General features: G+C 42.5%; 1 protein-coding gene across 3 annotated transcripts; it reads left to right on the forward strand.

Moving 5' to 3' along the window:
• The first annotated feature begins 22,525 nt into the window (after positions 1-22,525).
• gfra4a (GDNF family receptor alpha 4a) lies at positions 22,526-119,795 on the forward strand. Of its 3 annotated transcripts, XM_058076958.1 has the most exons (9): positions 22,526-22,884; positions 103,492-103,773; positions 106,905-106,985; positions 113,156-113,297; positions 113,384-113,495; positions 115,441-115,550; positions 117,670-117,804; positions 117,958-118,121; positions 118,804-118,953. In XM_058076958.1, exons 1-9 carry the CDS (start codon positions 22,827-22,829, stop codon positions 118,809-118,811), a joined length of 1,092 nt encoding a protein of 363 aa, XP_057932941.1. In that variant the 5' UTR covers positions 22,526-22,826; the 3' UTR covers positions 118,812-118,953. The 3 variants fall into 3 exon arrangements, with proteins under 3 accessions (XP_057932941.1, XP_057932939.1, XP_057932940.1); XM_058076956.1 differs by having other exon boundaries at positions 113,156-113,495; positions 118,804-119,795; XM_058076957.1 differs by lacking the exon at positions 22,526-22,884 and adding an exon at positions 87,854-87,960 and having other exon boundaries at positions 113,156-113,495; positions 118,804-119,795.
• Positions 119,796-121,896: the final 2,101 nt, after the last annotated feature.

Here is a 121,896-nt window from a genome sequence, read left to right on the forward strand (position 1 = left end):
TTTCACATTGAGCTGGTTCAGATGTTCAGTCATATCTACGAGATAGTAAAACTTGAGGAGCCACTCAGTTTCGGCTAGCTCGGGATGCTCGATGCCTTTCATTTCAAGGAAAGTCTGGACTTCGTTCAGGCAAGCCGCAAAACGGCTAAGCACCTTCCCTCTTGACAAACAAACGCACATTGCTGTGCAAAAGCAGACCAGGATGGTTATTTCCAACTTCATCCAGCAGTGTTTTAAACTGGCGATCATTTAAGGCTCGGGCAGCAATAAAGTTGATCACACGACCAGCGACATCACTTCGCCAAACTGCCCGTCACACATCTGAGCACAAAGTGCCTCCTGGTGTAGAATGCAATGGAAACTTAGGATGGGTCTATTTTCATGTTCACGAAGAAGCGCCACAAATCCTTTGTTTTTCACCATCAGTAGACACTGAGAGAAGTTTATCCATAGGTAGATTTTTTTCTTGAGCAAACTCCATGAAAGACTTGAATAAATCCTCACCTCTTGTGGACCCTTTTATGGGCAGAACAGCAAGACTTTCTTCGCGCAGTGTGTCATCAACAGCATATCTTGCAATCACGCTGAATTGCGACAAATGGCTCACGTCTGTTGACTCATCCAAAGCCAGGGAAAAGAACGGCGCTGCATTTATGTCCTTCACTTGCGTTTCCTCCACTTTGTTTGCCATCATGATGGTACGCTCATGAACAGTTCTTGCCGACAGAGGCATGTCTTGTATCTGTTTGATTATCTTGTCTTTGTTCGGAAGATCATCAAAAAGTTCATTGGCTACATCCAGCATGAACGTTTTAGCATACTCGCCATCTGTGAATGGTTTTCCGTTCCTCACTATTGCTAAAGATCCAGCAAAGCTAGCGGAATTATAGTCACCTTGCCGGGTCCATGTGCGGAGTTGCTGCTGGCTAGCTTGCACCCTGCTCAGTAGCTCTTGGCACGCTTTCTTTCTGCTGTCTCCCGCAGGGTATTTTGATGCAGAGGTAGCATGGCGCATGTCGAAGTGCCGCTTTACATTCGACCGTTTCATCGATGCAATTTTGTCATTGCAAATTAGACACACCGCAGAACCTGCTCTCTCCACAAAGGCGAATTCTTCGGTCCATTCATTCCGAAATGTACGATACTCGTCATCTTTTTTTCTTTTCGCCATCTTCTTTGTCGAAGGGTTAGCTTTGAGCTAATGACCGAGCACACTGATTCAAAAGGGGGCGTTTACCTGTTTACCCAGCAACGGCCAAGTGAGAATATTTTGTTTTATCTGCGAGCCAGATGCAATCATCAAAAGAGCCACAGCTGGCTCGCGAGCCATTGGTTCCCGACCCCTGCCATACAGCATCCATATCAAACATTAAACTTTCATATCAAGGCGGCGGCCTCAAACTAGTGTCCTGCGGGCCACATTTGGCCCGCGGGCCGCGTGTTTGAGACCCCTGCTTTAAAGGTTATTTTCTCTTCTTATGTTTGGTCACAGTGCTGGCAGGATGTGTATAACACATTGTGTCCATGAAAGAAGCGATTTTTTTAAAATGCCTTCCATTTTTCTCCTAGCGGCGAGTCCATCAAGGGCTCAGCCGTCCTCCACAGGCTGTCACGCTCCACACGGTGAGACCAGTTGAAGGACGGCGGCAACGTCCCACACCTGGACAACAGCCATTTGTCACCAAATCAGCCGAGAGCGTCAAAGTAGGAATACTGTAAGATGACTTCATGGTCATTTGTTGCTTTTTGAAGGCTACCGTGTATCCTGGTCCAACACAACACGGGTAATTACTGTGTATGACCATAACATACCGTATATCTGATTATTATATCTGGTAAAATGTGATAAATAAAATATTCAGGGGGAAAAAGTCTAAAATATTGTAATATACTATATATTTACTATATATAATATACTATACTATATTGTGTGATAATACAGTCGTCCCTTATCACTTCACGCTTCTAATTTCAAGGCTTCACTCGATCATAGTTTTCAAAAATCCATCCATTTTCTATCCTCACTAGGCCTGTAAGATATGCTGGAGCCTATCCCAGCTGTCTTTCAGTGAGAGGCGGGGTACACCCCAGACTGGTGCCCAGCCAATCACAGGGCACATATAGACAAACACCCATTCCCACTTTTGGAATGTGGGAGGAAACCTGGAGAACATGCAAACCCCACACAGGGATGCCTAAGCCGAGAATCGAACCCAGGTCTTCCCCATCTCCTGAGTTTGTGGACAACATGCTAACCACTCAGCTACCATGCGTATGTATGTTATGTATTTACAGATGATTTTTAGTCAGAGAAATATAAATATAAATATATAAATAAATATTTAAAAAAATTAAATATATGTAAAATATAATATATAAATATATATAAAATATATGAATAATATAAATATAGAACAAATTTTCTTCCTAAATTGATATTTTTTATACTTAAAAATAGCTAAATAAACTTCAATATAAATATGAGGCATTCAAAAGATGCATTCAAAGACATTATGATGATATGTAGTATTCTCCACTGTTAACTAACTAAACTGGGCTAGCATGTGAGTCTAGACCAGTGGTTCTCAATTATTTTCTGTCCTGCCCCCCCCCAAGTGACAGAAAAGGATAATAAGGATAATATATATATATATATATATATATATATATATATATATATATATATATATATATATATATATATATATATAGTTAATTTATCTGTACTTTACAGACTGAACGTGGAAGAGAAACTAGGAAAATGCACCAAAATGGAGATCATCCAAGCGTATTAAAGTCTAATTGCATGTTGGCATTGAAAGCCTCTTGCGCTTCCCCCGACAGTTCACTGTGGGCCCCCCCGGGGCCCCACCCCATTATATGAGAAGCACTGGCATAGACCGAGTCTATAGAGGTTTCCTATGCTTTAACTAAAATATTAGATTTAATATGGAATCCACTTCTGGAAACTAAATGCGGAAAATTAGGGATTAGTGGAACAGAAAAAAATATGAGCACCTAAGCATCATCCTACAAGAAAAAGTTCTAGTTAAAAAATACATTTTAAAGAATATCCATTAATAATCCATCTAGCGGTCACCATCGCGTCTTTCTGGCGTCAGCGACGACTCGACCCTGAACGTCACGAGGCGTAGGGCTCGCCCTCTCCATCCAAGCGCCTATTTGTTATTCCATCCTGAAAACCGTGGCCATAAATCAGCCGCCAGCTTCCAGTCATGCGGCGGCATCGCTATTTGTCCTGCCAATCATGGAGGCGTCGGCGTCGGCACAACCACCAATCATGTGTCTGCAGGTGGACAGCGGGTGAGTGATTGGTGGTTACAAGCCCAGAAAGGGGGGGGAAAACATGGTTGACTTTCATGTCATCACCCGCAGATCAAAAATAGAGTTTTAACTTGTTGAAATAAAGCAGTGGGGAGGCGGGGCCAGCTTTCATGCGTCATTGAGTCATGCTGGAGGCTTCTTGTGCTTCCAAACGTCCTTCTGTCTTTACAAGGTGACGAGAATGGCTCCGTCTGTTTTGTCAACTAACACAGGAAAATAATAATTTTGAAAAAAAAAAAAACGTTAACGTTGATGCAAGTGCAGCTTTTCCTTGCGCTGATACCTAACATTTGACCATGCTTGGCAGGAAATTACAAAATGTGGCGCCTGAAAGGTAAATACGGGAAGTTCTCGTCACCTTTTTAGCTGCAAAATCTTCCCAAAAGTAACATTAGTAAGAAGTGATCACCATGATGGATTCCCAGCCTTCATTTTCCTTCTGCAGTCCAAGAAAAAAACCCCAAGTCATCTTTCATTTGCATATCTTCGCCACATATCATAGCACAGCCTGCTCCAGATTCCACCAACGTCTCAATCTGTAATATGCATCACACCACAAAAATATAATTACACTTGGAAGTGTGACCACAGTGTCGACCCCGCCTTCCCTGACGGACACCTCACAGCACTTCCTGCCTCCGCAGACATTAAATGTGAATTTCATTTCTTCAAGTCGACTTTGTTGGTTAGGAAGGACTTTAGCCTGCCTTCCAATTAAGCCTTTGGAGTCCGGGGTCGTTTTCAGCCTCTTGACGTACTTTTCTGTTACATCTCGTCTCGTCCCCCCCCCCCACCCACCCAAACCTAAAGGAGGACACACTTCCAACCTTGCAATCCTACCTCCATTAGCTCGTTAGCTCAGATGATAAGACTTAAGATGCTACTTTCTGAGCTGGAGTCCGTAATTCTGCACTTGATCAAACATACTTAAGATTTGTCCGATCAAAACGTGACATTGGCGTCCATTTCACTTGGTTGAGTGAAATTCACGACTTCCCGAAGTTGCTCTCTAAGCATCATGGGAACGCAACCTCTTTTAGCCTTAAATTAGCCACATCATTGTATAAGCTTGAGAAAAAAGTAGCAGCTACACTAGAAATTATGCTACATGCTACAGATGCTACATGCTACAAATGCTACATGCAACGGACGCTACATGCTACAAACGCTACATGCTACAGACGCTACATGCTACAAACGCTACAAACCCTACATGGTACAAATGCTACATGCTGCAAACGCTACATGCTACAAACGCTAGAAACGCTAGAAACGCTACAAATGCAACAAACGCTACATGCTACAAACGCTACATGGTACAAACGCTAAATACTGCAAACGCTACATGGTACAATTGCTACATGCTACAAATGCTACATGCTAAAAACGCTACAGGTTACAAATTCTATATGCTACAAACGCTACATGCTAAAAATGCTACATGCTACAAATGCTACATGCTACAAATGCTACATACTACAAACGCTACATGGTACAGATGCTACATGCTACAAAGGCTACATGCTACAAACTCTACATGCTACAAATGCTACATGCTACAAACTCTACATGCTACAAAGGCTACATGCTACAAACTCTACATGCTACAAATGCTACATGCTACAAATGCTACATGCTACAAATGCTACATGCTGCAAATGCTACAAACGCTACATGCTACAAATGCTACATGCTACAAATGGTACAAGAACCTTAGGGGTTCAAATGGACGTTGAAACAACTTTGGGTTTGTTTTTAAGTTGACTTGATGGATTGTCAGGGCGACCCCCCCCCCCCCCCCCCCCCCCATCATCATCTTGACGGGCGGCGTTGCCGTGATTGCGAAGCTCTGGAGCGACTCCTCGGCATCTCTGCAACCTCCCTGACCTCCGCCTACGGTCTCGTTCAATGCTGCTGCACTGGCCGGACTGGCTGCCATGTTTTATTATGCTTTGAAGATATTGGCTCCAGCAGCCAAGTATAGAAGGCGGTCATGATGGATTGTAAAGTATTTATTTATCGGACGTAATGGAGCTGGCTTTATTGTGGAAGCATGTTGAAATGCCACTATCAGCACAGCGCTAATAGCTGCCATAAAGCCGTCACCTTACAGGATGCTAATGTCAAAGGATTGAAGGGAAAATAACCACAGAGACGCAGGGAAGCGATGAGGTTGCGGCGAGTGAAGTTTGTCTTTGTTTAGCATAAGATGAAGAGACAGCAGGAGGATGTTGGTGAAATAGTTAAATCATCATCATGTGACGTTTGGGACACCTTTCTTCGGGAATGACAGTAAAAGGAGCGTTGATCTAGGATGGAGTGTTAAGGATTCGTCCCGTAGGAAATCATGGAAATGTAATCTGTTCCATGGCCAGACGGTGGCCATCATAAAACCCGGTCCCTCCGTCTCCTTTTCCCCTCCTGGAGGATGTTCTGAGCTGTGACGTACACCTTCCTCTACAATTTACTTTTTAAGAAAGTGTTTGAAACGAAGTAGGGAAGAACGATGATGTAAAAAATTTACCACTTCTGCACTGAATGGGAGAACCTGAGCAAAAAATTGCTAATTCTTTTCTTGACAACCAAGTACTTGGGTGATATTTACTTAAAAATGGCTGACAAATATTTATTTTGCGTGTGTGCACGGCCGCGTTCCCTTCCGAGCAGCTGTGGCAGCGCTCAGGTTTATTCAATTAAGTGTCACGCCACAGCTTTTGTAATTAGTGAGGAGAAATAATTATGCTGGCATGTACATCCGCCGGGTGCTCCTTTCCACTTGATTGCTGACGGGCAAATTAAAAACGATAGCCCCGGAATACGTCAGTCACCAAACACTCCAACACTTCCTGTTTTGTGTGGCGTGAAGACTTGAGAGTAGAAACCAACCAGCAATGATGAACGCCGGCAGAACGCCAAGGTGTCACTTGGTGTGTGCTTCTCAGACAAAGAACTTCTTAGCAAAACATGTAATCAACTTCCTGTGGCGATACCTCACGATGAAAGCATCCAGGAGGTCACATGCTAGCATTTCAACAATTTATTGACACGTACAATTATTTGTCGGGCGGCACGGCGGTCGAGTGGTTAGCGCGCAGACCTCACAGCTAGGAGACGAGGGTCAAATTCCACCCTCGGCCATCTCTGTGTGGAGTTTGCATGTTCTCCCCGTGCATGCGTGGGTTTTCTCCGGGTACTCCGGTTTCCTCCCACATTCCAAAAACATGCTAGGTTAATTAGCCACTCCAAATTGTCCATAGGTATGAATGTGAGTGTGAATGGTTGTTTGTCTATATGTGCCCTGTGATTGGCTGGCGACCAGTCCAGGGTGTACTCCGCCTCTCGCCCGAAGACAGCTGGGATAGGCTCCAGCACCCCCCGTGACCCTCGTGAGGATAAGCGGTAGAAAATGAATGAATGAACAATTATTTGTGATTTTAGAAATAAGGAGTTAGTATGTTCTCTGTAGGCGGCATTATGAATTATCCTTACTGACCTTTTTTTGCAGTACATTTAGTGAGTGAAGATTGCTTTTATAGTTATTAGCCCATATTTCCACAATATTGTTCAATATTGAAATATTTCTGGCCACCTTATGTAATATGTAATATTATTGTAATATGAGGTTTCCGGCTCATATTTATTTATATTTTTCTATTGTGATCCCCAGAAATGTATTTTCCTTCACCCTTTCAATGCCTACACCATCTATTTGTATTTGCTGGCGGTGTCCTTTCTACTGTTACCAAACAGTTATGATGAACGCCAATGATCAATGACAGCCGAAGCAGATCAACACTTCAAAATCAGTGACACGTATAAACCTAAATGTTTTACCTGTATTATCTACCAGTTGTTATTATTATTAATGTACCGTATTTAGACATCGTTACTGATTTACAGTGAATGAGATGTGCAGAAATAATTGGCGATTCTGGGGGAAAAAATATTTATTGGACCAAAAATATTTACTTTACCCTTCGAATTTTGTGGTTTCACTCTATCAAGATATTTTAAATAATAAACCACGCTATTTTGTGGTTGAATCCCGACTTAAAAAATGCTTATTTTTGTCTTAAATGTACTGTTATGTCTATTATATTGGCTAATGAGTGGAGAAGTCACTATAGGGGTGTTATTTCATGTCTAGAGGGCTTTAATAATGTTCCAACTCATATTTAGAAGGTGGTAAACAGATTTTGTGTATGGTCTAGCTATGAAAATATTATATTTGAGGGATGACTGTACAGTATATCGCATTCAACAGTGTAACATTAAGGAGTGGGACAGGACTCGAACACTCCATTGTTGTGTGCTATTTGCTGCAGGGCGAAGTTTAGCGTCACATCTTAACAACAGATGACGATAGGTTTGTCTTATTTCATTCATTCATTCATTCATTTTCTACCGCTTTTCCTCACGAGGGTCGCGGGGGTGCTGGAGCCTATCCCAGCTGTCTTCGGGCGAGAGGCGGGGTACACCCTGGACTGGTGGCCAGCCAATCACAGGGCACATATAGACAAACAACCATTCACACTCACATTCATACCTATGGACAATTTGGAGTGGCTAATTAACCTAGCATGTTTTTGGAATGTGGGAGGAAACCGGAGTACCCGGAGAAAACCCACGCATGCACGGGGAGAACATGCAAACTCCACACACAAACGGCCGAGGGTGGAATTGAACCCTGGCCTCCAAGCTGTGAGGTCTGCACGCCAACCACTCGACCGCCGTGCCGCCCGGTTTGCCTTATTTGATGAATAAAAACGAAGCGATCAAACTTTAGCGAGCTGACAGATAGTCGCTAGTGTTTACTCTTAGATGTGCAGCAAAGACTGCTGTTTTACAAAGTGTTGTGTGTGTGTGTGTGTGTGTGTGTGTGTGGACGCAGGGTGGGCTCATCTCGCTCGGGGAGGGTCGGAGGCAGTGGTAAGTCCGAGGAGGTTTTTCCTTCATGATGTCATGAAAAGCTGCAACTTCAGAAGCGAGCGTTTGAAGGAGATGATGGTTTATTCTCACGTTGCTGCTGATGCTGCGTTGCGTGCTTTTGGGACGCACGCTGCCGTTAGAAGGCGACTACAAAGCCACTTTTACATAACAGGGCACTATCACTACCACAATACCTCTAGAAGTGCGCATTTGGAAGACTTGCACTGGATCCTGATAAGAATGTGTACCTAATCAGGTGGCCTATTGTACTTCCTTGCACATGACGGTGTCATTTTCATTTTCTGTTGTCATTTCAGTCACATTGACTTTGCTCTCAAAAGCTAACCCCCCCCACTCCCGCCCTCGTCCGCCCCCACCTCCTTTATCGTTGTGGCTGCAGCTTTGTCAGGCAGTACGACTCGGCTAGAAACTCATATGGCGCTCCGTTGAAAGGCTTCCTTTTTGTTAGGACGTCTGCGTCAACGACCTTAAAAGTGAGGTCGAAGCAGGGCTTCAGTTGTTAAACAAAAACAAAAAAAAACAAGCATCCAATCTCAGCATGACAACCCTGTTAAAAAGACGACTTTTCTCTATTTTCCGTCGAGGCTTCTTTCATTGCATCCCTCTTCAAGGTCACCTTCTCCCAATTAAAAGAGCAGTAGCGTGCAGGAAAATAAAAGTTGACCTAGCGTGCGATAATGGAAGCAGTCGGAGGTGGAGTCATGCGGCCCCGAAAAGTCATCAACCCCCTGCGGGTTCTGTCTCTAGAACGACCTGGACAGAACACGTCCTATTGTTGTTTTGGGTTGTTGATTATTATATGACAGCTTGAATATTTATGATCTCACACAAAGCCTTCGTTTACGTGTCGCCACAGGTGTGTGTGTGCGTGTGTGTGTGTGTGTGTGTGTGCAAGCCCGAGCATTTAACTTTCACTGGAGGGAGTTTGCCGCCGCCAGCAGAATGCGCCTCAACAGTTCTGCTCTTTTTATTTTAAATGAATTAGCATGCAGTTAGCATTCAGCGGCAAGCTCCTCTCAGCCTGTCGTTGGAGAGATGCTCCAGTCGACCGGTGTACTTGCTATAGGATGCCAGTCTTAATATTAGGAAGGCACTCGTGCGGATAAACAATCAAAGTTATGTCATTCCCTAAATGGGAAACACTGGCGGTAGGATGTAAAACATGCCGACTTGCCTGGCTGAACAAAAGACAAAATAAATATTCCTTCTTCCTGATTTATGCACGTTTGTCACACTTCAATGTTTTAAATCATCAAACTAATTCAAATATCAATGACAACAAAACCAGATACTAAATACAGTTTTTTAAGTGGGAAACCCACATGGCCCCTTAAACCTAATACCAGGCCCGCCCACTCCGCTGTGGTTGGTCACCGTCCCAAGTGCTCAGGAGGACTTCCTGTTGTGCTGCCTGCTGCCGAACCCAACTTTATAATAGTTGATCATAAACGGTGATTTATCTTTTTAAAATTTCCGCTTAAGTCCATCCAGCCGTATGTGTTGGATCCCAAATCCGATCCGGAAGTAGAGACTGGACAGTCCCTTCAAAACGTCTCTCAATGGTACGTAGCTTTAGCATTTTAGCGTTTTCTACAGCATCGGTAAGATAATAGCAACCCCTCCCTGTATGCACACTCTATAATGCTACACAGAAAAGCGCTTCTGTTCCATGACTTCCACTGAATCAAGACAGTTAGGACACTGATAAATTGTTACTTCCTGTTGGCTCTTCTGGCTCTTCCGCCAAGTAACGTCGGGAAGGCGTCAGGCTTCAGGAGGTTTGTGGGCTAGACCAGCTGCATGGGGGCCCATGTTCACCAAATAAAACAGTCCGCGGGGAAATGGTGTTGACAGATTAAAAGGAAAGTACGGTAAGATTACTGACACCTGGTGGCCAGGGTAGAACATTATATGGATGGATGGATGGATGGATGGATGGATGGATGGATGGATAGATAGACTGACTTCCTTTATTGTCATTGCACAATAACACAGCAGTGAAATTGCCAATGAAATGTCGTTGCCTGCCTCCCGTATAATAATAATAATAAATAATAATAATAATGTGGAGAATAAATATGATATCAAGTATGAACAACAGTGTACAGTGTAATCAGTAAATTGCACAAATAATTTAAATAATTTTTTAATTAATTAATTTAAATTTTAATGACATTAAAATATTACATTTTACTTTATTTAGCCATTTTTATGCTCCAAAATGTATTCTTTTATGCAAAATAAAACAAATAATCTTTATTTCATCACAAAACAGCATTATTCATGAATTCATGAATAATAAGATAAATAAATAATAATAATAATAATAAAAAGATAAGATAAGATAAGATATGCCTTTATTCGTCCCTCAGTGGGGAAATTTTCATTGCACAGCAGCAAGAGTACAGAATCAGTTAAGCAGTACAAAATACACAATATAAAAAATAAACAATATAAACAAGCCAAGTATTAACAAATCAACAATTTTACCCAGAGTTATATACAGTTTGCAGATAATATGAAATATGAGATGAAATATATGACCAGTCTATACACTATGAGATCTTGCTAGTGAGTTAATATGAGGCATTATAGAAATACTTCACTTAGAACTTAAATACTGGAACATATTAGGAAGCGGATGTGCCCCTGGCAGCCTGGCTGTCCTCCATTTTGTTGTCTGTGTGTGGTTTTTTTTTGTGACATTTGCCGCACGTTCGGCATGCATCACTGCTCCATGCACCGAGATGTCTGTGCAAACTTTAGGAATGCTGTCATTCTTATTCCGGAAACCGCTTTTTTTTATGAGCGCTGCACCACATGAGGAGGTTGAGGTGATTGGACGAGGGAGGCGGCGGAGGCGGCGGAGGCGGCGGAGGCGGCGGAGGCGGCGGAGGCGGCGGAGGCGGCGGAGTCAGGAAGAGTATCTGACTGGTGCAAATGGAAAGTGTCACAGCTTGATAATGAAGCGAGAGGCGTCTGAGCGGAATAAACAGCGAGCGGCTTAATGAGCTTTCCAGAAAGAACGAGGCGGCGCCTTTGAACGTGACTCATGCAGCTGCCCCCCACCCCCCACCCCCCCACACCCAAACACCACCCACCCACTCTGTCCTTTCTGACCTCTGCCACTTGTCTTGCGGATATACAATTTGTCTCAATGGAGGAGACATTGTCGAAGGTGTCAGGGCCACGCCCCTCCTGATGATGTCACAAACAGTAATAAGGAAACAAGTGTAGTAAACGCAGTACACTTGTAGTACATTACCATCGTCGCAGCACCCTTTCTACTTCAAAGTGCCGTTCTTGAGAATCTTTTAGTGCCAGCACGTCTGAGTGCTTTTGTGTCAAGGACAATGTGGATGGCTTCGCCCTCCCGGGAATTGAACCCGTGATCTTCTAATTACAGGATGCCTTTTGCACCCGAGAGGTGCTAACTTTACTGCATTTTTCACATCCTTTTGGTATTGTTCACAGTTCAGGCGTGTGTCATCGCTTTCTCTGCCGTGAGGAGGCTTCGGTGTGATGGGGGGGTCGCAAGTGGTCTTTACGCTTGTTATATCATGTTCTGTGCAGACGCTGTAGCGGCAATATGATAAACATCCATCCATGTAAGTATCATGCTTGGGGCTTTTTGGTGCAGATCCAGATAAAGGTGTAAGAAGACTTTATTGTCATTTTTGCACGTTACAGTCTGCTTGCAGTGGGGCCTAAATTGGACCTAAGTCAACAGATGGCCATAGTAGAAAAAAAGCTTGCCTTCACAGTGTGCAGCTGGCCACAACAAAAGTTCCAAGTGTTTCTTATAAATGTGTTGGAGTTCCGCTCTCTCTTGACGCCATTTTGGATGTTTTTCACAGATTTTTCAAGGCACACAGAATAATAATAATAATAATAATGATAATAATAATAATAATAATAATACATTTTATTTGTATAGAGCTTTTCAAAATACTCAGAGACACTTTACAGAAAAATGGAGTTGAATAAAAGCAAGTAAACAGAGTAAAACATAGGTTAAAATACAACATAGATTGGTTAATACACAGTTAAAACATGAGTAAAAGCGGGGGGGGGGGGGGGGGGGGGCCACAGCAGTCAGCTATAAAAAGTTAGACGTTAAAAACAGATTTAAAGAGGTGGGTTTTCTAGTTGTTTTTTTAAACTGGGAAGGTCGGGGCAAGCACGGAGTGAATGGGGCAAAGAGTTCCAGAGGGTGGGGGCAGCGATGGAGAAGGCTCTGTCTCCCCAGGTTGGGAGCTTGGTCTTACAGGGTAGTGCCAGGAGGTTGGAGTCTGAGGAGCGAAGGGGCCGCGGGGGATTGTGTGGATGGAGCAGGTCTGTGAGATATGGGGGGGGGTCAGATCATCGAAGCCAGTGGAGGTTTTTAAGGACCGGGGTAATGTGTTGACGGGAGCTGGTGGAGGTGAGGAGGCGGGCAGCGGAGTTGTGAATATATTGTAGTTTATTGAGGGTTTTGGATGGTGTACCGTAGAGAATACTGTTGCAGTAGTCCATTCTGGTTGGGATGAATGCATGGATCAGGGATTCAGCGGCAGAGAATGGAAGTGATGGGCGGAGTCGGGCTATGTTCTTAAGATGGAAAAATGGAAGAATACTGTGTTCTTAGTCTGTATGAGCATGGTACTGGAGGCAACAAAAGAAATATTACACTTTCATCATTCATTCAAAAAGGTTCTTCCTACCTTTTTCTGTTCTTAAGGCATTATAGAAATACTTAATACATTGCACTTAGAGCCTTAATATTGCACGCGGAGGTTGATCAGGAGTCAGCAGTTTCAGCAAAATATTAGCTCTCAACAAAAATGAGGAAAAAAAGGGATTTTTGTGAAAAAGATCAATTTCCAGCATTGACACAAATGTAGCCATATATATACACCGTATTTTCTGGAAGTCATCCGGAGTATAAGTCGCACAAGGCCAAAAATGCATAATTATGTAGAAAAAAACATTTTTTTTTGCGGGTAATTTATTTTCCAAACTACTTGACCAAAACAGACACTACGTCCTCTTGGAATTTCCAACATTAATAAAAGAACAGGCTGAATAGATGTAAGATATGCTAACACAATGTTTATTCAGCTACACAAAAAATAAACATGAACACAAAAGGTGTCCAGTGTTTATGGAAAATAAACACTTTATTTATAAGTCGCTCTGGAGTATAAGTCGCAGGAACAGCCAACCTATGAAAAAAGTGCCACTTAGAGTCCGGAAATACGGTATTTAGCCAAAATGTCAAGACAATGATGCCACAACATAAACAATGCAAAAAATAATAACCATTTTTTACAAGTATAGCACCATGGACTATTAACATTTTTCACATTAGCAAATGAAACATGCGCACGCATGCATGCATTTGTGCTTGCATTAAAATTTCCATTCACTACGTCCTTGGCGCAAGATGCCTTTTCACTTCCTGGTTGCTGCTGAAAGATCAATGGGAAAGATGCATTCAGGGCTCTTAAAAAATCCACTTGTGCAATCTTGTGGCCATTTTTGTGGCCACACAGCTAGGAGACCAGAGTTCGATTCCACCCTCGGCCATCTCTGTGTGGAGTTTGCATGTTCTCCCCGTGCATGCGTGGGTTTTCTCCGGGTACTCCGGTTTCCTCCCACATTCCAAAAACATGCTAGGTTAATTAGCCACTCCAAATTGTCCATAGGTATGAATGTGAGTGTGAATGGTTGTTTGTCTATATGTGCCCTGTGATTGGCTGGTGACCAGTCCAGGGTGGACCCTGCTGGGATAGGCTCCAGCACCCCCTTGTGAGGATAAGCGGTAGAAAATGAGAGGAGTGGGACAGGAGGACCGTCTCAGCCATCTTATTTATAGTCCATTTCATCGCCAGTTCCTATTGGGTCCTGCGGGATCCATGAGGATGGTCTGGTCTCATGTGGTTCAGTCACTCATCATGTCTGAGGTCCAAAGTCCATCATCTGGGAAATAAATCGGCTCATCATCTTGCCGACCCTGCTAGCAAGGTTCTTTCCCTCATCCGACTAATAAATTGAGTCATCAGCCGGCTGACTGGTGTGGAGTGAGCCACCGAGAACCATTTCACATGTGGGGGGACTCCTCGGCCCCCCCAGCGGTCTTATTAGCGGTCTGCTGAAAGCTGCAGTGGGCAGGCGGATGACACATTCATTATTGAGCATCTTTGTGGCCTATTTACCGCCTTTGAGTGGAGTTCTGCTGCACGCTTTCGCCAAACTCTCAATTAGCGCAGCCTCGCTCTCATCTGTATGTGTTAGCTTAGCAAACACTTCAAGGAGAATTTTAGATACGTGTTGCTTTGACTCTGATTAAAGCTTCTCTTGGCGGGGGGTCATGACCGATTAGACTTCACACTCGCTTGTTTATTTGCACTAATTCAGTCAAGGAATCAAACTCTGTAAAATTAGTAAATGACACTCGCTATTCCTTTTTGAATGAACAGAAAGTCGAAGGTTTCCGGTCCTGATTTTAATTCAACTAATTAGCATTCCAAAAATGGGACTGGTGTAAATGTTTATAAGCTTGTGTCGTAAATAATTGAACATGTTGCTGTTCGGTCTAAGCATGCATAGACGGCCATTAGAAAGTTAATTGAACTAGTGCTCAAGTGAGGTCCGATTCCCTACTAGGTTGAAATAAGTGGACCTGGGAACGCCAGGATCGCTAATGCATCCTCTCTGGGCGATTGTATAATAAGTGCAATCACTCCTCCCGACAATGTTAACGATACCTGCCACGTGGTTTCATGGAAATAAGCAGAAGGTTTCTAAATAATTGTCAAAACACGATCATACCGATGCTCTGGTACGAGCATCCGAAGCTAATCAGTGCAATCGCTCCTCCTGTCACTCAGTCAAGCTAATTAATCATAGAAAAGACTGAAAGGACTCTAAATAAGCCACCGTGCCAAGCCAAATGTTCGCTCTCTTCCAATGCAATCTCTCCTCCCTCCAGTTATTAATGATAACTGCCTTGTCTAATATCAATAACCAGATGAACTCCAAATAATTGTCAAAGCCCAAAATACAGTACATTATGCATTTTGTACCGCTTAACCTCATGTGGGTTGCAGGGGGTGCTGGAGCCTATCCCAGCTGTCTTCGGGCTTTGGTCGCCAGCCAATCACAGACAAGCACATATAGACAAACAACCATTCATTCATTCATTCATTCATTTTCTACCGCATATCCTCACAAGGGTCGCAGGGGGTGCTGGAGCCTATCCCAGCTATCTTCGGGCTTCGGTCGCCAGCCAATCACAGACAAACACATATAGACAAACAACCATTCATTCATTCATTTTGTACCGCTTATCCTCACGAGGGTGACAGGGGGTGCTGGAGCCTATCCCAGCTGTCTTCGGGCTTTGGTCGCCAGCCAATCACAGACAAGCACATATAGACAAACAACCATTCATTCATTCATTCATTTTCTACCGCATATCCTCACGAGGGTCGCAGGGGGTGCTGGAGCCTATCCCAGTTGTCTTCAGGCTTTGGTCGCCAGACAATCACAAGGCACATATAGACAAACAACCATTCACACTCACATTCATACCTATGGACAATTTGGAGTGGCTAATTAACCTAGCATGTTTTTGGAATGTGGGAGGAAACCAGAGTACCCGGAGAAAACCCACGCATGCACGAAGAGAACATGCAAACTCCAACCAGAGATGGCCGAGGGTGGGATTGACCTCGGGTGTCCAAGCTGTGAGGCCTGCGCGCTAACCACTCGTCCGCCGTGCAGCCCAGTACAGTACATTATTGCAACGAGAATTGTTCAACCACGAGATCCCAACCTGGACTTGAGCACGGCATGGAGAGTCGTTTCAGTTTGACACCGGATTCGCCAATATCCAGTTCTCCAAATCATATGTATCGGTATCGGGGGGGGGGGGGGGGGGGGGTTGAAAAATGATGACAGAGTGCGTGGTTGAGAAGTCAACGACCAAATCCAAGCGTTTTTGGCCAACAGGAGAAGAATTTAACTTCCAATGAATGAAATGTTAATTCAAGAGGAAAATATGATGACGACTATTGAGGTCACAAGTTTCTTGGTAACGCGACTAACACATACTCTTATGATCATTATGATGTACTAGTGTGTGTGTGTGTGTGTGTGTGTGAGACTGTGTGTTTTGTTGCGCGTGTATGTGTGTGGGGGGGCTAAATAATGCGAAAGCAGATTAGCACGGCGCTGCTGCTGTTTGTCTTGCATACATTTGAATGTGAAATTTGCCTGCTAAGCGACTGATTTGAAAAGCGCTAAATTTGTTCAACAAATGAATTCCAAAATGTCATTGGGGGAGGCGGAGGAGGGGGGGTTAAAAGACGCTGCGGGTACACTGATCTGGTGGGATAAAAAGTCTGCCGAGCGCGTGGGAGCCGTGGGGATGATTCCTGCATGAAAAGTTGACTGTTGAGGTGCAGCAACTTCTAACAATGCTCAGTAAATGACTCCCGAAGCCAAGGCGCCGTACTAATGAGGCCGTATCATCAGTGATTAACTCTCTTCGTGTTTGCGGAGGTAAAACTTTAAAAACTCCTCAAACTTACACTTCTTGTTCATTTCCACAAATGTGCAGAGGTTGAATATTCCACCTCCTCCTGCCACTGCTGCGTGTATGTATTTTTTGTTATTAATAATTCAATTCGAGATAGGCCACTTTCACGCGAGATGACTCGCTCTGTAGCAACTCTTCGCATAACTTTGGGACCCAAGGTGTTGTTTTGTATGAGCTTGACCTCACGTTTGAGCCGAGAAATGACGCCGTGGTACCCACGGGAGACATTGTGTATGCTGCAAGTCAATAAAATACAAGAAGGATGCTGCGTTCAGGGAACCTTGGAAGTAGGAAATATTCAAACTAAACAAAAATAAATTTGGCCAACATCTGCCATAAAGTGTTTCATGTTAGATCAGGCGTCAACAACCTTTAGCATCAAAACAGCCCGTTTGCCTCCTCTTCCAGTAAAATAATAATAATAATAATTGTCTGGAATTGCAAAACTTTACAGTTTATAAACTTGTCAAAGTTGTAATATTTTTTAAAATGTTACCCGTTACAACAACAAAATTCAACAAATACAATTCTAATTGTTAAATTTAAATTTGTTTTGGTTAGAGTCCATTTTGGTTTGAGTCAGACCTTCTGGAATGGATTAATGTCAACATCTGCCATAAAGTGTTTTAGGTTAGATCAGGCGTCTAAACAAAACAGCCAAGTACTAACGCAGCTACTTTCATTTGTATTTACTTTTGCATCATTGTCTATAAAATGTGTTTGGTGCTAACATTTTTGGGTGTCGGTAATGGTTTAATTGGATTCACATTATTTTCTATTGGAAAATTTGTTTTGGTTAGAGTCCGTTTTGGTTTGAGCTGGACCTTCTGGAATGGATTAATGTCAACATCTGCCATAAAGTGTTTCAGGTTAGATCAAGTGTCAACAACCTTTAGCATCAAACAACCTGTTTGTTCCAGTAAAAAAAATAAAATAATAATAATTGTCTGGAATCGCAAAACATTACACAGTTTAAAAATGTTACCTGTTACAACAACAAAATTCAACAAATAAAATTGAAGCCAAATCATTTAGTCTCTTTAGGAAATTTGTTTTAGTTAGAGTCCGTTTCGGTTTGAGTCGGACCTTCTGGAATGGATTAATGTCATTAACCAAGGCACCATGTTATTTAGAAAGCATACAGGAAATGGAAGGATGAGGATGCTAAAACCAATCCAATGTAGATCTCCATACTGGACTATAAGAGTTTGAACAGGATGATGATGATTGTATTTTTTGTCAAGTAAGTTCCGTTCCGTCTTCTTGCCAGTCAAACGTTGAAATGTAGCTGAATGCCGTCAAACGACAACGAGAAGATGGAGATCACAATGGTGCAATTGTTTTCTGTGTAGTGCTTTCCCAAATCCATTGCTATGGTTGCACGCTCAGAAATGACCATTGCAATATTGACATGCCTTTTTTTGTCTTCTTATTGATTTTTTATGTAAATTTGGCAAGATTTGGTAGCCACTCCCCTTCCACTCAGTACACACTAGGATCCCGGACTGCAAACTCATTATCTTCAACATTCAGAGTGCAAAATCTGGGCGTTTTTCGTACTTCTGGCCACCATTTTGTTATGTGCATTACTGCCACCTACAGGCCTGGAGTGGAATTTGATGCCTTGTTCTTCTATTGGAATATTTCTGACTGTTGAGCATCTCCCCATCAACATTCACGGTCGCCATTCAGCTTACAAAAATGTGTGCTCTCAGGACGTCTCCTGTGAAGCATCTTTAACGTGGGATGGATCCACGGCACGGGGAAATGTCAGCGCATCCGGCTGAGGAAAACAACAAAAACAAGTTTCGTCTTGAAATGATGAGGCTTGACGTTGTCGAATGACATTTCCTCGCTGACAAGACACATCATCTCTCCACGAGCACAATGTGGACACCGAAAAACGGCCAGACCGTGGCTCAGACTTCCCATCACCAGCACGACCCCAACAACAGTCATTAGAAAGCATTTGGGGTGAGAATTAATCTGTTGGCGTGTGCGCCTGCTTGAGAGACGCCTGTCATCCCACTGCAGTTTTTTTTTACACCAGCGGCTTACGGAAACAATAGCTTGTCTTCAAGGACGTGGAGCTGCTGCTCTTATTACCTCCTTTAGGGTTTCAGTGCTCGCTCGTGCAGTACTTCCTGCGGCCTGCAGGGGGCAATAGCAATGCATATGCATTGCAATGAAGTAGCAGTAGAAGAAGGAAAATATGTATTTACCATAAATGAAGTGGGTGTATGTGTTTACTTTGTAACTAAGTAAATGCTGTTTGGAAAAAATATAACCTGCGGAGGCGAAACATCACAACCTGGATTCAGCACATCCACAAAACCCCCTGATTATTATTAATACTACATACTAAATGTACGCCTTTTTTTTTTTTTACTATACCATTGCAGTCCACACTTGCTGGATGACTGGAATCGAATACAACATGGATATCTTCCACTACAGCAACAGGAAACTGTGGTTATTCCAGTTTGTAAATTGATATCATTATGGGCTATCAACCTATGCTCAATCCAAACCAAGCCCAAGAGGATTAAGGCACTGCTAGGTAACACGAAATACTCACAGCGAGGACAATTTGGGTACCAACTAGGGGTGTACATTTCTGTGATAAACGATCGATTAGAATCTAAATCAGAGGTGGGCAAACTATGGCCCGGGGGCCACATGCGGCCCACCAAGCGTTACAATCCGGCCCGCTAGTTGCTTTCTGAGTATTTCAACTTGTAACATACAAACTGGCAACATGACTTGCAAGTCGGATGTCATTCATTCATTCATTTTCTACCACTTATGCTGGAGCCTATCCCAGCTGTCTTTGGGCAAGAGGCGGGGTACACCCTGGACTGGTGGCCAGCCAATCACAGGGCACATATAGACAAACAACCATTCACACTCACATTCATACCTATGGACAATTTGGAGTGGTTAATTAACCTAGCATGTTTTTGGAATGTGGGAGGAAACCGGAGTACCCGGAGAAAACCCACGCATGCACGGGGAGAACATGCAAACTCCACACAGAGATGGCCGAGGGTGGAATTGAACTCAGGTCTCCTAGCTGTGAGGTCTGCATGCAAACCACTCAACCGCCGATTTGCTGTGTTAAAATGCATTCATGCATTCAAGTGTCCATCTTGACAGTTAGCATGTATTTACTGATGCATGTGTATCTGCGTGTATTATACAATTATTATACAACAGAGATACTTAAAGGATACTTAAGTCAGTGAATCACAGCTGCCTCTCTCGCTGCCGGCCACGTTTGATGACTTTGATGTTTCAAGGCATACAGGATATTGTGTTCTTGGGCTGTATAGACATGGTATAGCCCAAGAGAAAGATTAGACTTTCATCAGAAAAAAAGTTGGTTTCTAGCTTTTTTTATTTCCTAGTCATCGTTAATTACCTTGAAACAGCGATATTTTGTCACACTCCTATTGGTCCTATTGGAGACTACTACGCCCCCCTTGTTTCATGAAGAAACAGGAGCTGCTCTCTGCAGGACTTGCTGAGCAGGCATTCGCCGTGCAGCAACCAAGTGCAGTGTTTGGGGGCGCTGGTCTGATTGACCCGCGTAGATTTTAGTGACTTAGTGTCACGTTAGTTCCGCTTTTGGCGCTCGCCTCTAAAATCACAATAAATGACTAATTCAGCGTGGTCAGCACGGGGGTGGCCAGGGCCCCCCAGGCCTTGGTGTAGAACCAAGGCCTGTAGAACCGGTGATCTAGACATTAATGACTGAGTGTGGAGTTCTATGGAGAGGATTATACAAGCTGTACACGGACTACTTTACTTTGTATCGAGTCTTTTTTCTTCAGCATTGTCCAACCAAAACATGAAGAAGGCAGGCGTGGGCAAAATCTTTGACGCGGGGTTGTGCTGGCGCCTATCCCAGCTGACTTTGAGAAAGAGGCAGGATCGATGAAACATGTTCATTATTAATATAACTGTGGATTATCGCTACAATGCTGTGAAGCATTTTTTTTTAATCCCACCAGCTGGAGGTCCGATTGGGTCTCGACCCAAATTTCCATCGTTGGCGGCAGCGTCATAGACGTTTTAGAGAACCAACCAGAAGCGGTAGCGTCGTCTGAAGCCCACAATAGCGCCTTTGTTCATCAATGTAAAGCCAAGGTAGGCGTTTGTTTACACTTATAAAACGTTTCAGTGTCATTCCAGTGTGTTTAAAAGCCCCCATGTAAGCCATTTCACACTTGCTTATCTAATGTGGACATGATTCTTACGTCAACTGTTAGCTATAAGCCAAACGTGCTGTCTTTGTCATTCACATGCATAACCAGAACTTTTGCATCAGTTTTTGCATCGGTTTTGAAGTCCAGTAACCAGTCCAGTGAAGTCCAGTGGCATCACTAGGCCTATTTCAGGGGGGCTTCAGCCCCCTAAAAAATTTTTCTTAGATAATTCCTAAATAATTTTATATTTTTTATGTATTTTTTTTAATAAAAAACAATTCTGGCAAATTTAGTATAATAGGGCAAGAATAGGAGTTAAAATAAATATTCACATACTACTAGTAGTAGTAGTAGTAGTAGTAGTATTGGGGCTCCAGCTCCCCTAAAATGTTCTTAAGCCCTCCTAAATAATTTGTTATTTTTTATAGATTTTTTTTGTTACAAAAAAAAAATTTGGTTACAAAAAAAAATCTCTGACAAATGTTATATAATAGGGCAAGAATAGGAGTTAAAATAAATATTCACATTACCTGTCATTAAATTATAATTTGTAATGTACTAGTACTACTAGTAATAGTAGTAGTAGGGGGCTCCATTCCCCTTAAAATGTTCTTAAGTCCCCCTAAATAATTTGTTATTTTTTATAGATTTTTTTTGTTTTGCCAAATTTGGTATAATAGGGCAAGAATAGGAGTTAAAATACATATTCACGTTACCTGTCATTAATTTACAATCTAATAATCAGGAATAATCAAAAAAAGAATAACGATGATAGTGATAATAATAGGCTAATGAATAATATAATAATGATTATTATATAATATAACAATATAGATATTATTGGTGGTTCTTGTTTGTTATTTGTTTTTGGATTTCCTACATTCATTCATATTCACCAGGGGGCTAAGCCCCCTCGTCCTCACAACCTGACGTAGCCTAACATGTTTTCCTTTTAGTCAACTGTGCAACCACCAAAACGGAAAAAAAATTCGGAATTTTGCACCACTTTTGTGTCCGACGTCAAGTGAGACCTCATGAGAGCTCAGATCAGCGAGCCTACAGGATGAACACGGCGTGCTAGCTTTTAGCATGGAACAGATTATTTCACCTCGGGAACATCCAGATATAGAGATTAGATGAGATTGCACCCCATCCAAAGATGGACCAAGATGAGATGTTCACCTCCAGCAAGAAGCCCCACTTTGCTGTGGCCGGCTGGCCCGCATCCTCTGCCATTTTATTGTGTCCATTTTATGACGCCATGAAATAGACTATCGATTCCACTCGGCCGAGATTGGATTCTTAAACGACCCGGGCTGGGCCTCCCCGGCCCGTCCACCGCCAGCCCCGCAAGAACCAGGAACGCGCGCGGCTGTGTTACACGCAAGCCACGTGAGCGCGCGCAGACACGCGCCTCTGTGATTCATCCGCAGTTTACGAGCCGAGCGCAGGTGGCGGGAAGAGTAGGAGAACCGCGGGACCCACCCGGGATGCTGAAGGACCGACAAGAACTGGACTCGTTTTATTAAGGGAGCGTCTCATTCCCTTTTTGCGCACCTTTCCTTTCCCGCTTTGCACAAAAAGTTTGTTTAAAAAAAAGATGCTCCCCGCCGCTGCTCCCGTCCTGCTGCTGCTGCACTTCTGTGGATTTATCTCCTGAGAGACCGCTGCCGCTCTGACGCGTCTCGTCTCGTCCCGTCCCGGTACCGTTTCACAGAGGGGCTCCTTTTGGTGGATGAATGCCGCACTCCGTCATGGACTTCCTCGGACTCTACTTCCTGCAGATCGCCCTTCTCGGTAAGTTCTCCCGCGTCCTATCCGGGAAGTTGCCCCGAATCGGAACCACGGGGTGGTTTTTTTTTTTTGCTTACCGCCAAGTTGGGTCCGGATCGGCTCCGGATTGGCTCCGGATGAATGGCTCTGCTCTCGTGCACATGGACACGCGCGCGCACATCTGGCTGAACAGATGACGGATGACACAGATTGAGACGTGAGGCGACATTTTTAATTCAGCAAATCAGTCAAGACAAGTGTGTGCCCCCCCCCCCCCATCCCCACCCCCCCGTGCGTAAAAGTGTGTGTGTGTTTGATGCGCACGTAGGCACGCACCTTTGCAGCTTGCGTGGGTGTGTGTTGTGTGGCTAAGTGCAAGTGTGTGTTCTGCTGCATTTGTGCGCATCTTTTACAGATAAAGCTGTCTCACTAAAAGACACACACACACACACACACACACACACACACGTGTTATCATAATGTGGAATCTTGCGTCTTTTAAGGTGGACCAGCTAAAATGTCCTAAAATGTCCCCACTTGGACAAATCAAATATCTGTCACTTCAACAATCAAACCAGCTTGTGTGCGGCTCTTCTTCTTGTGTGTGTGGTATATGTGTGTGTGTGTGGGGGGGGGGGGGGGTGTTGGGTTCCTTATCTCATGTTGGAGCTGTCATGTTACATAGCACAGTAAATGCAGCATATGAATCATCTGTATGCCGTATAAAGCCACAACATATTTTCCGTGCAGGTAAAGTATATTCCTTCACCTGCCATCGGAATCGAGATGTTGAATGCGTGATGATAGTACGAGATGTGAAAGAACCGAGTAAAAAGCAAAGGACATAAGTGATAATATTGGACTCAAAAGGGGATAAAATACAGCAAAAGGTACAAAGCATGAACGCTAGGTAAGATTATGGGCTTGAGAAGGGACAGGCTGGGGGGGGGGGGGGGGGCAGTCCAATAGTCCAACATATAAGACCGGGTCAGTCTTGGTTTAAGAAGGTAAAATGTTTTGAGAGCAGACATACAGAAGAAGAACACTTTAAGAGGGGACAGACAAACAAACCTTTAGAGTATAAAAAACAATAATAGTAGACGTTTGGTTGGAGGGGGGGGGGGGGGGGTGCGGAGAGCAGGGCGGATATTCAAGACTTTGCTGCCTGATTGCTGCTTCTGCTGCTCTCTGTTGGTGCTGATGTTTGCCCCACAGGGGGGCAGCAGAGAGGGCAGTGCCCCCCCCCCCACCCCACCAAGCGTGACAGCTTTACTTACGTAATCCCACCATCAATATCGTCACAGAGTGGAGTCATGTTGAACCCAAAACTCGCCAAATGTACAATGAAAGTTTGTACTTTAGAGTAGTCCGTGTTCAGCTTGTAGAGCAGTTTCGATGGTCGTTGATAAAGCGATGCTTCCAGATATCAGCTTCTTGGCGAATGGATGTCGTTCATGCTGGATCTTCCAATAAGGTAACAAAACTTCACCAGCCAGACCACCAGAACTTCTTTACTTTGAAATTGTTAGCGCCATAGTTAGCGCCATTGTTAGCGAGCTGGGTGCTCAGTCTATTGTTCTATTTACTTACCGTGCTTGGACACTTTGAATAGATGTGTCATTATGTAAGGGGCTTTACACTATTTATGTTGTATTATTCATTAGAATGAAGGGTTTTTTATTGTTATGTTTTATATAGATAGCTTGTTTATTGTCATTACACAGTAAACAATGAAACAAACATTAACCTTAGAATTGAATCGTATTGAACAGTTTTAAATAAATATTGTTTTTTTTCAACACAAACTGGTGTATCGAGATCAGGGGTGGACAATTTTGAGTTAACAAAATTGTCCAGGGGGCCAGAACATATATTTAACACACACACACTATTTTATGCTTATCATTTTCCTTGAATTATTTGTCTAGTTTGTACTTTTTACTACTTTTTACCTTTTCTACTTTTTATGTTACTCAACTCTATTTTTCCTCACTGTAAAGCGTCTTTAAGTTTTTTGAAAAGCGCTATACAAATAAAATGTATTATTATTATTATTCATTTTATCTGGAAAAGTGTTATACTAGCAGCTATATGTTCTCTTTTTTCAGTTTGTTTGTTTTTTTTTTACTAAATACGACATCTGACTTGGCTTCATGGCGGTTCAGTGGTTAGCGCACAGACCTCACAGCTAGTAGACCCGGGTTCAGTCCCACACTCGACCATCTCTGTGTGGAGTTTGCATGTTCTCCCCGTGCATGCGTGGGTTTTCTCCGGGTACTCCGGTTTCCTCCCACATTCCAAAAACATGCTAGGTTAATTAGCCACTCCAAATTGTCCATAGGTATGAATGTGAGTGTGAATGGTTGTTTGTCTATATGTGCCCTGTGATTGGCTGGCCACCAGTCCAGGGTGTACCCCGCCTCAGAATGACATCCGACTTGCAAATCATGTCGCCAGTTGGTATGTTAAAAGTTGAAATACTCAGAAAGCAACTAGCGGGCCGGATTCTAACGCTTGGTGGGCCACATGTGGCCCCCAGGCTGTAGTTTGCCCACCCCGATCTAGATTCTAATCGATTGTTTACTACAGAAATGTACACCCCTAGTAGGTACCCAAATTGTCCTCGCTGTGAGTATTTCGTGTTACCTAGCAGTGCCTTAATCCTCTTGGGCTTGGGTTGGATTGAGCATAGGTTGATAGCCCATAATGATATCAGCGTTGGTGCTCGAGGATGCCCCCCAGGTGCCCAATCGGGTTCAGTCGTGGGGGAGACATACTTGGCCAGTCCATCACCTTCATCTTCCCCAGCAAGACACTTGTCAGGTCGGAGGTGTGTGCGGACTCCTTATCGTGTTGGAAAACCGCCATGTGACCCAGTTTCTGTCAGACTTCATCTTAGGGTTTATCTTACCCCTCAATGAACAGCAGATCGCCGGTGCTGGCGGCCGTCGTGTAGCCCCGTCCCGTGATGCGACCACCATTATGCTGGACTACAGGCAAGACGCAAGGTTGCTAGTTTGACAATTGACTTAGTAAGAAATCTGAACCACGACTACATCGGTGACCCCATCAGGACCCGACAATGCATGATATGCTGCATGCCTCATTAAACCCGAGAAGAAAAAGGGAGGAGGAGGATTCTGTGCTTCATCTTTTGCCTCAACTCGAATCAGTTTTATTTCTATAACAACAATTCCCAAGACATGGAGCAGGTCTGGAGTCACGCTCCTCATACACAACAGAAACCAACCTGGCGACGGAGGCAAGGAAAAACTCCAACTTTGAAAGGAACCCAGGATCTGTCTTGACCAACGGGGACGATAGCGAGACAGATTAGAGAGACCCAAAATAGGACTGAGGGGCTTAGCAACCGGGAGAGAGGCGGCAACAATGGCCACGACAACAGTCGTCTCAACAGCGCTAACAGTCACATGCTGACAGCAATGGCCAGCAATATGGAGCAGATGAACGTGAAAGTGACACGTGCTGGCGGTACTCGTGCTTCCACGGTCGGCATGGTACGACCCCCCTTTTGCCCCTCACTCCGTCACGTCTTTGTCTTCATTTTAGTTTTACACTGCAACTCAGGTTCGAAAAAAAATCCTTGACATTTAAAAGTGTGTTTTTTTTGTGTGGTTGGTTTCTCCATTGTGCTAAGCAAGTCCGTACGTACGGTAAAATGGAAGCAATTACATGCAAAGTGGAGGCCCACCATCCAGATAAACATCCCTGGCACTGCGAGCGAATCAAAGTGCGCAAGTGATGCTGGCAGCCAGGATTTTTTTGCTCCTTATTATGTTAAAACCCTGTCATCTCCAGCCGCTTTTATCCGGGGACAATAATGCCACAGAGAGAATTAGCCTGCCCTTGCTAAAGGATATGGCATTTACTGCCAGCGCACCGCAAAGCCCCACATTTAACTTTGTCATGAAAAGGCTGCAGAATGGTGGCGGCTGATTGCATGACGGCTAAAAGGCTGCAATTAAGCCACAAAGAGGAAGTTTGGCGTGCGAGTGGGCGAAGGCTGGTATTGAGCCAATTGACAGAAGCTAATGAAACCAGCCAACAGGACTACGGGGTGCTGCTTTTGAGTGTTCTTGGGTATGTTCTTCCAAGATCGACGGTTGAGGTGGTCCTCGTGTTCCAACCTTTTCATGTTCACTTTGAGAGTTTTTAAACGAGAGGGAAATGTGACGACATGCGAATGTCTGTCAGAGAAAAGTGTGTCGTTTATAGTGAGGGGTTTTACAGCCTTAAAACATAAAAAAAATATGCTATTAGGCTATTTTGGGAACCTATCCCCATGATAAACGAGGGAACGCTGTATAGACTCAAACATGTTAGCATTAGAGGAGTTTCTTATTGTTTCTTCTTTTTCACAATTCTTGTGATGGCTGCTGTAATATTACTGACACCTAGTGACCAGTGTAGCAGACTACATATGGTAATGGTAATGGTAATGGTAATTGAGTGCATCCCATAATCAGTTCCCAGTTCCACATGTCCAAAAGGAGTAGGAAGAAGCAAAGCTTATTAAATCCTACCCTTCCATCTGGTACTTTTACAATCACTAACTGTTACATTTGTTCACTTCCTGCTTTCCTAATATAATTTTAAAAAGAGTTCAAAAAGATGTTCCCGCACGTTGTGTCGTTCTCATTCATTAGTTTATTTAGGTAACGTTTCGGTCCGTTTGACCTTCATCAGACATATTAGATCCCATCTTCGCCCCACACACATTTTTCTATGTCCCCGATGGGTGCAGGCAACCAATCCGGGGACTTAGGGGGCGACCTGTTTTGATGAGTATCACCCGTCGAAGGGCAATAACATTCATTTAACAGGTGTACAGATTTTAACATAATATGAAAAACATTTTTCTATACATAATTTAATTCAAACACAACACATGAACACATGTACAAATAGGGGCAAGCATGCCAATGATTTAAAAACAGTTTTAAGAATTTTTTAAATAAAAAATCAGTAAATCCCCAACATCTTTTATAGAAAGAGGAGGGGGAGAGGAATTTCATAACTGTTTTTAAATCATTGGCATGGTTACCCCTATTTGTACATGTGTTGTGTTGGAATTATACATTAATTATGTATAGAAAAAAATCATATTATGTTAAAATCTGTATACCTGTTAAATGAATGTTATTGCCCTTTGACAGGTGATACTCATCAAAACAGGTCGCCCCCGAAGTCCCCGGATTGGTTGCCTGCACCCATCGGGGACATACTACATATATGTGTGTAGGGCAAAGATGTGATCTAATATGTCTGATGAAGGTCAAACGGACTGAAACGTTATCTCAATAAACTAATGAATGAGAGCGACACAACGTACGGGAACCTCTTTTTGAACTCTTTTTGAACACTTTGTTTGCTACGCCTGCTTCCTATGCACCTGTGTATCTTCAGGTGTGCTGAGACTCTGCATTCACTCTTTAATATAATTTTAAAAATATATAATTTTTTAAAAATGTATTAATATATATTTTTTTTATTAATTTTTAATAATTAAAAAAAGAATATTTAGTTATTTTTGTCATGTACCGAAGTAGGAGGTGATATGAGCATCCAATGCCATAATGTGTACCATAGTGCGTGTCAATATAGTGATATATATAGCACATCATGACTGGTTCAAGACTCTTCATCCTTGTATTTAGCAAACATCAACTGCTTGTATTGTTTCTTGAATTGGCTCATCGTTGTGCATTGTTTGATTTCCTTACTCAATCCCTTCCATAGTTTGATTCCACATACTGAAATGCTATGGCTAGCATAACGTAGTCCTAGCATAGAAGTGTTTCAAATTTAGTTCTTCCCTGAGATCATATTTCTCCTCCTGATTTTACGTACATTCGTCGCGATTCCACATTCACTTTGAGGATTTTTGCCAAGAAATGACGTAAACCGTTCGGGAACCCAAAATGTCAACAATGGTTTAATTTCAGTTGAACATGCATCAGATTCCAATTGAGTGCATCCCATAATCAGTTCCCAGTTCCACATGTCCAAAAGGAGTAGGAAGAAGCAAAGCTTATTAAATCCTACCCCTCCATCTGGTACTTTTACAATCAGTAACTGTTATATTTGTTCACTTCCTGCTTTCCTAATATGATTTAAGTATTTTTTAAATACAAATTTAATTTAATTTAATTTAATTTAATTTAATTTAATTTAATTTAATTTAATTTAATTTAATTTAATTTAATTTAATTTAATTTAATTTAATTTAATTTAATTTAATTTTTTGTCACGTACCAAAGTAGGAGGTGATATGAGCATCCAATGCCATAATGGGTACCATAGTGCGTGTCAATATAGTGATATATATAGCACATCATGACTGGTTCAAGACTCTTCATCCTTGTATTTAGCAAACATCAACTGCTTGTATTGTTTCTTGAATTGGCTCATCGTTGTGCATATTCAAGAACATATGAAACGGTTAAATATGAGCCAATCTCTGTGTTATGAAAGTTGGTAGGTTGCTAACGCTAAACTACTGCGTCCTGCCAACTGTTTAAAAGATGCTTTTCTTTGAACATGAAAGTGGGTGGAAGCTATTTCTGGCATATTTAGGCCAGGCCAGCTTAAATGGGTCCTTCCTTACTTTTCCCTGAAAACGGAAAAGAGTGAGCGTGTGAGGTGTTGCCGCGTACCTTGAAGGTGTCCAGTGCGGAATGCACCCTAATCGGCCCTTGGCGTATTTTTATAAAATCAATGAAATCATTATTAATGAGATATGAGATATGACACTGATTGACTTTTTGAGTTATAACTGCAAGCTAAGACGTGGATGTTTTGTTCGGATAGTTCAGCATATATTGATCTACACTGGGTTGTGTTTGGCATCTCTAATGCGCATCCTTCAAACGATGGATGCGGCCTTCACTGGACAAAGTTTGGTCAGCCCCGGTGTACCAACAGCAATCAAGTCTTGCGTTAGCAGAGGCACGTGTCAATCATAATTAATAAGTTAACGTGGAGTGAATACAAAACAAAACATGTCAACTTGGAGTCGTCACTGACTGAAACCGCCCTCCGGTTTCACTTATTTACTTTGTGGAAGTGGCGCCGCAGCTTCTTCATTGATGCTGGCGGGTTGCTTATGATTGGCGGAGGAGGCGATATCAGCCGAAATCACCTCCTTTGGCCCCTAAAAGTGAAATCAACAAACATGAGCAGAAAATGACTCCATGGAAGAGGAAATTAACCAAAATAATTGCTGGTGTCCCCCAGCCTTGCAAGAGTTGACGCAGGCTGAATTAATGATGGGATATGTTATTGTGGCAATCGCCTCCATCCACAGGAAATGTATGGGGGGGGGGGGGTATCATCCTCATGTCAAATTGAGGGAAATATCTGGAGGCAGAATGGCGTTCATCCCTCAGAGGGATGCCGAGCAGAGAAGCAGGAATAGATGAAAAGACGGAATGCTGAATAGGATTTACTGTGGAGAGGGAACATAACATGACAGGAATGGGAAAAGTGTGTCTGCAGCCCATCAGACAGGGGTTAAATCCTGCTAAGGGGGGGTGGGGGTGGGGGTGGAGGGGTCACTGGATGATCCATGAGGAGCCGGTATTGGATGCAATGGGAACCTGGTATCCTTATACTTTTGACAATCTTATCGTAAAAGGTGACCGGCATCGCACCATGTGATGTGTGTTTTTTTTTTTGGGGGGGGGGGGGGGGGGGGGGGGGGGGCGGTCAGGCGAGGTCCTAAAATGGGAGATGATCACAGTCATGGGAAAAGAAGACTGAGAAGGAAAATGTGTTAATTAAAAGCCAAGATGAGGCAGGCAGCCAGCTAGAGGACGATGGCTTCTGAAGAATACCCCCCCGAACCCCTACCCCCGCCCCCCCCACCATCATCACCCCCGCCACCTTGCACTTTCTTTGCTCTTCCTCTCCTTCTCATATCTCAAAGTCGGGGGCTGTCTTGTGAAAAGTTTGGAAAGACCATCCGTCAGATTTCACTATTATTGGTGATGAACTTCTTTTTACACTTGCATGGCACTCTTTACGAGGGATGACCAATAATATCGGGAGGGGGGCGGGGCATATTATCAGACATCTTTACTAGAAAGTGCCAAATATTGGCATAAAAATGGAATACTGGTTTTCATGTTTCTTCTCTGTAATGATTAAGCCCGTAAAGCCTCAACGTCACAAAATAGCAACATTGCTGATTTTCCTGCCTCATGCAGCTAATGCTAATGCTAATGCACTCAGTAATGGCAAGGTAGCGCACAACGAATGAACGGGATCAGGGGGAGGTCACCACTCCTCATACCAGTCTTACTCGCGGTGTCACAGCAGTGCAATAGGTGGATGACAAAACATCTAACAACAGTACAGCAAAGCATGCTGGGAAGGCTGTTGTCAAAGCACAGCTAATGTTGAGGAGGGTTGTAAAAAATGTGGAAATGGCGGAAATAGGCAGACACCTGTAAACACCTGCAAGGAAACCTGTAGCGCTGGGGTGTCAAACATGCCATGGAGGGCCGAGGCAGTACAGGTTTTCTTAGCAGCCGGTCTCTAAAGCAGGTGATTTTAATGATGAAGCCTCCTTTGGTTTGAGGGGAGGAGCTCGTCAATGAAATCACCTGCTAGAGGAACTGGTTGGAAAGAAATCCTGCAGTGCTTCGGCCCTCCATGGCATGTTTGACACCCCTGCTATGTGTTTGGATAGTTAGATACTGTAGATAAATGTATAAACGTATCGAAACGAGGTGTGAACATTCTGTTTGAACCTGGGCCCACAGCGGTGTGACCGTCGGCACTTGATGTGGAGCCGGAAGCGGGAAGAAATATCGCGCAGAAATGAGCATCTTCAATGGTAAGTTCATTCCTCAAAGCCCTGGCAAATGCCTTGCTCAACCAGACCAAAGTTATTTGTGTCGCTGTACGTCGCCTCTCCGTTGCCAGGGAGATGCGACGAGTTAGAAGATAGCTCACATGTCCGGAAAACCAATTTGCCTAACACCGGTCTCCTTAATAGTAACAGAACATTTCAGTCCCACTCAAGGGGTTGCATTCAAAGACATTAAGTACATTTCCGTAATGTCTGTTGTGTTGCTGTGACGTTAGGAGGAAGTGTTGTTCCCAGGTCGGGTCGATGGAGAGACGTGTTTGTGTATGTTGTTGGAAAAGCGCCTTGGGTGTCCGGGCATGTGAGGCTGCTCTTCACTGTCTCACTGTCTCGCCTTTGTTGTCGCCTACATGAACTAGCATTTAGCATTTTAGTCAGACATTTTTTCTGTAGCCTCCTGTTCAGGTCGTATTGATTTGTCTCTTTGTATCTATGTATGTATGTACATTACACGTTTGCATTTACAGCCTTAATTACAGTGGTAGCACTTCTTTTTACACTTGTGTGACAGTTCCTCATATTACAATGTGACATCAAACATTTCCTGTAAACTTCATAAAGCTTTTATGGACGCAGGAGGAGATTGTTTCCTATGACTGACCAGTTTCCCGGAATTGATTGTGCACCACTGTGGAGGCTGGACTTTTAATTGAGCTAAAGAGCAGCGTTAATTGTCCGTAGGTGTCGATATGCTGGCCTGGGCGCCACGAGGAGGTATCTTCCTCCTAAATGAGGCATTGAGGAAGCACATCGATACTTGTGTTAAGTGTCCATGCTTCCCAATAAGAGGCTGCTGTCAGTCGTAGCATTGACCGGCACGTCAACATGCACCCACTAAAGAAGACGAACCAGTCGGAGGATGTAATTGGCCACTTTGTACCCCCCCTGAATTCTATTTACATGTATTTGCTGACTCTCCCTGCAAGGTTGAGTGATCCTTGCTTGCTTTTTTTTAATGAAAGATCAAGCTTTCACCTCCTTAATCAGTTAAATGAGTTGTGGCAAAACAAACAGAAGGAAGTTCAAATTGTCCAACGTCTGCTTTGATCCCCGCATTGACAGGAAATGTCACACAGGAAACCTTGGCTAATTCCTTCTTACACGGCAAGCATCACGCCACTCATTGCTCCGCATCGCCTTTGAATTAAAGCTAAAATAAATGTAAAAAAAAAAAGCGTGCTGGAACAAAAAGAGCTCTGAGGGAGGATTTATCAGCTTAGCTAAAGGAAGATGATCCACTGAGCACAGATAGGAAGGGGTTGCCCCGTCTTAGTGTGGGCTTAAGTGAAGAGCCATGCATGATACTCTCACTCTCTGAAGACACCTCACAGGCCTTCTGCTCCTTTCTACATGCATGATCATGTTCTCCATAGCTTCACTGACACGCTACACTACTCACGCCCACAGGAAGACAAGGTGAAAGTCTTGGCAGCAAGAACTATCCCAAGACTTCTTGGAGTGTGTCTGGGAATTTCTGGTCATTTGCTTAGTGAACTGGGAACAGATACGGGTCTTCCCCAAGGATTCGATTAAATCTGAGTCCCTTTTGAGGGGAACTATTAGTCATGTTTGGATCAAGCAGTTCAGTTTGGTGTTGAGACTAGACTTTGCAGTGTGTTGATTGGTGGATTCATTCATTTATTTTCTACCGCTTATCCTCACGCGGGTCACGGGGGTGCTGGAGCCTATCCCAGCTGTCTTCAGGCGAGAGGAGGGGTCCACCCTGGACTGGTGGCCAGCCAATCGCAGGGCACATACAAACAACCATTCACACTCACATTCATACCTATGGACAATTTGGAGTGGCCAATTAACCTAGCATGTTTTTGGAATGTGGGAGGAAACCGGAGTACCCGGAGAAAACCCACACAGAGATGGCCGAGGGTGGGATTGAACACGGGTCTACTAGCTGCGAGGTCTGCGCGCTAACCACTCAATCACAGTGCAGCCAAGTCGTATTTAGTAAAAAAAAACAACAAAACTGAAAAAAGAGAACATATAGCTGAAAGTATAACACTTTTACAGATACAATTAATACAAATAATAATAATACATTTTATTTACAGTGAAGGAAAATAGAGTTGAGTCAAATAAAAAGTAGAAAAAGTAGTAAAAACTAAAAATTTGACAAATAATTCAAGGAAAATTATAAGCATAAAATAGTGTGTGTGTGTGTGTGTGTGTGTGTGTGTGTGTGTGTTAAATATATGTTCTGGCCCCGTCAATGCGGCCCACGAGTCAAAATACCTATGGACAATTTGGAGTGGCCAATTAACCTAGCATGTTTTTGGAATGTGGGAGGAAACCGGAGTACCCGGAGAAAACCCACGCATGCACGGGGAGAACATGCAAACTCCACACAGAGATGGCCGAGGGTGGAATTGAACTCTGGTCTCCTAGCTGTGAGGTCTGCGCACTAGCCACTCAACCGCCGGACAGAAAACTGGAAAGACAAAAAGACAGTAGTAGTCCAGCTCCTGATTGACTGATTATGAATTAGGAGTGCTGTCCCAATACATTCGCCGTTCACCTCGTTCTAGAGCAGGAACCTCCTCAGAACCTTGTAAGATGCACTTTGAAAGAGGCGCTATAATGTCTGAGTTCTGACTGACGACCTGAAGTAAACGACAGTCGGCCTGAAAGGAGAGGAAATGGGAATGGTCTGCAAAGCTCCAGAAGACTGGCGAGCATCGATCGCCTCCTTTAATGCCGTGACCTTTTTCTTTTTCTTTCATCAGCATCTTGAAGAAGCCCGGGTTCTGGTGTGCATGCGGCAGAACACGGCTCAGTGCGATCGTATAAGCATGAGATTGGATCAAAGCCTTTGAGACTCTGTGACATGGCTCGCTTTCCTGGAAGTTGGAGCCTGCCTGCATGGAATGTAGTTTCATAGTTTCTCTTCGGTGGCGATAGTCATCGGCAGGGATGTGGGAGGACATCGGAAACTATTGGCAGTTATGCAAACCTACAATATGCAGCAGTTTGGTTCTACAGTAGGTTCTAGCTTTTTGGGGGAGTTACATTCCAGGACCGCTAGCGAATGGCTAAAAACTGAGTGTCTTTGTGTTTCAGGTTAAAGGAGATATTCACATTGCAGATATACCGTTTTTGAAGTTGGTCGAAGTAATCCTAAAATATGTACGCTACCGTAAAGGCTTTGGGTCCTATGACCGGATGTTGGTTATGTTATGTTGTGCTAATTTAAAAACGTTCAGTCATATTTCTCAGTTAGAAATGGAGAAGAATACATTAGCGCCCTGTGATTGGCTGGCGACCAGTCCAGGGTGTACCCCGCCTCTCGCCCGAAGACAGCTGGGATAGGCTCCAGCACCCCCGCTACCCTCGTGAGGATACGCGGTAGAAAATGAATGAATGAAGAATACATTAGCCACGTTTACATGAGTTTTTCCTCGTTCCAAATGGAATCTTTCCGAATGACCTTTCCGAAAACAATGGTATCCATGGAAAGGAATATTCCAATCTCTTGTCTACATGCGCCACTATAATCCAACAAAATAGTCAATGGGGCATGCGCAGTAAAACGTAAACATCAACATCACGTGATACCGACTTCCTTGAGTTTTTCTTCCACTTGTTGGAATAACTCCGTATTGCCAGTTTTTCTTTCGTCCAGTCTTGAAATTTAGTTTGGATCAAAAATCAACTTTCCGCAGCAGTCCAGTGCCGATTGCTGGCCTCCATTTTTAAAACTGAAGAACGTCTGGATCTGCGTGTTGCGTCATATCTGAGCATGCGCTGAAAGAACGCACCCGGGATCAATTTAAACAGGAAAAGATCAAATTCAATCTTGCTAATATTTTATAATTAAACTGGGGATATGTTTTATGTAGATATATATTTTCTTTTTTAATAAAACTGGACTTGTGAATGGCGTATAGAAGGGTTTAGATTCTGTTCCACAGATGGCGCTAATGCACACGAAAGCTGCTTGCCAACCGCCAATAAACAACAGAAGAAAATAAAAGGCACCCTGACAACTTTCGGTTTGAGCGGCTACAAGATACCTCAATCGAATTGGGGAAAGGAATTTTCCACCCCTGTTAATTCCATTATATATTCATTCGGATTGGCACTTTTCTTTCGGAAGGAGGTGTGTTGCTCTGTTTGAGCAAATAAACCAAATGCAATTGGAATATTTGGGTCCACTTATACGTGGCTAATGAAAGGGTGATTCTATTATCAATCGAATCAACTGTGTTTTGGTAACAGACAGTCCCTTCCTGGCCGGGATTGTTCTGGTCCTTCATGTCAGCCAGCAGGATCACCTCGTTCAAGGTCGACCCCAGCGGTACATTCCGACATTCCCATGCTCTCCGGGTGGCATCCCTTTCGGGATTGCCTCCTAAATCCTGCGAGCGACGGCCCGTCACGCTCAACCCCCAAAGTGTTCATTAGGGCCACGGAGCCGTGCTGGCATGTTGGGCTTAGCTTGCCCCATACGTCATGCGGGATACGTTCGCATGCTGTCGGAATAAAAGCTGACTCCCACAAACAGACAGATGCTTGTGAGCAGACATCAGCGCATGTTCATGACGGCAAAGTAATGGTGCTTGTCCATATTGCTCCATAAAAGCTATGAACTGGCACCTCTTGTCAGCCATATAATGTGCCACTGTCCTCCAGTCGCACTTTATTGCAGCCGCTTTTAATATCCTGCTTTGTTAAGAGCGGGCGTTGCGCTGCTGGCCGTGTTGACTATAATTACCCCTCACAGAATCCCATTTGTTGCTGATGCTAACCAGACAAAAGGTTGGGAAACAATCTTTCTGGGGGACGCGTGCAACCTGCTGGGAAATTTCTACAAGATCAACAGCATTCATTATTAATGGCAAGAGTCCCATCTTTTTTTAGTACGCGTATGAGCGAGGCCGCTGCGTTTGTGCATGCTTTGCACATGTGCAGGATGTCTAAGCCAGCCTTCAAAAGGCCTGCTGGGAAGAGATGCTCTGTGCAATTACATGTGTAGTACCAGGAGTGGCCTGTTGGTGGAGTTTCCTAAAAATCAAGCCGTATGCTTACATACGTACACTAAAAGCCGAAAGAAAAAGACAATACTATACAGTATTGCAGTTTGATTATCGCTTCCTCGCTACCACAGTTTTTCAGAAATTAATAAATGATTGCTGTTTTGATGTACACTATGGTCTACTATTTGTGAATACAATTTGAACAGGGAACTGTCAGGGGGGGCGCGAGAGGCAGACCTACCAACATGTACACATTTATAGTACTCAACATGCAATTTGACTCTTGAATATGCTGGTATGCTCTCCATTTTTTGTATGTATTTTCTTAATTCTGTACAGATAAATGATTAATATTATCAGTTTCTCTAGTATTTCTGGGGGGGAAACTTTTTTTGGGGGGGGGGCGGGTATGACGGAAAATAATTGAGAAGCACGGCTTTACCTTGACACTGCATGAAGTCAACCATGGCATGTCCGACATGGCTGTGAAAATGTGCTCCTCCTATTCTGTGTGGAAGTGGTACGTTTTTGTCTTATGTTTAGAATAGGGTGGGTTGATAATTGTTATATGCCGATAAACTGGTATAAATTCTTGTAATGATAAGAAAATGACTTATATCGACATCAATGAAAAACATAAACAAGTCGAGTTGATGACTGCACCGCGGCATTGTCGCCTCACGTGTACCACACCCTGTAGGTTGTGGCACTACTGTTAAATGCGGAAATTGACATAATGTGAAAGAAATGCCATCAACGTGACGAGAAGGAACGTTCGTGCGGGGAAGTCTTTACTTGACGGACCGCAATTTAGTTCCGGATCCTCTTTGATATTGTCGCTGTGAAGAATTGTCTGAGTACCAAATGCTGTGATGGACTTTTGGCTGTGCCACTTTTCCATGAATTGTACTTTATAGTTACAATTAGTTAGTAACAATAAATTAATTAATTAGCATTCATTATTAATGGCAAGAGTCACATCTTTTTTTTAGTACAGTACATGATTAATTAATCATCTTTATTAATTAATAAATAAAAATAATTAATTGGTTCAACAATAAATTAAATTATAATAAATTTATATTTAATATTTTATTTATAATAAAATATGTATAATATATAATATTATAAGATTTTTTTTAATTATTTTTTCACATATTTTTTTGTCAATGTCGTGATATATGACTGGTTCATGATGTGCTATACATATCACTATATTGACAGTTACTATGGTACCCATTATGTCATTGGATGCTCATATCACCACGTACTTCGGTATGTGACAAAAAATGTAAATAAATATATAAAAAATTACTAAATATTAATAAAATTAAATTATATTAGGAAAGCAGGAAGTGAACAAATGTAACAGTTACTGATTGGAAAAGTAGCAGATGGAGGGGTAGGATTTAATAAGCTTTGCTTCTTCCTACTCCTTTTGGACATGTGGAACTGGGAACTGATTATGGGATGCACTCAATTGTAATCTGATGCATGTTCAAATGAAATAAAACCATTACCATTACCATATGGTGTAGGCTGTAGCATGCAGTGATGTACAGCCGCATAGAGTGATAGGGGGGGGGGGGGGGGTGATGTAGTTTTATGTAGACTTGCGGCCTGCTGCTAAGAGATGACAATGAAAGATTGATCAAGCAGCCGCCGTCTTTTCAAGGTGAGAAGGGGGACAACATGTTCCTCACATCTTCACCTCCTCCATGTTGGAGTGTGCGCCAGTCAGCAATAGGTGTGCATTTTAACTGCGGTCCTTGGTAAACGTCTCCCAGTTTGGCCTTCATGGAAATAATGGTGGCTGTGACATGGTGGAAACATCAGCTGGGACTATTGTTCCTGTCCGCCCTCCAAATCAAACACCATTAGTTCCATAACGCAGTTGAGTGCCAATCAACATAATTCTTACATTCTTTCTACATTCTAATACTTGTGTCTTGGTGTCTAAGTTGTTTAAGAAACATTTCAAACACTTTAGTATTTGTACAACTGTTCAATTGAGACATGATGCCCGTATTTCATGGCGGACGACCCCGACACAGCTTTAATAGTGATGGCAGTTGGAGAAACCTGTGCTATCATGAACATGGACACTGAATTCAGGTTTCAAATAGTACTCATTAGTTTCAAAACAAGAAAAACGCAGGTGAGTCGGTTGGCACTGCCAACAAGGTGTCCCTTAGTTATTTTGGCAGACGTTAATTTGATGATTTGATTAATATTATAATTATTTTTATTATTATTGTGTTGCTGTCAAACCCTTGCATCATGCTTCAGCCCAGTAGTTGACAGTAATGCTCAGATGAGCGAGTTTGAAGAAGAAGGCGCGCCAACGTGTGGAAAGAGGCTGGCATTGGCATTATAATTTACCACCAGTGAGGCCTTCCACAAGCTAGGGACACAAAAAGGATGGACAGTTGCCATTTATTGTGTTTATCGGGAATACAGGGAAAATGAGAGTCAATGGGAATACCGTATTTTCTGGACTATAAGTCGCACAAGGCCAAAAATGCTAAATTAGGTAGAAAAAAAAACATACACAAGTCGCAGTGGAGTATAAGTCACATTTTTTGCGGGTACCGTATTTTCCTTACTATAAGTCGTTCCGGAGTATAAGTCGCACAAGGCCAAAAATACATAATTGCGTAGAAAAAAATATATACATAAGTCGCACTGGAGTATACGTCGCACAAGGCCAGAAATGCATAATTAGGTAGAAAAAAACATACATAAGTCGCACAAGGCCAAAAATGCGTAATTCGGCAGAAAAAAACATACATGAGTCGCACTGGAGTATAAGTCACATTTTTTGTGGGTAACGTATTTTCTAGACTATAAGTCGCTCCGGAGTATAAGTCGCACAAGGCCAAAAATGCATAATTACGTAGAAAAAAACATACATAAGTCGCACTGGAGTATAAGTCGAATTTTTTCGGGTAATTTATTTTCCAAACTACTTGACCAAAACAGACATTACGTCCTCTTGGAAGGCAAGTTGTAACAATAAAAGAATAGAGAACAGGTTGAATAGGTGTAAGATATGCTAACACAATGCTTATTCAGCTACACAAAAAATAAACATGAACACAAAAGGTGTCCAGTGTTTATGGAACATAAACACTTTTTTCATTTATAAGTCGCTCTGGAGTATAAGTTGCAGGTACAGCCAACCTATGAAAAAAGTGTGACTTATAGTCCGGAAAATACGGTATTTACTCTCCAAGTCGATTAAAAACAAATTTCGATTGAGGAAAAAAAAGACCCTGAAGGGGTTCAAAGTCGGTATCTTCCACGATGGTAAACGCTGGTCGTCCAGCAGCATCCAATCACAGATGCTTTTAGTCTTCGGGTCGTCTCAGACTAACTTTTTTTCCAAATCAACCGCTGGCGTTACAAAGCCTCCACGTTGTCACTACTCTGTAGCGATTGAAAGTTGGTTCGGGCCCCCTTCCACCCGGGGGCCCAAGCATTTGCCTGCTGGCAAGAAACACCCCTAGACTGAAGTATTCCATCGGAGACACAGTATAAGTATTTAATATTGGGATTTTTTTGTGTGTGTGATGCTAAACTAAGCTTGCGCGCTTCAAAGATTCCTTTTCACTCTTTGACTCTTTGAACGTGAACTCTAGAGGGTTGCGAGCATCGTGTGCGCCTTTTCTTCAAAGCCTCTCCTCCACGGATAATGGACTTAAGGCAGAGATTTATCAAGCGGCACATTCCGGGACTCCAAAGTGAAAGCGGGAATATGTTGACACGGAGAGAGGAGAGCGTTTGGCGAGCATCCGTGTGTGATGGAGAGCTGGCGACGGAGGTTTCACGGGTGACATCCTCCCTTCTAAACCTGTGAGGTGGACATGCAAATGAGCGTCCGTTCCTGCCAACGCCTCCTCCGGACGGAACGGAGACGGGATTGTTTATGCAAACCTTTGCTGCTTGTCGCTGCCAACTTGAATACACACATGGAACGCTCTGCATCCAAATGTTGGCACAACAAACAACACGCTGCGTGTGGACAGTCAATATTTCAGATGACTGGAGGTTATTCAGCATCATCATGCAAAAACGCACATTTTATTCTCTTCTTTCCATTCTGAGAGAGCGTGATGGTGCGAAGCCGTAAAACGTAAAATGGGAGATCTCGACTGTCTCCCACAGGACTACAATCTACCTGTGGCACTTGAAGTGTCAATGACATTGTCTCACTTGCATAGTTGCCATGATGAAAAATCGATGATTTAGTGTTTGTTGTGTAAACGGGTAAAGCTGAGGATTTTGTTTTGTGTCAAATGAAATATGCAACATGATGTCCTTTTTTAACAAAACAACATGAAGTTGGTATCTGCATCGTTGGTAATGGTAATGGTAATGGTTTAATTTCATTAGAACATGCATCAGATTCCAATTGAGTGCATCCCATAATCAGTTCCCAGTTCCACATGTCCAAAAGGAGTAGGAAGAAGCAAAGCTTATTAAATCCTACCCCTCCATCTGGTACTTTTACAATCAGTAACTGTTACATTTGTTCACTTCCTGCCTTTTTAATAAGTTTTCTTAAATTATTTTATTAATTTAAATTTAAATTTTGTAATTTTTAACATTTTTTAAAACATTTTTAAAATTTTTAAAATTAAAATTTTTTTTAATTTTTACATTTTAAATTTTTTTTTAATTTTTTTGTATTTTTGTATTTTTTGTCACGTACCAAAAAATTAGCAGAATTACTGTTGCAACGACACATCATCAGTAGGGTAAAACTAACCTGTCTCACGACGGTCTAACCCCAGCTCACGTTCCCTATTAGTGCCCTATTAGTACGAGGTGATATATATGACCATACATATGACATTATGGGTACCATAGTAACAATAGTAACTTTTTAACGCTAAAGAATGACGTGCTACAATTCAAATTCACCTTTGTTGTTTGTCCGTTAAAGGTGAAAAATACTGTTTGTCACTTTTGGTTTGCACCTCAACATTCTGTTAAACATTTTAAAAATGACTTTTAATGATAAAAGTTCCTCATTACAACTGTGTCATTTTCCTGTCTAATGTTAAAAATAAGTGTTTTATCATTTTTAGTTATGGTAATGGTAATGGTTTTATTTCATTTGAACATGCATCAGATTACAATTGAGTGCATCCCATAATTACATAGTTCCCAGTTCCACATGTCCAAAAGGAGTAGGAAGAAGCAAAGCTTATTAAATCCTACCCCTCCATCTGGTACTTTTACAATCAGTAACTCTTACATTTGTTCACTTCCTGCTTTCCTAATATAATTCAAGTTTAATTCAAATTTTATTTTTGTCACATACCGAAGTACAAGGTGATATGACCATACAATGACATAATGGATACCATAGTAACTATCAATATAGTAAGTATAGTATAGTTTTTGACTTTGTCAGCCTTAGTTCCTGCTTTCATGCTCTTATTTTGTATTATTTCCTGTGTTGGTCTGTCCCGTTTTATGTTACTCTTACTTTCTCTCCTACACGCACCTCTTAGCAATTTGTTGATTCTCGTATTTAGTTCTGCCGGGTGCGTCTTCCTTTTGTTGGTGCATTGAGCATATTACCTGCTGCATGCCAGTGATTGGCTTTTTCTACGCTCCTTTTGCAAATAAGAGTTTTTACCTGCACTTGGTGGTCATCTCTGTATCCTGGGGTCGCACCGCAAAGCTAACGATAACGCCATACGATGCCACCTCGTGTACCAAGTTGTAACACGCTACACGGACAGTATTAGCATCTCTTACTCTTTTCTGTTTTGTGCTTCAACAAGGCCTATTATAATGGCCTATTAAAATGACCTATTAGAAGTCAAACTACATCCATATTTAAGATAATTAAGCTAAATTAAGCATCAGTGAACTAAAATACAAACATCAAATTGTGATATGTACTATACTGGTCACTAGGTGTCAGTAATGGGACTGTAATATTTGGGGAGACGCACAGACTTCGCCATAACAACAGGCTTTTATTGCCGTTATGAATGATCCTACAACGGGCTCAATAATAGGAGCATTAACTTTCACTCTGTAAGCAAGTAACCATGATAAACGTGGGATTACTTTAATGCGTAGAGCTGATCAAATCCAAACATGAGATTTCTCATTCAGAAAAAAATACCTTACGATAATTAATAACTGTTAAATAACTGTTCTGTACTGCTTGGGGACTACTTTGTAGTAATGCAGAATAGTAAAATAAGAGTTGTATAATAACAATGTAAGTACGTAACAATAACACAAGTAATAATAATAATACAGATAAAAGAAAATGAAGGCGACCATTTTGTTGGCCTCCATATATTGCCAAGTGCATTGCCAACAGAGTGAGACCTCTTGTCTGTCGTACAGTCGCATTGTCGCCCTTGGCGGAGGCGTGGCCTATTGCTTACACACAGCAAGAGCTGAGCCTCTTCAGGAGCAATGCAAGCTAACTGCAAGGTAATTAGGAGGGAAAAGATGCTTCCAAAGCCAAGAGTCACAGCCCTCGTGTGGGAATATTAATAATGAGCGAGGTGAGCCAGCATGCCGAATTCATCTGAAAGTGCTAGCAACATAAAAGGCAACAAAACAAACTTGCCGACTGAAAATGTATAACATATACACCCGACCCAGTTTTCCCATCCAGGAAAAAAAGGACCCATCGAGACGCAGAGCCTTTGTCGTGTCAGTCAAGACTCACTGAGACGTTTTGGCCAGCAAAGTAAATACAAATAAAGTTACACAGAATCTAGAAATCACAGAAAGTTATTGCAAAAGAAATGCTTTGATGCTGTTTGAAAGCCAGCATTTCAAGAAATGCTGCAGATGTTTCACAGACAGTTCAAATTGCCTGTGAGAAAATACACGTGACAAATGGCAATTGCACAACTTTACAGAGTGAAACATGATATATGAAAAATTATTTTGCATTATTTTGATATTTATTTTTATTTGTGTCACTGTTCAATAAAAGTTTGTCAGGTCAAATCTTTTCTTAAAATGAAAAATCTTGTTTTTGTGGCGCCAATCTGGTGCATTGTCTCGTGTTGTGAGTTAAGATTCTCGAACCATGGGCTGCAAATAGTTTGAAATCGACTAAGAAATGAATAATAATTCAAATACATTAAATACTTAAACTTGCTGATATAGTTCATCTTCAAACAGCTAAAATAATGCATAAGGCTAAAAACAACCAATTAGCTAAAAATGTCATCCAATACTTCTCTACAAGAGAGGAGAAATATGATCTCAGGGAAGAAGTACATTTGAAACACTTCTATGCTAGGACTACGTTATGCTAGCCATAGCATTTCAGTATGTGGAATCAAACTATGGGATGGATTGAGTAAGGACCTCAAACAATGCACAACGATGAGCCAATTCAAGAAACAATACAAGCAGTTGATGTTTGCTAAATACAAGGATGAAGAGTCTTGAACCAGTCATGATGTGCTATATATATCACTATATTGACACATACTATGGTACATATTATGTCATTGTATGGCAGGGGTCAGCAACCTGTATGTGGCTCTTCAGCCTCTAACCCGAACAAATCAGAACTGTAAACAGAACTGGTCAAATTAAGAAAGATTCACACTTTCCAAAGTTGAGATATTTCAAATGTTTTGCGGCTCCAGTCTATTTTCCTTTAGTGAGCGTGGGGGTAAAATGGCTCTTTTGATAGGAAAGGTTGCCGACCCCTGTTGTATGGTCATATCACCTTGTATTTTGGTATGTGACAATTTTTTTATAAAAAAATACAAAAATGAAAATTATGAAAAATTTATTAAAAAAAGTAATTAAAACAATAAATTTTTAATTCAATTTTTTATTTAAAAATTTAAAAAATTAATTTTTTTTTAATTTTTTTAATTTAATTTTATTCATTTGAATTTTAATTTTAAAATTTTAAAATTAAAATTCAAATGAATAAAATTATTTAAAAGATTATGAGGAAGGCAGGAAGTGAACAAATGTAACAGTTACTGATTGTAAAAGTACCAGATGGAGGGGTAGGATTTAATAAGCTTTGCTTCTTCCTACTCCTTTTGGACATGTGGAACTGGGAACTGATTATGGGATGCACTCAATTGTAATCTGATGCCTGTTCAAATGAAATTAAACCATTACCATTACTATAATTTATACGCCCATCCCATTTATAGCCCATTGCCCACATGAGTAACCACTATGTTATTTGACAACCATAGTGGTCTGCAGTACCAGCCATTGGTGGATTTGTGTAGTTAAATGGACAAATGCTTTAAAAAGTGCTTGTGTAAAAAGTTATCATTTCTGCGTGCGAGACAAAAAAGTGAACATTTTAATAAGGAGTTGAAAAAGAAACGGTTTGCGTGCTACGTGTCTCATTGTACAGCTTATAATAATTAAGCTCAGGAGGGAAATTTCTGAGAGCAATAATGAAAATAACCACAGCGGCGCCGCATGTTGGAGTCAGTCGGGGCGAGTTTAAAAGCGCTTTAATTCTTGGTGGAAAACAATAGAATAATAATGCTAAAGTCATTGCACGTTAGCGTCTCCAAGGGGGTGTCTTAGCCGCTTGGCCAAACGCAGCATCAGGACCACGTCACGCTCATCTTTCAGCGGCCGCATGGGCCTAGTGGCGTCCAATTAGAAGCACTGCGTTAACGACAGCGCCGTCACATTAAACGTTTAACCGCGTCTTGTCGGGACGGCAAGCATCAAAGAGGACACGTTTGTTGTTTTTGAATAATTAAAGACATTGGTGTTGCGAAACCCTTTTGTTGTCTGATTTCGTTTTTCCCCCCGTCTCGCCTAAGCCGCCGCCAGACCCCCCAGCGTCGGCGAGGACGCAAAGCAATCTGTCGCCTGTTGCGAGTGTGACTCTGAGACGAGCTGATGAAGAGCTAAAAAAGAAATCCAATTAAATGAAGTCAAATCAGCACAACTGGAGAACAAACTCCAAGTTTGCTGGCTTTTCATCTTTGAGGGAAAATCCTGTTAAGCCCTTTTCCAATTTGTCTTTGGCATCTGACATCTGCTTTGCTTGCTGTTGGCGCATCGAGGCACCTCCAGGACCTGGGGGTCGCTGGGGGTCTCTGATCAGCGTCACGGGAACATTCCCTCTTCAGCACATTCAAACACTTTCTATTGTCTAAGCAAATGGATATAAGGGTGATAACTAACGCTATATTTATTCTATCTACATTTTATTCTAACACGTAGCTAATAACTAACGTCAACATAACTAACGTTAACTAACAACTAGCTAACAATGAACTAACAGCCATTACCCGAGCCGTCAAAGCATGTACATAGAAATACGTCGTACAGATAAACTTTAGTCCTGGTGTCAGCAAGTCACATGAACAGAGGTCATTCTTGGTAGAAGATGCTGACAAAGATCACACGTTGAGTCATGAAGTTGACATGAAAGCGTCTCTGTGGGCTGCAGATAGCGCCAACAGCTGATGAATGGAAGGACTTACAGTCGGCCTCGGTTGAAGGTCAGTCCTCCACGTGATTAAATGGGGTTTTTTTCTCAGTCTGGGCTCTTGTCCAAAATAAAACGTGTGAGAAGAAAAAAGACCAGGATGACTTTCAGTGACTTTTCTCAGCTAAATGAAATCCTCCTTTGACACCGAAAACGACAACATGGATGCTCACAGTGACGCCCCACAGGAAGACACCGAAAGCATCCTGTTCAAACTTCATAGGGTTCTTGTCTTACCGTCAACAAAAACAATCCCCTTTAGTTGGATCACACAAAGCTGACCTTAGAACCAACCAAGAACAATTCCCTCAATATAGTATAGTCCTAATGATAACTCACATAGAAAGCTGTCTAGATCTTCTAGAATCAGCACCTCGTTCTTTCTGCAGTGTTGACTTCCTGCTTCCGACCCAAACGGTCTGTTGAATTTACTCCACCCCCGGCCCACTCCGCTGTGATTGGTCACACTCCTAAGCGCTCCCGAGGACTTCCAGATACATAGATCCGCATTTACTGAGTGTAGGCAATCCGCAGCAGACCATGTGAAGAAGTCTGGATCACATTGATGTCAGTAGAACTCAGTGCAAGAAAAAACTCTGTAAAACCCGGCCCACTCCTCTCTGATTGGTCGCGCTCCCGAGAACTTCCAGGTACGTAGGTCCGCATTTACCGCATTTACCGCATTTACCGCATTTACCGCATTTACCGCATTTACTGCATTTACTGCAATCTGCAGCAGACCATGTGAGGAAGTCCGGATCACATTGACGTCAGTAGAACTCGGTGCAAGAAAAAAGTCTGTAAAACCGAGCATGCAGATCCATCCCAAACCTTTTCAGGGCGCAAACCTCTTTGGCATCGGTTAACATGAGTTAACATGAGTTAATCAGTTTCAGGAGTTAATCTAGATCCGTTAGTGTCTTTATTTATGCTTGACTGATGCCGGTGCCAGCAAATCATACAGTGGTGTATGCGGGAGGGCATGATGGGAAATAACTGAGAACCAGGTCTATGGTGTCCACTATCTATTGGCCAATGATTGGGCACCTGACTAGTTTGTTTACATATTTTTGTCATTTTTGTGGGAAACCAAAACCTCCAAAAACCAAATCCAGTGTATTTTAAAATACAAATGTTGATAGTTGTAACATGGTTTCATACAAATCATCCCAGACCGCCACCTCATGGGTGTAAAAGACTCATTTCAACTTGAGCTCAGCTATCTTACGTTGAGCGGCTCTCAAAATCAATCATCAATGAATCATTGAACATCCTCGAAAATCGTCTTAAGTTTGCGATAGGCAGAACCGACCCAGGACTTCAAGTACCTTTGCCTTGACATATCTTAAAATCAAACGTGTTCTTGCTTTGGCATATTGAACATTTGGAATGTTGGAATCAAACCCCCAAATTCTAACTTGGACTAGGTCATGTTGAGCATCTACTGAAAACCAATAGTGTTCTTGCTATGAGATATTGAAGTGGTCCCCTGGTTGCTTGAAGGAGAACCTCATGATAAGACATTTCTACAAACATTGTGGATCCAGGCCAAACCCGACGCGGTCTTGTTACTTTTGGGTACCGACGAGAATACATTTTGTTTTGCTGAAATCACCCCCCTCTACCCCCCGAAAAGATGAGAAGTAGATGAAGTCTGTGAGAAGAAGAGGCAGACACAAACACCTGAGGGCAGGGAATAAAAATAATCAGTGTGGAATGTTTGGGGACACAAACAGACTTGAAGACAGATGGGATTGACACACTTAAAGACGACCACACACACACACACACACACACACACATATGCACACATACGCTCACACTCGGAGACGGCTGGTCTTTTCATGGCTCATTCTGCAGGGGATGAGAGAAGCAGATGGAATATTCATCACGTCTTCCTGCTCAGACGAAAGCCACTCATGCAGGCGGGACAGAACTGGGCCGCCGCTCGCATCCGATGGCGCTCGCTCCTCCACCGGGCTTCCTAAGTCCGCTGTGGCCATGAAGGCCTCGTCAGCCGCCTGCCAGTCAGCCACCAGCTGACTCTTAGTGGACCGCCTGGTGGCTGTTGCTGGTTCCGCCACCAACGTTCCCAGCTAGCTGACAGCTTTGCTAGCTTGGCATCAAGCGACAAGCCACATGAAAAAGGAAGTGAACTTTTTTCATAAATCACATACTGTACTTATGTCAACAACAGACCCCCCTGGTGGTCCTTCCTGTCTTTCTTTCTCCTCATATTCATCATCAACAACAACAAGCAGAACCTCCCCAATGTTAAAGAATGAGAGGACCGTCCTGGCTATACGTCTTCATTTTCCTCCATCCCAGTCGGTCGATATTTTTACTTTTATGTTATGGATGGAGGCAAAACGCCATAAGATGTCAGACTGTTACAATTTATATTCCTATGCTTTGCTTTAGTTGGCTTCCACCTTCTCATTCAAACTTTTTGGCTTTGTCACCACGTTATAGAAGGGGCTGCACGGGGGTCAAGTGGTTAGCGCGCAGACCTGAGTTCAATTCTACCCTCGGTTATTTCTGTGTGGAGTTTGCATGTTCTCCCCGTGCATGTGTGGGTTTTCTCCGGGTACTCCGGTTTCCTCCCACATTCCAAAAACATGCTAGGTTAATTAGCCACTCCAAATTGTCCATAGGTATGAATGTGAGTGTGAATGGTTGTTTGTCTATATGTGCCCTGTGATTGGCTGGCCACCAGTCCAGGGTGGACCCCGCCTCTCGCCCCAAGACAGCTGGGATAGGCTCCGAAGTATGAATTATGTATGAATTTGTCATGAATTCAAGTTTTCATGAATTCAAGTATGCATTATTATTTATGTATTATTATTATGTATGAATTTTTCATTAATTCAAGTATTAATTATTATTTAAACATTATTTAGACACAGTGGAACCTTGGTTAGTGTCAATAATCTGTTCCAGAATGTCCAACTCTAACCAAAACATGCCACAATTTTTCCCAAAAGAAATAAATGCCCGAAGTATGAATTATGTATGAATTTTTCATGAATTCAAATTTTCATGAATTCAACTATGAATTATTATTATTATTATTATTATTATTATTATTATTATTATTATTATTATTATTATTATTATTATTATTATTATTATTATGTTATGGAAGTCTTTTGACCGTTTGGGGTGCTACTGAACACCCAACACAGCTTGCTGGTCTTGCTAGATCTGGTTAACAATGATGGAAACCATCATGAAGTAAGTACAGTGGAGCCTCGGTTTGCGTACGCCCTGGTTAGTGTGTTTTTCGGATAATTTTAAAATTACATTTAAAAATGTAATTGTACTGGTACTCACCAGTAGCGAATGATAATGTAAGATGATGGACAGAAGTGATGGAATCGGGGACACGGCCTAGCCTTTGGTATGCAAGTTCACTTCTCTTGTCCAGCTAGCCGAGCAGCCCGAGAACACATTTGTCCAATGCAACATATTTATAAATGATTACAGACGTATGGTGATAAATGTGTTGCCTTTTTTTACAGAGAAAAAACACAAATGGATGGGATTTCCCACAAATGTAGTATATATTTTGTTATACCAAAAACTGTCATGACTTGGTCTTAGCCTTTACCAGATTGTCCCTCAAGCTACCCCATGCTGCACGCCCTCCTCTCTGCTCAACCATGTCTATGATTTATCGGTATCCTTGCTTTCTGGCTTTTAGTCTTGTAAGTACTACGAGTTACTTCCTGCTTTTGTTACGGCTCAGGATCGCCTAATTATTGTTATCCTTTTTACCATTCTTGTATCGTTAGTACTTTTTCCTACTGTGGACCTTATTTGTAAGAAATATTTTTTGTACAGAAGTTGACATCTTGGGTTTCCGAACGGTTTACGTCACTTCTTGGCCAAAGTGAATGTGGAATCGTGACGACTGTACGTGAAAAAGTACATTCAATGTATGGTGGTTAACGTTAGCAACACAAGATGGCTAATATGCAGAGCTCAGATGTCGCTTTCTTCGTTTACTGAGCAACTTTACCAATTAAAATCCATGCCATTTGATTTCTAAGGGAGGCCAAATCAGCAGAATTATCACCTAATGATTTCCTCCATGGCAATACGATTTTTTTAAAGTGAGCAGTTTAGTGATCCATTCCGTTAGCTTGCTTCTTATCTGAACTCCTAACAGGGCGGCTAATGGCTTTTGTAACTGGTGCTCGTCTGCAGCCAATCTCTGTGCTTCTTCTTCCTCCTCCTCCTCCCAGCAGGCCTGGGGGCGTGGGGGTGTGGGGGGACGGGGGGCACCAGTCAGTCAAATCAGCCCAATTAGCCGAGCTGGTTTGAGGCTCACCGAAGGGGGCTCGTCCACCCCCGCCCGCCTTAACAGGCGGCTAAATCAGTTAAACCTTGGACCCGACCCTCGCATTCTCCCCCTGCAGCCTCCGTCCTCATCAAGGTGATCACGTCCACCGCTTCCCTGACTCGCCCCCCCACCCGGCTCAATCCTTCTTGGCTGTAAAAAAAAAGAAAAGAAGCAAAACTGGAGCACGGCGGCGAGGCGGGTGGACAATCCATCATGCTGTCGCTAATTCCACACAGCGACCACTCCTTGAAGGCGACTGGACATGGATAGCTTTATGCTTGCGTTTAGCACTAAAGGTCAGTCTGTTTGCTAATGATGCATTCAGGGAGCGTTGGTTATTTTTTCTTAATTAGAAGCAGTCGTCCTTCCTTCAAAGTTATTAATTGTGTTCGAGGTTGTTTTGATTGACGTTTGTTGGTTCGTTAGCACGATTCTCAACCACTGAACTTTATGCCAGACGCGACATGACATGCAAGAGGCGGAAAGGAGTTTTCCTCGACATGCTTCCTCACTTTGGGTAGGCCGAGGACAGGTTCTCCTGGTGTTCCTGGTACTCTGGGAGGAGGTAAGAGGACGGCTTCCACCCAGAAAAAAACAAAAAGGATGGATGGTTCATCCAAAACCATCCGACAATTTAAACTTTGTGTTTTGCACGGAGAGCTGCTGAAAGATGGATCTTTTTTTCTGGTGTAGATTCCGTGATGAAGGCAATTTACTTTTTATACAACGTCCTGCTAAATGGTCCTTTGATGCTGCTGTGTTTTTCGTTTAAGACGCCAACTGCTCTTAAAATAGTCCCCATCACGACAGGACTTTTAAGTGTCGTCTTTTGAAGTTTTGTTGTAACGTTCAGGCAAAGCGAGGGAGCGAGGGAGCGAGGGAGTGGGGGGCTCTTTCTTTTAGGATTACATTTCCAAGCATTTGAGAAGTGACTGCCGAAGGAGAAGTGCTGGCTGGCCGTTGGCTGTGTGCACACGTGTAACGTTTTGTCAGGGAAATGAGTGGATCATCTGCCAAACAGCCACAGGAGCGCACATCTCCTTCTTGCCTTCTGGAAGGATTTTTTTCTTCTTTCTTTGCCTCAGCCGGAAGGCCGTGAAGTTAAATACACAGCATCCGGCATCCATCTTGTGTCTGAGCACCAATGCAGCCTGGCCTCATTCATCCATTCATGGCCTCATTCATCCATCGTTTGCCTCATTCATCTATCGGTGGCCTCATTCATCCATTGGTGGCCTCATTCATCCATCCATTCATTCATCTAGTTGTCAATCTACCATCTATTTAGCCCACTAATCATCATCCATTCATTCATCCATTCATCCATCCATGGCCTCATTCATCCATCTATTCATTCATCTAGTCGTCCATCCACTATCTACGTATTTAGCAAGCTCATCATCATCCATTCATTCATCCATTCATCCATCCATGGCCTCATTCATCCATCCATGGCCTCATTCATCCATCTATTCCTTCATCTAGTCGTCCATCCACTATCTATTTAGCCAGCTAATCATCATCCATTCATTCATCCATTCATCCATCCATGGCCTCATTCATCCATCTATTCATTCATCTAGTCGTCCATCTATTAGCCAGCGTTCCTTCATCCATTCATTCATCCATTAATCCCTTTACTCACATACTCATCATTCATCCATTCGTCCAGCCAACTGTTCATCCATCTATTCATTCATCCATCGTTTTGTCCATTCATTCATTCATCTGATGCCTTACTCACCAAGATGCTGGCTTCTGGCCTGAATCTAACGACCTGCTGGACACCGACTGAACACCAGAGGAATTGCTAGTAATTCTTCACTTTTTCCTCTTCTTTATATCTTGAACGCAGCCCTGGGATTTGTTGTCTTTGCCGTGCTTTTGTTGAACAATTGCAGATAGCATAATCAGACATGAACAGGCATTATTTAGCTTACAAGCTTAGCACTATTTGCTTCTAGTCTTTGGTCACAGGGGCCTGATGATGCAACACTGATGAGAACTGCACTTTTTGGGGAATTTTGCCCATCATTCCCAAACCATGAACACATTTATTTCCCTTTTCTGCGCATTATAACACGAGAAACTATTACGAAGAGTGACCAACAGGCACACGCTTTGACTACTGAACACGGCCAAACACGGAGTGACAGAGATCAGTGTGCCTGAGCCCACAACAGTAGTTATTGCACGTTACTATGGATCATAATCTGCTTTTGTTGTAAATATCATTGCACACATGGACGGGTATCACTTAAAACAACAATTTGAGATATCTGGCACTAAAAACTAAGGTTTCCAAAAGTTTAGATTTGGAGAAAAATGCAGTTACTCTACCGCTCAAAAGTTTGGGATCATTTTTTTTGCCAAGATATGGCTTTTCTTGGCAGTCCTGCCATGAAGTCTAAAGTCCTGAAGTGGCCGCTTCACTGTTGATACTGACACTGGTGTTTGACGGCTACTATTTAGTGCAGCTGCCAGGTGACCACCTGTGAGGCATCTTTGTCTTAAACTACACACTCTCACATATTTGTCTTCTTGCACAGTTGTGCAGCGTTTTTATGTCCTTGTTAGACCCAGTTTGTGCTGCTCTCTGAAGGGAGTAGTTAACAGCATGGTAAGAGATTTTAGTTTTAGTTTAGATTTTTTAGATGGGTTTTCTAATAATGTATTAGCCTTATGAAATGATGACCTTGGATTAGCAGCCATACCAGGAGATTGATGCCGAGGACTGACAGTTGTTGATAGTAGGCATCTATGCAAAAATGTACATCCTTCTTTGAAAATCATCTCATTCATTTTCATTGTTTGTGAAATGGATAAAAATGTTTGTGAAATGGATAAAATTGTTTGTGAAATGCATGGAAATTTGTTTTTCTTTGGAAAACAAAGACATTTCCAAGTGATCCCAAAATTTTAAGCGGCCGTGTATGTGTTTGTGTATGGACGTCAATAACCAGAGCTCACTGCTTGGGACAAAGCATGCTGCGACATCAAACACATGACCCGTGTTTCCATCCGAAGCAACACGGATGACCTCAGAAGCAGATTGGTTGGAACTATTCTTCAAGGGCTTTTTGCTTGCTTGTTTTTGCAAATGTTGCTTTATGCTGGAAAGTAGAAGCAAATAAGCTCTTTGGGATCAGCAGAAGAAGAAAAACACAAGTAGTAAAACTTCTGTCAAGGACACACATAAAACAATGTAAAGTATGCGATGGATATTTCTATATTGTTCAGTTTCCATTAGACATGGTCTTCAAACCTCTCCGGTGGAGGTCAAGGTATGCTAAATACCTCTCAAAAGTTATTACTTGTTCAAATATTTCAACTTTTTCTCTTTTCATAGTCGCTCTAATAATTGTGTATATTTCATAGATCTGTCACTTTCCATGCAGCTCATGAGATGAGGCGATACACGATGGACTACATTAAAAAGCCATAGCATTTCAGTATGTGGAATCAAACTATGGAATGGATTGAGTAAGGAAATCAAACAATGCACAACGATGAGCCAATTCAAGAAACAATACAAGCAGTTGATGTTTGCTAAATACAAGGATGAAGAGTCTTGAACCAGTCATGATGTGCTATATATATCACTATATTGACACGCACTATGGTACCCATTATGTCATTGGATGCTCATATCACCTCCTACTTTGGTACGAGGTACATTATTAAAAAAAAAATTAAACTGTCTTATGGAAAGCAGGAAGTGAACAAATGTAACAGTTACTGATTGTAAAAGTACCAGATGGAGGGGTAGGATTTAATAAGCTTTGCTTCTTCCTACTCCTTTTGGACATGTGGAACTGGGAACTGATTATGGGATGCACTCAATTGTAATCTGATGCATGTTCAAATGAAATTAAACCATTACCATTACCATTACAGGGAAGCTTTCAATGTAGCAGCACGAACGCAATCACATGACCTTACCATTTGAACAGCGCCACGCCTTTCTTCCAAAATAATGACACGCTTGTGGAAGCTGGAGGTCAGATTTCTTCTTGACCCAAATCGCCATCGTTGGTGGGAATGTAGGAGCAGTCGCAATGGCCCATAAAGGCCCATAAAGGCCCATAATGCTCTCATACACAAAAAGGGCCTGCAGCATTGCTATAATTGTGATGTCATCTGTCTGCAATCTGATGGGATTATTATGATTGGGCGTTCCCATCCTCCAGCCGGGCCATGACATTGTTGTCTTTTTTTCCGTGGCCAAAGCAATTATTGAGTTTCTTGAGCCTACATGTGGTAGGTAGCGGCGTCACCAAGCGTGGACGCCGTCTCCCTCAGGATCCATCAGTTCCATTGAAGATGAGGACGTGAAAGTCTGTGCAGTCCGTGTGATGCGGGTCAGGAAGAATGTAGCAGTGTTCCTGGCAGATAATTGGGACCTTTTCCCAGGTGATTACTATTCCCAGGGAGTTAGCATCAAAGCCAGGCCGCCCCGGTGGCCGAGCGGCGAGAAGACACATCTTCCTGCACTAATCTTTACACATCCACTCTTCTCTCTCGCTTTCTCTCCCTGTGCTTCCCCGTGGGGTTCCGAGCGGCCCGATGCCGCTGTCACCGAGAGGCAGAGCGCCACTGCCCTCGATGCTTCAATTAGATCAGAAGATTAGAGGAGCATCGCGCGACATGAGGCAGAATCTTCACTTTTAATGGGAGGAAATGGGAAGGAAATGACAGGATGGGTTTTGCCTCTGGAAAAAAACTACAAGTGTCCACGTGGACTTGGAATAATGACTCCATCCATCCTTTTCCTGGAGCCTATCCCAGCTGACTGAGGCAGGGTACACCCTGGACTGGTCGGGAATAATGACTCTTTTACAGGAATTCCTTGGATGCTCCAGTTTTGTCTTTATTTCACGTAACGTCCTGTCTGTATTCTTCGCAAAAAAGGACACAAAAATCCAAAGAAAAAGCAAAAGTTAATCCTTTGATGGCGACAGATTTTGTGTTTAACGTGGAAGTATTGACGTTGTTCCCATTTACAGATTCCTAAAACAGTCCCCTAAACACCCCAGGGAATAACGTATTGTATATATTGTATCGTATATCGTATTGTATCGTATATCGTATCGTGTATCATATCGTATAGTGTATCGTATATCGTATCGTGTATCATATCGTATCATATATCATATCGTATATCGTATATCGTATCATATATCGTATTGTATCGTATATCACATCGTATATCGTATCGTATCATATCGTATCGTATTGCATGGTATATCGTATATCGTATTGTATCGTATATCGTATCGTGTATCATATCGTATAGTGTATCGTATATCGTATCGTGTATCATATCGTATCATATATCATATCGTATATCGTATCATATATCGTATTGTATCGTATATCACATCGTATATCGTATCGTATCATATCGTATCGTATTGCATGGTATATCGTATATTGTATCGTATATCGTATCATATATCGCATCGTATATCGCATCGTATATCGTATCGTACATCGTATCGTACATCGTATCGTACATCGTATCGTGCATCGTAGCGTACATCGCATCGTGCATCGCATCGTGCATCGCATCGTGCATCGCATCGTGCATCGCATCGTGCATCGCATCGTATCGTACATCGTATCGTACATCGCATCGTATATCGCATCGTATATCGTATTGTATATCGTATTGTATATCGTATTGTATATCATATCATATTGTATATCATATATCGTACATCGTGTATCGTATCGTATATCATACCGTATATCGTATCGTATCGTATATCGTATATCGTATATCGTATATCGTATATCGTATATCGTATTGTATATTGTATCGTATATCATTGTATCGTATATCGTATTGTATATCTATGAACATTCAGAGCAGTGAATGGATCCCAACTGGATTGGTCAGGTCGTCTTGCAAGATATTTCTCCTGTCATCCAAGCAGGCTTCATCAGTTCATGTTCAATGACTAGATAGGACAGCTCAGTCCTCTTTAATATGATCTCTAGACTCTTCCAAGACAAGGGTCCGGGTCCAATCACTTCAATGCCCTCAGAAGCTTTGGGAAGGACCAGGAGGGGTCGTGACCTGCATCCTCACAAAAGGACATGGTCCAAGGTCTTGAGTGGGAGCTATTCTGTCTTAATACCTCTGTCCTTGCGGTGTGCTTTCACGAGGGTGTACAGTACATAACGTATTCCCAGCTGGCGGCGGTCGTTAGAAATCCAAACATGGGGTTGTTGTCATTCACGTCCTTTCTCAGCACATCTGCTCACGGACGTCAAGCGGGCGGCGCTTTGAATGCAAACGCATCTTGAGTCCAGCTCAAGGCCTCCTCCTCCTCCCTGATCGGCGGCAACGAGGCCGCATTATTCACCGGCGCGATTGAAGCGGAACCCTCACGAGAGCCGCCGGGCCCCCCGGTAGGACGTGCACTCGACCCGGCCTTCTGCTCGCGCTGTTTCCACATCTTTGGCCGTCAATAAGTCCACGGATGCTGAGGTGCATGCCGAGCAGCTCCTCGTTCTCCCGTGAATGACTCCAGGCGCCGCACGCACGTACGCCCCGACACGCGCAGGCGGGGGGGTGGCCGTGCACACACACAGGTGCTAATAGAGTAATATGATTGTGCAGCCGTGTGTGATAAAGGCTTGATCCCTCCTTGTGGAGGTCCTAAATACAGAATTTAACACACCTTTAGTTCGCTACTCCTCACTGCTTCTATGTGGCGGCATCAGATTTGTGTACAATCAGGTCAGATAGGCCCGTTTAGATGGGCCAATTGCATCCCACGGCCACTTTATAAAGAAAATAATGGAATAAGTATAAGGGCTGTATCAACAAAAACTGCATTTACATCATTAAATGTGCGAAATCTGCATGAGAAAATCATTTTTATATTGAGCTTAATACTGCATATACATATATCTTTCTAAATGTATATGTGTACACTTTCACACACACGTATATACATGGACACACAGCACCATCACAAATATTAAATGTGGAAAAACTGCAATAGAAAATCATTTTAAAATGACTCCCTCTTAATTTGCCAACAGGCAACTAAAGATAAAATCCAATAGAATTATTTTTAACAACCCATTACAAATGTTAAAAGCTAATATTCCTCAATCATGTAAAAAAAAAAATAGACCACAAATCCACAAATTGGTGAATGCTGAATGTTGGGGATGCCAATGTACAGTATATCCAGTATATATACAGTGTATATATATATACAGTCCCTGACAAAAGTCTTGTCGCTTATCCAAGTTGTAGGAACAACAAATAATAACTTGACTTGTAGTTGCTCAATTGGAATCAGAAATGACTTATATGAAAGGCAAAGCCCTCTAGATTATGCTTTTTATATCAAAATAAAGTTTTGTACCATTCATTGAGTTTTATCATTTAATTAGGACATAAAGGTCAGATTTTGCTTGGACAAAAGTCTTGTCGCATACAAAAAAATGTAGAAATAATACATATACTTAATTTTGAATACACAAATATGCTACAATAACATCAGAACATAAAGTCATTGTACCTTGGAAAAAAGAATTAATATTGTGTATGGCTTCCATGAGCTTGGAGGACTGCATCCATACGTCTTGGCAATGACTCAAATAACTCATCTGGAATGGCCAAGAAAGCAGTCTTGCAGGACTCCCAGAGTTCATCTGGATTTTTGGGCTTCATCTTCCAAGCCTCCTCCTTCATCTTACCCCAGACATGCTCAATAATGTTCATGTCTGGCGACTGGGCTGGCCAATCCTGGAGCACCTTGACCTTCTTGGCTTTCAGGAACTTGAATGTGGAGGCTGAAGTATGAGAAGGAGCACCATCCTGCTGCAGAATTTGCCCTTTCTTGTGGTTTGGAATGTAATGGGCAGCGAGAATTTCTTGATATTTCAGGCTGTTGATGTTGCCATCAACAGCCAACAAAAAATCGTGTTGCATTTGCCAAGGCCCATAGCTTGCAGAAAGGATGGACAGTGGAAAAGTGGCAGAAGGTTGATTTTTCTGATGAATCATCCATTGAACTGCATCCCAATCGCCGCAAATACTGCAGAAGACCTGTTGGAACCCGCATGGACCCAAGATTCACCCAGAAAACAGTCAAGTTTGGTGGAGGAAAAATCATGGTTTGGGGATACATCCAGTATGGGGGTGTGCGACAGATCTGCAGAGTGGATGGCAACATCAACAGCCTGAAATATCAAGAAATTCTCGCTGCCCATTACATTCCAAACCACAAGAAAGGGCAAATTCTGCTTCCTTCTCATACTTCAGCCTCCACATCCAAGTTCCTGAAAGCCAAGAAGTTCAAGATGCTCCAGGATTGGCCAGCCCAGTCGCCAGACATGAACATTATTGAGCATGTCTGGGGAAAGATGAAGGAGGAGGCTTGGAAGATGAAGCCCAAAAATCCTGATGAACTCTGTATTATTTCTACATTTTTTTGTATGCGACAAGCAAAATCCAAGCAAAATCTGACCTTTATGTCCTAATTAAATGATAAAACTCAATGAATGGTACAAAACTTTATTTTGATATAAAAAAGCATAATCTAGAGGGCTTTGCCTTTCATATAAGTCATTTCTGATTCCAATTGAGCAACTACAAGTCAAGTTATTATTTGTTGTTCCTACAACTTGGATAAGCGACAAGACTTTTGTCAGGGACTGTATATATATATATATATATATATATATATATATATATATATATATATATATATATATATATATATATATATATATATATATATATATATATATATATATATATATATATATATATATATATATATATATATATATACATATAATGTATACAGTATATATATATACAGTGTATACTCTACCGCTCAAAAGTTTGGGATCACCTTTTTCTTGGCAGTCCTGCCATGAAGTCCAGCATCCTGAGGTTGATGCAGAGGACTGACAGTTGTTGATAGTAGGCCTCTATGCAAAAATGTACATCCTTCTTTGAAAATCATCTGATTCATTGTCATTGTTTGTGAAATGGAAAAAAAAATTGTGAAATGGAAAAAATTGTTTGTGAAATGCATGAAATTTTGTTTTTCTTTGGAAAACAAAGAAATTTGCAAGTGATCCCAAACCTTTGAGCGGTAGTGTATATATACAGTATATAAATATGTACTGTATACATATATACAGTATATAAATATATACAGTATATATGGCAGCAACAGCAGGCGGTTTGCAGGCATCATTGCTTTGTTTGTCTTTCTGCAAGCTGGAAGTGAGGGGAATAGTAGCTGAGCCGTCCGTCCACAAGCGTCCGACATGTGACTGATGTGCTTGAACATCGAACTTAAGAGTGTGAGAAGGTGGCATGCATCCTTCTGGAGGACAAGCTGTCAGCACTCATGCACTCACAGGAGCAGTGAGGCCTTCAACAGGAGTTGTTCAAAAAAAAGACACGCATACGCACTCGCACCTTGTAAGGCTACAGTAAAAGGCTAATATGTGCACTCATGCAGGATTAAAGCACAGCTGTCAGGGTTTCCCCGAGGATTTTTGGAAGCTACAGTGGTGGGCCGCATGGAAGGGCGCAGTGGCGCCGCAATTTTTTGTTTAATTATGACAAAATCTAAAATGTCAAGCTTTATTTTGTGACCTGACCCATTTAGTCAAATAATATTGATATATTGATATTAATATCGACTCCAGCACAAAGATAGAAACAATTGTACTATTTGACACCAACCTACATTTAGTTTGATGCCTGGACTAATACAAATATGGGAAGAAGCAACACAGATTGACATAGACAATAGATCAATAGTGACAATAGAATGGAATAGACATACTAGGTAGGTGGACAGCCACAATAATAAGAATAATAATAATCATAATAATCACGATGAATTTGATTTCCAGGCTGCACGGTGGTCGTGTGGTTAGCACGCAGACCTCACAGCTAGGAGACCCCAAGTTCAATTCCACCCTCATCTCTGTATGGAGTTTGCATGTTCTCCTCGTGCATGTGTGGGTTTTTTGGCCACTCCAAATTGTCCATAGGTATGAATGTGAGTGTGAATGGTTGTTTGTCTATATGTGCCCTGTGATTGGCTGGCCACCAGTCCAGGGTGTACCCCGCCTCTCGCCCCAAGACAGCTAGGATAGGCTCCAGCACCCCCCGCGACCCTGAAAATGAGTGAATGGATGAATGAATTTGATTTCCATTTTGTGTGATTTTGTTGTCGCCATTACTGACAACTACGTATATATGAAGTATTTCATAAGAATATTTCATTCATTCAGATCTAGGATGTGTTATTTTAGTGTTGCCTTTATTTTTTTCGAGCAGTATATTTTCAGTTGAAAATAACACAAATAACAAATAAAATGTCAATATTTTTGCCTTAGAACAACCAGTATAACTTGGGAGTACAAGGTTATGACAGCACAGGCGTGTACAACTATACAACTACTCTTTTAAAGATACTTTGAGCTAAAGAAAGCAGAGGCGAACTATTTGTCTTTTATCTGACTGACAACGTTTCAGTTGTACTTTATTTACAAATCTCCGACCAGTCTCTCGCCAAAAGACAGCTGGGATAGGCTCCAGCATGCTCGCAACCCTCGTGAGGCTAAGCCAGGGCTAAGCCCGCGGGCCGGAACTGGCCCCCAAGGAGGTTCGATCAGGCCCGCAGGATAATTTGAAAGTGGAAAAAATGCATAAATGACATGGAATTAATATTTTTAATTTGTTGCAATTCATGGATTATCCGCTAAGGGGCGCACTCTTTCCATCAGAGTAGAAGACAAGCCGCATCACTGAGACAGATTGAAAACAGCAGACGGTATCAATGCGCCATCTGCTGCTTGTTACGACGTTGTTAATACCTTGGTCTCTACCTCTCCGCTACACCCTCATTAGCCAAAATGTCGTTATCCAAACGGAGAAAAGTAGATAAGGAGTGTAGAATTTTCAAAGAAAAATGGACCACGTCCTATTTATTTACAGACATGCACGGAAAACCTTTGTGCTTGGTGTGTTTGCAACAAGTTTCGGTATTGAAGGAATATAATATTCGACGCCACTACGAGACTCATCACAGCGAAAAATATGACGGCTTACTGTTTGCATTGAAAGAATACAGCTCTGTGAAGATGAATCCTTACTGTGGTGATTTAAAAAATGTGCACTTTAATGTTAGTCAGCAGCTTCAAAACAAAAGTTGTGTGATGGAATTCTACTGTTCATACAACTCCATACATTTTCAGTATATATTGTATGTGTATGTATGTTTCATGTATGAAGTTTACAGATTTACAGGACAGGCGAACACTTTCTTCATTACACATTTAAAATCACTCTCCTTAGTTTGTAAGGTGTACGCAGGGATTACATTTAGATTTTATATGCGTATGTGTAAGTGGTTTAAAAATCCCTTTCTTTAAAAGTCTCATTTAATCTTAAAGTGCATTACTATATTTTTCAGTACCAATTAAAGTTTTGTGCCTTTGTACAATCAGTGGGATCAGTTGCAATGCATATTTGTGAATGATAAAAGTAAATTGCACATTTGTCTAAGGAAATATGAGGTGTTTCATGAAATGTTTTGTAAATTTAATGTTCATTAAATTTCATTAAATTTCAATATTTTCCTAATGTTCTTGTGCTTCTTTACACCAAAACAAAGGAAAGACATGATATTTTGGTTATTTATAGCAGAGTATGGTATAATTTTAATGGTCCAGCCCACTTGACATCTCCCTAGGCCGTATGTGGCCCACGATGCGAAATGAGTTTGACACCCCTGGGCTAAGCGGTCCAGGAAATGGATGAATGGATCTCCACGAGGGTGCTCATTTTTATTCTGTAATTTGTTGTTGTCACACTAAAAATACAGACAAAACAAATGATTGACAGCACACAGCAAAAGTCCCGAGTGGTGTAATGGTACAGCTGCTGCTTTTTAGGTTTGCTCCAAGCCCAGGAGTTTTTTTTTAAAATTCTGTCATTTGTTGTTGTCACACTAAAAATACAGACAAAACAAATGATTGACAGCACGCAGCAAAAGTTCCTTGTGGTGCAATGGTACAGCTGCTGCTTTTTAGGTTTGCTCCAAGCCCAGTTTTTTTTTTATTCTGTCATTTGCATAACAGACCCATCAACACTTGGTCCTGTGAGCCTCAGTTAGTGTACGTCCTGGTTAGCGGCATGAAGGTGTCATCATGCGGGTATATTTTGTGTACAGTGTGAGTAGGAGTTTATTGAGGTATATTTTGGCTATAGTAGACATAGTATGACTGTGTGAATTAATACAAGGATTTCACACCCAGGCAGTTTTGTCTTCATCCTCTTGAAATACTCTTCTTCACACGGTGTGGTCTCAGTGCTTATGTACTGTTTGCTCCAGTGTGCTAACAGGACCAAAGTCCTAATTGCAGCAGAGTGAGCTTGCTAGCGCCCACTCGTCCTTTCTGCCACCCTCGTGGTTCCTGCTAGTGGATCAGGTGGAGACATGAAGGTTAAGTCCTCAGGCCGCCGGCTGTTTGTTGAGAGTCTTTTTAACCCCTGACCCACGCGGCCTTGGAGTCGCTGCGCAACCGGGCGCTCGTTATCCGGCTTGTTATTGCGCTGCGCTCCTCCTGAGCGTGGTCTCGGGTGGGCTATCTGTTGCATGTAATGCAGGGTTAGTGCTGCACATCCTCCATCGGCGTGGCTGCCAGGGAGGAAATCAATTGTCACTTTCACGCTCAACAGCCAAGAAGAAGAAGAAGTGTGCTGCAGCGAGGACACATTTAGTTGGGGGGGGGGGGTTAATGCGGCCATTCGTCTTTGTTTACGAGACATCATCATGTGACAAGATGATCCTGACCCGCTTCAATACTTCATAACAGCCACTTCGGCTCATGATGCATTGCTGACAGACGACTGCACCTTGAAGGAAGCACAGGAAAGAAATACTTGTGGCTGCAAGATGGCCGACTTCCTCCATGAGACCGAGGACACTGAATATTTCTATTTATTCTCCACATTATTATTATTATTGTTATTATTTATTATTACTTATCTTCTTTTGTGTCTGTTATATGGGAGCCAGGCAACGACATTTCGTTGGCAATTTCACTACTGTGTTTTTGTGCAATGACAATAAAGGAAGTCTATCTATCTATCTATCTATCTTACCGCACGGTGGACAAGTGGTGTAGGCCAACCACATCCTGTATATTGCTCTTATTTTTTCATGTAATTCTGAAACTTCATTTCCCACCTCTCCAATAGAAACGCCATCCAAAATTCCAAAGGGGGATCTACTGCTAGCTGGTGTAGAAAGATCATCCACACCTCCAGCTGTAATAAAGTCACGTGATTAGCTCGTCACGGCGAGTCATCACCGTGTGATGGCTCAGTTTCATGCATCGGCACCGACCGTGACGTGTCAGACCTTGTTAGCGGCTCAAGGACACTTCCTCTATGTCAGCGACTCCGCAGCTGACCTCCAGCCTGTCCTGGGAAGTGGGCAGCAGCACAGGAACATCACAGGAACCACACATCAGTTCAATGAATCGCTACGTAGTGTAAAGAGGCTAACCATTTCTTTTTAGTTTTAGTTATTTTATTTATTTATTTATTTTGTCACATACCGAAGTATGAGGTGATATGACCACACAGTATGCAGCTAAACGCGCTAGCGTTAATCAAAAGGTCGCTATAAATGTACTGGCTGTACAGTGTTGCCTCGCTAATTAGCGTCTTGTTGTCGTTAGGCGTGACATCAGCATGACAGCCTTCATTTTGCCAAAAAACGCTCCTCACGCCATGAAGTCTCACCCATCAGCTATAATTGAAAACTTCCTCAAAGAGGCCCCCCCTCCCCCAACGCCCCCGGCGGTGACAGCAGCTCTAAGTATCTTTGCCAGGCCGCTAAATGCTCTTCTCTTCTCTGCGCCAATGCTGGGAGATGTTCTCTCCATTTCTGACATTTTCAGAGTCTAAGAGTCCATACGTCCTCTGAGGCTCTTGGGGCTTCTGCTGGACTTCATGAGCAGGTGACATTTATGCTCTTCTGACCTCCTGATGTAATGATTGACCCATGCTGGGGGGTGAAAGGTCAAATCGTAGGTGTTGTTTTGCTGGACAATTAATGTGAGCAACATGATGGTGTTATTAGAGTAGATAACATGCTCTCGAAAACAGGAAACGTCCAAATGATGAATATATCCAATCGGCGCTGTCTTTCACACAACCCATAATTTGAGGAAAATGGTTGTGAAATTGCAGCAGTGCCGAAGCAGAACATGTATCGACCTTTGACTCTTGCTGTTCCCTGGATCTGCGTCGTAGTTCAAATCAATAGCGTTCTTGTTCTCACAAAGATAATATCTGCAGCATAGTGCTGCCGTTGTTGTGGACAACATTCTTCAAAGTCTTAAATAAGCGTCCCTCAGCCTGTTTTTTTAATTCTGTAATTTGTTGTTATCACACTAAAAATACACACAAAACTAATAATTGACAGCACGCAGCAAAAGTCCCTAGTGGTGTAATAGTACAGCTGCTGCTTTTTCAGTTTGCTCCAATCCAAGGAGTTTTTTTTTATTCTGTCATTTGTTGTTGTCACACTAAAAATACACGCAAAACTAATGATTGACAGCATGCAGCAAAAGTCCCTAGTGGTGTAATAGTACAGCTGCTGCTTTTTAGGTTTGCTCCAATCCAAGGAGTTTTTTTTATTCTGTCATTTGTTGTTGTCACACTAAAAATACACGCAAAACTAATGATTGACAGCATGCAGCAAAAGTCCCTAGTGGTGTAATGGTACAGTGGCTGCTTTTTAGGTTTGCTCCAATCCCACGAGTTTTTTTTTATTCTGTCATTTGTTGTCACACTAAAAATACACACAAAACAAATGATTGACAGCACGCAACAAAAGTCCCTAGTGGTGTAATGGTACAGCTGCTGCTTTTTAGGTTTGCTCCAAGCGCAGGAGTTTTTTTAATTCTGTAATTTGTTGTTGTCACATTAAAAATACCCACAAAACAAATGATTGACAGCACGCAGCAAAAGTCCCTAGTTGTGTAATGGTACAGCTGCTGCTTTTTAGGTTTGCTCCAATCCCAGGATCTTTTTTTTAATTCTGTAATTTGTTGTTGTCACACTAAAAATACACACAAAACAGTCATCAAACTAAATTCAGGTTGAAGATAGTTCCAGATAGTATGAAAATAACTTAATAACTTGATGAGTTAGCTAGGTCCTAGAGATGTAGTGACCACAGCTGCCCAGCGGGGGCCCGATCTGTTTCTTTTTTCATGGGGTGCAACATGCCTGTCCTCCCTATCGAAGACACTGACGAAGTTTGAAGCGAAGCATCTACTGTGTCAACTGTCAGAAGATGGTGTTAAAGAGAAAGAAGGTGTGTCGCCTCGACTCGATCCTTCACATGTTCATGCTGACTGCCTGGCGAGGATGCGTCAATGACATTTGATCTTTGCGTCTAATCCTACAGACTGCTGGCGTTTTAATTCAAAAATCCATGCGCAGCTTAATCATTCCCCGTCTAATTTGTTTGCCGCCATTGATCGGCTCGCCTGCTGTCCGTTTCTTTCTCTCTGCCGTCAATTAAAGCTGGGATGTGTGCAGCGTCGGGGGGGTGGCTGTTGGCTGCGGTGGCGTTAGCTTCATGATACGCAGCCTTGACATTATGAGCTGTCAGATGTTATGACCTCAGGGATATTAAGTACAGCTAATATGGAAGCAATGATCTCTCATTCAAAGAGAATATTGCTCACTCATAGCAACATGATCCCACTTCCTGGCTGGCCTCCATCGTTTGTGGATTAATAGACTATTTATGCTCGGAACATAAAACAGAAGTAGCACCTTAAATCTTTGCCATTGTTCGCTTCCCCCCCCCATCCAAAAGCGGCGAGTTGGGCTCCGTTTAAAAATGTGCATGAATGTGAATATTTGGAGTGAATCTTCGGCAAGTCAGGTCTGTATTTCAAAGCCTTCAGTTGATGTTGGAATAGAACCACAACACCTTTTATGTGTGATTTGGAACTATTTTGTGTATTTTTTCTTTGTTACTGTGGTTACTCGACTCTCTGAGACGTATGATGCCGCCGTGCACGTGTGCTGTAGTGGTTCACAGCGCCGCCGGCTGACTGTGACGGAGACACTGTGAGGAGGAACACTAATGTGCGTAATAAGTCCTACAAAAGTCATTTTTCTCATTGACAGCTCATCCTGCAGGAAGATGCTGTGTCAGCACCTCAGGCCATATTATAGTGTATTCTTCATATGAGGCCTTTTTTCTTTTTTTTACCCCTCACATTCTGTACACGAGTGCATATATTTGCGCAGTGCATCTGATACAAGCTCATCTCTTCTAACACCGCCTCTATACCCATTGTTGCTTTTTTTCTGAAGCGCTCCAAACAAAGCCATCCATCAAAAGACAGCGAAGCTAGCAGGCGGTACCGCCGTCGCCGCAGGACAAACACGCATTTAGCGCCGGCATTTGCCCGGTTTGTCATTTTGTCGTGCTTTAACGTTCCACTGGACGCTCCCATGCTGTAACGTGACCGCTGTGAGAGCCAGCCGACTCCAGCAAGGTCAGCATTGATGACACATTGCTGAACTTTGACCCGTCCTAGCCTCTAACGTTGCTCGCCCTCCCGCCGATGTGGAGGTCTTTTGAGTCGAAGGCGCCCTCTCGACATGAAATAATAATAAATATAAATAAATAATAAATATTATTTCAAACCTGCAATCAAAGCAAGTTGTTATGGTCATCAAGCCTGGTGCTTGTGTGTCTCATCAAATATAACAGTAACATTGCTGACCCCTAATGACCAGTGTAGAATATTACATGTCATTGCAGCGTCTTTGAATGCACCTTCTAATTTCAGCCATTTTTTTACTTGAAAATGTTTAATTTAGACAAAAAATACGTAAAACTTGCTTAAATGTGCATTTTTAAAAGTAATAATAGGCGGTATAACAGATGGGGTATGTTGGAGCCTATCCCAGCTGACTTTGACTCCGGACGTCTTGCTGGGAGCGACTCAACCAGGAAATATGACAATACGATATTACTCATTTTCGGTTTCTTGTCGTTCGTTTTGTACTTCCTGTTTTTGGTCCCATTACGAATTTGCACCTTTTGAACCTGTGTCGTAAAAAGTCGTCCAATTAGCAACTGCGGACGGATGAGTCCCACCATTAAAAGCCGTTCAGTTCATGTCGTCCACGCCAAGCGTAAAACAACGGCGGCGGCATCACAAGATGGCGGAACCAATTCCACATCAAATTGGAAGTAGCATTGAAAGCACATGGAGCTCAATTTAAGGAAGTAGCCGAGCCGAAAGTAAGTCGCGGGCACAAAGCTGAGGCTGGAAATGGAGGTCATAGATCTGTTTGTTTGGGGATTAGACTGAGATTAAGACTCTAATTCCCCTTCCAACGTGTGCATAATTGAAAAAAAAGAAGCTGCGAGGAAAGAGGAGGAGGAGGACAATGAGTTTCAGTCCAAGTTCAACGTTGCATTCTGCCTGAGGCTCAAACAGAAGATTTAATACTTCAAATCTTTGAATTTTCTGTGTTTGTGTCTCTCACAGTCACAAGCCACATCAAACACAACATTTCCCGACACAGATGCTAATGCGCGTCTTTTAGTACACATGACGTGACTTTATACATCGTCAAACATGACTCTGCTACGCTGCGATCATTCTTACATACTTCAAAAAACAGTATTTATACAGCGGGTCTTAAAACAGTATTCATACAGCGGTTCTTCCTGCTATTTGCAGGGGTAACATTCCAGGTATTGCCCCTCCACAACCTGTGGTACAGAATAAGGAAGACAATCCACGATGACTTGACGTATATTCACCCTCAGGATTTATTCTTCCTCTCAAAAATAACACGTCAGATATCAACAATTACCCATTTGTTTCCAGAGACATTTCACATTTTTCAACTAGCCTGCTTCATGCTATTAACTGTACATTAAGGCTTGCTAGCATTAGCCATTTTGCTTATGTTCAAAAGCTCTACAACACATTTTGTTACAAACATTTCAGTCAGCTGTTTACTCTAGAAACTTTATAAACTCTTTACAGCCGTTAAAATATAAATATCTCTACTTTGTACTAACCTGTGGTACAGAATAAAGAAGACAATCCACAATGACTTGACGTATATTCAACCTCAGGATTTATTCGTCCTCTCAAAAATAACAATGCAGATATCAACAATTACCCAATTACACAATGTTTCCAGACACATTTCACATTTTTCAACTAGCCTGCTTCATGCTATTAACTGTACATTAAGGCTTGCTAGCATTAGCCATTTCACTTATGTTCAAATGCTCTACAACACATTTTGTAACAAACATTTTGCAGTCAGCTGTTTACTCTAGCAACTTTCTAAACTCTTTACAGCCGTTAGTATAAATTATCTCTACTTTGTACTAACCTGTGGTACAGAATAAGGAAGACAATCCACAATGACTTGACGTATATTCACCCTCAGGATTTATTCTTCCTCTCAAAAATAACACGTTAGATATCATAAGATGATTACATCAACAATTACCAATTTGTTTCCAGACGCATTTCACATTTTTCAACTAGCCTGCTTCATGCTAACTGTACATTAAGGCTTGCTAGCATTAGCCATTTCACTTATGTTCAAATTCTCTACAACACATTTTGTAACAAACATTTTGCTGTTTACTGTTTACTCTACCAACTTTCTAAACCCTTTACAGCCGTTAGTATAATTTATCTAACTTTGTACTAACCTGTGGTACAGAATAAGGAAGACAATCCACAATGACTTGACGTATATTCACCCTCAGGATTTATTCTTCCTCTGTCATTTTGTCACCTACTCTATACCACCATCGCTGCTAGCACCCCCTAGTGGACCTTGCGGTATTACACCCAAACGCCAACAATGGAGATTTGGATTATTTTAGAAACAAACATAAAAAAAATAGTACGGTGTCTTTTTTTCTTTTACAATTGAATTTTATATGTATGACATGAACTATTATTATTCTTAAATGCATTTTAAACAGTTTTATTTAAACCACGTTACCTTATCTTTTATGTACCTTGCACAGGGCACCCACCAATAGTGAAAAAACTCTTTAAAAAAGGTTCTCCTCCAGTTTCGGATCAACCTTTGCAATAAAAATATTGTAATCATTAGACTATTCTCTCTTATTTCTCTTTAATTGCCATTGTTCACTCGCAACAAGGGAAGCTAGCAAGCTTAGAACCAAGGCAACCAATCGTCCTCTACAATGTAGACCCTTTGTTATTTATTATTTATTCTTCTAATTCTTCTATTTAGTCTTCTAATTTCTATATTTTGTCACACTGTCTTGCACTGAAAATGGAGCTGCTGAAATTTCTACTATATGTAAAATGACAATAAAGGGCATTCTGATTCTGATTCTAAATGCATAGAAGCATCCTCCGCCTTGACTGTATTGTACATGCGATGATGCAACACACATGATGTCGTCGTACACGTGATGGAAATGAAAGAAAAAAAACCTCCGAAAGATGTAATCATATGCATAAAATATCAATGTCTTACATGAAAAGGTAGATATCAAGCCGAGAAAAAAATGGACAGTGACACGCTGTCATGGCGCTTTTGAAAAGATGACGTTTCACCCCTTTCACTGCTAATTGAGCGTTGGCGCGTTAAAAAGCTCCATTATGTCGGCGCAGGCCTCTGTAATTACACGCAATTGTCCAGTGGGCCGCAGGGCAAAAGTATCATGGCAGGGATATTTCCACCTTTTCAAAGAGGCTGCCGGCTTTGAGATTAGATGTCACAGATGACCTTTTGTCAGCCGCACACACGCCTATGCACGCCTTACATCGAGAAAATTCATCATTGACGAACAAAATACTTTCTCTGGCATGTCATTAAGATGAAATGTATTTTCATCAATGCAAAGATAAAATCCAAAGAACAAAAACATTAGCTTTTACACTCCACTTGTTCATACCGCCTGCAGTTCGGTTCAATTAGTCAGATCCTTCAGGATTTAGCCTTTTAGCCATGTTGCGATCGCGACAATTTCAATCGATCCCCATGAATTATGAACGGCAACTTTGTCTAAAACCATACATTTTGGCCACTCGTTGGATTGGTCCCTTTCTGACCCCCCCCCACCCCCAAGACGTGGGATGATCATCGCTCATCAGCTCCCCGGTTCACCGATGTTGTTATAATGATGTCCAGGGCTCTACATTAAAAACAAAAATGACTTACCCATAGGGAATCCTTAAGGTGAGAACTACTTGCCCGAACTTGCCCCATGTAAAATGAAAAGACTGCCATAATGATATCATCTCATTTGTTATGGCATCACATGAGAATCTCAAATAAAGATGAAATGAGAGTACTACCATACTACCTTACACATGGTAGTCGTAGTAAGCAGTGATATTTATAAGTTGTGCACCACAATGAAACATTATTGAATAGACACATTTGTGTACTAGTAAAGTGTTTTTAATCCAGAAAAAAAGCTCAATGGTCAAACAATAATTTGTGAAGCAAAAGGTGAGAAAAATCCACAGAGAAATGGAAGCGCTAGATTTTGTAGCTTGTGCAAAATCAGCACTTGGTATTGGATCTAATGGGTGGTGTTTCATTGTGACCACTTCAAATTGTCACAGCAATGTGATTCACTCACCTGTGCCATCATTTGATTTGCTGCCGCTAATAAAATACTTGTTTAGGAGGCACTGGTTCATCACTTTTTGCTGTTTCCTTCAGAATTAGACGATGTTGGCAGCGCCGCCATGACGGATGTTTTCGTAGTCAAACGATCGCTGATTGGTTGATCGCGAACAACGGGTGTGGGTAAAACGCGGACTGTGGATTACGGACCACGGTCTAAATAAACGATTCTGATTGGTCCATTTCAAGATTTGCAAGGATTGCTTTGCAAATTACCACCGGAATTACGCAGTCCGTGTTTTACCAACACCCAACAAGAACCGCTTTAAAAAAAAAAACTCTTGGCAGTATGGCATGCCAAAGTGCACTTGCCCGACGGGAATATCACTGATTGGATTTACTTGCCCCAATTTTGTTTTAACTTGCCCCGGGCCATCGGTACATTGTTATTGTCGAGCCCTGATGTCTTATAATGTTGCGTAAAACAGGAAAATGTCTGAAAGTTGTGGACTTATGATACAGTGGAATACAGTGGAACCTTGGTTAGCGTCATCTGGACGTATGCTAAGTGAATCACTTTGACAATAAGGTACACAGAAAGAGTGTAGTTAAGGAGGAATAAACCCACCTAACCAACCCTAAACACTACTCATTAGTTCTTCATTAGTTCCTCAGTGACTCAAAATTTGTTTCTGTCTTTTACTAGGTAGCAGTATACCACGAGTAAGTTTCAGGAAAATGTCAGTTCCCAAGTAAAAAAGATACAGCGTAGTATAACTTGCACTTTGACAACATAAACAACACAAAAAAGGTTGTTTTACATCAAAATAACAATTAATTTACAAATATAACACCATGAATTGTTTACAATTTTTACATTTGGAACTAAACTGCGCGAGCACGAATGCGCGTGTGCATGCGTTCAAATTGCCCTACAATGCGCAACCTTCTGCACGCTACACTCCTCCACACTCTCGTCACTTTTTCCGCTCACATAATCCATGCCGAGCTCTTATCAAATGCACTACTGCCACCTTGTGGCCGTTTTTATGGCTTAAAACTGCTCTAAAAGTGACATCCATTAGTGTGCAGTTGCATCATCACCTCATTTTGCCTCTTTGTCTATGGTAGTGAATGAGTTAATACATCTTTTTCATTTTCTACTTCATATTTGTTCATTAATGGCTTCTAATAAAAACCAATATCACAACCATATATTGCAATTTTATTGCAACAAACATGTGAAAAAAAAACTTCAATCGCAGTTTTTGCGAAAAAACCTCCAAACCTCCCAAATAAGGCATTTCAAAAAGCGCCTGTGTGATCCTGTGGGACTTGGATAAGAAATTCACAAGATCACAAGCTGATGCAATGTTGTTGAAAAAAAAAAAAAAACAAGTCTCAGAACATTGCAACTTTTGCCGCTACTGTGCACTAAAATCAGGGGCTGCATCTCAGTCGGCAACAATCCCAATAAAAGTCTGCAAAGTCCTGGAGGGACTGATTAAAGCCTAAATGCTAAACATGACCTCTATGTGCTCTTTTAACCATTTTAATGAGGACAAAAATAATCAACAATAGACATACTCAGTCATCCCCCCCCCCCCCCCCCCCCCCCCACACACACATCCTTGCACTGCATGGACAAACATTTCAAACGTTTTATTGGATGTCATATGTCATTTAGGCTGTTTTTTGAAATATGGGCCAGTTATGTGTCAGCTTGACTTAGCTACTTTAGTTACGTTGCCATGTTTATTTACCCCCGCCCCCCCCAAAAAACAAACTCTCGTACCGCTTTACTCACATCTTTGTGATGAAAAGCCTCACTCGGAGCTTCATCTCTGAAACGACTCCATGCTCCTCGGCTCCTCGGCTGTGCTGCTGTCAAGAGCGTCTCGCTGTCTACCTACGGGAGTTTGGATTTTTAAAAAACTGTTTTCCTCCTGCCTGCTCCCGTTATCCTCTCCACTGGGCCAACGTGTTGGTTTCGCTGCCGTCTCACACTGACGGCTTAGTAGGAACATTTTAGATGAAGCAGCTGGTTGTCCAATAGCGGTAAATATCGATAGAATTCTCCTAAAAAAGATGACTTTTCCTTTGTCATCATAACCAGGGCTGTTTTCGTTGAAGGGTTTCCATAGTCAAATCTGATATTAGGGTTGGGTGATGTAAAGAAAAAAATTAATATCCATGACACGAGTTGGCACTTTACTTTCTGGAGTCATCTTCAACCGTCTTTAACCTTCCACACATTGAAGGATTTTTAGTCGCCATCAGTGGCATGATTAGGCATAAAATAAAGGAAAAGAAAAGAAAAGAAAATTTCTTAAGTCCCCCTAAATAATTCGATATTTTTTATTGATTAAATTTTTTTTATTGATTTAATTTTTTTTTTACCAAAAATATCTGACAAATTTCATATAATAGGCCATAAGCAGGCTAATAAGCATGCCAATAAGCAGGTTAATACTAGCCTACTACTACTACTACTAGTAGTAGTAGTAATAATCAGAAGAAGTAGAATGATGATAGTAATAATAATAGGCTAATGAATAATATAATAATGATTATTATTGAGCAGCGGTTTTGCAGTGTAGATTGTACTTGTGTAAATGCTGGTCTAAAACTATTGAGTATCTCTACTAAATCTGTCCAAAAGTGGGTTAAAAAAAAAGTTATAAAAGTTATATCCTGGTTCTTGTTCGTTATTTGTCCTACAAGAGGTAGCGTGTGATTTTATTCATGTGTGCCAAGTATAGGTCTTCTATTAATCACATGTCATTTTCAATTCGTTATGAACACAAATGAGGCTGTTTTCGTATGAAAATAGGCCATTCCTAACAAAAGCACAGACATTCTTTGTCTGCTCAGCAGCGGCCGTGGCCGCCCTTTGTCGTCAGAATGGTACAATCCCACTTGTCTGTACTACGGTGCGTATTTAAAAGGTCATCCAATGACTCATTCAGAAGCGTGTCGTCATCCGGCATGCATGTACAGTATGTTGTTGCAGTATGTTGTGTAGTTGTATCCTGCAGCGTGGGCCGTGGAAGCTCGCTCCCCGCTCTCATCAAGCCAATGACAGCATGGCGGCCGCAGGGCCGCTCTAATGGGATCGGACAAGGTCAAGTCCACTTCTTGTCTGCAAACGGTGATGCCGACGCGAGCTGACGTGTTGATATAACACTGCGACACGAGCCCTCGCTGCCACACTCAGTAGCAAGTGGGTCACTGCTGAATAACCTCAACAAGTGCACATCATCATTCCCTCATCGCTGTGGAAGGTTAATGATCACAGCATATCATAGCAATCCCCAGATGAATACCCCCCCGGTGAGACAGATGATTGGTGAACAGGATGCTTAGTAGGCGGTTTTGGATATAAAAATAATTATTTTTGTTTTTACTTTACGTTAGTTTTGTTGACACATCAAAAACATGACATCATGTGACTTATATCCGTCTAAACTTAACTCAGTCAATCCCAGCCATTCTTTAAAAGACAACCCTTTCAATAAAATTAAGTTTGTTTCTCGTTTTTTCTACATAGCAGTAGAACATTAGTTTCAGCTCCCAACTAAAACACGGGGGAAAACAGCTTTTTGCGAAAAGAAAAAATATTTCCGTTCACATGATCCCTGCCCAGCTCTAATCGAATCCCCCTTCAGCCACCTTGTGGCCGTTTTTATGGCTTAAAATTAGTCTGAAGTGAAATGCATTAGTGGAGGGTTGCATCATCGCCTCTTTTTGCCTCTTGCACAAAAAACCCTAAACGATGTGGATTCTTAAAAACTTCTGACTACATATTTGGTATTGAATGAGTTAAACAAAAAAAGAAAATTTCGGATAAGGCCTGCATGGACAAGTGGTTGGTGTCTGAAGGTCTGAAGTGTTTATTTACAAAGTGGAGTCACCTCTCATTGGCCTAGCATGCACATTACATGCTAGCATCGTCATGTGTCAACAACATTTGTTTAATGTGATTGTTTTGTCATCATGAAACATATGTTTAAAAAAAGAAAAAACTTGGTATTTTGCAATTTTTTATATATAATATATTTTATATATAATAACAAAATATAATATATATAATAATATATATTTTTTATATATAATACAACATGAGAAAAATAATTTTTGACAAAAAAAACCTAGACACCAATTCCAAGATAGCATGCAAATCTGCCACTAGTGGCCATATAATATTATATGATATGATATTATATACAGTAAAGTCTCGTTATATCGATATTGTCGGGAGTCGGAAAAAATATCGATATAACCGGACTGTCGATATATCCGATCCTGCGCCGAACTGCATTAAAAGTGGGCAATAATGCACTCGACATTGTTCTATAGCAGGGGTGCTCACACTTTTTCAGCATGCGAGCTACTTTTAAAATGACCGAGTCAAAATGATCTACCCACTACAAAAATGCAAAACATCTATTTATTTTCAAATGTATTGAGGATTATTTGTACGTACAATGTATGTTGATGTACCTTACATAACCAAATGAGCCAATATTGCAAAACACACATAATTAACTATTAACATTTTTTGTAATTACCTGAGTTTACTTTGATGACTTGCACTGAATTGAACCAGCCAGGGATGCATAGTCCGGACAGTAGCTGCTGATAGCCAGCCTCAAGCACACTTCCAAATGTTTATCAGTCATGGATAATATCCGTATCACAATATCCGTATAATATTCCATATCCGTATGGAAGTGATATGTTTTTGCCTTTTTACTTGGTCCAGCTCCTTCACTCATTTTAGTGACCATAAACTTTAGCGAGGGCTTTAAAATCTCGCAATTCGCCGACTAGCTTAGCACTTTGCATCGTTGTTTACGCATGAGCGGTGACCTAAAGTTCAAAATTCAGTTGTCATCTGACTGGTTGTCCTGTATGTCAATCAAGTAACGGGGATGGATGATAGGCTGACATCGTAAGTTCTGCTGCACTTAGAGACGTTGTTTGATTTGATGGTCGCCCGAAGGGCAACATTCAGTTGTCATCTGAATGGCTGCCCTGTATATCAATCAAGTGACGGCATTGATGCTGGGATGATATTTTTTTAATGTCACGCCGCGATCGACCAGCGATCGACCAGTACCACCTCCGCGATCGACCGGTAGCTCGCGATCGACTTAATGAGCACCCCTGTTCTATAGTATAGAACAATGTCGAGCAGCTTAAATCAATCTTTGCTTAAGGATTTCAATACCAAAAAAGAACACGGCGAACGGCTGCTTCCAGTCAACTTTATTTTTCACACTTCCACCACCAGAGCACAGCACACACACCGATTCCCGCACTTCCTGGTTCACAGGTCATGCTCAACCCGCCCCACATAGCTGGCCAAACACATGCCTGCAACAGAAGAACCAACTGCGGTTGTGGTTTCTCTCGTGTGTATAGAATAAAAAGATATCTGAATACAACACAATTAAATACATGTATTTGTACGCTTGTGTCTTCGTTGGAAAAGGTGTGTATGCTATGTCAGTTGGTTCTTCTGTTGCAGGCATGTGTTTGGCCAGCTATGTGGGGCGGGTTGAGCATGACCTGTGAACCAGGAAGTGCGGGAATCGGTGTGTGTGCTGCGCTCTGGTGGTGGAAGTGTGAAAAATAAAGTTGACTGGAAGCAGCCGTTCGCCGTGTTCTTTTTTGGTATTGAAATCCTTAAGCAAAGATTGATTTAAGCTGCTTTTGTATGATATAAGCAGACCAAATTGGCTGGCGGGAGATGAAAAGGGCATCGTAGTAACCGGATTATCATAATAACCGGGTATCGTACTAACGGAACTAATATATATTTATATATCATAAAAGACTAGAAATTTGCCGAGAAATGAAAATAGTATCGTAATAAGCAGTAATTCGTTATAACCGATATCGATATAACGAGACTTTACTGTATATATATATATATATATATATATATATATATATATATATATAATATTATATGATATATATGATATTAGTTATAACTGGATGCTTAGTAAGCGCTTTTGCATATTAAAATATTATTTTTGCTTTCTGTTTACAAAAGCACTACCAACAAGCAATATTTGAAAAATTGGTCTCATCGTGTAACTTTCATGTGACGTCGCCCCCATCTGGCCTGGCATGCACATGAATCAGAATCACAATTCCTTTATTGTCATTTGACATATAGATAATACTATAATGAAATGGCAGCAGCTCCATTTCCAGTGCAAGACAATATAACAAAATGCACAAGGTACCAGACCAGCATATAAGAATATATATCAAAGATAAATATCAAAGATAATGTATAAGAATAATATAATAATAACAAGGTACCAGAATCGTAGCGGTATAAACGTGTAAACGAATAAACTGGCGTAAATACTTGCTGTACTTACTAGTATACTGCACATGTTCAAAGTATTGCACAAGAGAAAATGTATTGGACAGGAAGATTGGTTGCCTTGGTTACAGAGTGTTGAGGGAGAGGATGGCTCTCGGAAAGAAACTGTTTGTGTCCTGATACAGCATGGTCAAGCCTTGTCACTTTCATTGTTTCATCAGAAAATATTTTAATATATTATATTATATATATATTATATTTACTTTTTTTTTTTTTTATTTTCAAGAAAATCATCTGGCATTTCTGAAATCCAACACTTTTGTAAGTGTATTTTTTGCCCCCTAATGGAAGTGAGCAGCATAGGGAGCTGATTGGATGCTCCGTAAGACTCTGTTCTTCCAGCGATGCCATGACCTCATCATGTTGGTGTCCCGTCTGGCCACCATTAGAACCTGAGAGTGCCTGCAAACGTCAGGAATCTTTGTAAACATGTTTACTTGACTCCAGACGCTTGTGGCCGCATGATAAGCGTTTGTCCTTAAACGTAATTAAAGGCATGCGGGTCCCGGAGCGTCTTGGCATCCCGGGGACCCCCACAGAGACGTTTGCAGCGCTGAGGGTGATGTGAAATCTCCAAGCAGGTTTGCCGCCATATGGTGAGCCGGGGTTAAGATAAGAGTTGAGGCGAGGTGATCTAATGCTGGGCCGTCGGGATGATTAGTATTCCAGGAAAAGTTGGAGTGACGCACGGGCTTATTGAATAATTTACATCATTCATCAGACCTGCTGTGAGAACTCCCTGACATCCACTGAAACTTTTTTTTTTTTTTTTTGCTTACATGCCCTAAAAGATAAAGTGCTGTCTCTTCAGAATAAAACCTCCAGCAATGATGCACTTTTGTAAAACATGAACTGACCGTACATCCGAAAGCTATACCTTCGTGTTACGACGCTTGGTGCTTACGAACGCTCTCACATAAATTATTAATGGTGTGACATGACGCAAAAATAGTTCACTTCATAAGAGTCAATAATACTTTTTGGACACTTTTGGAGACTGATTCAATAAAATTGACTTGACTTTTCCTTTCATTATGTCTCTATGACTCTTCTGAGGTCAAAGAAAAAGAAAGTGAAAACCAAAGTGAAATTAGACTTAGAGTTAAAATGCTCAGAAATCGGAGTCATCAGCATTTGCGGTTCCATGTGTCCATGGTTCTCGGCTGTATTATTTTGTATTATTATTATTATTCATTTTCTACAGCTTTGCCTCACGAGGCTGGAGCCTATCCCAGCTGTCTTCGGGCGAGAGGCGGGGTACACCCTGGACTGGTGGCCAGCCAATCACAGGGCACATATAGACAAACAACCATTCACACTCACATTCATACCTATGGACAATTTGGAGTGGCTAATTAACCTAGCATGTTTTTGGAATGTGGGAGGAAACCGGAGTACCCGGAGAAAACCCACGCATGCACGGGGAGAACATGCAAACTCCACACAGGGATGGTCGAGGGTGGAATTGAACCCTGGTCTCCCAGCTGTGAGGTCTGTGCGCTATCCACTCGATCGCCGTGCCGCCGTATAATTATTATTATGTCAAGACTTGTTTTTCTTTTGAGGGACTGTCTTTTTTTGTTCTTCTTTATTTCGAACATGAAAAACATCCAAAGCACAACAAACCAACCAACATCAATACAAATAAAAATACCTATGTATATATAAACGTACACATGTTCGAAAGACTTGGCTGACACTTCAGGTGGTGGTCCCCCTTTTCAAGAAGGGTGACCGACATAAAATACCGTATTTTCCGGATTATAAGTCGCACTTTTTTTCATAGGTTGGCTGTTCGTGCGACTTATACTCCAGAGCGACTTATAAATGAAAAAACTGTTTATGTTCCATAAACACAGGACACCTTTTGTGTTCATGTTTATTTTTTGTGTAGCTGAATAAGCATTGTGTTAGCATATCTTACACCTATTCAGCCTGTTCTCTATTCTTTTATTGTTACAACTTGCCTTCCAAGAGGACGTAATGTCTGTTTTGGTCAAGTAGTTTGGAAAATAAATTACCCGCAAAAAATGTGACTTATACTCCAGGGCGACTTATGTATGTTTTTTTTCTACCTAATTATGTACATTTGGCTTTGTGTGACTTATACTCCGGAGCGACTTTAAAATGTTTTTATCGACCTACTTATGCATTTTTAGCCTTGTGCGACTAGACCCGGGATGATGATAAATACCGTATTTTCTGCACTTTTTTTCATAGGTTGGCTGTTCCTGCGACTTATACTCCGGAGCGACTTATAAATGAAAAAAGTGTTTATTTTCCATAAACACCGGACACCTTTTGTGTTCATGTTTATTTTTTGTGTAGCTGAATAAGCATTGTGTTAGCATATCTTACACCAGGGGTGCTCACACTTTTTCAGCATGCGAGCTACTTTTAAAATGACCGAGTCAAAATGATCTACCCACTACAAAAATGCAAAACATCTATTTATTTTCAAATGTATTGAGGATTATTTGTACGTACAATGTATGTTGATGTACCTTACATAACCAAATGAGCCAATATTGCAAAACACACATAATTAACTATTAACATTTTTTGTAATTACCTGAGTTTACTTTGATGACTTGCACTGAATTGAACCAGCCAGGGATGCATAGTCCGGACAGTAGCTGCTGATAGCCAGCCTCAAGCACACTTCCAAATGTTCATGTACATTGTGAAAAAAAAGTCCACCTCCCATTCCGTATGGAAGTGATATGTTTTTGCCTTTTTACTTGGTCCAGCTCCTTCGCTCATTTTAGTGACCATAAACTTTAGCGAGGGCTTAAAATCTCGCAATTCGCCGACTAGCTTAGCACTTTGCATCGTTGTTTACGCATGAGCGGTGACCTAAAGGTCAAAATTCAGTTGTCATCTGACTGGTTGTCCTGTATGTCAATCAAGTAACGGGGATGGCTGATAGGCTGACATCGTAAGTTCTGCTGCACTTAGAGACGTTGTTTGATTTGATTGGTCGCCCGAAGGGCAACATTCAGTTGTCATCTGAATGGCTGCCCTGTATATCAATCAAGTGACGGCATTGATGCGAGGATGATATTTTTTTCATGTCACGCCGCGATCGACCAGCGATCGACCAGTACCACCTCCGCGATCAACCGGTAGATCGCGATCGACTTAATGAGCACCCCTGTCTTACACCTATTCAGCCTGTTCTCTATTCTTTTATTATTGTTAGAACTCGCCTTCCAAGAGGACGTAATGTCTGTTTTGGTCATAAAATAAATTACCCGCAAAAAATGTGATTTATGTAAGTTTTTTTCTACCTAATTATGCATTTTTGGCCTTATGCGACTTATACTCCGAGGCGACTTATAGTCCAGAAAATAAGGTACCTTAAATCCTGTTTATTTGCAGACTGAGCTTGAGTTTACTACATTTTCTCCCAAGATGATGTCCTCCAGACATATTTAGATTCCAATTTAAATGATATTCCATTTTGTCAAACGGTAACTCTTTCATGCCATCAATGATCCCCGCTGTTATGTTTCAGTATCAAGCGATCCTATCTATCGCGGTCGACTGCTGTTTTGCGCTGCCGCCCCTCTGAAGGAGCGTCGCTGGTGTGTGTTTATTGGTGCGTTTAGCAGGAGGCGCCGCGAGTAGTCATGCCAGCAAGATCAACATCATTAGCGCAGCGTGTGGCCCAACTGGCTTTCTTTGCTCAGCGTTTAATGATCTCGGGTGCTCCAACAGCTTGTCGGCTTGCGCGACGACAAACAAACATTTTTGCACTGCTTTCACTTAGCACTGCTTTATTTACTCTTCTCTCCTACGTGATGGCTGATGTGTCCCGGGAAGACGTTAATAGAGATGGGATTTTTGGCTCTTTGAGGGGAGCCGGATCTTGGTAAGACATTCCTTTCAAAGAGCCGTTCAAAAAACTTTTTTATTTTTATATTTTTATATTTTTCTTATTTTTATATTTATTAAGTTTTAAGAAGCCAGCCTGGCCGTAACCGGTTTTATCTTGGAAATAATCACTGGGAGGAATGAATTTAGATATCCCAACAATATGAGTTTGAATTATTCTGAAATACTGATTACAACTTTTTAAAGTCTGATCTGTATTGTAAATATTCTCATTGTAAATATTCTCATTGTAAATATTCCACAGGGTGGTGCTATAACGCTCTGCTTTGTGTGTGTGTGTGTGTGTGTGTGTGTGTGTGGAAACCATGACTTGAACAAGTATAAACATTAAAAAACAAAGCAGGCTACAATGAATTTGTGTGCAAAACAGCTTTTAGTGCAAAGAAAAAAAACATCCATACAAATAAACTGCAAGGGAGGAACGGTTCCCAGTTCTCATCGTTCATGTTCATGAACCGTTCAAAAGAACCGGTTCGTTCGTGAAAGTCACAACACGAGACGTTAACTTCTCATTTATTGACCGCCACAGTACCTGCAGTGACGGAGGCTTTAGCGTTGATTCCTGGAGTGACCTCGTACCGCAGTCACCCAGCATATGGGGGGGGGGGGGGATTTCTGAAGCATTTTTAAGCAGCAGGTTTTTCGTAAAGTGGATGACAGAGTTGAAGAGTGACAATAATCAATCAGGCCAATCATTGGTCATAGAAAAAAAACTATTAGAAAGCAGGAAGTGAACAAATGTAACAGTTACTGATTGCAAAAGTACCAGATTGAGGGGTAGGATTTAATAAGCTTTGCTTCTTCCTACTATGGTGTACAATGACCACACCAGAAGATGCCAAACCAGGATAGTTTTGGCCAGGCTGGAATTGACCAAAAAGTAGAGCTATGACCTCAGAAAGTCTGACAGAAAGTTTTCCAGACGGATAATAACAACAAGCCAGTGCAGCCATCTATCTCCACGTACAGAACAAGGCCTTGTAAAACATGTTTTCATTGGTAGCAAGTTATTAGGTGAGCGCAGTCGATACTAACAGTGTTGCTCACCCTCACATATTTATTTGAATTTCACGCCAGTGCGCAGTAATATGCTCCGTTCCTTTAAATCTAAGCAAAGCAATAAAAATGTGTTAATAGATGCTGCTGCTGCCTCAGAATGTCAACTTGATGAATGAGCCTCGGGATCCCGCGGTCGCCTCTCGCTGGGCACTCCCAGATCAATATGCGGTGAGCGCCCCCCTCTGGTGCAGTTGGCAGCTGATGGAGGCATCCTGGCATCCTTAGCCGCGACCACAGCCAGCTCCTAATAACTCTCAAAGTGTCTCGCGTGCATGTTTGAGCTAACGCCACGGCCGTCGATGACTGGGGGGCTCGGGTCGATCGCTCATAAACAATATTATTTAGTCCCGGGAGGCAAGAAGGACAACAACTTGGTTGCTGTTTACCAGCTCGTATTGGAAAGAGGACTTCTAATGGCTCAATGATGTTGAAGTCCGGCATTCAAAATAGACCACACAGAGACGGAACATTATAGACGCTAACTTAGAGAACTTAGAGAGAACTCAGACATACAACGAGCCCGGTCATTAGTGTCATGCAAATGTGCAATATTTCCATCACTGCCTCTGTTACTACCTCGGAAACATTTATTTTTATATTTATATTTATTTAACAACTCAATACACTCCAGGGCTCTACATTAAAAACCAAAATGACTTACCCATGGGGAATCCTTAAGGTGAGAACTACTTGCCCCAACTTGCACCATGTAAAATGAAAAGACTGCTATAATGATATCATCTCATTTTTGTGGCATCACATGAGAATCTCAAATAAAGATGAAATGATTATCATTTCTTGTGGTTGTTTTCCTCCATAGATCATGACGTTGCATGGAAATCTGGATTGGCAAGAGACTTCTAGGCACTTTGCCTTGATAAATAAAAGTATGGTTAGTAAGCAGTGATATTTATAAGTTGTGCACCACAATGAAACATTATTGAATAGACACATTTGTGTACTAGTAAAGTGTTTTTAATCCAGAAAAAAATGCTCAATGGTCAAACAATAATTTGTGAAGCAAAGGTGATAAAAATCCACAGAGAAATGGAAGCGCTAGATTTTGTAGCTTGTGCAAAATCAGCACTTGGTATTGGATCTAATGGGTGGTGTTTCATTGTGACCACTTCAAATTGTCACAGCAATGTGATTCACTCACCTGTGCCATCATTTGATTTGCTGCCGCTAATAAAATACTTGTTTAGGAGGCACTGCTTCATCACTTTTTGCTGTTTCCTTCACAAGTTGTTGAAGAATTAGACCATGTTGGCAGGGACGCCATGATGAACCATCGCTGATTGGTTGATCGCCAACAAGAACAGGTGTGGGTAAAACGTGGACCGTGGTCTAAATAAACGATTCTGATTGGTCCGTTTCAAGATTTGCAAGGATTGCTTTGCAAATTACCACCGGAATTACGCAGTCCGTGTTTTACCAACACCCAACAAGAACCGCTTTTAAAAAAAACTCTTGGCAGTATGGCATGCCAAAGTGCATTCCCGACGGGAATATCACTGATTGGATTTACTTGCCCCAATTTTGTTTTAACTTGCCCCGGGCCATCGGTACATCGTTATTGTCGAGCCCTGGACTCTATACAATACACTCATATGTGACTTTACTCATCTGTATACACCAGTCATTACTTGCACTAAGACCCATTCATCATTGCACTAAAATTAATATATCTGCAATATGTCTGCTCCTGTGCAATATTATGTGTATATTTTGGATATCTTGTATATATATCTCGTATATATCTTGTTAAACTGTCTTTTTTTACTCTACTTTTTGTATACTTTTTTAACTTGACTATTGCACTGAAAGGAGAAGCTCTCCAATCTCGTTGTACATCTTGTATAATGACAATAAGGCCATTCCATTCCATTCCATTCCATTCCATTCCAAGCGCCTTAAAGCAGTCTGGCGTGCTAATTTGGCTTAGCACACGTCTGTTTGTGTGAAACAATAACAAACATGTAAGCATGTGTCGCTTCTCTGCACACATAAATTGTGTCCATTCTCGATTTTCCCCCTCGATTCCGCTGATGTGGCTTTTTGTTGATAAGTCTGTTGTGAGTCAAACAAATCGATATTTCCTCTGCAGTGAAGGCCCCATTGAGACGACTCACCTGTAGTCGGGGTTTTTGCTCGGAGAAGACTTGTTCTTAATTGTGAAACGTTCTGTTGGCCGGTCCTCCAGAGGCGGGAGTGTTTGCCGCCTGCTCGCTCAGCACACCAGACGAAGTTAGCGACGGGGGATTTATAGATCAGCCGGTCGACACGCCAGAGAGCACGTCGTAGTGATAACATCGCTGTATCGAGTTTACGGCCCTCACAAGTGGCCAAAGTAATCGATGCTGCTTTGAAAAAAAGAGAGAGAATAGAAGTGGGGCGTCCTTGTCCTTGTCCCTGTTCTGGCAGCAGCACCGGGAGCCACCTTTTGCAGGACCCCCGCTAATTAAACTGCTGCAATTAAGAAGGAACCACAATGACATTGTAGTGGAAGAAGGCTGTCAAACATGCCATAACAAATATGGTAACTGATGTGCTAACACTAACATATGCTAGTGGAGTACTAGCAAGAACTACTATGCCTATGATGGCAAATTGTGAAATCATATTCAATCAGTAAATATTCTTTCATTAAATCAGTAAAATAGGCACTAATATGCCCTGCATGAACATTAAATATATTGTAAGTATGTAAAATAAGTAGTAATATTGTACTGTAGTGAATACTCATAGAACATAAAATACATGCAAATGTGTTATTGCACCAAATACTGAAAACGTGTTGTATGTTGTATATGTTAAATATGCACCAATTTGCTAGTGGCGTGAATACACAAATTATGAAGTAAAAAAAAAAGTAAAATATTCAGCAGTTTGATAGGGCGTAAACACATAAATAATTGTATAATATGTACCTTTTTGCCAGTCGAGAAAATACTCAAAATATAGAGTGAATATATAATATATCATTATAATATATTATATATATATATATATATATATATATATATATATAATATTATTATAATAATAATACATTTTATTTGTATAGTGCTTATAGAGTACTCAAATACGCTTTACAGTAGAGAAAAAGAAATAAAAATAGAGTTGAGTAAAAACAAGAGTAAAAGATGCATTAAAATGCATTAAAATACAATATCCAAACATTCATTCCGAGCTAAAACAAGGCTAAATGTAATAATATATAATATTATTATTATATAATGATATATATTATTATATAATATAATAATATATAATATAATAATGTATAATATAGCATAATAATATATAATATTATAATATATAATATTATATCAGTAGAATACATTTGTGAATTTGCAGAAATTGTCTACTAGATCCAAAGTTCTCGTGAAGTAAATACAGAATATTCTAAATAATGAAACTGTAACTAAAATTGTGCTGCAATGTGCTTGTGTGTATTTCTATTGGTGTAAATGCAAGCCAAGGCAGCCATTAATATCCCTGCCGTGTGGAAACGACGACTCAATTTTTCACAAATGTCCTAATATTGCAGTGAAGATGAATGCATATTTGTTCTACGGGTGTAATTCCAGCCATGTCATTCCAACATCTCCCAGTGTGAAGGAAAATGCGAAGCATTCCTGCATCCTGATCCTCCTCACAATCCTGTCAAGTCTTCCTTGGCCTTAAAGCCACCTCTGCACAACATTTCATCCAAATCCCCCCAGAACATTTGGAGATATCTTGTTGACAGACAAACAAACATGGAGGAGGCAATAAAACACGGCTTTGCGGCGTCTTTGGCCCTTTTCTCCGCTCGTGTTCCCTGCAGACATCACTTTGAGGTGTTTTGAAAGTCTCCGGCATAATTGGGGGAGAGATAACTTGCATCTAGAACATCCTGTTCTACTTTGCCTGGCATAAAAAGCACCAGAGCTTCATTGCAAAAATGCTCTCTCTTCTGCAAATTACACAAGCAGTTTTGTTTTTTAAAAAAAGAGAAAGCAGTCCCGGGCGGACGACAAGTACACACGGCCGTCGATGCTGAGCACAAGCGCAGGCCGACTCTGGCTGGAAAGCATCAAGACACAAATTCCCTGACCTGCTCAATATTTCAGCAGCTGATTCAGATTTAGTCCGCCGGCTCACAGAACAGCACAACACAAGCGCTCGCCATCAAAGAGGAAGCAGATCAGTTGCACGAGGTGGAGCTTCTTGGCTTTGGACACTCGCTCCATGGCTACACATCCCTCAATATGGATTTGGGCACACCGATGGGACTCATTTAAATGTCCTAATGCAGAAACATGTTCAACATTCATATTCCATTCTTTTTCTATACCGCTTCACCTCACTAGCGTGGGTGCAGGGTATGCTGGAGCCTACCCCTGCTGACTTTGGTAATAAGGTGTAGTAGTACACCCTATTACACCATATTATTTTGTTCATATACAAGTCAAGCAAAGTAAACAACCTGGAATGTGTTGCCTTCACACTCCAAACTAGAGGTGGGAAATTCCAGTCCTTCTCCTACTGAGATAACCACATAAACAATGAGGATTGGCTAAGATTTAGTAAAACTGCGGCTTCAGCCAATCAGCAAATTTGGGTGGGCGGGTGTTTATTTTGCCCCTCCACCGCCTGGAGAGGGGTATGCATTGAAATCCTGTGGTATAGAATAAAGAAGACAATCTACAATGACTTGACATACGTATATTCACCCTCAGGATTTAATCTTCTTCTGTCGTTTTTTTCACCTACTCTATACCACCATCGCTGCTAGCACCCCCTAGTGGACCTTGCGATATTACACCCAAACACCAACAATGGAGATTTGGATTATTTTAGACACAAACACATTTTCTAACCATGTTAACTTATAGAATCGTTTTATGTACCTTACATTTAGAGCACATGAGCAATGAGGATTGGCTAAGATTTAGTAAGATTGCGTTTTCAGCCAATCAAAGAACTTGGGTGGGCGGGTGTTTGAAGTACATAAGCAATGAGGATTGGCTAAGATTTAGTAAGATTGCGTTTCCAGCCAATCAGAGAACTTGGGTGGGCGGGTGTTTAGAGCACACAAGCAATGAGAATTGGCTAAGGTTTAGTAAGATTGCGTTTCCAGCCAATCAGAGAACTTGGGTGGGCGGGTGTTTAGAGCACACAAGCAATGAGAATTGGCTAAGGTTTAGTAAGATTGCGTTTTCAGTCAATCAGAGAACTAGAGTGGGCGGGTGTTTAGAGCACGTCCAAAGTGCGAACAGCATAGCGAGAGATGGCGAGTGAGGAGCACGCTAGTGAGAAGACAGCGTTTGCCAAATGTAAGTACAGACACTACTTTAACCTCCTTGATGTCAAAGGTAAAATGTACATTATGTCCCCGAAAAAACACTTAGTCCACGTCTTGTGTGAGCAACTCAAACCCACAGAAACACCTGTCCACTGCAATAAATACAAACCTCTGTAATGGTACCCGTGTTCAAGTGGGCAGTGTGAGTCTTGATCCAGTACCCCTTGTCAGTGAAATGCGAGTCTTTGTCATGTGCCTTTAAGTCATTGAAAGTCGGGTATCCAAAGTTTGAGTCTTGGTTCAGCACCCGTGAGTCAGTGACTCCTTTGTCCTGGTTCCAATGGAGATAAAAGTAGCAGGAGTCAGCAAGTGAAGGAGTAAACAAAGATAAGTAACCGTGAGTGGCGCTTCGGTGAGAAGCTTTTTTGAAAATACAGTTTTGAATATCCATTTTTGAACGACTGGTTCATGACTGGCACATCCGGATACTCCAAATGGTTTTCTGTGATATTTTTGCAGGCGGCGGCATGGTGTTTTCTATGCTATTATGGATTGCAGATAAACTACCATGAAGCATCTGTGCCCTTCTGACCCGTTCCTTGCAGTAAATTGAAAAGATTTGTCACCTGGGCAGACCTGCAGTAACATTCAGACTGGCCTCTCTCCAGAACACAGTTGTTGGACAGCAGCGTATGTGCTCAAGGTGAAAGTTTCCCGAGTATAGAAGGACTTGAATTCCGATCACAGTTTGCTCAAGTTGAATTTGCAACACTTGAAAAAGCAAAAGAACAATTTCCGTGCCACTGAAAGCACCATTTATCCAGAACTTGCTGCATTGCCTCCTTAAAGTGGTCTTAAACAGAAGACAAATAGTATTTTGAGACCTCATCCTTTAGTTTTACCTTTCCTCTGCATCCGTATCAACTGGAATATATACGTATATATATATATACAGTATACTATATGCCAGATGATACTGCTACGAATTACCATACTTGTAGGATTGTAAGATTTCCCATATTGAGACGTACCCGACGAACATCAGTGTCAGTGTTGTTTGTTTGATTAGCAGGTGTCAATCACTGGCATCAGCAAATCAATATCACGTTTGAATGTGCGTGAAGAGGGAGGGGCACCCCGGAATGTAAATGTGATTTTAAACACATACAATCAGCGTTCGAGTGGTTAGCGCGCAGACCTCACAGCTAGGATTACCTGAGTTCAATACCACCCTCTTCAAATCCCACCCTTTTCTCCGGGTACTCCGGTTTCCTCCCACATTCCAAAAACATGCTAGGTTAATTGGCCGCTCCAAATTGTCCATAGGTATGAATGTGAGTGTGAATGGTTGTTTGTCTATATGTGCCCTGTGATTGGCTGGCCACCAGTCCAGGGTGGACCCCGCCTCTCGCCCGAAGACTCTAGCATCTCCACGACCCTCGTGAGGATAAGCGGTAGAAAATGAATGAATGACCAATCAGCGAGCGGTTTTCATTTTAATTGGCACCTGAGTTAAGATCATATTTTTAGTAAATGTCAGTGTGAGCAAAACATTCAGTCACTAATTACCACCAAACGGGTGTCAAGGTACTTGCAGACCTGCAAAGTTTCTTTCTCCAAACTTTCCATCCTCAATAACAGAGTATTTACTGGCGGCTGGCGAGCAGACAGATTTTAGCCCCCGGCTTGTTTGTTTCTCGACTGCTCATCTCCAAATGGACGCCGTGTTTGAACAGCATTCAAACAACTTTATGCTGGCTTGTGAGCTGTGACAATATTTTATGCACGAATGAGCTTGTACCGCAGCGTATGAGACCGCAACACCCAGGTATGCTTTTCTTTCTTTGATTTGACTCGACTGGCTAAAAATGTCTTTCTGTATGATAGTACCGTACGTCATATGCGACACGTCGTCGTCCAGGGAGACCAAGCTACAGCATCCAGGACGAGCTGCATTCTCCAGGAAGATATATGTTAAATAGACAAATATGCACTAATATCACTCTTTTGCATTTTTTAAATGAATGAATGACTACTGTTCCAAGGCTGACTATGGACTATTACTATTGAAATACAAGTTTTATGTATTATTCTGGTCACCAGGGGTCAGTAGTGGGATTACATTACCTTCACACTGCATGTTGTCAGCCATGGCATTTTTGACATAGTTATCCTCACATTCCGTGTGGAAGTGGTAATTTTTTCAAGTATGACTTTATCCTTCTTTCCCACTCTGTTGGAAACCCTATCTTACGTTTAAGTCAGCATTTGTCCACTCGACTTTGTTACGACTGCTTCCAAGTTGAGACCCAGAATAGCTTCCCATTTTTGCATTGCTTTCCGACATTTTGTGTACAATTTTGTTGGTTCCGGGTAGCTGGTCTCAGACCAGCTTTGAGGTGGAGATGCTGGATGTTGAGGTCCTGGCTGGATGTTGTTACATATCGTTTACAACTTTGCCTTTACAAGCAAAAATGGAAAGTCGAATCGCTTGCGAGGCCACTCGCAGGGCGCCATTGCTGCTGAGGGTGGACACAGTAAGAGTTTTAACAAAACTTTACCTTCTTAAAAGGTCCTTTGGGTAGCAGAAGGGGAGTTATGGAACAAAAACGGCCAGTAGTAGATGCCAAAAATGTCACTGGCCCTGAGCTGGAGGATTCGATTGGCGGTCTGTCAAGACACGGGGCGATCCTTGGCCCCAATGAAGGTTGTTACTGGTGCCAAGTGCATCCAATTACCGTCAGACGGCATTTGAGAGAGAAGGGTTTTAAGAACAAAAAATGCATTCAAAGGCTTCAACTCCTTCAGTGGCACAAAACTACTGGGGTCCTGATGGCTTCCAACTGGCACCCGAGATGTTTTGGGGCTCATGATCTGGGCTGCTTTTTCCTTCAGTGGAACAATGAAGCTTCAGATTGTGTAGGGGCGTCAAACGGCAGCTGGCCATGTGTAGATGTTGCAGGGGGCGTCCCTCCTGGCTGGAGGCCCTCGTCTGTGTGGTAAAGAAAAATACACAAAGGAAAACGTGAAGTAACCGCACAAATATGATTTATATTATTTCAGTGTTACAGTCATGTGCACAAGATGGTGAAAATAGCCCCCACTGTGATGTCCGTCAAAGGTGAGCATCCATTAAGGCGGAATTGTCCTATTGGATGTCATTAGATGGTGCAGGTGAGTGTGTGTTTATATGTAAGTGTTATTTCCTGTTGCTGTAGGAGAGAGAAGGAGGGAAAAAAATCAATTTCAATATAAAGTGCACTTTTGAGTCTTTAGCATTTAATTAATGGCACTTCACTACAACTTTTAGCCTCCTTCCTTCTGGAGGCACAACATTGATTCAGAAGGATTTTTTATGATTCTCGGCAGCGCCCACACACTCCTATCGACTGGTTTCCTGATGTCGAAAGATAGTTTAGGAACGCCACTGTATATTATTGAATTCAGTAGTTTTGGACTAAACAGATGCTCTTTATAGAAAGGGTCGTTAGCTTGTTGTTGACGGTTTGAATGATATTTGCTGCCATTGTTCATTCTGTGGAGATACTTTTTCAAAGCAGGACATGCTTTCACGGCTGGTTAGGTTCCACAGTAGAGGCGGTTCTCTGGGTACGTCGTTCTGACTTCATGGTTGCGAACGCACCCCCATAGATTAATGACTTAAAACAAATCGACACTGGATGCTGCAAAGATACCGGCTGCGCGGCGGTCGATTTCCCATATTGAGACGTACCCGAACATTAGTCAGTGTTGTTTGTTTATTGGATTAGCAGGTGTCAATCACTGGCATCAGCAAATCAATGTCACGTTTGAATTTGAAACCCGGAATGTAAATGTGATTTCAAACACATACAATCAGCTGCACGGCGGTCAAGTGGTTAGCGCACAGACCTCATAGCTAGGAGTTCAATCCCACCCTCGGCCATCTCTGTGTGGAGTTTGCATGTTCTCCCCGTGCATGCGTGGGTTTTCTCCGGGTACTCCGGTTTCCTCCCACATTCCAAAAACATGCTATGTTAATTGGCCCCTCAAAATTGTCCATAGGTATGAATGTGAGTGTGAATGGTTGTCTATATGTGCCCTGTGATTGGCTGGCCACCAGTCCTCTCGCCCGAAGACAGCTGGGATAGGCTCCAGCACCCCTGTGACCCTCGTGAGGATAAGCGGTAGAAAATGAATGAATGAAATGAATGCTGCAAAGATGCATCTGGACGCTGCGGCGTGACATTACGACATGACGCCACAAGGTAAGGCGTCCCGTGTGGCGTGGATGAATACCGTGCGGCGTACGTCTTATTCTCAGTGCAAACATTGCCTGTTAATTAACTTAGACAGCGTAAGACAGGCCATGGAAATGAAAAGAAACACCCCAACCAATATTGTCCACACTCAACTCTGTCATCTATCATCAATTCATCCGTGTACTTATACGTTTTTTTTTTCAACCTAAACCTTTATTTTTCTGCAACAGTATCCCAAATGCCACTTGAAGTGTTTTCAGTGCAGATAACAAATGACAGGTTTTGAACTCGCAGACGGCAGTGCTCAGTATGCACGGACACGGATAAAGCTTCTCTTTGTGTTCCAAGCTCGGAAAGCCGCAGACGGCTCCTGGGACACCGAGAGGGCCGGTCCAGTCGTTTGTGTCAAACTCCATGTTGTCTCTGGGGGGGGCTGCTGCGGTTTTGTCTTTGTGTGTGGTCGACACCTCGAGCTCGGCCCGGGCTGAAGTGGGCTCAGCTTGCCCCCGCCGCCATGTCCCTCTCGCTCATTAAAAAGACGCCTCCAGCTAGGAAGCCATGACCTGAGAGTGAAAAGGTATTAATTCCCCTCCTCTTGCCGGACTGCAGCAGCAGAACCCGGACATAAACACCTCCAACAATGACAAGTGTTCATATCTGATCTGAAGTCCTCTCTGCATGACAGGCCATCTTATTTTACTGCATACAGATATGAGGCTGCGGATATTAAAATACAGTATATATATTTTTACCATGTGGAAATACTTTTTAGAGCTTATTACAGCTTTTTTTATTTCATATTTAAGTGCAGCTGCACAGCCGTCGAGTGGTTAGCGCGCAGACCTCACAGCTAGGAGACCAGGGTTCAATTCCACCCTCGGCCATCTCTGTGTGGAGTTTGCATGTTCTCCCCGTGCATGCGTGGGTTTTCTCCGGGTACTCCGGTTTCCTCCCACATTCCAAAAACATGCTAGGTTAATTGGCCACTCCAAATTGTCCATAGGTATGAATGTGAGTGTGAATGGTTGTTTGTCTATATGTGCAAGCTAAGACAAGCTATCCCAGCTAAGACAACTGGGATAGGCTCCCGCGACCCTCGTGAAAAAGCGGTAGAAAATGAATGAATGAATTTAAGTGTGCACCAAATAATTCAATAATTCATGTAGGCCATTTCAGTCCGCATGCTTCGGAGCCCGTTTGGTGAAAGGACTTTCTTCAGGCTAGCATGTTGGCCAGACACGGTTTTATTTAGCTTTTTACCCGCGGTGTATCCACCTATGGATGTAGCCTTGGCCGTGCCGAGTGATGTTTAGCAGACCATGTGACATGACTGTCAATACACGTCATCGTCAGCATATTGTCCACATGCGTTCTCCCCACGTCGATAAAGCCTCCACACTGAACAGCGCTTGGCTAACCCGCCAGCCAGCGTGGTAATAAAGCTCGGGTCACGGAGGATCGCCTCCCGATGAACCCCCACGGAGTTCCGCCGACATCAAAGCCCCCCGTCTGTTTTTATCTCCAGCAACAACGCCGTTAATTAGCATGCGCTGGTAATGGGTAATTAATGTAATGTCGATTCCTCGGCCGTGGAGAAATGATAACTTGGTAATAATGCTGCTCTCTTTTTACGCCGTGCCAAGGTTAGCTTCAAACTTTTAGCCCCTTTTAATTGCTCACTGGTCGGCAACCCCCCCAGGTTAAAACGTCCACAGTAGAGATGCTTGTCTGAATACCAAATGGATGGAAAGCCGACCCTGAGTTATCATCATGTGTCGTCTGGATTATATCATCTGATCACTACATTTCTACTGGAGTTACTAGCAAGAATACCATTTGGGTTCATATTTTATGGATGCCATATTTTAGATTGACATTAGGTGGAGACGGCTATTTTATACATCTGTCATGAAAATATGAAGTTAAAGTTGAATGCTTTGTCTTCATTGAAGACCAAAGATGCTCTTTTGACCATCCATTCATTCAGATCCATTCAAGAGCATTCTTGCTTTTTATCGGATTGACAAAAAGTGTGCAATCCTTATTTCAATTTAAGGGTTAGGAATTAGGCTTAGGGGTTAGGGTTGGAGGGGTTTGGGATAGGCGTTTGGGTTGGGGGTTGGGGTTTGGGGTTGGGGTTAGAAAATTTCTGTTAGCACCGGTGGAGAGAAGAAATGAACTGCTCAACGGCAGATCTGTCTTATGGGTATTTATTCTGCAGAAGGGAAGACCGTTGAAACAGACAGTCGAGCGTCTGCCCCAAGTGTCCCCCCGAAGGACAGGACAGAAGCATCGTTATACAAATATTATCAGGACTTTACCAGGTGCAAGGACATATCCCGGGTTAATCAGAAGCACCATTGGAGAAACTTGTTTTGGAGGCAGAGGGTCTCAAGGCATAAGCAAATAGTCACAGCACAGCATACATTAGCAGAAATACCCTATTTGTTCAAATCAACTGACCTAAGGCTAAAATATAAGAGTCCCATCACAGGGGTTAGAGTTAGGGGTTAGAGTTAGGGTTAGGTATGGGGTGACGGAGGGTTTGATAGCTGCTATCATAACTCAAGAACGGTATGTTCTAGGTGCACACATTTGGGCATTCTCGTTGTATTATTGATCTGAAAATCTTTAACACTAATTATTGGATCACAAACTCTGTTTGGTAAGGCCATTGACCAATCACGAGAAAGGGTATTTAAGGTGGCCAATTGCAAGTTGCATCTTCTCTGAAGAGTAGCGCCATTGTAGCCTCCAAACAACTGTCACATGACCTGAAAGCAAAGATTGTTCAACATCATAGTCTAGGGGAAGGATACAAAAGCTACAGGTACAGTTCTAGTTAAGGCCCGGAGTGAAGAATCTGAGATAAGCAGAGGCCAAGGATGGTAGTCAGACTAGGGAAAATTTTTTCCGTTTATTTTTCTTTTTCACATTATTCTCGGGATCTCAGATTTTTTTTCCCGATGTTTGTTTTTGTATTCAGTCGTAGTTATGCTGGCAAGCTGCTTTAAGCAATAGCATAACATTATTATGAATCCATAAAGACACTATCCATGAATTTTAAGGTCTAACCTGCTTAGTTTTCATTAAAGGCTGAGCAGTTTGTCACAAATGATTTGCATTTTGACTTGACATGATTGAATATTACATCAATCTGTGAAAAGATGAATTCCCCCGTTTTCCCCTGCTCATATTTTAGCTTATCCAGTCTTCAAAACGCTTTGTATTTGTTGCTCTGCCCACCTGAGATTATCTCAAACAATCCGATTATTTCCACCTTCAGGAAAAAAAAAAGTTCCCCAATGTTTGTTTGTCAGACCGAGCTCACTGCTGAGACATAAATAGGCGCTGACACAGGGATGCTGACAGGAGAGAGAAGGCTGGGGAAAAAAGCGCATTTACACTCAAAGAACTCCATTCAAATGGGTGCAAACACAATTGTGCATCCAAATGTGCCCAGATTTTCTCCGTGGGAGGTGAAATAAAGAGGTTATACATGCTGGGAAAGGCTGGTAAATAAATACAATAAAAAGAGCGGTTTAGCCCCAACTTGTCATGTTTTGGAATGATATGTTTTTACTTAACATCTCCAATACAACACTTTAGTTCATTTGTCCCCGTTGAAGTCAGCACAGGAGGCTAAACGCCCGATAACCAAATGGCTGTTTGAGCTGTTCCATGTGCAATTTTATGACAAAAAAACAAAAACAAATCAGTGACATGCAGTGAGGTTCCTGGCTGGTGAGGCACTGCTTCCTTTTTAAAAAGAATACAAGTTGCTCATTAAGAGGACAGCAACAAAAGACAATGGTTTTTAATTGTTTTCAAATACGTACTTTTTTTAGTCCCATCTATTCATTTATTATTATTATGGTTATTTATTATTACAATAAAAATATTTCCGGAAGAAAAGTAGTGACATTTATCTTGGTGTAGGTCACTAATAAAGAAAAAGTAAGTTCCTCAGAAGTGCAGATAGGCTGTAGTTTCCAAGATGGAGTATTAGCTCAAAACAGGAAATGTATGCAAAATAAGAAAAATCAGTTATCAAAAGGTACAGTGTGTCCACAAGCAACCAGTTCTATCTGGAAGCCTGTCTGCACGTTCCAATACATCCATTTTCATACGTCTAGGTCGGCAACCCACGGCTCAGGAGCGCCGCCCTAGTGGCTCCTTGGAGCTTTTTGAAAAACGTTTGAAAATGGGAAAAAAATGGGGCGGGAAATACATTTTTTTAAATATGGTTTCTGTAGGAGGACAAACATGACACAAACATTCTTAAAGGTTTCCAATGCTGTAAAAGTGTGTAGAGTAGATACTGAATTTCAACATTTCTTTCAACGAAGATTTGCGTCATAGCCTGCGACACACGTTTCTATCAGCAGGGCGGGATGCCAGGCAGGTGCCTGTTGTAAACAAACAGGCGGCTGTGTGATAGACCATGGATCCCAAAGGGAAAAAGAGAAAAATAACTGAGGATATCAGAGGATTAAACGTTCTTGGACCCAATCATTTGCAGTCATTGCATTCATCTTACATACCCGATGTTGAGAAGCTGACCAGTCATGTCCGGAAACAGAAGTCACATTAAACGGGTAAGAACACAATCCTGTCATAGGCACATATTTAGTAACAAAGTGGATGTTTTTATAAAGTGATTTCTGATTTTCGTCAATATATATTTGGAATGACAATTCGCGCTATTATTGTGTTTTGTTGCTCGGTCCAAGTGTTACAGGCATTTGCCTTGGACAGCTATGTAGGGTGGACTTGCCTGAACTTTGAACCAGGAAGTTTGACCGGTGTGAAATGCCTCGGGGCTGGAATGTTTAAATAAAGTTGGTTGGAAGCAACAAGACAGGGCGCCCTTACCACGGTTCGAGCTGAATAACACTGACAAGTTAACACCAGGATTGCTACGTTGGTTGCGTGCCAAAATTTGATTTGATTTTATATACTTTACCTTTTCAAAAGGCTGCTGTTTTATTATGTTTTTATTTTTTTTATAAATACAGGCTGCGTTTTGTTGCACTCTGTTACCCAGATAAGGGGCAGGGAGTTATGCACGATCCATTTTGTTGTTGTTTTTTCGAATCCCCAAAATAAAAATTACATAAAAAATCGGATTTCTTTATTGCATTTTTTACATTTCATCAAAGCAATGAAACATAATTTATTAATATTGTAATGAAGTTAAACTTTAGGCGGCATGTACAACAGAGTAGTCACGTGGTGCGTCATTCCCTACAGTATGTGCTGCAGGGAAAATAAACATTTATTTATGAAGGCTCATTATGTATTTGTAGCCAACTTAGTCATTTTGATAGTAGGCTAATATAGATACATTGAGCATGTGTTGCCTTTATTATAAGGCTTATATAAGGCTTTGAATTTTTTGCGGCTCCAGACACATTTGTTTTTGTTTTTTATTGGTCCAATATGGCTCTTTCAGCATTTTGGGTTGCCAACCCCTCAATGTTGTGCAGAGATTTCTCTACGAAGTGGAACAAAATGCATGCATGTGGAGACATTTCATCAGCGGAGGAAGAAATGGACTTTTGCATCAGACTACAAGGCTGATAATTATAAGCAGTTGGTGGCAAACCTCCTAAAGTCCTACAAAGCCCTCGACTGCAATAAGTCACTGAAGATACACTTTTTGCATTCCCATCTCGTTTTTTTCCCCATTGAAGTGTAGAGGAGTAAGTGATGATCACAGGGAATGATGGAGGGAAGGATTTTGATGCATATATTATTCATTAAAATATAAGCATTTTTTCATTTCTCTTGGGTTAAATTTACTACAAAATCAGATCTTTGTTATGGTGCAATTTAATCTGAAGCACTCAGAGTTGCTAATTGGAGTCGGCAACCTCCGTCCTTTGCTGCTTTTATTGCCTGCAAATCAAACTTTGGTGCGATAATCACATCATTTCCTCCCATGATAACACCGAGGCTAACGAGGGACTTGACCCAATGAATCAACTAACATAGCGAAGTTTGCTTGATTGCAAAATGATAAAATAGTGTTTCATTTTCACTGCCAAGTCTTAGAAAGCCACAACAAGGAAAAAAAAAGTCCAACACTTGTGTGTGTTTGAAATAGACCAGCTTGGCATGGAAGAAGTCTTCGAGGAACCGGTCTTGGTTCCAGTCCAAAGACGTCTTCAGGGTCTCAACAGTCTTCTTCCATTAGTTTTCGTCTGCCTGCTCGCTGCAACGCCTCCAACTCCACCGGGGAGGCCATCCGTGCAGAGGCGAGAGGAGAAGGGGCATCATGGGTAGCCATGGAAACCAGGAGGCAACGGAGCAGCAGAACTCCCAGCCGAGCCGCTGAATCATTTCAGTTAAAAAGTGTGCAGGGACGAGGCTTTAATCAGGAAATGCAATTAAGAGCATTAAATACGACGTCCCTTGGTGGTGGCGCTGTCAGATTTACAAAACAATCTTTGAGCTTCTCATTTCTTTGGCACTTTGTGATGATGTCTGATCCTGCCAGGGACAACAATAAGGAAAAAACAGCAACAATAAGACTTTTATGATCATTTTTCATCCTGATCTAGTAAAGGCTTGTGCGTATAAAGTACGTGCAAACCTCATGCATGTACAATGGAACAAGATAGCAAGGTAGCTGTGTGGCTTCTGAAGCACTTCTTCTTCTACTTCTTCTGAAGCATCTTCTCCAGTCAACTTTGCTACCACACCAGTTCACGTACATCAAGGGTCTCAAGCTCAATTTACCTGGGGGCCACCGGAGCTAGGTTCTGGGTGAAGCCGGGCCGCATCAGGTTTTCAAAAAAAAAACAAAACGCATTTATTAAAAACTGGAAAAAAAATCAATAAAAAACTATCTTCAATGCTTTTGCTTCTGCTATACCCTACACTTTTTCAGTACTTTGGTTCCGGTTTTCCACACCAAAATATCTGATAAAACATTCCACTGTTCTCAAATATCTTCATTTTTATTTTTCGATACACAAAATAAGATTAATAAAATAAATAAACAAATTAAGAATAAAGACAATAAATCAATCAATCAGTAATAAATAAGTAAAATAACAATAAAACAGCAAATAAGAAAAACGTAAGAAACCACATACAGTTGGTAGAGAAATGATTATTTTCAGATTGAAATGTACAGTATTAACAGTTATTTAACCTTTAACATGAACATGAATGAAACTTAATAATTGTACCCAATTAGCAAGTTAGCATGGTACTCAGTTCCATCTGGGAGCAGCGTGGTAACTTTAACAACATGTTTGATGAGATGCTTTATCTTGACGTGTATTTATTCCAAATCATTTCCTGCATTTATTTGTACCCAGCGTCATAAGCCTTTAGCTTCATTGCTAATCCAAAGCAAAACAGGGCGGGGTAACAGGGTAGGGTAACAGTATGGGCGGGGCAAAGTCATTAATTGTGTCGTTAATTGTGTCCGGTGTGCACACAGCTTTAAGCTATCATTTCAACATTAAACTTTGGTATCAAGGTGGGGGCCTCAAACTAGCGTCTAAACCAGGTAAACGGCAGACAAACAGTATAGGTTATGTGGACGTGGCAGAAACGCTTTCTCCGACTGCAGCCTGGCGAGAGCAACATACTCATGCTCGCTGCTTTCCAGGGGGGTGGGGGGCCACCCCAACAGCACTCCCGTAGCACTCGCCTGATGACCAAACTAAAGGCTACACCGTGACTCCGATTACATGTCTTCTATCCATCTTATGTGATGCATAGAAACATGGATTTATGCTGCTATGCTTTTACTTTCTTTGTGAGTTCTTAGCATGTAGCTGAATCTCATGCATGAATTACTGTACTTAGCATTGGAACTGAACGAGAATAAGGGTGGTGCATACGCTAGCGGTGAGGTTCAAGGTTAGAAACTTGGGTTCTTAGGAGCAAGAATATCCTCTATGTTTTTAAAAGCTGTCTTATTACCATCCATAACATTCCTCACTTCCTCCTTTTATCATCCATCCTTCATTCTAATAAGAGGAAATTGGGGCAAAAATGTGTATTTACCTCATTGGCAGGCAAAACGGTGGAACAAATTTGAATGAATTTCTCTTAATTGCTTCTCTCTCTTTGAACCTCAGGTGTGCTGAGGCTATAGTTTTCGGGAAAGTCGCTAATCGCCGGCTATCAGGCGTGCTTCATCATTATCGCGTATTACCGCCGAGTGCTTTCTCTGCTGGATTACTCGCCATTTAACAAGATTTGCACCACCGTTCGAGAAACTTTATTTTGCCTCCATCCTCTTCGCTCCACCTGTCACGCCCACATGGACCTCCCACGGCGCTGCCACCACCTGCCTCGCCATGTGGGGGGGAATGACTGTGGAGAAAAAGCTCCACGAGGTTAGATGCCATCGCACATTTCCAATGTAAATCAGCTTGCAGAGTGAGCAAGACACATCATTTCATTCCGGGAATTTCTCCAGCGAGACGTTTTTGCATCGGGAACGAGTGACACGGTGTCACCTTGCATATGCTCCACATGGAATAATCAGATTTTAAGGTCGGAGCGAGTAAATGACTTGTGGGGGGATTGTTTTGGCAGAGGAGGCACTGCCTCTCAGCGCGTCAACAACAACAACGGCGAACTCTTCACTTGACTGACAGGCGCTTTTTGCAAAGGCATCCGGCAACATTGCACGGCCGTGGAAACAGGCTGCTAGCATCACTTCTGTCAGGACTTTATTGACAACAATGCTGCATTCGCTGCCCACTCCGTTGCCTGTCAAGTGGGTACACAAGGCTGGACTCTTTGTGCTCTGTCATTGGGGACATTTGACTAGTTTCTCTTTTCCGTGTTTCATTACGTTAAGTCTCATCATTGTTAAACTTTTGGGCATTATTTTTTGAAGCAAAACTATTAAGTATTAACTATTAACTATCTAATTAACTATTAATTAACTAGTAAACTATTAAGGCACGTAATCATGACTGGACTTATTACCATATTATGTATTATTGCACTGATAATTTGAAGCGATCTCTTCCGTATTTCTTTTTTGTTAATCTATTTCGTCTCCGCTATTTTGCCTGGTTTGTTTTATTTCTAAGCCACACAGTCAGGAGATGGGAAGACCTGGGTTCGATTCTTCGCTTGGACATATCCTGTGGAGTTTGCATGTCCTCCACATGCATGCGTGGATTTTCTCCGGGTACTCCAGCTTCCAGGAATGGTTGTTTGTCTATATGTGCCCTGTGATTGGCTGGCCACCAGTCCAGTTTGGACTAAAGACTCCAGCATACCCGCAACCCTGGTGAGGATAGGCATAGAAAAGAGGTGCATTCACATTATTGCAAAGCCGCTGGAAGTGTGAATAAATCAAGTATGGTGTTCACAAAGCTAGGTTCATCTGGAGCATTGAGTTGCTGGGGGAATGTGTGTGAACTTTGTTTGTTGTTTGTTGTTTGTTTTTAAACCTTACCTAACAACAGAACGTAAAGTGGGGGGTTGGTTCCATTTTGTTCAGCAGTCGATGCATTCACGATGTTTCCTGGATTCGTGTGTGTCAAATCTGAATCCAAAATGTACTGCCTAATTAATCTGTGACGGTCCAAGTTCATCTCTGGCGGGCCGCCACAAATAAATATACAAATAAAAGTACGGGAAACACTGCAAGGTAAAGATTAGGTTGGCCTATCCCAAATGCCGCACAAGTGATGTCCTATCATTGCCCTGAATTTCTTATGTGACGTACATTGTCTGACTCAAGGATCCAAAACTAGATGGCGTCTTCCAGGTCACGTAGGACTTTATTTTGTATATTAGTTGACACCGGCGGAGATGTAATGAAGAGGATATAAATGATGGAAAGACATCAAAAAGGTTGCCTGAGCGTTGCTGCAAGGAGATAGAGTGTGTTTATAGCGTATATTACGCTTATTTTATGAGGTTTTTCACGCTAAGCTTTCTGTCGCCTTTTGATATACATCGCTTGATTTCGCTCCCTTTTTGCTCACGTCATAGCTGCTGTTTTGATACGTTGGTGCAGTCGCGCTCGGGGCTAGAGTCCACTTTCAGACCAGGATCACCGCACAGGTTGGAAAAGTTAAGGGAAGTCCGTGGACAAACAGTCGAGATGCGGTGCTGCTACACATTTTTATCCTGTTCTTTGCCAGTTTGAAAATCGGTAACCTGGTAGATCAAACACAGGAAGTGAACAAATTCTGAGTTATTGCTGAGGAGGATCAAATTAGCTTTGCTCTTTCTAGTCCGGACATGTTGAATTTGTAATGTGTAATAAGGTAGCTGTAAGCATGTTCCAAGTAAACTAAAGGGTACAGCCTGTTTTTGGGTGTAACGCTAACGCTATAGTGATGTCTGAATAAAAATGAATGAAGTAGATTCGTGCAGTCGACTCTAAAGAGGGACTCGTCATTCTAGCAGAGGTTTAAATAAGGCAAGCATTGACAGACGGTGGGAGTAAACACGGTGATTAGTGTGTTGTGGAAGTCTCTCTGGGCCAGTCCAACAAATATGACACTTTGTTTTGACTGCAGCCCAAACACTAGCGAGTCATTTGGAACGTGTCGTGATGAATTGGTGTGCCGGCATTTCATCCGGGCCCAGTCAGCGGCGGCGGAAGGATTCTGTGTGACAACTGTTGCAATTCATGAATAATAGAGCGCCCACCCCTCGGGTGCGCAGATGTAAATGAAAACTCTGGAATGCGGCAGCGAGCCGCCGCCGCCGTCCAAGTGGGATTGCTTCTGACAAGCAGAGCTCAAATGTTGGACCATTGTTAGGACCGCTTTGGGTCAAGCGTGCATCATGAACTCTCACATTCACCCTTCAGCTTGTTTTGGTTCCGAGTCACTTCATCCATCATGGACACTCATGCTCAGCCTCAGAGTTGCTGTGACCCTAAAATGACCCCTACTCTTGTTGTCATGGTGATGGCATCATTGTGATTTGCTCTTCTGGGGTCTGTGCATCCTCAAGATGGCCAAAAATAACCAAGACTAAGTACATTTAGTGATATATATATCACTGTGTACGCGATCAATAGTCAAGGAGAAATTTATTATTGAATGGCGACAGTGCTCTGGGTCAATCCAAAATATATTTTAAGAAAGTAATACTCAGCTTTTCCTTAAGTCGCACTGGAGTATAAGTCAAACGCAAGTGGAGCAAAAAAAGGTTGAGTCTGAACGGCTGTTGTCATGGAGATTTCCTCCACAGCTGAAATGCACACTGACCACTGATCATGATCATATCGCCACCCAGCCCACACTGGGTGACGCAATCTTGTCCATCCTAACTTCCATCAAAGCCTAATTTCCATTATCTTTGACTTTTCCCAGGACTTCCACGCGTGGCCCTCTCCGACGGCAGCTGGGACTGTCTGCGTGCCGGCGACGCCTGCTCCGGCGATGACACCTGCAGCCCGCGACTGCGCACCCTCAGGCAGTGCGTAGCAGGCGATGGCAGCGTCAAGCTGGGTCCCGGAGCAAGGAACCAGTGCGAGAACGCCATGACGGCGCTGCTGTCCACTCCGCTGCACGGCTGCCAGTGCAAGCGAGGCATGAAGAAGGAGAAGAACTGCCTGAGCATCTACTGGAGTCTGCAGCAGTCTGTCCTGCACGGTAAAACACGAGATGTTTTTCCATCCATCTTGTTTAGCCAGCCGACTAGACGGGCTGCTGAAGACAATTAAAGAGACCAAAGCAAAGTTTATGGCCTCTAACGGACCATTTTATATGATGAAGTCAACACTCAGAACTTCCATAACAACTCAGATTTGGACTTAAAATGTTTGGGGAAAAACAGTCCAAACAACAAAAATAACATAATAATCAATCATAGTAACCGAGCTAAAACTCAACTCTGAATCCATGATGTCACTTCCTGTCCTCCACACATCTGTAAAACATTTATTTCAACACACACAACTTTCTTTAAATGTCTTAAATGGCTTATTAGCTCTGATTACAATAACTATATATGCTACTATATTGGGTAATATGAGTGTAAAGGTGACCATAGGGGTGTTATGTCATGTCTAAAGGGCTCTAATGTTCATTCATTCATTCATTTTCTACCGCTTTTTCCTCACGAGGATCGCGGGGGTGCTGGAGCCTATCCCAGCTGTCTTCGGGCGAGAGGCGAGGTACTCCCTGGACTGGTGGCCAGCCAATCACAGGGCACATATAGACAAACAACCATTCACACTCACATTCATACCTATGGACAATTTGGAGTCTGCTCTAACTACGTGGAAATTCACTTATCACGGTCGGGTCTGGTCCCAATGAACAGGGTTGATGTATATCTGTTGATGGATAGTGTTGGGTTTGATTCCTTGGGCATGTGCCAACATGGAAATTGAGGCGTATGCAACAAACATGGCAGTAATAATCGCAGCACTGATAAAGTAACAATAAAAATAAAATACAATATGAAGATATGCAGAGAAAAAGCCAAATGATTGATGAACTTATTTGTATTCTAACAAGACAGCTATGCCATCAAACGTTAGTGATGGTAAGGTTGCCAGACAGGTGTAGTTAGTATGTCAATAACCTTTCTTTGGCTGGATTGCTTTACGATGTTGACAATGTCTTTTTTTTATATTTTTTTTTACAGCAAATCGCTCTTTGGTACACTTATCTTGTGTTTTTCAATTTTCAAACATTTAACACAGAGCACATTTTCATCTTTATTTCATTTATGTTGAATTGTTTAGAGCTTTAGAGCTTTGTTTTTCTTTCTTTTGCAATAAATGTTTGATTGTGGAAAAGCACCTCTTTCACCAGCCACAGGAGTGCTGTAAAAGGGAAAAAAATCACCAATAATTGTTCATTTTCTACTGATGTTTGAAGGAAGTTCTGCAAATGGCCATGAGAAGTGGGCGAGTGCGGCGGCACGCTATTGGTAACGTGATTGCAAAAGCCGCGGGTTGGAATAAAAGAGCATAGCTGCAGTACAAATAGCTAAACCTTGTGGGAGGGTGGTGATGGCTGCTTGATTGTATTCCACCTACAGTCACCCAAGCTGCCATTCATCAGCAGCCTTAATAAGCACAATGGCGGCGAGCGACACAGCTATGATGGCAAATAAAGATGACTTACAGATGCAACGTGATTTCATTGCGCCTGACTGTTGAAGGGCCAACTGTTGAGGGGTGGCTGCTCGGTCTTTTCATTCACATGCATTAAAGCCGACTTTATTAGCAATTAGCTTCGCACCTCCTAGCCTGGACTCCCAGACCTCCCAACAGACATCTCGAGGACCACGGTTTAGCGTACCATCCAAAGTGCGTGATGAGAGCTATTTTAGTCCAAATAGTCCCGGACAAGATGCATTATGGGGACGAAGTGTTTTTATTTTAAACTGGTATTGGTACTTGTCTTGTATATTTCTTGTGTTAAGTTTCAGTGTGATGATTTTAGCATTCTATGTAAGATGCTATGAGTCTGGGTAATTGAGTAATGACCTTCTGTGATTTCCGATGGTTTGGAAAGCTAGTTGCTAGTTCCTTTATAGCTTCTGATTCAGCTTCTGACCATGTCCTAATCTCTTGGTCAGTGACATTCGATTGGCCCCCATCGTCCCACATGTTGACCATCTATGGCCCAGGTCATCTTTCTGTAGAGCAACAATTCTTTTTTTTATTTGCCACGGGGTGCCATGTTGAACTTCCTGCGATCAGTACAAGCGAGCTTTAAAATGATATAATCAAATTTAACACACCGGTTCCCCCTTCATACCTCGGACATGGTAACTCTAATGAGTCACATGATACCCGGGGAGGTACCTAGGCTAAGGAGGTCCACATTTTCTGGCAGAATTGGCCACTTGGATGTCCAAAAGCCAGCATATCATGGCTACCGTAAGCTCAGTTTAAAAACCGGCTGCCAAGAATGCGATTTTAAAGCCGATGGCCTTCTTAATGTTTGTGTTTTGTTTGTTTCCACTGACGAGTGAAGCATGACGATTTTTCAGCATATTTCCCAAATCCAAGTTGTACGAAGTTGAAAGTTAGTCGGACGGATGTAAGCATACAGTATGTGCTGATGTGTATTTGTGTCATCAACACCCGATATCAAGGGTACTTTATACCATGCATTACCTAGATTACAACCATTCATTCATTTTCTACCGCTTTTTCCTCACGAGGGTCACGGGGGTGCTGGAGCCTATCCCAGCTGTACACCCTGGGGTACACCCTGGACTGGTTGCCAGCCAATCCCAGGGCACATACAGACAAACAACCATTCACACTCACATTCATACCTGTGGCCAATTAACCTAGCATGTTTTTGGAATGTGGGAGGAAACCGGAGTACCCGGAGAAAACCCACGCATGCACGGGGAGAACATGCAAACTCCACACAGAGATGGCCGAGGAATTGAACCCCGGCCTCCTAGCTGTGAGGTCCGCGCGCTAACCACTCGACCGCCGTGCCGCCCAGATTACAACCAATGCAGCAGAAATTGATAATATATTAGCAAGAGATGAAAAAGCTTTTTATTTGTATTCGTCTTACTATTCTCATTTTACCAGATGAAACAGTCAAATGTCGTTTTCATGTACTTCCGTGTACACCCATGGATAAAGACAGCATTTGAAAAAAGGCACAAGATATCTTTGAACATGTCAGCTAAAGTTCATCCTCGGCTAATCATTGTGCACGCAGTGTACTTGATGTACGTCCTTTGTGCCTACAGGGTCCATAGATGAGTTGCCATGGTGATGTGTGTTGCGTGTTTGCAGGTCTCCACCTGGTGGAAGACTTCCCCTACGAGCCAGAGGAGAGGGGCTCCGACTACGTCCGCCTGGCGTCCATCGCTGCGGGTGAGTTGTGGACCCGAATGAGAACAGGAAGAACGGGAACGCAGCTCAGGTGTCATCATTTGCAAGTCGAGTGAAGCGAATAGACCCGTCACTCTGCAAGCAGGTGTTTGTTTTGTTTGGAGCTGCAGGTCTCATTTCCCCCTCCGCCCGGCTTCGGCGCTGGCAGCGAGCCTGAAGGTCCGCTCAGACTAATGACCTATTTACTCTAACAGAACAGACAGCCAACAGCAGGAGCCTTTACTTCCCCTCACAGGTCAGAAGGTGAAGTGTTTGTCGTCTCTGGCTGCCGATTGCCTCAATGAGGTGGACTGCAGCGCCTAAATAATGACTTCATCGAGTGATTTATTGCGCTCTTTAATGATGAATGTCCCGCTCTGACACGCAAATTCCTCCTATATGAAGCAGCAGGACTACAAAAGGCCAGCTTCTTCATCCTGCCTTCGTGTACAGCAGTGCTTCTCCATTATTTACTGTCATGCCCCTCCAAGGGACAGAACGGTTCTCGCCCCCCCTAATTGAAAAACTGTGAAATAAAGTGATCAAATCTATTTATATGTACTGTTCAGCCTGAACTAGGAACCGAAACCAGGAAAATGGGGAGCATACAAGCATACTGAAGAGTCAAATTACATGTCAAACTGCACTAACATTGAGAGTACTTCCCCCTCCGACATTTCAGCATTCCCCCAGGGGGGCCGCCCCACTATTTGAGAAGCAGTGCTGTATAGTATCCTGGATGTCTCTCATCTCATAGGCAGCCTTTTACTTCCCTCTCGTGGTATTCTGTGCTGATTCGGGCTCTTCCCCGCTGTGTGACCACGTGAAGGTCACATATGAAGAATGGAAGGAAGATGGCTGGTAAGCAAGTCAATATGGGGGAGCATGCCAGCATGATAAAGCGACTGGAGGCCTTTTGGACGCCACCGCTTCCGCTTAAATGACACCGCAGCGACACCACGGGAGGTCACACATGCCTCGCATCTCCACAAGCTGATTTGCCATGAAGTGTCCATTCACGGTTCCTCCAACGGCCCTCCTCCTCTAAGACCACGGCGCCACCTCGTCGTGCTTTAACTAATCAGTCACTTATGTTAATCTTGTTCTGCACCAAAGACGTTTTCAGCCATTAGACTGGAGGAGCTTATTAACAGGCTGTGTCATCAGTGCATTGGACTTGTTTATGGACGAGCGGCACATCTCTAGCAGCACATCTCTAGCATCACTCTAGCATCACAACTCTAGCATCACAACTCTAGCAGCACATCTCTAGCATCACTCTAGCATCACATCTCTAGCATCACTCTAGCAGCACATCTCTCGCATCACTCTAGCAGCACATCTCTCGCATCACTCTAGCAGCACATCACTCTAGCACAGGGGTGGGCAAACTACGGGCCGGGGGCCACATCCGGCCCGCCAAGTGTTTGAATACGGCCCGCCCGTTCTTTCCAAAGTATTTCATTTAAAGTCAACATACAAGCTGGCATCATGGCTTGAGACGACATTTTCATGGTTTGGCGGTTTGATCAATTTCGTTATTTGATGCGGTCTGTTGTTTACAAAGTGCTCCTGAAAAAAGGGACACGAGCACATAATAATAATATTAAATAATAAATTTATTCTTCTTATTATAAATTGATAACGCACTTTACATCAAATAAATGATCTCAAAGTGCACATATAGCAGATTGCATAACGCTTTTACAGATACAATAATTTCATTATTTGATGCGGTCTGTTGTTTACTAAGTGCTCCTGAAAAAAGGGACACAGGCACATCATAATAATAATAATAACAAACAATAATGCATTTATTATTATAAATTTATAATGCACTTTACATCCAATAAATGATCTCAAAGTGCCCATAAAGCAGATTGCATGACACTTTTACAGATACAATTTTAAGATATGCCTTTATTTGTCCCTCAGTGGGGAAATTTGTAATCATTCAATCATTCCAGGTGGCCTCTTACGTGTAAAATATCGAGTCTGGCCCCTCGTCAATTTTGTTAAATCAATGCGGCCCGCCAGTCAAAAAGTTTGCCCACCCCTGTGCTAGAGTGATGTGCTGCTAGCGTGATGCTAGAGATGTGCTGCTAGAGAGATGCTAGCGATGTGCTGCTCGAGTGATGCTAGAGATGTGCTGCTAGAGTGATGTGCTGCTAGCGTGACGCTAGAGATGTGATGCTAGAGTGATGCTAGAGATATGCTGCTAGCGTGACGCTAGAGATGTGATGCTAGAGTGACGCTAGAGATGTCATGCTAGAGTGATGCTAGAGATATGCTGCTAGAGTGATGCTAGCGATGTGCTGCTCGAGTGATGCTAGAGATGTGATGCTAGAGTGATGTGATGCTAGCGTGATGCGAGAGATGTGGTGCTAGAGTGATGCTAGAGATGTGATGCTAGAGCAGGGGTGGGCAAACTTTTTGACTCGCGGGCCGCATTGATTTAACAAAATTGACGGGGGGGATTATGTAGTATTTTACATGTAACAGTCCATTTTTACACCTATATTTTTACACATATTTTACATGTAAAAGTGTCATGCAATCTGCTATATGTGCACTTTGAAATCATTTATTTGATGTAAAGTGTGTTATAAATGTATTATTATTATTATTGTTATTTTTATTAGAATTATTATTGTTATTAGTTATAGTAATGTTATTATATTATTATTATTATTATTATTATCATTATTATGTTAATAATAATATTACTACCACTATTATATTATTATTAACAACAATATTAATATAATAGTAGTATTATTATCATTATTGACTACAACATTATTATTATTATTATTATTATTATTTGTATTACTATTATTGTGCTTGTGCTCTTTTTTCCAGGAGTATTTTGTAATATTACTACCATTATTATATTAATATTATTAACAACAATATTAATATAATAGTAGTATTATTATCATTATTGACAACATTATTATTATTATTATTATTATTATTATTATTATTATTATTATTATTATTATTATTATTATTATTATTACTATTATTGTGCTTGTGCTCCTTTTTCCAGGAGCATTTTGTAAACAACAGACCACATCAAATAACGAAATTGATAAAGCAGCTACCTCAACCATCGAAAAGTTGGCCCAAGCCATGATGCCAGGTTGTACGTTGAGTTTAAATGAAATACTTTGGAAAAAACAGGCGGGCCATATTGAAACACTTGGCGGGCCGCATGTGGCCCCCGGGCCGTAGTTTGCCCACCCCTGCTCTAGCATCACATCTCTAGCATCACTCTAGCACCACATCTCTCGCATCACTCTAGCATCACTCTAGCACCACATCTCTCGCATCACTGTAGCATCACATCTCTAGCGTCACGCTAGCAGCACATCACTCTAGCATCACATCTCTAGCATCACTCTAGCACCACATCTCTCGCATCACTCTAGCAGCACATCGCTAGCATCACTCTAGCAGCACATCTCTAGGATCACTCTTGCATCACATCTCTAGCATCACTCGAGCAGCACATCACTCTAGCATCACATCTCTAGCAGCACATCTCCAGCATCATTCTAGCAGCACATATCTACCATCACTCTAGCAGCACATCTCTAGCATCATGCTAGCGTCACTCTAGCATCACATCTCTAGCATCACGAGCAGCACATCTTTAGCATCACATCACTAGCAGAACATCTCTAGCATCACTCTAGCAGCACATGTCTAGCATCACGCTAGCATCACTCTAGCATCACATCTCTAGCAGCACATCTCTTGCATCACGCTAGCAGCACATCTCTCGCATCACGCTAGCACCACATCTCTCGCATCACGCTAGCACCACATTTCTCGCATCACATCTCTCGCATCACTCTAGCACCACATCTCTCGCATCACGCTAGCAGCACATCACTCTAGCATCACAGCTCTAGCATCACTCGAGCAGCACATCGCTAGCATCACTCGAGCAGCACATCGCTAGCATCACTCTAGCAGCACATCTCTAGCATCACTCTAGCATCACATCTCTAGCATCACTCTAGCAGCACATCTCTAGCATCACTCTAGCATCACATCTCTAGCATCACTCTAGCATCACATCTCTAGCATCACGCTAGCAGCACATCGCTAGCATCACTCGAGCAGCACATCGCTAGCATCACTCGAGCAGCACATCGCTAGCATCACTCTAGCAGCACATCGCTAGCATCACTCTAGCAGCACATCTCTAGCATCACTCTAGCATCACATCTCTAGCATCACTCTAGCATCACATCTCTAGCATCACTCTAGCATCACATCTCTAGCATCACGCTAGCAGCACATCACTCTAGCATCACATCTCTAGCATCACTCGAGCAGCACATCGCTAGCATCTCTCGAGCAGCACATCGCTAGCATCTCTCTAGCAGCACATCTCTAGCATCACTCTAGCGTCACTCTAGCATCACATCTTTAGCATCGCATCACTAGCAGAACATCTCTAGCATCACTCTAGCAGCACATGTCTAGCATCACTCTAGCAGCACATCACTAGCATCACGCTAGCGTCACTCTAGCATCACATCTCTAGCATCACTCTAGCATCACATCTCTAGCATCACTCGAGCAGCACATCGCTAGCATCTCTCGAGCAGCACATCGCTAGCATCTCTCTAGCAGCACATCTCTAGCATCACTCTAGCGTCACTCTAGCATCACATCTTTAGCATCGCATCACTAGCAGAACATCTCTAGCATCACTCTAGCAGCACATGTCTAGCATCACTCTAGCAGCACATCACTAGCATCACGCTAGCGTCACTCTAGCATCACATCTCTAGCATCACTCTAGCATCACATCTCTAGCATCACTCTAGCAGCACATCACTAGCATCACGCTAGCGTCACTCTAGCATCACATCTCTAGCATCACTCTAGCAGCACATCTTTCCCCAGCTGCCCTACTCCAGGTGAGATACACCATTCTTACATGTGAGAAAACACCTTTTCTGTCTGACACCCCCAATTGATGGGTCACATACTACCATACTCCTACCTTTGAATATGAAGTGACAGAAGCGTTTTTAAGCTAAACAACATTCAAATCAGCCCAAAAAGAAAACTCCACCCCAGTCCTCTAGGTGGCAGTCATGCACATACGCAAAATGAAGACCTTGAACTGGGTCGGCCCCAAAATGTCATATCCTTCCTCTCCTCGTGGACATTCTTCCCCAAAGGTTCACACGAGTGTGTTGTTGTTGTCCTTGCATGAAGCCGCTAAGAAACAACATAAACATGTCTTCTTTTTAAACATGTCTTTTTGTGTTGACATGGTCTCGGCCGGAGCGCAAAGAAGTGTAAATCCTCCTTGTTGGAGAGCGACTGACCCGCCCGCCACACTTTGTCATCCCTAAAGCGTCCGTACTCGGTCCTCGCCGGCTTTGCCGCTAAGCCGGAAACAAGCGGTGCACTGTGGCGCCTTGTTAGCTCGCCCTCCGAGGCCATCCATATTTTATATGACAGCTCACAGACAGGCGCACTTGCCAGGAGACGCGACGAGAGCAGGTTTACACACTAATGAGCGGCGTACCTGCCGGAGGAGCCCGGTGTCATCATGGCCGCATTGACTGGAGGGGGTCACCGGGGGAGGAAGTGATGATGGAGCAGGCAGGACGGCAAACAAATTGCGGTTATGTGAGGGAGTTTCCTCGTGTGGCTCATTAGCGGGGAAGTGTCACGGGGGGCAGGGCACCGGGGTGGGCGGTCTGGGGAGAGGGTGAGGGCACCAGAGAGGCGGCCATGGAAGCAGGTGGAGAATGTGGAGGATCGCAATGAGGCCGTATGAGGACGTCAACGCTGGCAGGAAGAATGAAAGGGCAGGAAGCACAATTAGGGGCCTTGTTGATGGAAGAGACACTTTCCAGCCACGCCAGTCTGCATTAACCCGGCAGAATGAAATATTCAGCCATTAGAGCGTGGCCGCATACAACATTTACACGCTTTTCATGTTGTATTCATGGCAAAAGGGGCTGATTGGTACCTTATCGTCCGCGTTTGGGCTGACTTTTGAGCAGGAAGACCGCAGAGGCGAGGGTGTCAAGTCAACAACATCTGCAGCTGAGGCGGGAAGTCATTGCTAAACATTGGCTGGGAATTGATGCTTCCACACTGCCGGGGATGAAATGTTCTCTCTCTGCTTCCAGAGTCTGAAGTGACCACCGTCAACCGTTGCCTGGACGCTGCCAAGGCGTGCAACATAGATGAGACGTGTCAGAAGCTCCGCACCGAGTACGTGTCGTCCTGCATCCAGCCCTCGGCCCGCTCCGGACCCTGCAACCGGCCAAAGTGCAACAAGGCGCTCAGGAAGTTCTTTGACCGCGTGCCGCCGGACTACACTCACGAGCTGCTCTTCTGCCCGTGCACTGACACAGCGTGTGCCGAGCGCCGCCGCCAGACCATCGTGCCGACGTGCTCGTACGAGGACAAGGACAAGCCCAACTGTCTCGCCCAGCTGAGGGTCTGCAAGGCCGACTACGTGTGCAGGTACACCTCTCCTTCTTCATATAGCGCCCCCCCCCCTCCTGTTATGGCTCCTGTACTGCCTCTGAAGACGGAAAATTGGAAAATTCTGTGTCGATGCTGTCCATGACGAATACGAACAAGGTTAAAGAAAAGCAGCATTTCTATACTAGAAGTTGAACTAATCCGTTCCAGTGTCAAACCATGCACCCATAGTCACATACTGACGTAAGTATCGATGATTTGACTCACTTTTAGAAGGTGCTTTGAAAGCAAATGACTGTACAGCGAATGCCTTGTCAATCATTTTGATGTGATCAGATATCGGAATGATCTAAATCGGTATTTTTGTGCTTGTATGATGCCCAGATCGAAACTTTAAAAAAAAAAGAAAAGACACAAATATTGTGCAAGAAGAAACACATTTTCTGGTAACACTTTACAGTAATGTACACAAAATTAGAGTAGTTACCCGAAACCAACTGACCCAACACTAACCACTACTCATTAGTTCCTCAGTAACTGCTGTATTTTTGTGTACTTTATTGTATTTTGTATTTTTGAACAGAATAGTAATTCAAATTAGTGATGTCCGATATTGGCTTTTTTTTGCCGAAAATGAACCACTAATATTCGGATAAATAATCATCATAATGTGTTATTTTTCATTCTGTAAAATTGTGGAATTTGCATTTGTATTTTCCCACAAACAATTCATACTGTCTGTCAACCGTTTGCAGCATTTCTTGAAATGCTGGCTTTTCAACAGCGTTAAAGAGCAGCATTTCTTTTGTGATAAAGCAAACTACATGTTTTTTTTTAACTTCCAGGATCTCCATGTGTAGTTCTTGTTTCCCAGATGGGAAAACTGGGTCAGGTGGATAAGTCCGACAGTCCATCCGGGTTCATGGACTCACCTTGCTCGTTCGCTTTGAAGACAAACTATGACCCCACGGGGACATTTTGCTTTGGGAATCTTTTCCCTTCCAAATGACTCCTATGTTACCTTGCATTGCTCAGCGTTGCTTGCTGCACTCTGTGTGTGAATATGTACTATGTTAGAGGCCCCGCCTCCCCCCGCCTCTGCTTATCCGAGTTTTCATATTCTTTTATTTCTTATTTGCGTTGACTTCGTTTTGACGCCGCCAACCCAATCTATGAATGTTACATCTTTCCATGCACTAGTCCGCTGCAGTTCACAGCCGCTTGTGTTGACAGATTGCATCAAGCAGTAAAGTTGTTGTGGCGTGCATCCGCTGGCTTTATGGCGTCATCTTTTGCTGAAGATGAGCTTGATGAGAAGATGAGAGCACCTGAAGCTAAAAAGAGGATAAAAAGCCTCACGCCTGCTAAGTTGCGGCTGTGGCTTCCACACGTGGTCAAATATTCATGCGGGAGATAGATTTCCCATGCACTTTGAAAGAGGCTCAGGCGAGCCAACCTGCGCTTCCCTGCCGACGCCAACAGGCATGGCGCACGATGGCGGCGATCAACGCGTACGTTTCATTCCGTTTTTGCTTTCATTATCTCAACGGCGTGGAGGTAGCTTTAATTGTTGCCTGGCATCATCTCGTCTGAGTTCAGGAGGGATTTTGAACAGAGTGAGATGTCGTTAGAAAGGTTATCTGTGTTTCATTAAGAACTTGAATGACACCAGATGCTCCTCAGGCGTTTTCCTCCCCAGCCATGAAGCTCCTTCTTCTTCAAACGTCACCAAGACAAAGAGCTTCATCTGGGAGCGTCATCCATCACTACTCATTCTCCGGCGCCTCTGTCTCTCAGCCGCCAGCCAGATTTAGCCACCCGACTGTAGAGGGCGGCGTGAGCCCGTGGGCACGATGTGATGTGACAGGGGGGGGGGTGGCACCCGGCGGGGATGGGAGTATAAACACCAGTAGACAATGAGATATGAAGGCCGTGGTGGCCTCATACAATGATGATGATGATGAGTGTTTCCACGCTGTCGCAGGTCTCGCTGGGCCCAGTTCCAATACGACTGCCATCCCTGGGAGCAGAGCCCCAGCGGCTGCAAGCAGGAGAACCATGGAGCGTGTCTGCTGGCCTACACCGGCCTCATCGGTGAGAATCACTCACGGACCGCAAGGATCGGAATGTTCAGGAGTGGATTAGAGTTATTGACTTTTCCTCGGACGCCGACATCCACTCCTCGCGTGCAAAATGATTAGTCACGTTGTATTTTTAGTCTTTCCTCTGTTATTCACGGACTACGAGCGATAAAGATATTTGAACGTCGACGCCGTATTGTTAGGATGCCGAGGAGGCGGTCGATCAATAATCTGTTCATGGCAAAAACAAAGCAGGCGACTGTTGGTAAACTCCTCCAGCCTAACACAGCGAGGACACGTGCACGTTGACACTCGAACGCATCACCGCCAGGCTGCTGATCCTCAGAAAGTGAAAGTAAGAACTAGAAGTCTTAATATTGACATGAAAGGTTGCTCCTGCTTGGCTTTTATTGATTCTTTTAGGTCTCATTTCATTCCCCAATTGAGGCTTTTGCTGGATTTTAGGCTGCTGTTTGTGTTCTGGTACATGAGACTTTTTGGTGGAAGATCCGACTTACCACTAAACTGGACTAACGTCAGTCTAGGAACAGAACTCGTACGCAACCCAAGGACCACCTGGACCTGATGGTCCTGCCATCACAAGGCAGTCTTGTCTTATCAGGTTCATATTTGGTCTACCATAACCCAACCCTAACCTTAGCCCCAAGACTAACCCCAAACCTAACCTTAGCCTCAAAGCCAGCGCTGACCCTAACCTTAGTTCAAAGACTAACCCCAAACCTAACCTTAGCCCCAAGGCTAGCCCTGACTCTAACATTAGCCCCAAGACTAACCCTAACCTAACCTTAGCCCCAAGACTAACCCCAAACCTAACCTTAGCCCCAAGACTAAACCTAACCTTAGCCCCAAGACTAACCCTAACCCCAACCCTAACCTTAGCTCAAAGACTAACCCTAACCTTAGCCCCAAGACTAAACCTAACCTCTAACCTTAGCCCCAAGACTAAACCAAACCCTAACCTTGGCCCCAAGAATAACCCTAACCCCGACCTTAGCCCCAAGACTAACCTTAATCCCAACCCTAGCCTGAGCCCCAAGACTAAGCCGAACCCCAACCCTAACCTTAGCCCCAAGACTAACCCTAACCCCAGCCCTGAACTTAGACCTAGGACTAACCCTAACCTTGACCCTAACCTTTTTTTGTCCTTGTTAGGACCTTGAATTTTGCGGCAGCTTTTTGACAAAGTAGCAGTAAAAGTTTCAATGTTTGTAAACTCCTGTTTTCACTAACGTTACATCAGCTGATGCCTTTAGGAATTTTTCATCAATATTTCAAATGTTTTTACAACCTGAACTGGAAAAGGAAAAGTAGCCCATTTCAACTCAAAATCTGCTCTACACTCATCCATACGCTCATCCATACGCTCATCCATACGCTCATCCATACGCTCATCCATACGCTCAGCCATACGCTCAGCCATACGCTCATCCATACGCTCATCCATACGCTCATCATACGCTCATCCACAGGGTCATCCATACGGTCATCCATACGCTCATCCATAGGGTCATCCATACGGTCATCCATGGTCCATCGGTGGAATTTCTCTCCTGTTATGTATATCAACTTCTAAATGGGGGTTTTAATATTATTAGAGACCTCCAGGCATGAAATAACACCCCTATAGGCACTTATGACCTGACGTTGGGGGTTTAATAGAGAGGACAAACACTGCAAGGCTGAATAGAAACTAAAACTAAAACAGTAGCTGACTAGCAGGAAGGGAAGCCAATCATGTTTGGTGAGTTTTCTCTGCTTATTGATCGCTACCCCAACCCTGCAGCGAGGCCGAGATCAAGAGGAAGAGGATGAGGATGCTGATGCTGCATCACCGCACACGTGATCAACACATCTCGTAGGGACGCCATGTTAGGAAGAATTAGCGTCTTGGTGCCGTGTCTTCTCGTCTTCCAACATTCCAACACACTTCCCATCACACTTCCCATCACACTTCCCATCACACTTCCCATCACACCAGCTGTGTCACCTCAAGATCTTTCATGTCTGGACTAAAGTATTGGGACACTCATTTTCCGAACTTGGCACGTCCCATTACTTTTGCCCACAGCATTTCTACACCCTAATGTGTGTGTGTGTGTGTGTGTGGTCAGGAAGCACCATCACCCCCAACTACCTGGACAATTCCACCTCCAACGTGGGACCCTGGTGCTCCTGCAGCGCCAGCGCTCACCAGCGGGAGCAGTGTGGAGACTTCCTGGCGTTCTTCCACGACAACGTCTGCCTGAGTGAGTGAAAGATGGCGGAGACGGTGGATTCAAATGATAGCGTCGGTGTCAGTGTATGGAATATGGGATATGGGATATGGAATATGAATATTGCTTTCATGCTGACCACAACAATGATGACACATGAAAGAACATTTCTTCTTCTTCTTCCAGAGAACGCCATCTTGGCCTTTGGCAATGGCTCGGATGTGAAAAGCGGTGGCGCTCAGCCCGGAATTCCCAGCCCGGCCGTGCACTCTCACTGGGCCACCAGCGCCGCCCCGGGCGTTTCCATGGAAACAGAGCAGAACATCCTGAAAGCACAGATACCCACCCAAGTGAGACCTCCTCTTCATTTTCACTTGAAGCAACTTGCTGTAAGACGATGCGCTCTTGGCGGCCATGTTTGAATAACGAGCAGACGTTTATGATAAACGACAATACATGCCGACGTTTTTAGGCCGTGTCGGAGATGGAAAACCGTCGGTTAAAAATAACCAGGACTCTCACCTATAGGTCTCCTAATTTACATCCTTGTTCCTCCATCCTTCCGAGGCTGTAGTGTTTTTGTAGGACGCTAAATTAGCGTCAAAACAAACGAGGCCAGAAAACGGACACCATAAACAGCTTATTAAAATGAAACCCTTGGCTCTGCATTGTTGTGTGAGTCTGCATGGATGATACTGTAAATGCTCATTAGACCGCCACTTGGCTCACCATCTATCTATCCAAAAAATAATTCGATATTTATGCTGATATGGGGCCCATAATTAGCGCTAATTATCGTAGCTGCAATGTCCTGCTGGAATCCTTCCCCGTGACCATCACGTGCGTCTCCACGGTTCACTGGAAGACAAACCTAGATGGGAATCTTCAGTCACATTGTAGCCGAGAGCTTTAGTAGGACTTCAGGAGGTTTGCCACCAGCTGCTTATAATGATCTTGCCTTACAGTTTCCAAGAAACTCTGATGCAAAAAAAAGTCAGTCAAAAATGACCTTTGTCCCTCCACTCGTTCAAGGTCAATGACAACGACAGATTGTGGGGCGACGAGGGCGACGCCACCCTCCCTTCCCCCAACCTCTCGGACCGCTCGTGTGGACGCCGCTGCTCCTCCTCGCCGCTCCTGCTGGGACTCAGCTGGCTGATGATGACGACGATGATGAAGCTTCTCAGTTGCCACTAGGGGGCGTCGCTCTCGCCGGCCGTCGCCATTGGCAACACCGCCGACCTGGGAGGGGATAGGACCTGAAAGTGGGCGGGACCAAGGTTCCTCTCCCTCTCCCAAAAAGAGCAACCACTTTTTGTCTTTTTTGTGAATCATGACTCGGCACTTTTCCGTGCGGCCACCAGACGGACGATCAGGAAGTGCGCCGTCCATTTCCTCCTTTAAAAGTGTCATGTGATGCACAGAGTGGATATAAATAACTTGAAAGAATATAAAGAGAACTTAATTATTTTGCTGTCAGAAGATCATTTCCGTGAGTTCTCATTGTGACCACAAGGGGGCAGGACTGAGGCCGCCTGTGTCGACGTGTACTCGTTGGCGTGGAAGCCTTTTGATGGACAAACAAGCTGAGCGTTGTGTTCATGTGGATGCTAAAATACCTTTTTGTGTTCTTCATGTGTTCACATCTCCTCCGGTCCACGCCAAAAGCACAACTTGCTTGCACAAATGACGAGACGACGCGTGACCCGGATCCGTTTCCCGATTGCTGGCCTCGCCAAGAAGACAAAGCTCACACTCGGGTGTCTCAAACGACGACACGTGTTCCTTTTCCACTAATTGTGTGTTTTTGTTCGGCAAACATTCAAGCTTGGAGTTGAAAAGAAGATGACATTTCTGATGTGGTGGTGAGGTTGTCATGACAAGCAACCAAGCAACATTTAATGACCGAGGATGAAATATTCGTATTTTTCAAAAAAGACATCATCTTCAATGTTCTTCTACAAATGGTATTTATTATTGTGTTGTTTGACACGGTCACTCAATAAAGTTCAGACGTACACTGACTTCAACATCTCTTTATTAGGTACACCTGCACTAAATTTGGTGACATCCCAAACCCGAGACCAAACATATGTTCTCAACTCTCACTACTTTTGCTGGTGTCTGGGGACTCAAAAGTGAAAGCACGTATTGATCTGAAGTTAGTGTTCCCAAATGAAGGAGTGAAAGCTCAACTTCCAGACAACGTGATGGTTTTCACCGTTTATCCCATCAGGCTCCACCTTTTGGCTGTGAGCTTCCATGCACTGAAGCTGGAGCTTCAATGGGGACTTACCATAGATTTACCACAGACCTACCAGACTTACCATAGACGTACCATATATTTACCATAGACCTACCAGACTTAAGACCTACCATAGACCTACCAGACTTACCACAGACTTACCATAGGCCTACCAGACTTATCGTTTATTTACCATAGACTTACCAGAGACCCACCATAGACCTACCATAGCCTTACCATAGACTTACCATATATTTATATATTATACCAGACTTACCATATATTTACCATAGACTTACTATAGACCAGGGGTCGGGAACCTTTTTGGCTAAGAGAGCCATGAAGGCCAGATATTTTAAAATGTGTATCTGTGAGAGCCATATACATTTTTTAAACATTGAATGCAATAAAATGTGTGCATTTTTATGTAAGACCAACAGTTTTAGATATAATGGGCTCTAATTACGTAGACCAGGCACACTACCCCACGCCAATGGGGTGTGGCCAGCACACTTTCGTGAGCAGCGCAGTGTCCAATAATAAATCAAATACTTGCTGCCATTAATGCAACTTCTGCTGCTGCATGGTTTTGAACCGTATTCAGTACACGTATTTCATTCTTTTGGCCATCTTCACCAGAAGGCTTGGTTCTGCAGCTTTAGCTATTTGACTAAAGGAGGAAAGTTTACATTTACATGTTTTTTTGACATCTCAATGACCGAGGTAGACTACAGCATTACCCAGTAATAATCAAGTTTTGGTGTTTGACCTGGAAAATATCATCAGGAAAGATGGATATGGTTGGCCGTATTGCAGTAGAAAATAGATGGACGAATTAAAATGCATAAGAAAGTTTTGATTTTTAATATTATTTTTAACAGTCATTTCTGTGATGTTCACTTTAAAATGTTAGCAAAAATACATTTTTATTGTGGTAAGAAATGCTTGAGAGCCAGATAGTGTCATCAAAAGAGCCCTACCTGGCTCCCGAGCCATAGGTTCCCTACCTCTGCTATAGACCTACCACAGACTTACCATAGACCGACCATAGATTTACCATAGACCTACCAAACTTACCATTTATTTACCATAGACCTACCACAGACTTACCATAGACCTACTACACCAGGGGTGCTCACACTTTTTCAGCATGCGAGCTACTTTTAAAATGACCGAGTCAAAATGATCTACCCACTACAAAAATGCAAAACATCTATTTATTTTCAAATGTATTGAGGATTATTTGTACGTACAATGTATGTTGATGTACCTTACATAACCAAATGAGCCAATATTGCAAAACACACATAATTAACTTAAAATTTTTTGTAATTACCTGAGTTTACTTTGATGACTTGCACTGAATTGAACCAGCCAAATGTTCATCAGTCATGGATAATATCCGTATCACAATATCCGTATAATATTCCATATCCGTATGGAAGTGATATGTTTTTTGCCTTTTTACTTGGTCCAGTTTTTGCCTTTTTACTTGGTCCAGCTCCTTCACTCATTTTAGTGACCATAAACTTTAGCGAGGGCTTTAAAATCTCGCAATTCGCCGACTAGCTTAGCACTTTGCATCGTTGTTTACGCATGAGCGGTGACCTAAAGGTCAAAATTCAGTTGTCATCTGATTGGTTGTCCTGTATGTCAATCAAGTAACGGGGATGGATGATAGGCTGACATCGTAAGTTCTGCTGCACTTAGAGACGTTGTTTGATTTGATTGGTCGCCCGAAGGGCAACATTCAGTTGTCATCTGAATGGCTGCCCTGTATATCAATCAAGTGACGGCATTGATGCTGGGATGATATTTTTTTAATGTCACGCTGCGATCGACCAGCGATCGACCAGTACCACCTCCGCGATCGACCGGTA

Source organism: Doryrhamphus excisus, chromosome 7 (genome assembly GCF_030265055.1).
Source record: "Doryrhamphus excisus isolate RoL2022-K1 chromosome 7, RoL_Dexc_1.0, whole genome shotgun sequence".
Classification (NCBI taxonomy): Eukaryota; Metazoa; Chordata; class Actinopteri; order Syngnathiformes; family Syngnathidae; genus Doryrhamphus; species Doryrhamphus excisus.

Excerpts from the sequence above, each read along its gene's own strand:
- gfra4a (XM_058076956.1), top strand. The coding sequence starts at position 22,827 with ATGCCGCACTCCGTCATGGACTTCCTCGGACTCTACTTCCTGCAGATC. Across the intron at positions 113,496-115,440 it reads AAGGCCGACTACGTGTGCAG|GTCTCGCTGGGCCCAGTTCC; the intron begins GTACACCTCTCC and ends ACGCTGTCGCAG. Across the intron at positions 117,805-117,957 it reads CCACGACAACGTCTGCCTGA|AGAACGCCATCTTGGCCTTT; the intron begins GTGAGTGAAAGA and ends TTCTTCTTCCAG.